This window comes from Salmo salar, unplaced genomic scaffold (assembly GCF_905237065.1).
Source record: "Salmo salar unplaced genomic scaffold, Ssal_v3.1, whole genome shotgun sequence".
Classification (NCBI taxonomy): domain Eukaryota; kingdom Metazoa; phylum Chordata; class Actinopteri; order Salmoniformes; family Salmonidae; genus Salmo; species Salmo salar.
In genome coordinates this window covers 915,567-1,059,745 of record NW_025550919.1, presented here as the reverse complement: position 1 = coordinate 1,059,745, position 144,179 = coordinate 915,567, and the positions used below count along the sequence as shown (strand labels likewise).

General features: G+C 42.5%; 1 protein-coding gene across 1 annotated transcript; it reads left to right on the top strand.

The window, feature by feature from the left end:
• Positions 1 to 49,392: 49,392 nt before the first annotated feature.
• On the top strand, positions 49,393 to 119,310 carry LOC106591674 (ephrin type-A receptor 4a; the record flags this gene model as incomplete). The annotated part of the gene is made up of 8 exons (XM_045714015.1): positions 49,393 to 49,708; positions 53,361 to 53,546; positions 54,740 to 54,801; positions 55,218 to 55,427; positions 55,933 to 56,082; positions 57,282 to 57,469; positions 116,294 to 116,443; positions 117,792 to 119,310. Coding segments are annotated over 8 exons (1,377 nt in total), but the record flags the coding sequence as incomplete, so codon positions are not given.
• Between the last annotated feature and the right edge of the window lie 24,869 nt (positions 119,311 to 144,179).

Sequence of the window (144,179 nt, the reverse complement as noted above, 5' to 3'; positions counted from 1 at the left end):
TCAGTGTGTGTGTGTCTCAGTGTGTGTGTGTGTTATCACTGTGTGTGTGTTCTCAGTGTGTGTGTGTTTCAGTGTGTGTGTGTGTGTTCTCAGTGTGTGTGTTTCAGTGTGTGTTTCAGTGTCTGTGTTCTCAGTGTGTGTGTTCTCAGTGTGTGTGTGTGTTCTCAGTGTGTGTGTGTGTCAGTGTGTGTGTTTCAGTGTGTGTGTGTGTGTGTCTCAGTGTCTGTGTTCTCAGTATGCGTGTGTGTTCTCAGTGTGTGTGTGTCTCAGTGTGGGTGTGTGATCTCAGTGTGTGTGTGTGTTCTCAGTGTGTGTGTCTCAGTGTGTGTGTGTGTGTCTCAGTGTGTGTGTGTGTCTCAGTGTGTGTTCTCAGTGTGTGTGTGTTCTCAGTGTGTGTGTCTCAGTGTCTGTGTTCTCAGTGTGTGTGTTCTCAGTGTGTGTGTGTGTGTCTCAGTGTCTGTGTTCTCAGTATGCGTGTGTGTTCTCAGTCTGTGTGTGTGTTTCAGTGTGTGTGTGTGTGTCTCAGTGTGTGTGTGTCTCAGTGTGTGTCCTCAGTGTGTGTGTTCTCGGTGTGTGTGTGTCTCAGTGTGTGTGTCTCAGTGTGTGTGTGTCTCAGTGTGAGTGTGTCTCAGTGTGTGTTTGTCTCAGTGTGTGTGTGTCTCAGTGTGTGTGTGTCTCAGTGTGTGTGTCTCAGTGTGTGTGTCTCAGTGTGTGTGTCTCAGTGTGTGTGTGTCTCAGTGTGTGTGTGTGTCTCAGTGTGTGTGTGTCTCAGTGTGTGTGTGTGTGTCTCGGTGTGTGTGTGTGTGTGTCTCGGTGTGTGTGTCTCAGTGTGTGTGTGTCTCTGTGTGTGTGGTCTCAGTGTGTGTGTTCTCAGTGTGTGTGTCTCAGTGTGTGTGTGTCTCAGTGTGTGTGTCTCAGTGTGTGTGTCTCAGTGTGTGTGTGTGTCTCGTGTGTGTGTCTCGTGTGTGTGTGTCTCGTGTGTCTGTCTCAGTGTGTGTGTGTGTCTCTGTGTGTGTGTCTGTCTCTGTGTGTGTGTTCTCAGTGTGTGTGTGTTCTCAGTGTGTGTGTGTTTCAGTGTGTGTGTGTTTCAGTGTGTGTGTGCTCTCAGTGTGTGTGTGTTAGAGTGTGTTTCAGTGTGTGTGTGTGTCAGTGTGTGTGTGTGTGTGTGTCTCAGTGTCTGTGTTCTCAGTGTGCGTGTGTGTTCTCAGTCTGTGTGTGTGTTATCAGTGTGTGTGTCTCAGTGTGTGTGTCTCAGTGTGTGTGTCTCAGTGTGTGTGTCTCAGTGTGTGTCTCTCAGTGTGTGTGTGTCTCAGTGTGTGTGTGTCAGTGTGTGTGTGTCTCAGTGTATGTGTGTCAGTGTGTGTGTGTGTCAGTGTGTGTGTGTCTCAGTGTGTGTGTGTCTCAGTGTGTGTGTGTCTGTCTCAGTGTGTGTGTGTCTCAGTGTGTGTGTGTGTTATCACTGTGTGTGTGTTCTCAGTGTGTGTGTGTTTCTGTGTGAGTGTGTGTGTTCTCAGTGTGTGTGTTTCAGTGTGTGTTTCAGTGTCTGTGTTCTCAGTGTGTGTGTTCTCAGTGTGTGTGTGTTCTCAGTGTGTGTGTTTCAGTGTGTGTGTGTGTGTTTCAGTGTGTGTGTGTTTCTCAGTGTGTGTGTGTGTGTCTCAGTGTCTGTGTTTCTCGAGTGTGCGTGTGTGTTCTCAGTGTCTGTGTTTTAGTGTGTGTGTCTCAGTGTGGGTGTGTGTCTCAGTGTGTGTGTGTGTCTCTGTGTGTGTGTCTGTCTCTGTGTGTGTGTGTGTTCTCAGTGTGTGTGTGTTCTCAGTGTGTGTGTGTTCTCAGTGTGTGTGTGTTTCAGTGTGTGTGTGTGTGTTCTCAGTGTGTGTGTGTTTCAGTGTGTGTGTGTGTCTCAGTGTGTGTGTGTGTGTGTGTCTCAGTGTCTGTGTTCTCAGTGTGCGTGTGTGTTCTCAGTCTGTGTGTGTGTTCTCAGTCTGTGTGTGTGTTTCAGTGTGTGTGTGTGTCTCAGTGTGTGTGTGTCTCAGTGTGTGTGTGTCTCAGTGTGTGTCTCTCAGTGTCTGTGTTCTCAGTCTGTGCGTGTGTTCTCAGTCTGTGTGTGTGTTATCAGTGTGTGTGTCTCAGTGTGTGTGTGTCTCAGTGTGTGTGTCTCAGTGTGTGTCTCTCAGTGTGTGTGTGTCTCAGTGTGTGTGTGTCAGTGTGTGTGTGTCTCAGTGTGTGTGTGTCAGTGTGTGTGTGTCTCAGTGTGTGTGTGTCTCAGTGTGTGTGTGTCTGTCTCAGTGTGTGTGTGTCTCAGTGTGTGTGTGTGTTATCACTGTGTGTGTGTTCTCAGTGTGTGTGTGTTTCAGTGTGTGTGTGTGTGTTCTCAGTGTGTGTGTTTCAGTGTGTGTTTCAGTGTCTGTGTTCTCAGTGTGTGTGTTCTCAGTGTGTGTGTGTGTTCTCAGTGTGTGTGTGTGTCAGTGTGTGTGTTTCAGTGTGTGTGTGTGTGTGTCTCAGTGTCTGTGTTCTCAGTATGCGTGTGTGTTCTCAGTGTGTGTGTGTCTCAGTGTGGGTGTGTGATCTCAGTGTGTGTGTGTGTTCTCAGTGTGTGTGTCTCAGTGTGTGTGTGTGTGTCTCAGTGTGTGTGTGTCTCAGTGTGTGTGTGTCTCAGTGTGTGTCTCTCAGTGTCTGTGTTCTCAGTCTGTGCGTGTGTTCTCAGTCTGTGTGTGTGTTATCAGTGTGTGTGTCTCAGTGTGTGTGTGTCTCAGTGTGTGTGTCTCAGTGTGTGTCTCTCAGTGTGTGTGTGTCTCAGTGTGTGTGTCTCAGTGTGTGTGTTCTCAGTGTGTGTGTGTCGGTGTGTGTGTGTCTCAGTGTGTGTGTGTCTCAGTGTGTGTGTGTCTGTCTCAGTGTGTGTGTGTCTCAGTGTGTGTGTGTTATCACTGTGTGTGTGTTCTCAGTGTGTGTGTGTTTCAGTGTGTGTGTGTGTGTTCTCGTGTGTGTTTTCAGTGTGTGTTTCAGTGTCTGTGTTCTCAGTGTGTGTGTTCTCAGTGTGTGTGTTGTTCTCAGTGTGTGTGTGTGTCCAGTGTGTGTGTTTCAGTGTGTGTGTGTGTGTGTCTCAGTGTCTGTGTTCTCGTATGCGTGTGTGTTCTCAGTGTGTGTGTGTCTCAGTGTGGGTGTGTGATCTCAGTGTGTGTGTGTGTTCTCAGTGTGTGTGTGTCTCAGTGTGTGTGTGTGTCTCGGTGTGTGTGTCTCAGTGTGTGTTTCTCAGTGTGTGTGTGTTCTCAGTGTGTGTGTCTCAGTGTCTGTGTTCTCAGTGTGTGTGTTCTCAGTGTGTGTGTGTGTTCTCAGTGTCTGTGTTCTCAGTATCGTGTGTGTTCTCAGTCTGTGTGTGTGTTTCAGTGTGTGTGTGTGTCTCAGTGTGTGTGTGTCTCAGTGTGTGTCCTCAGTGTGTGTGTTCTCGGTGTGTGTGTGTCTCAGTGTGTGTGTCTCAGTGTGTGTGTGTCTCAGTGTGAGTGTGTCTCAGTGTGTGTTTGTCTCAGTGTGTGTGTGTCTCAGTGTGTGTGTGTCTCAGTGTGTGTGTCTCAGTGTGTGTGTCTCAGTGTGTGTGTCTCAGTGTGTGTGTGTCTCAGTGTGTGTGTTCTCGTGTGTGTGTGTCTCAGTGTGTGTGTCTCAGTGTGTGTGTCTCAGTGTGTGTGTCTCGGTGTGTGTGTCTCAGTGTGTGTGTCTCAGTGAGTGTGTCTCAGTGAGTGTGTCTCAGTGGGTGTGTTTCAGTGTGTGTGTGTCTCAGTGTGTGTGTGTCTCAGTGTCTGTGTTCTCAGTGTGTGTGTCTCAGTGTGTGTGTCTCAGTGTTTGTGTCTCAGTGTGTGTGTGTGTGTCTCAGTGTATGTGTTCTCAGTGTGTGTGTCTCAGTGTGTGTGTGTGTGTCTCAGTGTGTGTGTGTCTCAGTGTCTGTGTTCTCAGTGTGTGTGTCTCAGTGTGTGTGTCTCAGTGTTTGTGTCTCAGTGTGTGTGTGTGTGTGTCTCAGTGTGTGTGTCTCAGTGTGTGTGTCTCAGTGTGTGTGTGTCTCAGTGTGTGTGTGTCTCAGTGTGTGTGTGTCTCAGTGTGTGTGTCTCAGTGTGTGTGTCTCAGTGTGTGTGTCTCAGTGTGTGTGTCTCAGTGGGTGTGTCTCAGTGGGTGTGTGTCTCAGTGTGTGTGTGTCTCAGTGTGTGTGTGTGTGTGTCTCGGTGTGTGTGTGTGTCTCAGTGTGTGTGTGTTTCTCGTGTGTGTGTGTGTGTGTGTGTGTCTCGGTGGGTGTGTCTCAGTGTGTGTGTGTCTCAGTGTGTGTGTCTCAGTGTGTGTGTCTCAGTGTGTGTGTGTCTCAGTGTGTGTGTCTCAGTGTGTGTGTGTTCTCAGTGTGTGTGTCTCAGTGTGTGTGTCTCAGTGTGTGTGTCTCAGTGTGTGTGTGTCTCAGTGTGTGTGTGTCTCAGTGTGTGTGTGTCTGTCTCAGTGTGTGTGTCTCAGTGTGTGTGTGTTATCACTGTGTGTGTGTTCTCAGTGTTTGTGTGTTCTCAGTGTGTGTGTGTGTTTCAGTGTGTGTGTGTGTGTTCTCAGTGTGTGTGTGTGTTTCAGTGTGTGTTTCAGTGTGTGTGTGTTCTCAGTGTGTGTGTTCTCAGTGTGTGTGTGTCAGTGTGTGTGTTTCAGTGTGTGTGTGTGTTTCAGTGTGTGTGTGTGTCTCAGTGTGTGTGTGTGTGTGTGTGTCTCAGTGTCTGTGTTCTCAGTGTGTGTGTGTGTTCTCAGTCTGTGTGTGTGTTTCAGTGTGTGTGTCTCAGTGTGTGTGTTCTCAGTGTGTGTGTTCTCAGTGTGTTTGTTCTCAGTGTGTGTGTGTCTCAGTGTGTGTGTGTCTCAGTGTCTGTGTTCTCAGTGTGTGTGTGTGTTCTCAGTCTGTGTGTGTGTTTCAGTGTGTGTGTCTCAGTGTGTGTGTGTCTCAATGTGTGTGTGTCTCAGTGTGTGTGTCTCAGTGGGTGTGTCTCAGTGGGTGTGTCTCAGTGGGTGTGTCTCAGTGGGTGTGTTTCAGTGTGTGTGTGTCTCAGTGTGTGTGTGTCTCAGTGTCTGTGTTCTCAGTGTGTGTGTCTCAGTGTGTGTGTCTCAGTGTTTGTGTCTCAGTGTGTGTGTCTCAGTGTGTGTGTGTGTGTCTCAGTGTGTGTGTGTCTCAGTGTGTGTGTGTGTGTCTCAGTGTGTGTGTCTCAGTGTGTGTGTGTGTGTCTCAGTGTGTGTGTCTCAGTGTGTGTGTGTGTGTCTCAGTGTGTGTGTCTCAGTGTGTGTGTCTCAGTGTGTGTGTCTCAGTGTGTGTGTTTCTCAGTGTGTGTGTGTCTGTCTCAGTGTGTGTGTGTTCTCAGTGTGTGTGTGTGTTTCAGTGTGTGTTTCAGTGTGTGTGTGTTCTCAGTGTGTGTGTGTCAGTGTGTGTGTTTCAGTGTGTGTGTGTGTTTCAGTGTGTGTGTGTGTCTCAGTGTGTGTGTGTGTGTGTGTGTCTCAGTGTCTGTGTTCTCAGTGTGTGTGTGTGTTCTCAGTCTGTGTGTGTGTTTCAGTGTGTGTGTCTCAGTGTGTGTGTCTCAGTGTGTGTGTGTCTCAGTGTCTGTGTTCTCAGTGTGTGTGTCTCGGTGTGTGTGTGTGTCTCGGTGTGTGTGTGTGTCTCTCGGTGTGTGTGTGTGTGTCTCGGTGTGTGTGTGTGTCTCTGTGTGTGTGTGTGTTCTCAGTGTTTGTGTGTCTCAGTGTGTGTGTGTTCTCAGTGTGTGTGTGTGTCTCAGTGTGTGTGTGTTCTCAGTGTTTGTGTGTCTCAGTGTGTGTGTTTTCTCAGTGTGTGTGTGTCTCAGTGTGTGTGTGTCTCAGTGTGTGTGTGTGTGTGTGTCTCAGTGTGTGTGTGTGTCTCAGTGTGTGTCTCAGTGTGTGTATGTGTCTCAGTGTGTGTGTGTGTCTCAGTGTGTGTGTGTGTCTCAGTGTGTGTGTCTGTGTGTGTGTGTCTCAGTGTGTGTGTGTGTCTGTGTGTGAGTGTGTCTCAGTGTGTGTGTGTGTCTCAGTGTGTGTCTCAGTGTGTGTGTGTGTCTCAGTGTGTGTGTGTGTCTGGTGTGTGTGTGTCTCAGTGTGTGTGTGTGTCTCAGTGTGTGTGTGTGTCTCAGTGTGTGTGTCTGTGTGTGTGTCTCAGTGTGTGTGTGTGTCTCAGTGTGTGTGTCTGTGTGTGTGTCTCAGTGTGTGTGTCTCAGTGTGTGTGTCTCAGTGTGTGTGTGCCGGTGTGTGTGTTCTCAGTGTGTGTGTCTCATTGTGTGTGTGTCTCAGTGTGTGTGTCTCAGTGTGTGTGTCTCAGTGTGTGTGTGTTCTCAGTGTGTGTGTCTCAGTGTGTGTCTGTCTCAGTGTGTGTGTCTCAGTGTCTGTGTTCTCAGTGTGTGTGTGTTTCAGTGTGTGTGTCTCAGTGTGTGTGTTCTCAGTGTGTGTGTCTCAGTGTCTGTGTTCTCAGTGTGTGTGTTCTCAGTGTGTGTGTCTCAGTGTGTGTGTGTCTCAGTGTGTGTGTTCTCAGTGTGTGTGTCTCAGTGTGTGTGTTCTCAGTGTGTGTGTGTGTCTCAGTGTGTGTGTCTCAGTGTGTGTGTGTCTCAGTGTGTGTGTCTCAGTGTGTGTGTCTCAGTGTGTGTGTCTCAATGTGTGTGTGTGTTCTCAGTGTGTGTGGGTGTCTCAGTGTGTGTGTGTGTGTCTCAGTGTGTGTCTCAGTGTGTGTGTGTGTCTCAGTGTGTGTTCTCAGTGTGTGTGTCTCTGTGTGTGTGTGTGTCTCAGTGTGTGTCTGTCTCAGTGTGTGTGTCTCAGTGTCTGTGTTCTCAGTGTGTGTGTGTGTCTGTGTGTGAGTGTGTCTCAGTGTGTGTGTCTCAGTGTGTGTGTGTGTCTCAGTGTGTGTGTCTGTGTGTGTGTCTCAGTGTGTGTGTCTCAGTTTGTGTGTGTCTCAGTGTGTGTGTGTGTGTGTCTCGGTGTGTGTGTCTCAGTGTGTGTGTCTCAGTGTGTGTGTGTGTCTCGGTGTGTGTGTCAGTGTGTGTGTGTTCTCAGTGTGTGTGTCTCATCGTGTGTGTTCTCAGTGTGTGTGTGTCTCAGTGTGTGTCTGTCTCAGTGTGTGTGTCTCAGTGTGTGTGTCTCAGTGTTTGTGTCTCAGTGTGTGTGTCTCAGTGTGTGTGTGTGTCTCAGTGTGTGTGTCTCAGTGTGTGTGTGTGTGTCTCAGTGTGTGTGTGTCTCAGTGTGTGTGTGTGTCTCAGTGTGTGTGTCTCAGTGTGTGTGTGTGTCTCAGTGTGTGTGTCTCAGTGTGTGTGTGTCTCAGTGTGTGTGTGTCTCGGTGTGTGTGTCTCGGTGTGTGTGTGTGTGTCTCGGTGTGTGTGTGTGTGCTCGGTGTGTGTGTGTGCTCTGTGTGTGTGTGTGTCTCGTGTGTGTGTCTCGGTGTGTGTGTCTCGGTGTGTGTGTCTCAGTGTGTGTGTCTCAGTGTGTGTGTTCTCAGTGTGTGTGTCTCAGTGTGTGTGTGTCTCAGTGTGTGTGTGTTCTCAGTGTGTGTGTGTTCTCAGTGTGTGTGTGTCTCAGTGTGTGTGTTTCTCAGTGTGTGTGTTTCTCAGTGTGTGTGTGTCTCAGTGTGTGTGTCTCAGTGTGTGTGTGTCTCAGTGTGTGTGTCTCAGTGTGTGTGTGTCTCTGTGTGTGTGTGTCTCAGTGTGTGTGTCTCAGTGTGTGTGTTCTCAGTGTGTGTGTGCTCAGTGTGTGTGTGTCTCAGTGTGTGTGTGTTCTCAGTGTGTGTGTGTTCTCAGTGTGTGTGTGTCTCAGTGTGTGTGTGTTCTCCAGTGTGTGTGTGTTCTCAGTGTGTGTGTGTTTCAGTGTGTGTGTCTCAGTGTGTGTGTTCTCAGTGTGTGTGTGTCTCAGTGTGTGTTCTCAGTGTGTGTGTGTCTCAGTGTGTGTGTCTCAGTGTGTGTGTTCTCGTGTGTGTGTGTCTCAGTGTGTGTGTCTCAGTGTGTGTCTCTGTGTGTGTGTCTCAGTGTGTGTGTCTCAGTGTGTGTGTTCTCAGTGTGTGTTTCTCAGTGTGTGTGTGTGTGTCTCAGTGTGTGTGTCTGGTGTGTGTGTTTCAGTGTGTGTGTCTCAGTGTGTGTGTGTGTTCTCAGTGTGTGTGTGTGTGTCTCAGTGTGTGTGTGTGTGTGCTCAGTGTGTCTCAGTGTGTGTGTGTGTGTGTCTCGGTGTGTGTGTCTCAGTGTGTGTGTCTCAGTGTGTGTGTCTCAGTGTTTGTGTCTCAGTGTGTGTGTCTCAGTGTGTGTGTGTGTCTCAGTGTGTGTGTCTCAGTGTGTGTGTGTGTGTGTCTCAGTGTGTGTGTCTCAGTGTGTGTGTGTGTCTCAGTGTGTGTGTCTCAGTGTGTGTGTGTGTCTCAGTGTGTGTGTCTCAGTGTGTGTGTGTCTCAGTGTGTGTGTGTCTCGGTGTGTGTGTCTCGGTGTGTGTGTGTGTCTCGGTGTGTGTGTGTCTCGGTGTGTGTGTGTGTGTCTCTGTGTGTGTGTGTGTCTCGGTGTGTGTGTCTCGGTGTGTGTGTCTCGGTGTGTGTGTCTCAGTGTGTGTGTCTCAGTGTGTGTGTTCTCAGTGTGTGTGTCTCAGTGTGTGTGTGTCTCAGTGTGTGTGTGTTCTCAGTGTGTGTGTGTTCTCAGTGTGTGTGTGTCTCAGTGTGTGTGTGTTCTCAGTGTGTGTGTGTTCTCAGTGTGTGTGTGTCTCAGTGTGTGTGTCTCAGTGTGTGTGTGTGTCTCAGTGTGTGTGTGTCTCAGTGTGTGTGTGTCTCTGTGTGTGTGTGTCTCAGTGTGTGTGTCTCAGTGTGTGTGTTCTCAGTGTGTGTGTCTCAGTGTGTGTGTGTCTCAGTGTGTGTGTGTTCTCCAGTGTGTGTGTGTTCTCAGTGTGTGTGTGTCTCAGTGTGTGTGTGTTCTCAGTGTGTGTGTGTTCTCAGTGTGTGTGTGTTTCAGTGTGTGTGTCTCAGTGTGTGTGTTCTCAGTGTGTGTGTGTCTCAGTGTGTGTTCTCAGTGTGTGTGTGTCTCAGTGTGTGTGTTCTCAGTGTGTGTGTTCTCAGTGTGTGTGTGTGTCTCAGTGTGTGTGTCTCAGTGTGTGTGTCAGTGTGTGTGTCTCAGTGTGTGTGTCTCAGTGTGTGTGTTCTCAGTGTGTGTTCTCAGTGTGTGTGTGTGTGTTCTCAGTGTGTGTGTCTGAGTGTGTGTGTTTCAGTGTGTGTGTCTCAGTGTGTGTGTGTGTTCTCAGTGTGTGTGTGTGTGTCTCAGTGTGTGTGTGTGTGTGTCTCAGTGTGTCTCAGTGTGTGTGTGTGTGTGTCTCGGTGTGTGTGTCTCAGTGTGTGTGTCTCAGTGTGTGTGTGTGTCTCGGTGTGTGTGTCAGTGTGTGTGTGTTCTCAGTGTGTGTGTCTCATCGTGTGTGTTCTCAGTGTGTGTGTGTCTCAGTGTGTGTCTGTCTCAGTGTGTGTGTCTCAGTGTGTGTGTCTCAGTGTTTGTGTCTCAGTGTGTGTGTCTCAGTGTGTGTGTGTGTCTCAGTGTGTGTGTCTCAGTGTGTGTGTGTGTGTGTCTCAGTGTGTGTGTTCTCAGTGTGTGTGTGTGTCTCAGTGTGTGTGTCTCAGTGTGTGTGTGTGCTCAGTGTGTGTGTCTCAGTGTGTGTGTGTCTCAGTGTGTGTGTCTCGGTGTGTGTGTCTCGGTGTGTGTGTGTCTCGGTGTGTGTGTGTGTGCTCGGTGTGTGTGTGTGTCTCTGTGTGTGTGTGTGTCTCGGTGTGTGTGTCTCGGTGTGTGTGTCTCGTGTGTGTGTCTCAGTGTGTGTGTCTCAGTGTGTGTGTCTCAGTGTGTGTGTGTGTCTCAGTGTGTGTGTGTCTCAGTGTGTGTGTGTCTCTGTGTGTGTGTGTCTCAGTGTGTGTGTGCTCAGTGTGTGTGTTCTCAGTGTGTGTGTCTCAGTGTGTGTGTGTCTCAGTGTGTGTGTGTTCTCAGTGTGTGTGTGTTCTCAGTGTGTGTGTGTCTCAGTGTGTGTGTGTTCTCAGTGTGTGTGTGTTCTCAGTGTGTGTGTGTTTCAGTGTGTGTGTCTCAGTGTGTGTGTTCTCAGTGTGTGTGTGTCTCAGTGTGTGTTCTCAGTGTGTGTGTGTCTCAGTGTGTGTGTTCTCAGTGTGTGTGTTCTCAGTGTGTGTGTGTGTCTCAGTGTGTGTGTCTCAGTGTGTGTGTCTCAGTGTGTGTGTCTCAGTGTGTGTGTCTCAGTGTGTGTGTTCTCAGTGTGTGTGTGTGTGTTCTCAGTGTGTGTGTCTGAGTGTGTGTGTTTCAGTGTGTGTGTCTCAGTGTGTGTGTGTGTTCTCAGTGTGTGTGTGTGTGTCTCAGTGTGTGTGTGTGTGTGTCTCAGTGTGTCTCAGTGTGTGTGTGTGTGTCTCAGTGTGTGTGTGTTCTCAGTGTGTGTGTCTCAGTGTGTGTGTGTGTCTCAGTGTGTGTGTGTGTCTCAGTGTGTGTGTCTCAGTGTGTGTGTGTGTGTGTCTCAGTGTGTGTGTGTGTGTCTCAGTGCGTGTGTCTCAGTGTGTGTGTGTCTCAGTGTGTGTGTGTGTCTCAGTGTGTGTGTGTGTCTCAGTGTGTGTGTGTGTCTCGTGTGTGTGTGTCTCGGTGTGTGTGTGTGCTCAATGTGTGTGTGTCTCAGTGTGTGTGTCTCAGTGTGTGTGTGTGTTCTCAGTGTGTGTGTTCTCAGTGTGTGTGTCTCAGTGTGTGTGTTCTCAGTGTGTGTCTCAGTGTGTGTGTCTCAGTGTGTGTGTGTTCTCTGTGTGTGTGTCTCAGTGTGTGTGTCTCAGTGTGTGTGTGTCTCAGTGTGAGTGTGTCTCAGTGTGTGTGTGTCTCAGTGTGTGTGTCTCAGTGTGTGTGTCTCAGTGTGTGTGTGTCTCAGTGTGTGTGTTTCAGTGTGTGTGTGTGTGTTTCAGTGTGTGTGTGTGTGTCTCAGTGTGTCTCAGTGTGTGTGTGTCTCAGTGTGTGTGTGTGTCTCAGTGTGTGTGTCTCAGTGTGTGTGTGTCTCAGTGTGTGTGTGTCTCAGTGTGTGTGTGTGTCTCAGTGTGTGTGTGTCTCTGTGTGTGTGTGTGTGTGTCTCAGTTTCTGTGTTCTCAGTGTGTGAGTGTGTTCTCAGTCTGTGTGTGTGTTCTCAGTCTGTGTGTGTGTCTCAGTGTGTGTGTCTCAGTGGGTGTGTCTCAGTGGGTGTGTCTCAGTGGGTGTGTCTCAGTGGGTGTGTTTCAGTGTGTGTGTTCTCAGTGTGTGTGTGTCTCTGTGTGTGTGTGTCTCAGTGTCTGTGTTCTCAGTGTGTGTGTCTCAGTGTGTGTGTCTCAGTGTGTGTGTCTCAGTGTGTGTGTCTCAGTGTTTGTGTCTCAGTGTGTGTGTCTCAGTGTGTGTGTGTGTCTCAGTGTGTGTGTCTCAGTGTGTGTGTGTGTGTCTCAGTGTGTGTGTCTCAGTGTGTGTGTCTCAGTGTGTGTGTGTGTCTCAGTGTGTGTGTCTCAGTGTGTGTGTCTCGTGTGTGTGTCTCAGTGTGTGTGTGTCTCGGTGTGTGTGTGTGTGCTCGGTGTGTGTGTGTGTGTCTCGGTGTGTGTGTGTGTGCTCGGTGTGTGTGTGTGTCTCGGTGTGTGTGTCTCAGTGTGTGTGTCTCAGTGTGTGTGTCTCAGTGTGTGTGTTCTCAGTGTGTGTGTCTCAGTGTGTGTGTGTCTCAGTGTGTGTGTGTCTCACTGTGTGTGTGTTCTCAGTGTGTGTGTGTTCTCAGTGTGTGTGTGTCTCAGTTTGTGTGTGTCTCAGTGTGTGTGTGTTCTCAGTGTGTGTGTGTCTCAGTGTGTGTGTCTCAGTGTGTGTGTGTCTCAGTGTGTGTGTGTGTGTATCTCAGTGTGTGTTCTCAGTGTGTGTGTCTGTGTGTGTGTGTGTCTCAGTGTGTGTGTGTGTGTCTCAGTGTGTGTGTGTGTGTGTCTGTGTGTGTGTGTGTCTCAGTGTGTGTGTCTCAGTGTGTGTGTGTGTCTCAGTGTGTGTGTGTGTCTCAGTGTGTGTGTGTGTCTCAGTGTGTGTGTCTGTGTGTGTGTCTCAGTGTGTGTGTCTCAGTGTGTGTGTGTCTCAGTGTGTGTGTGTTTGTCTCGGTGTGTGTGTCTCAGTGTGTGTGTCTCAGTGTGTGTGTGTGTCTCGGTGTGTGTGTCAGTGTGTGTGTGTTCTCAGTGTGTGTGTCTCATCGTGTGTGTTCTCAGTGTGTGTGTCTCAGTGTGTGTGTCTCAGTGTCTGTGTTCTCAGTGTGTGTGTCTTTCAGTGTGTGTGTCTCAGTGTGTGTGTCTCAGTGTGTGTGTCTCAGTGTGTGTGTGTCTCAGTGCGTGTGTCTTAGTGTGTGTGTGTCTCAGTGTGTGTGTCTCAGTGTGTGTGTGTCTCAGTGTGTGTGTCTCAGTGTGTGTGTCTCAATGTGTGTGTTCTCAGTGTGTGTGTCTCAGTGTGTGTGTTTCAGTGTGTGTGTCTCAGTGTGTGTGTGTGTGTTCTCAGTGTGTGTGTGTGTGTGTCTCAGTGTGTGTCTCAGTGTGTGTGTGTGTCTCGGTGTGTGTGTCAGTGTGTGTGTGTTCTCAGTGTGTGTGTCTCAGTGTGTGTGTCTCAGTGTGTGTGTGTTCTCAGTGTGTGTGTCTCAGTGTGTGTGTGTCTCAGTGTGTGTGTGTGTCTCGGTGTGTGTGTGTGTCTCGGTGTGTGTGTGTGTGTCTCAGTGTGTGTGTGTGTGTCTCGGTGTGTGTGTGTGTGTCTCGGTGTGTGTGTGTGTGTGTCTCTGTGTGTGTGTCTCGGTGTGTGTGTCTCGGTGTGTGTGTTCTCAGTGTGTGTGTGTTCTCAGTGTGTGTGTGTCTCAGTGTTTGTGTCTCAGTGTGTGTGTTCTCAGTGTGTGTGTGTTCTCAGTGTGTGTGTGTCTCAGTGTGTGTGTGTTCTCAGTGTGTGTGTGTCTCAGTGTGTGTGTCTCAGTGTGTGTGTGTCTCAGTGTGTGTGTGTGTGTGTGTGTCTCAGTGTGTGTGTGTGTCTCAGTGTGTGTTCTCAGTGTGTGTTTCTCTGTGTGTGTGTGTGTCTCAGTGTGTGTGTGTGTGTCTGTGTGTGTGTGTGTCTCAGTGTGTGTGAGTGTCTCAGTGTGTGTGTGTGTCTCAGTGTGTGTGTGTGTCTCAGTGTGTGTGTATGTCTCAGTGTGTGTGTGTGTCTCAGTGTGTGTGTCTGTGTGCTCAGTGTGTGTGTCTCAGTGTGTGTGTGTCTCAGTGTGTGTGTGTGTGTGTCTCGGTGTGTGTGTCTCAGTGTGTGTGTCTCAGTGTGTGTGTGTGTCTCGGTGTGTGTGTCAGTGTGTGTGTGTTCTCAGTGTGTGTGTCTCAGTGTGTGTGTCTCAGTGTCTGTGTTCTCAGTGTGTGTGTGTTTCAGTGTGTGTGTCTCAGTGTGTGTGTTCTCAGTGTGTGTGTGTCTCAGTGTGTGTTCTCAGTGTGTGTGTGTCTCAGTGTGTGTGTCTCAGTGTGTGTGTCTCAATGTGTGTGTTCTCAGTGTGTATTCTCAGTGTATGTGTGTGTGTTCTCAGTGTGTGTGTCTCAGTGTGTGTGTTTCAGTGTGTGTGTCTCAGTGTGTGTGTGTGTTCTCAGTGTGTGTGTGTGTGTCTCAGTGTGTGTGTGTGTCTCGGTGTGTGTGTCAGTGTGTGTGTGTTCTCAGTGTGTGTGTCTCAGTGTGTGTGTCTCAGTGTCTGTGTTCTCAGTGTGTGTGTGTGTCTCAGTGTGTGTGTCTCAGTGTGTGTGTGTCTCAGTGTGTGTGTCTCAGTGTGTGTTCTCAGTGTGTGTGTCTCAGTGTGTGTGTCTCAGTGTGTGTGTGTGTCTCAGTGTGTGTGTCTCAGTGTCTGTGTTCTCGTGTGTGTGTGTGTCTCAGTGTGTGTGTCTCAGTGTGTGTGTGTCTCAGTGTGTGTGTCTCAGTGTGTGTGTGTGTCTCAGTGTGTGTGTGTCTCAGTGTGTGTGTGTCTCAGTGTGTGTGTGTCTCTGTGTGTGTGTGTCTCAGTGTGTGTGTCTCAGTGTGTGTGTTCTCAGTGTGTGTGTCTCAGTGTGTGTGTTCTCAGTGTGTGTGTGTCTCAGTGTGTGTGTGTCTCAGTGTGTGTTCTCAGTGTGTGTGTCTCTGTGTGTGTGTGTGTCTCAGTGTGTGTGTGTGTGTCTGTGTGTGTGTGTCTCAGTGTGTGTGTGTGTCTCAGTGTGTGTGTCTCAGTGTGTGGTGTGCTCAGTGTGTGTGTGTGTCTCAGTGTGTGTGTGTGTCTCAGTGTGTGTGTGTGTCTCAGTGTGTGTGTCTTGTGTGTGTGTCTCAGTGTGTGTGTGTCTCAGTGTGTGTGTGTCTCAGTGTGTGTGTGTTTCTGTGTGTGTGTCTCTGTGTCTGTGTCTCAGTGTGTGTGTTCTCAGTGTGTGTGTTCTCAGTGTGTGTGTCTCAGTGTGTGTGTGTGTCTCTGTGTGTGTGTCTCATCGTCTGTGTTCTCAGTGTGTGTGTTCGCAATGTGTGTGTCTCTCGGTGTGTGTGTCTCAGTGTGTGTGTGTTCTCAGTGTGTGTGTCTCATCGTCTGTGTTCTCAGTGTGTGTGTTCTCAGTGTGTGTGTTCTCAGTGTGTGTGTCTCAGTGTGTGTGTGTCTCGTGTGTGTGTTCTGTGTGTGTGTCTCAGTGTGTGTGTCTCAGTGTGTGTGTGTTCTCAGTGTGTGTGTTCTCAGTGTGTGTGTCTCAGTGTGTGTGTGTTCTCAGTGTGTGTGTCTCAGTGTGTGTGTGTGTCTCAGTGTGTGTTCTCAGTGTGTGTGTCTCAGTGTGTGTGTGTCTCAGTGTGTGTGTGTCTCAGTGTGTGTGTCTCAGTGTGTGTTCTCAGTGTGTGTGTCTCAGTGTGTGTGTCTCAGTGTGTGTGTTCTCGTGTGTGTGTCTCAGTGTGTGTGTGTGTCTCAGTGTGTGTGTGTCTCAGTGTGTGTGTGTCTCAGTGTGTGTGTTCTCGTGTGTGTGTTCTCGTGTGTGTGTGTCTCAGTGTGTGTGTCTCAGTGTGTGTGTTGTGTGTCTCAGTGTGTGTGTGTGCTCAGTGTGTGTGTGTCTCTGTGTGTGTGTGTCTCTGTGTGTGTGTGTCTCATGTGTGTGTTCTCAGTGTGTGTGTCTCAGTGTGTGTGTGTCTCAGTGTGTGTGTGTCTCAGTGTGTGTGTGTGTGTGTCTCGGTGTGTGTGTCTCAGTGTGTGTGTGTCTCAGTGTGTGTGTGTTCTCAGTGTGTGTGTCTCATCGTCTGTGTTCTCAGTGTGTGTGTGTCTCAGTGTGTGTGTCTCAGTGTGTGTGTGTGTGTCTCAGTGTGTGTGTGTCTCAGTGTGTGTGTGTCTCTGTGTGTGTGTGTCTCAGTGTGTGTGTCTCAGTGTGTGTGTTCTCAGTGTGTGTGTCTCAGTGTGTGTGTGTCTCAGTGTGTGTGTGTTCTCAGTGTGTGTGTGTTCTCAGTGTGTGTGTGTCTCAGTGTGTGTGTGTTCTCAGTGTGTGTGTGTTCTCAGTGTGTGTGTGTGTCTCAGTGTGTGTGTCTCAGTGTGTGTGTGTCTCAGTGTGTGTGTGTGTGTGTCTCAGTGTGTGTGTGTGTGTCTCAGTGTGTGTTCTCAGTGTGTGTGTCTCTGTGTGTGTGTGTGTCTCAGTGTGTGTGTGTCTCAGTGTGTGTGTCTGTGTGTGTGTCTCAGTGTGTGTGTCTCAGTGTGTGTGTGTCTCAGTGTGTGTGTGTGTGTGTCTCGGTGTGTGTGTCTCAGTGTGTGTGTGTGTCTCGGTGTGTGTGTCAGTGTGTGTCTGTCTCAGTGTGTGTGTCTCAGTGTCTGTGTTCTCAGTGTGTGTGTGTTTCAGTGTGTGTGTCTCAGTGTGTGTGTCTCAGTGTGTGTGTCTCAGTGTGTGTGTGTCTCAGTGTGTGTTCTCAGTGTGTGTGTGTCTCAGTGTGTGTGTTCTCAGTGTGTGTGTCTCAGTGTGTGTGTTCTCAGTGTGTGTGTGTGTCTCAGTGTGTGTGTCTCAGTGTGTGTGTCTCAGTGTGTGTGTCTCAATGTGTGTGTTCTCAGTGTGTGTTCTCAGTGTGTGTGTGTGTGTGTTCTCAGTGTGTGTGTCTGTGTGTGTGTTTCAGTGTGTGTGTCTCAGTGTGTGTGTGTGTTCTCAGTGTGTGTGTGTGTGTCTCAGTGTGTGTCTCAGTGTGTGTGTCTCAGTGTGTGTGTGTGTGTCTCAGTGTGTGTGTGTGTGTCTCAGTGTGTGTTTGTTCTCAGTGTGTGTGTTCTCAGTGTGTGTGTTCTCAGTGTGTGTGTCTCAGTGTGTGTGTGTGTCTCAGTGTGTGTGTGTGTCTCAGTGTGTTTGTCTCAGTGTGTGTGTGTGTGTGTCTCAGTGTGTGTGTGTGTGTCTCAGTGCGTGTGTCTCAGTGTGTGTGAGTCTCAGTGTGTGTGTGTCTCAGTGTGTGTGTGTGTCTCGGTGTGTGTGTCTCGGTGTGTGTGTCTCAGTGTGTGTGTGTGTGTCTCAGTGTGTGTGTGTCTCAGTGTGTGTGTGTCTCAGTGTGTGTGTGTTCTCAGTGTGTGTGTCTCAGTGTGTGTGTGTCTCAGTGTGTGTGTTCTCAGTGTGTGTCTCAGTGTGTGTGTCTCAGTGTGTGTGTGTCTCAATGTGAGTGTGTCTCAGTGTGTGTCTCAGTGTGTTTGTGTCTCAGTGTGTGTGTCTCAGTGTGTGTGTCTCAGTGTGTGTGTGTCTCAGTGTGTGTGTTTCAGTGTGTGTGTGTGTGTTTCAGTGTGTGTGTGTGTGTGTCTCAGTGTGTCTCAGTGTGTGTGTGTCTCAGTGTGTGTTCTCAGTGTGTGTGTGTCTCAGTGTGTGTGTGTCTCAGTGTGTGTGTTCTCAGTGTGTGTGTGTGTCTCAGTGTGTGTGTCTCAGTGTGTGTGTGTCTCAGTGTGTGTGTCTCAGTGTGTGTGTCTCAATGTGTGTGTTCTCAGTGTGTGTGTGTGTTCTCAGTGTGTGTGTCTCAGTGTGTGTGTTTCAGTGTGTGTGTCTCAGTGTGTGTGTGTGTTCTCAGTGTGTGTGTGTGTGTGTCTCAGTGTGTGTCTCAGTGTGTGTGTGTGTCTCGTGTGTGTGTCAGTGTGTGTGTGTTCTCAGTGTGTGTGTGTGTCTCAGTGTGTGTGTATCAGTGTGTGTGTGTCTCAGTGTGTGTGTCTCAGTGTGTGTGTCTCAATGTGTGTGTTCTCAGTGTGTATGTGTGTGTTTCAGTGTGTGTGTGTGTGTGTGTGTGTGTCTCAGTGTGTCTCAGTGTGTGTGTGTCTCAGTGTGTGTGTTCTCAGTGTGTGTGTGTCTCAGTGTGTGTGTGTCTCAGTGTGTGTGTTCTCAGTGTGTGTGTGTGTCTCAGTGTGTGTGTCTCAGTGTGTGTGTGTCTCAGTGTGTGTGTCTCAATGTGTGTGTTCTCAGTGTGTGTGTGTGTTCTCAGTGTGTGTGTCTCAGTGTGTGTGTCTCAGTGTGTGTGTCTCAGTGTGTGTTCTCAGTGTGTGTGTCTCAGTGTCTGTGTTCTCAGTGTGTGTGTGTCTCGGTGTGTGTGTCTCAGTGTGTGTGTCTCAGTGTGTGTGTGTGTCTCAGTGTGTGTGTGTGTCTCAGTGTGTGTGTGTCTCTGTGTGTGTGTGTCTCAGTGTGTGTGTCTCAGTGTGTGTGTGTTCTCAGTGTGTGTGTGTTCTCAGTGTGTGTGTGTGTCTCAGTGTGTGTGTCTCAGTGTGTGTGTGTCTCAGTGTGTGTGTGTGTGTGTCTCAGTGTGTGTGTGTGTGCTCAGTGTGTGTTCTCAGTGTGTGTGTCTCTCTTGTGTGTGTGTCTCAGTGTGTGTGTGTGTGTGTCTGTGTGTGTGTGTGTCTCAGTGTGTGTGTGTGTCTCAGTGTGTGTGTGTGTCTCAGTGTGTGTGTGTGTCTCAGTGTGTGTGTGTGTCTCAGTGTGTGTGTGCTCAGTGTGTGTGTCTGTGTGTGTGTCTCAGTGTGTGTGTCTCAGTGTGTGTGTGTCTCAGTGTGTGTGTGTGTGTGTGTCTCGGTGTGTGTGTCTCAGTGTGTGTGTGTGTCTCGGTGTGTGTGTCAGTGTGTGTGTGTTCTCAGTGTGTGTGTCTCATCGTCTGTGTTCTCAGTGTGTGTTCTCAGTGTGTGTGTGTGTGTTCTCAGTGTGTGTGTCTCAGTGTGTGTGTTTCAGTGTGTGTGTCTCAGTGTGTGTGTGTGTTCTCAGTGTGTGTGTGTGTGTCTCAGTGTGTGTGTCTCAGTGTGTGTGTGTCTCAGTGTGTGTTCTCAGTGTGTGTGTCTCAGTGTGTGTCTGTCTCAGTGTGTGTGTCTCAGTGTCTGTGTTCTCAGTGTGTGTGTGTGTCTCAGTGTGTGTGTTCTCGTGTGTGTGTGTCTCAGTGTGTGTGTGTGTCTCAGTGTGTGTGTGTCTCAGTGTGTGTGTGTCTCTGTGTGTGTGTTCTCAGTGTGTGTGTCTCAGTGTGTGTGTTCTCGTGTGTGTGTCTCAGTGTGTGTGTGTTCTCAGTGTGTGTGTGTTCTCAGTGTGTGTGTGTTCTCAGTGTGTGTGTGTTCTCAGTGTGTGTGTGTCTCAGTGTGTGTGTGTGTCTCAGTGTGTGTGTGTGTCTCAGTGTGTGTGTGTCTCAGTGTGTGTGTGTGTGTGTGTGTGTGTCTCAGTGTGTGTGTGTGTGTCTCAGTGTGTGTTCTCAGTGTGTGTGTGTCTCTGTGTGTGTGTGTGTCTCAGTGTGTGTCTGTGTGTGTGTGTCTCAGTGTGTGTGTGTGTCTCAGTGTGTGTGTCTCAGTGTGTGTGTGTGTCTCAGTGTGTGTGTGTGTCTCAGTGTGTGTGTCTGTGTGTGTGTCTCAGTGTGTGTGTCTCAGTGTGTGTGTGTCTCAGTGTGTGTGTGTGTGTGTCTCGGTGTGTGTGTCTCAGTGTGTGTGTGTGTCTCGGTGTGTGTGTCAGTGTGTGTGTGTTCTCAGTGTGTGTGTCTCATCGTCTGTGTTCTCAGTGTGTGTGTCTCAGTGTGTGTGTCTCAGTGTGTGTGTGTTCTCAGTGTGTGTGTCTCAGTGTGTGTCTGTCTCAGTGTGTGTGTCTCAGTGTCTGTGTTCTCAGTGTGTGTGTGTTTCAGTGTGTGTGTCTCAGTGTGTGTGTCTCAGTGTGTGTGTTCTCAGTGTGTGTGTGTCTCAGTGTGTGTTCTCAGTGTGTGTGTGTCTCAGTGTGTGTGTTCTCAGTGTGTGTGTCTCAGTGTGTGTGTTCTCAGTGTGTGTGTGTGTCTCAGTGTGTGTGTCTCAGTGTGTGTGTCTCAATGTGTGTGTTCTCAGTGTGTGTTCTCAGTGTGTGTGTGTGTGTGTTCTCAGTGTGTGTGTCTCAGTGTGTGTGTTTCAGTGTGTGTGTTCTCAGTGTGTGTGTGTGTCTCAGTGTGTGTGTCTCAGTGTGTGTTTGTTCTCAGTGTGTGTGTTCTCGTGTGTGTGTGTGTCTCAGTGTGTGTGTCTCAGTGTGTGTGTGTGTTGTCTCAGTGTGTGTGTGTGTGTGTCTCAGTGCGTGTGTCTCAGTGTGTGTGGTCTCAGTGTGTGTGTGTCTCAGTGTGTGTGTGTGTCTCGGTGTGTGTGTCTCGGTGTGTGTGTCTCGGTGTGTGTGTGTGTCTCAGTGTGTGTGTGTCTCAGTGTGTGTGTGTCTCAGTGTGTGTGTGTTCTCAGTGTGTGTGTCTCAGTGTGTGTGTGTCTCAGTGTGTGTGTTCTCAGTGTGTGTCTCAGTGTGTGTGTCTCAGTGTGTGTGTGTCTCTGTGTGTGTGTGTCTCAGTGTGTGTGTCTCAATGTGAGTGTGTCTCAGTGTGTGTTCTCAGTGTGTTTGTGTCTCAGTGTGTGTGTCTCAGTGTGTGTGTCTCAGTGTGTCTCAGTGTGTGTGTGTCTCAGTGTGTGTGTGTCTCAGTGTGTGTGTTCTCAGTGTGTGTGTGTGTCTCAGTGTGTGTGTCTCAGTGTGTGTGTGTCTCAGTGTGTGTGTCTCAGTGTGTGTGTGTGTCTCAGTGTGTGTGTGTGTCTCAGTGTGTGTGTGTCTCTGTGTGTGTGTGTCTCAGTGTGTGTGTCTCAGTGTGTGTGTTCTCAGTGTGTGTGTCTCAGTGTGTGTGTTCTCAGTGTGTGTGTGTCTCAGTGTGTGTGTGTTCTCAGTGTGTGTGTGTTCTCAGTGTGTGTGTGTGTCTCAGTGTGTGTGTCTCAGTGTGTGTGTCTCAGTGTGTGTGTGTCTCAGTGTGTGTGTGTGTGTGTGTCTCGGTGTGTGTGTCTCAGTGTGTGTGTGTGTCTCAGTGTGTGTGTGTGTGTGTCTCAGTGTGTGTGTGTGTGTCTCAGTGTGTGTTCTCAGTGTGTGTGTCTCTGTGTGTGTGTGTGTCTCAGTGTGTGTGTGTGTGTGTGTGTGTGTCTCAGTGTGTGTGTGTGTGTCTCAGTGTGTGTGTCTCAGTGTGTGTGTGTGTCTCAGTGTGTGTGTGTGTCTCAGTGTGTGTGTCTGTGTGTGTGTCTCAGTGTGTGTGTCTCAGTGTGTGTGTGTCTCAGTGTGTGTGTGTGTGTGTGTCTCGGTGTGTGTGTCTCAGTGTGTGTGTGTGTGGTCTCGGTGTGTGTGTCAGTGTGTGTGTTCTCAGTGTGTGTGTCTCATCGTCTGTGTTCTCAGTGTGTGTGTGTGTGTCTCAGTGTGTGTGTCTCAGTGTGTGTGTGTGTCTCAGTGTGTGTGTGTGTCTCAGTGTGTGTGTCTCAGTGTGTGTTCTCAGTGTGTGTGTCTCAGTGTGTGTCTGTCTCAGTGTGTGTGTCTCAGTGTCTGTGTTCTCAGTGTGTGTGTGTGTCTCAGTGTGTGTGTCTCAGTGTGTGTGTGTCTCAGTGTGTGTGTCTCAGTGTGTGTGTGTGTCTCAGTGTGTGTGTGTCTCAGTGTGTGTGTGTCTCTGTGTGTGTGTGTCTCAGTGTGTGTGTCTCAGTGTGTGTGTTCTCAGTGTGTGTGTCTCAGTGTGTGTGTTCTCAGTGTGTGTGTGTCTCAGTGTGTGTGTGTCTTAGTGTGTGTGTGTGTTCTCAGTGTGTGTGTGTTCTCAGTGTGTGTGTTCTCAGTGTGTGTGTCTCAGTGTGTGTGTTCTCAGTGTGTGTGTGTGTCTCAGTGTGTGTGTCTCAGTGTGTGTGTGTGTCTCAGTGTGTGTGTCTGTGTGTGTGTCTCAGTGTGTGTGTGTCTCAGTGTGTGTGTGTGTGTGTGTCTCGGTGTGAATGTCTCAGTGTGTGTGTGTGTCTCGTGTGTGTGTCCAGTGTGTGTGTTCTCAGTGTGTGTGTCTCATCGTCTGTGTTCTCAGTGTGTGTGTGTGTGTCTCAGTGTGTGTGTCGTGTGTGTGTGTGTCTCAGTGTGTGTGTCTCAGTGTGTGTTCTCAGTGTGTGTGTGTTCTCAGGGTGTGTGTCTCAGTGTGTGTCTGTCTCAGTGTGTGTGTCTCAGTGTCTGTGTTCTCAGTGTGTGTGTGTGTCTCAGTGTGTGTGTCTCAGTGTGTGTGTGTCTCAGTGTGTGTGTCTCAGTGTGTGTGTGTGTCTCAGTGTGTGTGTGTCTCAGTGTGTGTGTGTTCTCTGTGTGTGTGTGTCTCAGTGTGTGTGTCTCAGTGTGTGTGTGTGTTCTCAGTGTGTGTGTGTTCTCAGTGTGTGTGTCTCAGTGTGTGTGTTCTCAGTGTGTGTGTCTCAGTGTGTGTGTTCTCAGTGTGTGTGTGTGTCTCAGTGTGTGTGTCTCAGTGTGTGTGTCTCAGTGTGTGTGTTCTCAGTGTGTGTTCTCAGTGTGTGTGTGTGTGTCTCAGTGTGTGTCTCAGTGTGTGTGTCTCAGTGTGTGTTTGTTCTCAGTGTGTGTGTTCTCAGTGTGTGTGTGTGTCTCAGTGTGTGTGTCTCAGTGTGTGTGTGTGTGTGTCTCAGTGTGTGTGTGTGTGTCTCAGTGCGTGTGTCTCAGTGTGTGTGAGTCTCAGTGTGTGTGTGTCTCAGTGTGTGTGTGTGTCTCAGTGTCTGTGTTCTCAGTGTGTGTGTGTGTCTCAGTGTGTGTGTCTCAGTGTGTGTGTGTCTCAGTGTGTGTGTCTCAGTGTGTGTGTGTGTCTCAGTGTGTGTGTGTCTCAGTGTGTGTGTGTCTCTGTGTGTGTGTGTCTCAGTGTGTGTGTCTCAGTGTGTGTGTGTGTTCTCGTGTGTGTGTGTTCTCAGTGTGTGTGTCTCAGTGTGTGTGTTCTCAGTGTGTGTGTCTCAGTGTGTGTGTTCTCAGTGTGTGTGTGTGTCTCAGTGTGTGTGTCTCAGTGTGTGTGTGTCTCAGTGTGTGTGTCTCAGTGTGTGTGTTCTCAGTGTGTGTGTCTCAGTGTGTGTGTGTGTGTCTCAGTGTGTGTCTCAGTGTGTGTGTCTCAGTGTGTGTTTGTTCTCAGTGTGTGTGTTCTCAGTGTGTGTGTGTGTCTCAGTGTGTGTGTCTCAGTGTGTGTGTGTGTGTGCTCAGTGTGTGTGTGTGTGTCTCAGTGCGTGTGTCTCAGTGTGTGTGGTCTCAGTGTGTGTGTGTCTCAGTGTGTGTGTGTGTCTCGTGTGTGTGTCTCGGTGTGTGTGTCTCGTGTGTGTGTGTGTCTCAGTGTGTGTGTGTCTCAGTGTGTGTGTGTCTCAGTGTGTGTGTGTTCTCAGTGTGTGTGTCTCAGTGTGTGTGTGTCTCAGTGTGTGTGTTCTCAGTGTGTGTCTCAGTGTGTGTGTCTCAGTGTGTGTGTGTTCTTGTGTGTGTGTGTCTCAGTGTGTGTGTCTCAATGTGTGTGTGTCTCAGTGTGTGTCTCAGTTTGTTTGTGTCTCAGTGTGTGTGTCTCAGTGTGTGTGTCTCAGTGTGTCTCTTGGTGTGTGTCTCAGTGTGTGTGTCTCAGTGTGTGTGTGTGCTCAGTGTGTGTGTTCTCAGTGTGTGTGTGTGTCTCAGTGTGTGTGTCTCAGTGTGTGTGTGTCTCAGTGTGTGTGTCTCAGTGTGTGTGTGTGTCTCAGTGTGTGTGTGTGTCTCAGTGTGTGTGTTCTCAGTGTGTGTGTTCTCAGTGTGTGTGTCTCAGTGTGTGTGTTCTCAGTGTGTGTGTGTCTCAGTGTGTGTGTGTCTCAGTGTGTGTGTCTCAGTGTGTGTGTGTCTCAGTGTGTGTGTGTGTGTGTCTCAGTGTGTGTGTGTGTGTCTCAGTGTGTGTTCTCAGTGTGTGTGTCTCTGTGTGTGTGTGTGTCTCAGTGTGTGTGTGTGTGTCTGTGTGTGTGTGTGTCTCAGTGTGTGTGTGTGTCTCAGTGTGTGTGTCTCGTGTGTGTGTGTGTCTCAGTGTGTGTGTGTGTCTCAGTGTGTGTGTGTGTCTCAGTGTGTGTGTCTGTGTGTGTGTCTCAGTGTGTGTGTCTCAGTGTGTGTGTGTCTCAGTGTGTGTGTGTGTGTGTGTCTCGGTGTGTGTGTCTCAGTGTGTGTGTGTGTCTCGGTGTGTGTGTTCTCAGTGTGTGTGTCTCATCGTCTGTGTTCTCAGTGTGTGTGTTCTCAGTGTGTGTGTGTCTCAGTGTGTGTGTCTCAATGTGTGTGTTCTCAGTGTGTGTGTGTGTGTCTCAGTGTGTGTGTCTCAGTGTGTGTGTTTCAGTGTGTGTGTCTCAGTGTGTGTGTGTGTTCTCAGTGTGTGTGTGTGTCTCAGTGTGTGTGTCTCAGTGTGTGTTCTCAGTGTGTGTGTCTCAGTTTGTGTCTGTCTCAGTGTCTGTGTTCTCAGTGTGTGTGTGTGTCTCAGTGTGTGTGTCTCAGTGTGTGTGTGTCTCAGTGTGTGTGTCTCAGTGTGTGTGTGTGTCTCAGTGTGTGTGTGTCTCAGTGTGTGTGTGTCTCTGTGTGTGTGTGTCTCAGTGTGTGTGTCTCAGTGTGTGTGTTCTCAGTGTGTGTGTCTCAGTGTGTGTGTTCTCAGTGTGTGTGTGTCTCAGTGTGTGTGTCTCAGTGTGTGTGTGTTCTCAGTGTGTGTGTGTTCTCAGTGTGTGTGTGTCTCAGTGTGTGTGTGTTCTCAGTGTGTGTGTGTTCTCAGTGTGTGTGTGTGTCTCAGTGTGTGTGTGTGTGTGTCTCAGTGTGTGTGTGTGTGTCTCAGTGTGTGTTCTCAGTGTGTGTGTCTCTGTGTGTGTGTGTCTCAGTGTGTGTCTGTGTGTGTGTGTGTCTCAGTGTGTGTGTGTTCTCAGTGTGTGTGTCTCAGTGTGTGTGTGTGTGTGCTCAGTGCGTGTGTCTCAGTGTGTGTGAGTCTCAGTGTGTGTGTGTCTCAGTGTGTGTGTGTGTCTCGGTGTGTGTGTCTCGGTGTGTGTGTCTCAGTGTGTGTGTGTGTGTCTCAGTGTGTGTGTGTCTCAGTGTGTGTGTGTCTCAGTGTGTGTGTGTTCTCAGTGTGTGTGTCTCAGTGTGTGTGTGTCTCAGTGTGTGTGTTCTCAGTGTGTGTCTCAGTGTGTGTGTCTCAGTGTGTGTGTGTCTCTGTGTGTGTGTCTCAGTGTGTGTGTCTCAATGTGAGTGTGTCTCAGTGTGTGTCTCAGTGTGTTTGTGTCTCAGTGTGTGTGTCTCAGTGTGTGTGTCTCAGTGTGTCTCGGTGTGTGTGTGTCTCAGTGTGTGTGTGTCTCAGTGTGTGTGTTCTCAGTGTGTGTGTTGTCTCTGTGTGTGTGTCTCAGTGTGTGTGTGCTCAGTGTGTGTGTCTCAGTGTGTGTGTGTGCTCAGTGTGTGTGTGTGTCTCAGTGTGTGTGTGTCTCTGTGTGTGTGTGTCTCAGTGTGTGTGTCTCAGTGTGTGTGTTCTCAGTGTGTGTGTCTCAGTGTGTGTGTTCTCAGTGTGTGTGTTCTCAGTGTGTGTGTGTTCTCAGTGTGTGTGTGTTCTCAGTGTGTGTGTGTGTCTCAGTGTGTGTGTCTCAGTGTGTGTGTCTCAGTGTGTGTGTGTCTCGTGTGTGTGTGTGTGTGGTCTCGTGTGTGTGTCTCAGTGTGTGTGTGTGTCTCAGTGTGTGTGTGTGTGTGTCTCAGTGTGTGTGTGTGTGTCTCAGTGTGTGTTCTCAGTGTGTGTGTCTCTGTGTGTGTGTGTCTCAGTGTGTGTGTGTGTGTCTGTGTGTGTGTGTGTCTCAGTGTGTGTGTGTGTCTCAGTGTGTGTGTCTCGTGTGTGTGTGTCTCAGTGTGTGTGTGTGTCTCAGTGTGTGTGTTCTCAGTGTGTGTTGTGTGTGTGTCTCAGTGTGTGTGTCTCAGTGTGTGTGTGCTCAGTGTGTGTGTGTGTGTGTGTGTCTCGGTGTGTGTGTCTCAGTGTGTGTGTGTGTGTCTCGGTGTGTGTGTCGTGTGTGTGTTCTCGTGTGTGTGTCTCATCGTCTGTGTTCTCAGTGTGTGTGTGTGTGTCTCAGTGTGTGTCTCGTGTGTGTGTGTGTCTCGGTGTGTGTGTCGTGTGTGTGTGCTCAGTGTGTGTGTCTCAGTGTGTGTTCTCAGTGTGTGTGTCTCAGTGTGTGTGTGTCTCAGTGTGTGTGTCTCGTGTGTGTGTTCTCAGTGTGTGTGTGTGCTCAGTGTGTGTGTCTCAGTGTGTGTGTGTCTCAGTGTGTGTGTCTCAGTGTGTGTGTGTGTCTCGTGTGTGTGTGTCTCAGTGTGTGTGTGTCTCGTGTGTGTGTGTCTCGTGTGTGTGTCTCAGTGTGTGTGTTCTCAGTGTGTGTGTCTCAGTGTGTGTGTTCTCAGTGTGTGTGTGTCTCCAGTGTGTGTGTGTCTTAGTGTGTGTGTGTTCTCAGTGTGTGTGTGTTCTCAGTGTGTGTGTTCTCAGTGTGTGTGTCTCAGTGTGTGTGTTCTCAGTGTGTGTGTGTGTCTCAGTGTGTGTGTCTCAGTGTGTGTGTGTGTCTCAGTGTGTGTGTCTGTGTGTGTGTCTCAGTGTGTGTGTCTCAGTGTGTGTGTGTCTCAGTGTGTGTGTGTGTGTCTCGTGTGTGTGTCTCAGTGTGTGTGTGTGCTCGGTGTGTCTCAGTGTGTGTGTCTCTGTGTGTGTCTCATCGTCTGTGTTCTCGTGTGTGTGTGTGTCTCGTGTGTGTGTCGTGTGTGTGTGTCTCAGTGTGTGTGTCTCAGTGTGTTTCTCAGTGTGTGTGTGTTCTCGGTGTGTGTCTCAGTGTGTGTTGTCTCAGTGTGTGTGTCTCAGTGTCTGTGTTCTCAGTGTGTGTGTGTGTCTCAGTGTGTGTGTCTCAGTGTGTGTGTGTCTCAGTGTGTGTGTCTCGTGTGTGTGTGTCTCAGTGTGTGTGTGTCTCAGTGTGTGTGTGTCTCTGTGTGTGTGTCTCAGTGTGTGTGTCTCAGTGTGTGTGTGTGTTCTCAGTGTGTGTGTGTCTCGTGTGTGTGTCTCAGTGTGTGTGTTCTCAGTGTGTGTTCTCAGTGTGTGTGTTCTCATGTGTGTGTGTCTCAGTGTGTGTGTCTCAGTGTGTGTGTCTCAGTGTGTGTGTTCTCAGTGTGTGTTCTCAGTGTGTGTGTGTGTGTCTCAGTGTGTGTTCGTGTGTGTGTCTCAGTGTGTGTTTTCTCAGTGTGTGTGTTCTCAGTGTGTGTGTGTGTCTCAGTGTGTGTGTCTCGTGTGTGTGTGTGTGTCTCGTGTGTGTGTGTGTGCTCAGTGTGTGTTCTCAGTGTGTGTGGTCTCAGTGTGTGTGTGTGTCTCAGTGTGTGTGTGTCTCAGTGTCTGTGTTCTCAGTGTGTGTGTGTGTCTCAGTGTGTGTGTCTCAGTGTGTGTGTGTCTCAGTGTGTGTGTCTCAGTGTGTGTGTGTGTCTCAGTGTGTGTGTGTCTCAGTGTGTGTGTCTCTGTGTGTGTGTGTCTCAGTGTGTGTGTCTCAGTGTGTGTGTGTGTCTCAGTGTGTGTGTGTTCTCAGTGTGTGTGTCTCAGTGTGTGTGTTCTCAGTGTGTGTGTCTCAGTGTGTGTGTTCTCAGTGTGTGTGTGTCTCAGTGTGTGTTCTCAGTGTGTGTTCTCGTGTGTGTGTCTCAGTGTGTGTGTTCTCAGTGTGTGTGTCTCGTGTGTGTGTGTGTCTCAGTGTGTGTGTCTCAGTGTGTGTGTCTCAGTGTGTGTGTTCTCAGTGTGTGTGTTCTCAGTGTGTGTGTTCTCAGTGTGTGTGTCTCAGTGTGTGTGTTCGTGTGTGTGTCTCAGTGTGTGTGTTCTCAGTGTGTGTGTCTCAGTGTGTGTGTCTCAGTGTGTGTGTTCTCAGTGTGTGTGTGTCTCAGTGTGTGTGTTTGTGTGTGTCTCGTGTGTGTGTCTCGTGTGTGTGTCTCTGTGTGTTCTTTGTTGTGTCTTGTGTGTGTCTCATTTGTGTGTTCTCGTGTGTGTGTGTCTCTGTGTGTTGTGTGTCTCGTGTGTGTGTCTCAGTGTGTGTGTTTGTGTGTGTCTCAGTGTGTGTGTCTGGTGTGTGTGTCTCAGTGTGTGTGTCTCAGTGTGTGTGGTCTCAGTGTGTGTGTGTCTCAGTGTGTGTGTGTGTCTCGGTGTGTGTGGTGTGTGTCTCAGTGTGTGTGTGTTCTCAGTGTGTGTGTTCTCGTGTGTGTGTGTCTCGTGTGTGTGTGTCTCAGTGTGTGTGTCTCAGTGTGTGTGTGTCTCAGTGTGTGTGTTCTCAGTGTGTGTCTCAGTGTGTGTGTCTCAGTGTGTGTGTGTCTGTGTGTGTGTGTCTCAGTGTGTGTGTCTCAGTGTGGTGTGTCTCAGTGTGTGTCTCAGTGTGTTTGTGTCTCAGTGTGTGTTCTCAGTGTGTGTGTCCGTGTCTCAGTGTGTGTGTGTCTCAGTGTGTGTGTGTCTCAGTGTGTGTGTTCTCAGTGTGTGTGTGTGTCTCAGTGTGTGTGTCTCAGTGTGTGTGTGTCTCAGTGTGTGTGTCTCGGTGTGTGTGTGTGCTCAGTGTGTGTGTGTGTCTCAGTGTGTGTGTGTCTCTGTGTGTGTGTGCTCAGTGTGTGTGTCTCAGTGTGTGTGTTCTCAGTGTGTGTTCTCAGTGTGTGTGTTCTCAGTGTGTGTGTGTCTCAGTGTGTGTGTTCTCATGTGTGTGTGTTCTCTGTGTGTGTGTGTGCTCAGTGTGTGTGTTTGTCTCAGTGTGTGTGTGTCTCATGTGTGGTTTGCTCGGTGTGTGTCTCAGTGTGTGTGTGTGTCTCGTGTGTGTGTGTGTGTGCTCAGTGTGTGTGTGTGTGTCTCATGTGTGTTCTCAGTGTGTGTGTCTCTGTGTGTGTGTGTCTCATGTGTGTGTGTCTCTGTGTGTGTGTGTGTCTCGTGTTGTGTGTTCTCAGTGTGTGTGTCTCGTGTGTGTGTGTTCTCGTGTGTGTGTTTCTCAGTGTGTGTGTCTGTGTGTGTGTCTCAGTGTGTGTGTCTCAGTGTGTGTGTGTCTCAGTGTGTGTGTGTGTGTGTCTCGGTGTGTGTGTCTCAGTGTGTGTGTGTGTGTCTCGGTGTGTGTGTCAGTGTGTGTGTTCTCAGTGTGTGTGTCTCATCGTCTGTGTTCTCAGTGTGTGTGTGTGTGTCTCAGTGTGTGTTTCTCAGTGTGTGTGTGTGTCTCAGTGTGTGTGTGTGTCTCAGTGTGTGTGTCTCAGTGTGTGTTCTCAGTGTGTGTGTCTCAGTGTGTGTCTGTCTCAGTGTGTGTGTCTCAGTGTCTGTGTGTCTCAGTGTGTGTGTGTGTCTCAGTGTGTGTGTCTCAGTGTGTGTGTGTCTCAGTGTGTGTGTCTCATGTGTGTGTGTGTCTCAGTGTGTGTGTGTCTCAGTGTGTGTGTGTCTCAGTGTGTGTGTGTCTCAGTGTGTGTGTTCTCAGTGTGTGTGTTCTCAGTGTGTGTGTCTCAGTGTGTGTGTTCTCAGTGTGTGTGTGCTCAGTGTGTGTGTGTCTTGTGTGTGTGTCGTGTGTCTCAGTGTGTGTGTTTCTCAGTGTGTGTGTTCTCAGTGTGTGTGTCTCAGTGTGTGTGTTTCTCGTGTGTGTGTGTCTCAGTGTGTGTGTCTTTGTGTGTGTGTCTCAGTGTGTGTGTGTGTGTCTCGTGTGTGTGTGTCTCAGTGTGTGTTTGTGTGTGTGTCTCGTGTGTGTGTCTCGTTGTGTGTTCTCTGTGTGTGTGTCTCAGTGTGTGTGTCTCAGTTCTGTGTGTCTCAGTGTGTGTGTGTGCTCGTGTGTGTGTCTCAGTGTGTGTGTGTGCTCAGTGTGTGTGTCTCAGTGTGTGTGTTCTCAGTGTGTGTGTGTTCTCAGTGTGTGTGTCTCGTGTGTGTCTGTCTCAGTGTGTGTGTCTCAGTGTCTGTGTTCTCAGTGTGTGTGTGTGCTCAGTGTGTGTGTCTCAGTGTGTGTGTGTCTCAGTGTGTGTGTCTCAGTGTGTGTGTGTGTCTCAGTGTGTGTGTGTCTCAGTGTGTGTGTGTCTCTGTGTGTGTGTGTCTCAGTGTGTGTGTCTCAGTGTGTGTGTGTGTTCTCAGTGTGTGTGTGTTCTCAGTGTGTGTGTCTCAGTGTGTGTGTTCTCAGTGTGTGTGTCTCAGTGTGTGTGTTCTCCGTGTGTGTGTGTGCTCCAGTGTGTGTGTCTCAGTGTGTGTGTCTCAGTGTGTGTGTTCTCAGTGTGTGTGTCTCAGTGTGTGTGTGTGTGTCTCAGTGTGTGTCTCAGTGTGTGTGTCTCAGTGTGTGTTTGTTCTCAGTGTGTGTGTTCTCAGTGTGTGTGTGTCTCAGTGTGTGTGTCTCAGTGTGTGTGTGTGTGTGTCTCGTGTGTGTGTGTGTGTCTCAGTGTGTGTGTCTCAGTGTGTGTGAGTCTCAGTGTGTGTGTGTCTCGTGTGTGTGTGTGTCTCAGTGTCTGTGTTCTCAGTGTGTGTGTTGTCTCAGTGTGTGTGTCTCAGTGTGTGTGTGTCTCAGTGTGTGTGTCTCAGTGTGTGTGTGTGTCTCAGTGTGTGTGTGTCTCAGTGTGTGTGTCTCTGTGTGTGTGTGTCTCAGTGTGTGTGTGTCTCAGTGTGTGTGTGTGTTCTCAGTGTGTGTGTGTTCTCAGTGTGTGTGTCTCAGTGTGTGTGTTCTCAGTGTGTGTGTCTCAGTGTGTGTGTTCTCAGTGTGTGTGTTTCTCAGTGTGTGTTCTCTGTGTGTGTCTCAGTGTGTGTGTCTCAGTGTGTGTGTTCTCAGTGTGTGTTCTCAGTGTGTGTGTGTGTTCTCAGTGTGTGTTCTCAGTGTGTGTGTGCTCAGTGTGTGTGTTCTCAGTGTGTGTGTTCTCGTGTGTGTGTGTGTCTCAGTGTGTGTGTCTCAGTGTGTGTGTTGTTTCTCAGTGTGTGTGTGTGTCTCAGTGTGTGTGTCTCAGTGTGTGTGTCTCGTGTGTGTGTCTCAGTGTGTGTGTGTGTCTCGGTGTGTGTGTCTCGGTGTGTGTGTCTCAGTGTTGTGTGTCTCGTGTGTGTGTTCTCAGTGTGTGTGTGCTCAGTGTGTGTGTGTTCTCAGTGTGTGTGTCTCAGTGTGTGTGTTCTCAGTGTGTGTGTTCTATGTGTGTCTCGTGTGTGTGTCTCAGTGTGTGTGTTCTCTGTGTGTGTGTCTCAGTGTGTGTGTCTCAGTGTGGTGTGTCTCAGTGTGTGTCTCAGTTTGTGTGTGTCTCAGTGTGTGTGTCTCAGTGTGTGTGTCTCAGTGTGTCTCAGTGTGTGTGTGTCTCAGTGTGTGTTCTCAGTGTGTGTGTGTCTCAGTGTGTGTGTTCTCAGTGTGTGTGTGTGTCTCAGTGTGTGTGTGTCTCCAGTGTGTGTGTGTCTCAGTGTGTGTGTCTCAGTGTGTGTGTGTGTCTCAGTGTGTGTGTGTGTCTCAGTGTGTGTGTCTCAGTGTGTGTGTTCTCAGTGTGTGTGTCTCAGTGTGTGTGTTCTCAGTGTGTGTGTGTGTCTCAGTGTGTGTGTGTCTCAGTGTGTGTGTCTCAGTGTGTGTGTGTCTCGTGTGTGTGTGTGTTCTCAGTGTGTGTGTGTGTTGCTCAGTGTGTGTGTCTCAGTGTGTGTGTCTCTGTGTGTGTGTGTGTCTCAGTGTGTGTGTGTGTCTCTGTGTGTGTGTGTCTCCAGTGTGTGTGTGTGTCTCGTGTGTTGTCTCAGTGTGTGTGTGTCTCAGTGTGTGTGTGTGTCTCAGTGTGTGTGTGTCTCAGTGTGTGTGTCTGTGTGTGTGTCTCGTGTGTGTGTCTCGTGTGTGTGTCTCAGTGTGTGTGTGTGTGTGTCTCGGTGTGTGTGTCTCAGTGTGTGTGTGTCTCGGTGTGTGTGTTCTCGTGTGTGTGTCTCATTGTCTGTGTTCTCAGTGTGTGTGTTCTCAGTGTGTGTGTGTCTCAGTGTGTGTGTCTCAATGTGTGTGTTCTCAGTGTGTGTGTGTTGTCTCGTGTGTGTGTCTCAGTGTGTGTGTTTCAGTGTGTGTGTCTCAGTGTGTGTGTTTTCTCGTGTGTGTGTGTGTCTCAGTGTGTGTGTCTCAGTGTGTGTGTCTCAGTGTGTGTGTCTCAGTTTGTGTCTGTCTCAGTGTGTGTGTTCTCAGTGTGTGTGTGTGTCTCAGTGTGTGTGTCTCAGTGTGTGTGTGTCTCAGTGTGTGTGTCTCAGTGTGTGTGTGTGTCTCAGTGTGTGTGTGTCTCAGTGTGTGTGTTCTCTGTGTGTGTGTGTCTCAGTGTGTGTGTCTCAGTGTGTGTGTTCTCAGTGTGTGTGTCTCAGTGTGTGTGTTCTCAGTGTGTGTGTGTCTCAGTGTGTGTGTTCTTAGTGTGTGTGTTTCTCGTGTGTTTTTCTCCGTGTGTGTGTCTCAGTGTGTGTGTGTTCTCAGTGTGTGTGTGTTCTCAGTGTGTGTGTGTGCTCAGTGTGTGTGTGTGTGTCTCAGTGTGTGTGTGTGTGTCTCAGTGTGTGTTTCTCAGTGTGTGTGTCTCGTGTGTGTGTGTGTCTCAGTGTGTGTCTGTGTGTGTGTGTCTCAGTTGTGTGTGTGTCTCAGTGTGTGTGTGTCTCAGTGTGTGTGTGTGTGTCTCAGTGCGTGTGTCTCAGTGTGTGTGAGTCTCAGTGTGTGTGTGTCTCAGTGTGTGTGTGTTCTCGTGTGTGTGTCTCGGTGTGTGTGTCTCAGTGTGTGTGTGTGTGTCTCAGTGTGTGTGTGTCTCAGTGTGTGTGTGTCTCAGTGTGTGTGTGTTCTCAGTGTGTGTGTCTCAGTGTGTGTGTGTCTCAGTGTGTGTGTTCTCAGTGTGTGTCTCAGTGTGTGTGTCTCAGTGTGTGTGTGTTCTGTGTGTGTGTGTCTCAGTGTGTGTGTCTCAATGTGGTGTGTCTCAGTGTGTGTCTCAGTGTGTTTGTGTCTCAGTGTGTGTGTCTCAGTGTGTGTGTCTCAGTGTGTCTCAGTGTGTGTGTGTCTCAGTGTGTGTGTGTCTCAGTGTGTGTGTTCTCGGTGTGTGTGTGTTCTCAGTGTGTGTGTCTCAGTGTGTGTGTGTCTCAGTGTGTGTGTCTCAGTGTGTGTGTGTGTCTCAGTGTGTGTGTGTGTCTCAGTGTGTGTGTGTCTCTGTGTGTGTGTGTCTCAGTGTGTGTGTCTCAGTGTGTGTGTTCTCAGTGTGTGTGTCTCAGTGTGTGTGTTCTCAGTGTGTGTGTTCTCAGTGTGTGTGTGTTCTCGGTGTGTGTGTGTTCTCAGTGTGTGTGTGTGTCTCCAGTGTGTGTGTCTCAGTGTGTGTGTCTCAGTGTGTGTGTGTCTCAGTGTGTGTGTGTGTGTGTGTCTCGGTGTGTGTGTCTCAGTGTGTGTGTGTGTCTCAGTGTGTGTGTGTGTGTGTCTCAGTGTGTGTGTGTGTGTCTCAGTGTGTGTGTCTCAGTGTGTGTGTCTCTGTGTGTGTGTGTGTCTCAGTGTGTGTGTGTCTGTCTGTGTGTGTGTGTGTCTCAGTGTGTGTGTGTGTCTCAGTGTGTGTGTCTCAGTGTGTGTGTGTGTCTCAGTGTGTGTGTGTGTCTCAGTGTGTGTGTGTGTCTCAGTGTGTGTGTCTTGTGTGTGTCTCGTGTGTGTTCTCGTGTGTGTGTTCTCGTGTGTGTGTGTCTCGTGTGTGTGTCTAGTGTGTGTGTTTTGTGTGTGTGTCTCAGTGTGTGTGTTCTCAGTGTGTGTGTCTCATCGTCTGTGTTCTCAGTGTGTGTGTGTGTCTCAGTGTGTGTTCTCAGTGTGTGTGTGTGTTCAGTGTGTGTGTCTCAGTGTGTGTTTTCTCAGTGTGTGTGTTTCTCAGTGTGTGTCTGTCTCAGTGTGTGTGTCTCAGTGTCTGTGTTCTCCAGTGTGTGTGTGTGTCTCAGTGTGTGTGTCTCAGTGTGTGTGTGTCTCAGTGTGTGTGTCTCAGTGTGTGTGTGTGTCTCAGTGTGTGTGTGTCTCAGTGTGTGTGTGTCTCTGTGTGTGTGTGTCTCAGTGTGTGTGTCTCAGTGTGTGTGTTCTCAGTGTGTGTGTCTCAGTGTGTGTGTTCTCAGTGTGTGTGTGTCTCAGTGTGTGTGTGTCTTAGTGTGTGTGTGTTCTCAGTGTGTGTGTGTTCTCAGTGTGTGTGTTCTCAGTGTGTGTGTGTCTCAGTGTGTGTGTTCTCCAGTGTGTGTGTGTGTCTCAGTGTGTGTGTCTCGTGTGTGTGTGTGTCTCAGTGTGTGTGTCTTTTTTCCAGTGTGTGTGTCTCAGTGTGTGTGTGTCTCAGTGTGTGTGTGTGTGTGTGTCTCGGTGTGTGTGTCTCAGTGTGTGTGTGTGTCTCGGTGTGTGTCTCAGTGTGTGTGTTCTCCAGTGTGTGTGTCTCTCGTCTGTGTTCTCAGTGTGTGTGTGTGTGTCTCAGTGTGTGTGTCAGTGTGTGTGTGTGTCTCAGTGTGTGTGTCTCAGTGTGTGTGTCTCAGTGTGTGTGTGTTCTCAGGTGTGTGTCTCAGTGTGTGTCTGTCTCAGTGTGTGTGTCTCAGTGTCTGTGTTCTCAGTGTGTGTGTGTCTCAGTGTGTGTGTCTCAGTGTGTGTGTGTCTCAGTGTGTGTGTCTCAGTGTGTGTGTGTGTCTCAGTGTGTGTGTGTCTCAGTGTGTGTGTGTCTCTGTGTGTGTGTGTCTCAGTGTGTGTGTCTCAGTGTGTGTGTGTGTTCTCAGTGTGTGTGTGTTCTCAGTGTGTGTGTCTCAGTGTGTGTGTTCTCAGTGTGTGTGTCTCAGTGTGTGTGTTCTCAGTGTGTGTGTGTGTCTCAGTGTGTGTGTCTCAGTGTGTGTGTCTCAGTGTGTGTGTTCTCAGTGTGTGTGTTCTCAGTGTGTGTGTGTGTGTCTCAGTGTGTGTCTCAGTGTGTGTGTCTCAGTGTGTGTTTGTTCTCAGTGTGTGTGTTCTCAGTGTGTGTGTGTGTCTCAGTGTGTGTGTCTCAGTGTGTGTGTGTGTGTGTCTCAGTGTGTGTGTGTGTGCTCAGTGCGTGTGTCTCAGTGTGTGTGTGTCTCAGTGTGTGTGTGTCTCAGTGTGTGTGTGTGCTCAGTGTCTGTGTTCTCAGTGTGTGTGTGTGTCTCAGTGTGTGTGTCTCAGTGTGTGTGTGTCTCAGTGTGTGTGTCTCAGTGTGTGTGTGTGCTCAGTGTGTGTGTGTCTCAGTGTGTGTGTGTCTCTGTGTGTGTGTGTCTCAGTGTGTGTGTCTCAGTGTGTGTGTGTGTTCTCAGTGTGTGTGTGTTCTCAGTGTGTGTGTCTCAGTGTGTGTGTTCTCAGTGTGTGTGTCTCAGTGTGTGTGTTCTCAGTGTGTGTGTGTGTCTCAGTGTGTGTGTCTCAGTGTGTGTGTCTCAGTGTGTGTGTCTCAGTGTGTGTGTTCTCAGTGTGTGTTCTCGGTGTGTGTGTGTTGTCTCAGTGTGTGTCTCAGTGTGTGTGTCTCAGTGTGTGTTTGTTCTCAGTGTGTGTGTTCTCAGTGTGTGTGTGTGTCTCAGTGTGTGTGTCTCGGTGTGTGTGTGTGTTGTCTCAGTGTGTGTGTGTGTCTCAGTGTGTGTGTCTCAGTGTGTGTGTGTCTCAGTGTGTGTGTCTCAGTGTGTGTGTGTCTCAGTGTGTGTGTGTCTCAGTGTGTGTGTGTGTCTCGGTGTGTGTGTGTTCTCAGTGTGTGTGTGTCTCAGTGTGTGTGTTCTCAGTGTGTGTGTGTTCTCAGTGTGTGTGTGTGTCTCAGTGTGTGTGTGTGTCTCAGTGTGTGTGTTTGTCTCAGTGTGTGTGTTCTCAGTGTGTGTCTCGTGTGTGTGTGTCTCAGTGTGTGTGTTGTCTCAGTGTGTGTGTGTTCTCAGTGTGTGTGTCTCAGTGTGTGTGTTCTCAGTGTGTGTGTCTCAGTGTGTGTGTCTCAGTGTGTGTGTGTCTCAGTGTGTGTGTGTGTCTCAGTGTGTGTGTCTCGGTGTGTGTGTCTCAGTGTGTGTGTGTGTGCTCAGTGTGTGTGTGTCTCAGTGTGTGTGTGTCTCAGTGTGTGTGTGTTCTCCAGTGTGTGTGTCTCAGTGTGTGTGTGTCTCAGTGTGTGTGTTCTCAGTGTGTGTCTCAGTGTGTGTGTCTCAGTGTGTGTGTCTCAGTGTGTGTGTGTCTCAGTGTGTGTGTCTCAATGTGGTGTGTCTCAGTGTGTGTGTCTCAGTGTGTGTGTTCTCAGTGTGTGTGTCTCAGTGTGTTCTCGTGTGTGTGTGCTCAGTGTGTGTGTGTCTCAGTGTGTGTGTTCTCAGTGTGTGTGTGTCTCAGTGTGTGTGTCTCAGTGTGTGTGTTGTCTCAGTGTGTGTGTGTGTCTCAGTGTGTGTGTGTGTCTCAGTGTGTGTGTGTCTCAGTGTGTGTGTGCTCAGTGTGTGTGTTCTCAGTGTGTGTGTTCTCAGTGTGTGTGTCTCAGTGTGTGTGTTCTCAGTGTGTGTGTCTCAGTGTGTGTGTGTTCTCAGTGTGTGTGTGTTCTCAGTGTGTGTGTGTCTCGGTGTGTGTGTCTCAGTGTGTGTGTGTCTCAGTGTGTGTGTGCTCAGTGTGTGTGTGTGTGCTCAGTGTGTGTGTGTCTCCAGTGTGTGTGTGTCTCGTGTGTGTGTTGTGTCTCAGTGTGTGTGTGTGTCTCAGTGTGTGTGTCTCGGTGTGTGTGTCTCTGTGTGTGTGTGTGCTCAGTGTGTGTGTGTTGTCTCTGTGTGTGTGTGTCTCAGTGTGTGTGTGTGTGTCTCAGTGTGTGTGTCTCAGTGTGTGTGTGTGTCTCAGTGTGTGTGTGTCTCAGTGTGTGTGTGTGTCTCAGTGTGTGTGTCTGTGTGTGTGTCTCAGTGTGTGTGTCTCAGTGTGTGTGTGCTCAGTGTGTGTGTGTGTGTGTGTCTCGGTGTGTGTGTCTCAGTGTGTGTGTGTGTGCTCGGTGTGTGTGTCTCAGTGTGTGTGTTCTCAGTGTGTGTGTCTCATCGTCTGTGTTCTCAGTGTGTGTGTGTGTGTCTCAGTGTGTGTGTCTCAGTGTGTGTGTGTCTCGGTGTGTGTGTCCAGTGTGTGTGTGTCTCAGTGTGTGTGTCTCAGTGTGTGTTCTCCAGTGTGTGTGTCTCAGTGTGTGTCTGTCTCAGTGTGTGTGTCTCAGTGTCTGTGTCTCAGTGTGTGTGTTCTCAGTGTGTGTTCTCAGTGTGTGTGTGTGTGTCTCAGTGTGTGTCTCAGTGTGTGTGTCTCAGTGTGTGTTTGTTCTCAGTGTGTGTGTTCTCAGTGTGTGTGTGTGTCTCAGTGTGTGTGTCTCAGTGTGTGTGTGTGTGTGTGTCTCAGTGTGTGTGTGTGTGTCTCAGTGCGTGTGTCTCAGTGTGTGTGAGTCTCAGTGTGTGTGTGTCTCAGTGTGTGTGTTCTCAGTGTGTGTGTGTCTCAGTGTGTGTGTGTCTTAGTGTGTGTGTGTTCTCAGTGTGTGTGTGTTCTCAGTGTGTGTGTGTCTCAGTGTGTGTGTGTGTCTCAGTGTGTGTGTGTTCTCAGTGTGTGTGTGTGTCTCAGTGTGTGTGTGTGTGTGTCTCAGTGTGTGTGTGTGTGCTCAGTGTGTGTGTCTCAGTGTGTGTGTCTCTGTGTGTGTGTGTGTCTCAGTGTGTGTCTGTGTGTGTGTGTGTCTCAGTGTGTGTGTGTGTCTCAGTGTGTGTGTCTCAGTGTGTGTGTGTGTGTCTCAGTGCGTGTGTCTCAGTGTGTGTGAGTCTCAGTGTGTGTGTGTCTCAGTGTGTGTGTGTGTCTCGGTGTGTGTGTCTCGGTGTGTGTGTCTCAGTGTGTGTGTGTGTGTCTCAGTGTGTGTGTGTCTCAGTGTGTGTGTGTCTCAGTGTGTGTGTGTTCTCAGTGTGTGTGTCTCAGTGTGTGTGTGTCTCAGTGTGTGTGTTCTCAGTGTGTGTCTCAGTGTGTGTGTCTCAGTGTGTGTGTGTTCTGTGTGTGTGTGTCTCAGTGTGTGTGTCTCAATGTGAGTGTGTCTCAGTGTGTGTCTCAGTGTGTTTGTGTCTCAGTGTGTGTGTCTCAGTGTGTGTGTCTCAGTGTGTCTCAGTGTGTGTGTGTCTCAGTGTGTGTGTGTCTCAGTGTGTGTGTTCTCAGTGTGTGTGTGTGTCTCAGTGTGTGTGTCTCAGTGTGTGTGTGTCTCAGTGTGTGTGTCTCAGTGTGTGTGTGTGTCTCAGTGTGTGTGTGTGTCTCAGTGTGTGTGTGTCTCTGTGTGTGTGTGTCTCAGTGTGTGTGTCTCAGTGTGTGTGTTCTCAGTGTGTGTGTCTCAGTGTGTGTGTTCTCAGTGTGTGTGTGTCTCAGTGTGTGTGTGTTCTCAGTGTGTGTGTGTTCTCAGTGTGTGTGTGTCTCAGTGTGTGTGTCTCAGTGTGTGTGTCTCAGTGTGTGTGTGTCTCAGTGTGTGTGTGTGTGTGTCTCGGTGTGTGTGTCTCAGTGTGTGTGTGTGTCTCAGTGTGTGTGTGTGTGTGTCTCAGTGTGTGTGTGTGTGTCTCAGTGTGTGTTCTCAGTGTGTGTGTCTCTGTGTGTGTGTGTGTCTCAGTGTGTGTGTGTGTGTCTGTGTGTGTGTGTGTCTCAGTGTGTGTGTGTGTGTCCGTCTCAGTGTGTGTGTGTGCTCAGTGTGTGTGTGTGCTCAGTGTGTGTGTGTGTCTCAGTGTGTGTGTCTGTGTGTGTGTCTCAGTGTGTGTGTCTCAGTGTGTGTGTGTCTCAGTGTGTGTGTGTGTGTGTTCTCGGTGTGTGTGTCTCAGTGTGTGTGTGTGTGTCTCGGTGTGTGTGTCAGTGTGTGTGTTCTCAGTGTGTGTGTCTCATCGTCTGTGTTCTCAGTGTGTGTGTGTGTGTCTCAGTGTGTGTCTCAGTGTGTGTGTGTGTCTCGGTGTGTGTGTCAGTGTGTGTGTGTGTCTCAGTGTGTGTGTCTCAGTGTGTGTTCTCAGTGTGTGTGTCTCAGTGTGTGTCTGTCTCAGTGTGTGTGTCTCAGTGTCTGTGTTCTCAGTGTGTGTGTGTGTCTCAGTGTGTGTGTCTCAGTGTGTGTGTGTCTCAGTGTGTGTGTCTCAGTGTGTGTGTGTGTCTCAGTGTGTGTGTGTCTCAGTGTGTGTGTGTCTCTGTGTGTGTGTGTCTCAGTGTGTGTGTCTCAGTGTGTGTGTTCTCAGTGTGTGTGTCTCAGTGTGTGTGTTCTCAGTGTGTGTGTGTCTCAGTGTGTGTGTGTCTTAGTGTGTGTGTGTTCTCAGTGTGTGTGTGTTCTCAGTGTGTGTGTTCTCAGTGTGTGTGTCTCAGTGTGTGTGTTCTCAGTGTGTGTGTGTGTCTCAGTGTGTGTGTCTCAGTGTGTGTGTGTGTCTCAGTGTGTGTGTCTGTGTGTGTGTCTCAGTGTGTGTGTCTCAGTGTGTGTGTGTCTCAGTGTGTGTGTGTGTGTGTGTCTCGGTGTGAATGTCTCAGTGTGTGTGTGTGTCTCGGTGTGTGTGTCAGTGTGTGTGTTCTCAGTGTGTGTGTCTCATCGTCTGTGTTCTCAGTGTGTGTGTGTGTGTCTCAGTGTGTGTGTCAGTGTGTGTGTGTGTCTCAGTGTGTGTGTCTCAGTGTGTGTTCTCAGTGTGTGTGTGTTCTCAGGGTGTGTGTCTCAGTGTGTGTCTGTCTCAGTGTGTGTGTCTCAGTGTCTGTGTTCTCAGTGTGTGTGTGTGTCTCAGTGTGTGTGTCTCAGTGTGTGTGTGTCTCAGTGTGTGTGTCTCAGTGTGTGTGTGTGTCTCAGTGTGTGTGTGTCTCAGTGTGTGTGTGTCTCTGTGTGTGTGTGTCTCAGTGTGTGTGTCTCAGTGTGTGTGTGTGTTCTCAGTGTGTGTGTGTTCTCAGTGTGTGTGTCTCAGTGTGTGTGTTCTCAGTGTGTGTGTCTCAGTGTGTGTGTTCTCAGTGTGTGTGTGTGTCTCAGTGTGTGTGTCTCAGTGTGTGTGTCTCAGTGTGTGTGTTCTCAGTGTGTGTTCTCAGTGTGTGTGTGTGTGTCTCAGTGTGTGTCTCAGTGTGTGTGTCTCAGTGTGTGTTTGTTCTCAGTGTGTGTGTTCTCAGTGTGTGTGTGTGTCTCAGTGTGTGTGTCTCCAGTGTGTGTGTGTGTGTGTCTCAGTGTGTGTGTGTGTGTCTCAGTGCGTGTGTCTCAGTGTGTGTGAGTCTCAGTGTGTGTGTGTCTCAGTGTGTGTGTGTGTCTCAGTGTCTGTGTTCTCAGTGTGTGTGTGTGTCTCAGTGTGTGTGTCTCAGTGTGTGTGTGTCTCAGTGTGTGTGTCTCAGTGTGTGTGTGTGTCTCAGTGTGTGTGTGTCTCAGTGTGTGTGTGTCTCTGTGTGTGTGTGTCTCAGTGTGTGTGTCTCAGTGTGTGTGTGTGTTCTCAGTGTGTGTGTGTTCTCAGTGTGTGTGTCTCAGTGTGTGTGTTCTCAGTGTGTGTGTCTCAGTGTGTGTGTTCTCAGTGTGTGTGTGTGTCTCAGTGTGTGTGTCTCAGTGTGTGTGTCTCAGTGTGTGTGTCTCAGTGTGTGTGTTCTCAGTGTGTGTTCTCAGTGTGTGTGTGTGTGTCTCAGTGTGTGTCTCAGTGTGTGTGTCTCAGTGTGTGTTTGTTCTCAGCGTGTGTGTTCTCAGTGTGTGTGTGTGTCTCAGTGTGTGTGTCTCAGTGTGTGTGTGTGTGTGTGTCTCAGTGTGTGTGTGTGTGTGTCTCAGTGCGTGTGTCTCAGTGTGTGTGAGTCTCAGTGTGTGTGTGTCTCAGTGTGTGTGTGTGTCTCAGTGTGTGTGTGTGTCTCGGTGTGTGTGTCTCAGTGTGTGTGTGTGTCTCAGTGTGTGTGTGTCTCAGTGTGTGTGTGTCTCAGTGTGTGTGTGTTCTCAGTTTGTGTGTCTCAGTGTGTGTGTGTCTCAGTGTGTGTGTTCTCAGTGTGTGTCTCAGTGTGTGTGTCTCAGTGTGTGTGTGTTCTGTGTGTGTGTGTCTCAGTGTGTGTGTCTCAATGTGAGTGTGTCTCAGTGTGTGTCTCAGTGTGTTTGTGTCTCAGTGTGTGTGTCTCAGTGTGTGTGTCTCAGTGTGTCTCAGTGTGTGTGTGTCTCAGTGTGTGTTCTCAGTGTGTGTGTGTCTCAGTGTGTGTGTTCTCAGTGTGTGTGTGTGTCTCAGTGTGTGTGTCTCAGTGTGTGTGTGTCTCAGTGTGTGTGTCTCAGTGTGTGTGTGTGTCTCAGTGTGTGTGTGTCTCTGTGTGTGTGTGTCTCAGTGTGTGTGTCTCAGTGTGTGTGTTCTCAGTGTGTGTGTCTCAGTGTGTGTGTTCTCAGTGTGTGTGTGTCTCAGTGTGTGTGTGTTCTCAGTGTGTGTGTGTGTCTCAGTGTGTGTGTCTCAGTGTGTGTGTGTCTCAGTGTGTGTGTGTGTGTGTCTCAGTGTGTGTGTGTGTGTCTCAGTGTGTGTGTCTCAGTGTGTGTGTCTCTGTGTGTGTGTGTGTCTCAGTGTGTGTGTGTGTCTGTGTGTGTGTGTGTCTCAGTGTGTGTGTGTGTCTCAGTGTGTGTGTCTCAGTGTGTGTGTGTGTCTCAGTGTGTGTGTGTGTCTCAGTGTGTGTGTGTGTCTCAGTGTGTGTGTCTGTGTGTGTGTCTCAGTGTGTGTGTCTCAGTGTGTGTGTGTCTCAGTGTGTGTGTGTGTGTGTGTCTCGGTGTGTGTGTCTCAGTGTGTGTGTGTGTCTCGGTGTGTGTGTCAGTGTGTGTGTGTTCTCAGTGTGTGTGTCTCATCGTCTGTGTTCTCAGTGTGTGTGTTCTCAGTGTGTGTGTGTCTCAGTGTGTGTGTCTCAATGTGTGTGTTCTCAGTGTGTGTGTGTGTGTTCTCAGTGTGTGTGTCTCAGTGTGTGTGTTTCAGTGTGTGTGTCTCAGTGTGTGTGTGTGTTCTCAGTGTGTGTGTGTGTGTCTCAGTGTGTGTCTCAGTGTGTGTGTGTGTCTCAGTGTGTGTGTCTCAGTGTGTGTTCTCAGTGTGTGTGTCTCAGTGTGTGTCTGTCTCAGTGTCTGTGTTCTCAGTGTGTGTGTGTGTCTCAGTGTGTGTGTCTCAGTGTGTGTGTGTCTCAGTGTGTGTGTCTCAGTGTGTGTGTGTGTCTCAGTGTGTGTGTGTCTCAGTGTGTGTGTGTCTCTGTGTGTGTGTGTCTCAGTGTGTGTGTCTCAGTGTGTGTGTTCTCAGTGTGTGTGTCTCAGTGTGTGTGTTCTCAGTGTGTGTGTGTCTCAGTGTGTGTGTGTCTTAGTGTGTGTGTGTTCTCAGTGTGTGTGTGTTCTCAGTGTGTGTGTGTCTCAGTGTGTGTGTGTTCTCAGTGTGTGTGTGTTCTCAGTGTGTGTGTGTGTCTCAGTGTGTGTGTGTGTGTGTCTCAGTGTGTGTGTGTGTGTCTCAGTGTGTGTTCTCAGTGTGTGTGTCTCTGTGTGTGTGTGTGTGTCTCAGTGTGTGTCTGTGTGTGTGTGTGTCTCAGTGTGTGTGTGTGTCTCAGTGTGTGTGTCTCAGTGTGTGTGTGTGTCTCAGTGTGTGTGTGTGTCTCAGTGTGTGTGTGTGTCTCAGTGTGTGTGTGTCTCAGTGTGTGTGTGTGTGTGTCTCGGTGTGTGTGTCTCAGTGTGTGTGTGTGTCTCGTTGTGTGTGTGTGTTCTCAGTGTGTGTGTCTCATCGTCTGTGTTCTCAGTGTGTGTGTCTCAGTGTGTGTGTCTCAGTGTGTGTGTGTCTCAGTGTGTGTCTGTCTCAGTGTGTGTGTCTCAGTGTCTGTGTTCTCAGTGTGTGTGTGTTTCAGTGTGTGTGTCTCAGTGTGTGTGTCTCAGTGTGTGTTCTCAGTGTGTGTGTGTCTCAGTGTGTGTTCTCAGTGTGTGTGTGTCTCAGTGTGTGTGTTCTCAGTGTGTGTGTCTCAGTGTGTGTGTTCTCAGTGTGTGTGTGTGTCTCAGTGTGTGTGTCTCAGTGTGTGTGTTCTCAGTGTGTGTTCTCAGTGTGTGTGTGTGTGTTCTCAGTGTGTGTGTCTCAGTGTGTGTGTGTGTTCTCAGTGTGTGTGTGTGTGTCTCAGTGTGTGTCTCAGTGTGTGTGTCTCAGTGTGTGTGTGTGTGTCTCAGTGTGTGTCTCAGTGTGTGTGTGTCTCAGTGTGTGTGTGTCTCAGTGTGTGTGTTCTCAGTGTGTGTGTGTCTCAGTGTGTGTTTGTTCTCAGTGTGTGTGTGTGTCTCAGTGTGTGTGTGTGTCTCAGTGTGTGTGTGTGTCTCAGTGTGTGTGTGTGTCTCAGTGTGTGTGTGTGTCTCAGTGTGTGTGTCTCAGTGTGTGTGTGTGTGTGTCTCAGTGTGTGTGTGTGTGTGTCTCAGTGCGTGTGTTCTCAGTGTGTGTGTGTGTCTCAGTGTGTGTGTGTGTCTCAGTGTGTGTGTGTGTCTCAGTGTGTGTGTGTGTCTCAGTGTGTGTGTGTGTCTCAGTGTGTGTGTCTCAGTGTGTGTGTGTGTGTGTCTCAGTGTGTGTGTGTGTGTCTCAGTGCGTGTGTCTCAGTGTGTGTGAGTCTCAGTGTGTGTGTGTCTCAGTGTGTGTGTGTGTCTCGGTGTGTGTGTCTCAGTGTGTGTGTGTGTCTCAGTGTGTGTGTGTCTCAGTGTGTGTGTGTCTCAGTGTGTGTGTCTCAGTGTGTGTGTGTCTCAGTGTGTGTGTTCTCAGTGTGTGTCTCAGTGTGTGTGTCTCAGTGTGTGTGTGTTCTGTGTGTGTGTGTCTCAGTGTGTGTGTCTCAATGTGAGTGTGTCTCAGTGTGTGTCTCAGTGTGTGTCTCAGTGTGTTTGTGTCTCAGTGTGTGTGTCTCAGTGTGTGTGTGTCTCAGTGTGTGTGTTTCAGTGTGTGTGTGTGTGTGTGTGTCTCAGTGTGTCTCAGTGTGTGTGTGTCTCAGTGTGTGTTCTCAGTGTGTGTGTGTCTCAGTGTGTGTGTGTCTCAGTGTGTGTGTTCTCAGTGTGTGTGTGTGTCTCAGTGTGTGTGTCTCATTGTGTGTGTGTCTCAATGTGTGTGTTCTCAGTGTGTGTGTGTGTTCTCAGTGTGTGTGTCTCAGTGTGTGTGTTTCAGTGTGTGTGTCTCAGTGTGTGTGTGTGTTCTCAGTGTGTGTGTGTGTGTGTGTCTCAGTGTGTGTCTCAGTGTGTGTGTGTGTCTCGGTGTGTGTGTCAGTGTGTGTGTGTTCTCAGTGTGTGTGTCTCAGTGTGTGTGTCTCAGTGTGTGTTCTCAGTGTGTGTGTCTCAGTGTGTGTCTGTCTCAGTGTGTGTGTCTCAGTGTCTGTGTTCTCAGTGTGTGTGTGTGTCTCAGTGTGTGTGTCTCAGTGTGTGTGTGTCTCAGTGTGTGTGTCTCACTGTGTGTGTGTCTCAGTGTGTGTGTGTGTCTCAGTGTGTGTGTCTGTGTGTGTGTCTCAGTGTGTGTGTCTCAGTTTGTGTGTGTCTCAGTGTGTGTGTGTGTGTGTGTGTCGGTGTGTGTGTCGGTGTGTGTGTCTCAGTGTGTGTGTCTCAGTGTGTGTGTGTGTCTCGGTGTGTGTGTCAGTGTGTGTGTGTTCTCAGTGTGTGTGTCTCATCGTGTGTGTTCTCAGTGTGTGTGTCTCAGTGTGTGTGTCTCAGTGTGTGTGTTCTCAGTGTGTGTGTCTCATCGTGTGTGTTCTCAGTGTGTGTTCTCAGTGTGTGTGTCTCAGTGTGTGTGTGTGTCTCAGTGTGTGTGTTCTCAGTGTGTGTGTCTCAGTGTGTGTGTCTCAGTGTCTGTGTTCTCAGTGTGTGTGTTCTCAGTGTGTGTGTCTCAGTGTGTGTGTCTCAGTGGGTGTGTCTCAGTGGGTGTGTCTCAGTGGGTGTGTCTCAGTGGGTGTGTCTCAGTGGGTGTGTTTCAGTGTGTGTGTCTCAGTGTGTGTGTGTCTCAGTGTGTGTGTTTCAGTGTGTGTGTGTGTGTGTCTCAGTGTGTCTCAGTGTGTGTGTGTCTCAGTGTGTGTGTGTGTCTCAGTGTGTGTGTCTCAGTGTGTGTGTGTCTCAGTGTGTGTGTCTCAGTGTGTGTGTGTGTCTCAGTGTGTGTGTGTCTCTGTGTGTGTGTGTCTCAGTGTGTGTGTCTCAGTGTGTGTGTGTTCTCAGTGTGTGTGTGTGTTCTCAGTGTGTGTGTGTGTCTCAGTGTGTGTGTGTCTCTGTGTGTGTGTGTCTCAGTGTGTGTGTCTCAGTGTGTGTGTTCTCAGTGTGTGTGTTCTCAGTGTGTGTGTCTCAGTGTGTGTGTGTCTCAGTGTGTGTGTGTTCTCTGTGTGTGTGTCTCTGTGTGTGTGTCTCAGTGTGAGTGTGTCTCAGTGTGGTGTGTCTCAGTGTGTGTGTGTCTCAGTGTGTGTGTCTCAGTGTGTGTGTCTCAGTGTGTGTGTCTCAGTGTGTGTGTTTCAGTGTGTGTGTGTGTCTCAGTGTGTGTGTCTCAGTGTGTGTGTCTCAGTGTGTGTGTTTCCTTGTGTGTGTTCTCAGTGTGTGTGTTCTCAGTGTGTTTGTTCTCAGTGTGTGTGTGTGTCTCAGTGTGTGTGTGTGTCTCAGTGTGTGTGTCTCAGTGTGTGTGTTTCAGTGTGTGTGTCTCAGTGTGTGTGTTCTCAGTGTGTGTTCTCAGTGTGTGTGTGTGTTCTCAGTGTGTGTGTCTCAGTGTGTGTGTCTCAGTGTGTGTGTGTCTCAGTGTGTGTGCGTCTCAGTGTGTGTGCGTCTCTCTGTGTGTGTGTCTCAGTGTGTGTGTTCTGTCTCATAACAGACTCGGGCGTGGCAGCTGACCAGGGGCAGGTGCTAGTGGTTGTCACGGCAGCCGTGGGCGGGTTCTCCCTGCTCGTCATCCTCACCCTCTTCTTCCTCATCACCGGACGGTAAGGGACACCCCGATCCGAGCCTACGTCTCTATTCCCTCTATAGTACACTACTTTTGACCAGATCCCTATGGGGAATAGTGTGCCCTTGACAACATACTTCTGAAGTAATACTTGTGCCACTCTTTCTCAATTCAATTCAATTTCAATTCATCAATTCAATTTCAATTCAATTCAAGGGGTTTTATTGACATGGGAAACATATGTTAACATTGCCAAAGCAAGTGAGGTAGATAATAAACAAAAGTGAAATTAACAGTAAACATTACACATACAGAAGTTTCAAAAGAATAAAGACGTTACAAATGTCATATTCTGTCTATATACAGTGGTGTAACGATGTGCAAATAGTTAAAGTACAAAAGGGAAAATAAATAAGAATAAATATGGGTTGCATTTCTAATGGTGTTTGTTCTTCACTGGTTGACCTTTTCTTGTGGCAACAGGTCACAAATCTTGCTGCTGTGATGTCACACTGTGGTATTTCACCCAGTAGATATGGGAGTTTATCGAAATTGGATTTGTTTTCTAATTCTTTGTGGGTCTGTGTAATCTGAGGGAAATATGTGTCTCTAATATGGTCATACATGTGGGCAGGAGGTTAGGAAGTGCAGCTCAGTTTCCACCTCATTTTGTGGGCAGTGTTGCACATAGCCTGTCTTCTCTTGAGAGCCAGGTCTGCCTACGGCGACCTTTCTCAATAGCAAGGCTATGATCACTGAGTCTGTACATAATCAAAGCTTTCCTTAAGTTTGGGTCAGTCACAGTGGTCAGGTATTCTGCCACTGTGTACTCTCTGTTTAGGGCCAAATAGCATTCTAGTTTGCTCAGTTTTTTTTGGTAATTCTTTCCAATTTGTCAAGTAATTATCTTTTTGTTTTCTCATGATTTGGTTGGGTCTAATTATGTTGCTCTCCTGGGGCTCTGTGGGGTCTGTTTGTGTATGTGAACAAAGCCCCAGGACTCTCTCCCCTCCCCCTCTCTCTCCTTCTCTCTCCTCTCTCCTCCCTCTCCTCTCTCTCCTCTCTCCCACTCTCCTCTCATTATCTCTGAGTGTGATTCAGTTCAAATCGGTTCAACCAGGCAGGTTTTAATGGACCCCCCCCCACATCCGCCAAGCTGTCCTTCTCATTTTCCCATTGGCTGGGCCACTTTTAGGCCTAATTACCCAGCTTGCATTCCTGCTGCTGGCTGTCTGGTTGTCTCCTCTCATTGGTTACTCCCCTATCTATATGTAGCTAATACTGACTGACAGAGAGTGTTCAGATTGGGACTGGACTACTACAGAGGATGAGAACCTCTACCTGACGTGTAGTCAGACAGGAACCTCTACCTGGCGTGTAGTCAGACAGGAACCTCTCTCTACCTGACGTGTAGTCAGACAGGATCCTCTATCTGACGTGTTGTCAGACAGGAACCTCTATCTGACGTGTAGTCAGACAGGAACCTCTACCTGATGTGTAGTCAGACAGGAACCTCTCTCTACCTGATGTGTAGTCAGACATGAACCTCTACCTGACATGTAGTCAGACAGGAACCTCTACCTGACGTGTAGTCAGACAGGAACCTCTCCCTACCTGACGTGTAGTCAGACATGAACCTCTACCTGACATGTAGTCAGACAGGAACCTCTACCTGACGTGTAGTCAGACAGGAACCTCTCTCTACCTGACGTGTAGTCAGACAGGAACCTCTACCTGGCATGTAGTCAGACAGGAACCTCTCTCTACCTGACGTGTAGTCAGACAGGAACCTCTCTCTACCTGACGTGTAGTCAGACAGGAACCTCTCTCTACCTGGTGTGTAGTCAGACAGGAACCTCTACCTGGCGTGTAGTCAGACAGGAACTTCTCTCTACCTGACGTGTAGTAAGACAGGAATCTCTACCTGGCGTGTAGTCAGACAGGAACCTCTACCTGACGTGTAGTTAGACAGGAACTTCTCTCTACCTGACGTGTAGTCAGACAGGAACCTCTACCTGACGTGTAGTTAGACAGGAACCTCTCTCTACCTGGCGTGTAGTCAGACAGGAACCTCTACCTGACGTGTAGTCAGACAGGAACCTCTACCTGACGTGTAGTCAGACAGGAACCTCTACCTGACGTGTAGTCAGACAGGATCCTCTACCTGGCGTGTAGTCAGACAGGAACCTCTACCTGACGTGTAGTCAGACTGGAACCTCTACTTGAAGTGTAGTCAGACTGGAACCTCTACTTGAAGTGTAGTCAGAATGGAACCTCTACCTGACGTGTAATCAGACAGTAACCTCTATCTGATGTGTAGTCAGACAGGAACCTCGACTTGACGTGTAGTTAGACAGGAACCTCTGCCTGACGTGTATTCAGACAGGAACCTCTGCCTGACGTGTAGTCAAACATGAACCTCTACCTGGTGTGTAGTCAGACAGGAACCTCTACCTGATGTGTAGTCAGACAGGATCCTCTACCTGATGTGTAGTCAGACAGGATCCTCTACCTGGCGTGTAGTTAGACAGGAACCTCTACCTGACATGTAGTCAGACAGGAACCTCTACTTGAAGTGTAGTCAGATTGGAACCTCTACCTGATGTGTAGTCAGACAGGAACCTCTACCTGACGTGTAGTCAGACAGGAACCTCTCTCTACCTGACGTGTAGTCAGACAGGAACCTCTACCTGATGTGTAGTCAGACAGGAACCTCTACCTGATGTGTAGTCAGACAGGAACCTTTACCTGATGTGTAGTCAGACAGGAACCTCTACCTGACGTGTAGTCAGACAGGAACCTCTGCCTTACGTGTAGTCAGACAGGAACCTCTATCTGACGTGTAGTCAGACAGGAACCTCTACCTGGCGTGTAGTCAGACAGGAACCTTTCTCTACCTGACATGTAGTCAGACAGGAACCTCTACCTGACGTGTAGTCAGACAGGAACCTCTCTCTACCTGACGTGTAGTCAGACAGGAACCTCTACCTGATGTGTAGTCAGACAGGAACCTCTACCTGATGTGTAGTCAGACAGGAACATCTATCTGACGTGTAGTCAGACAGGAACCTCTACCAGATGTGTAGTCAGACAGGAACCTCTACCTGGCGTGTAGTCAGACAGGAACCTCTACCTGACGTGTGTCTGTAATGTAGCAAGACAGGAAGCTCTACCTGACATCGTCCACTGTGTCTGTAATGTAGCCAGACAGGAAGCTCTACCTGACATGTGTCTGTAATGTAGCCAGACAGGAAGCTCTACCTGCTGTGTGTCTGTAATGTAGCCAGACAGGAAGCTCTACCTGACATCGTCCACTGTGTCTGTAATGTAGCCAGACAGGAAGCTCTACCTGACATGTGTCTGTAATGTAGCCAGACAGGAAGCTCTACCTGCCGTCGTCCACTGTGTCTGTAATGTAGCCAGACAGGAAGCTCTACCTGACATGTGTCTGTAATGTAGCCAGACAGGAAGCTCTACCTGCCGTCGTCCACTGTGTCTGTAATGTAGCCAGACAGGAAGCTCTACCTGACATCGTCCTCTGTGTCTGTAATGTAGCCAGACAGGAAGCTCTACCTGACGTCGTCAACTGTGTCTGTAATGTAGCCAGACAGGAAGCTCCCCTCTACCTGTAATGTGTCTGTAATGTAGCCAGACAGGAAGCTCTACCTGACATTGTCCACTGTGTCTGTAATGTAGCCAGACAGGAAGCTCTACCTGACGTCGTCCACTGTGTCTGTAATGTAGCCAGACAGGAAGCTCCCCTCTACCTGTAATGTGTCTGTAATGTAGCCAGACAGGAAGCTCTACCTGCCGTCATCCACTGTGTCTGTAATGTAGCCAGACAGGAAGCTCTACCTGCCGTCGTCCACTGTGTCTGTAATGTAGCCAGACAGGAAGCTCTACCTGAGAAGTGTCTGTAATGTAGCCAGACAGGAAGCTCTACCTGAGAAGTGTCTGTAATGTAGCCAGACAGGAAGCTCTACCTGATATGTGTCTGTAATGTAGCCAGACAGGAAGCTCTACCTGACATCATCCACTCTGTCTGTAATGTAGCCAGACAGGAAGCTCCCCTCTACCTGACGTCGTCCACTGTGTCTGTAATGTAGCCAGACAGGAAGGTCCCCTCTACCTGACGTCGTCCACTGTGTCTGTAATGTAGCCAGACAGGAAGGTCCCCTCATCGTCCACTGTGTCTGTAATGTAGCCAGACAGGAAGGTCCCCTCATCGTCCACTGTGTCTGTAATGTAGCCAGACAGGAAGCTCTACCTGACGTTGTCCACTGTGTCCGTAATGTAGCCAGACAGGAAGCTCTACCTGACGTCGTCCACTGTGTCTGTAATGTAGCCAGACAGGAAGCTCTTCCTGACATCGTCCACTGTGTCTGTAATGTAGCCAGACAGGAGGCTCTACCTGACGTAGTCCACTGTGTCTGTAATGTAGCCAGACAGGAAGCTCCCCTCTACCTGACATGTCTGTAATGTAGCCAGACAGGAAGCTCTACCTGACATCGTCCACTGTGTCTGTAATGTAGCCAGACAGGAAGCTCCCCTCCACCTGACGTCGTCCACTGTGTCTCTCTCCTGGTCCAGGTGTCAGAGTTTCATCAAGGCTAAGAGGAAGTCAGACGATAAGAGGAGGGATCGCTTCCAGAACGTACTTCCTGTCCCTGGTATCAAGACGTATGTGGATCCTGACACATACGAAGACCCAACACAGGCTGTCCACGAGTTCACCAAGGAGATAGATCCTTCTAGAATACGCATCGAGAGGGTGATAGGAGCAGGTACTGAGACGCACACACACACACACACGCGCACGCACACACACGCACACACGCACACACACACACATGCAAGCAAGCATGCACACTGTAGTTATATAGGATGGTGTCTATAGACAGTAGTTATATAGGATGGTGTGTATAGACAGTAGTTATATAGGATGGTGTGTATAGACAATATAGACAGTAGTTATATAGGATGGTGTGTATAGACAGTAGTTAAGTGCCGGCTACCTGCAGCCGAGGCGGCAGGTTGCCTAGTGGTTAGAGTGTAGAGGCGGCAGGGTAGCCTAGTGGTTAGAGCATTGGACCAGTAACCGAAATGTTGCAACATCGAATCCCCGAGCTGACAAGGTAAAAATCTGTCGTTCTGCCCCCTGAACAAGGCAGTTAACCCCACTGTTCCATCATTGAAAATAAGAATTTGTTCTTAAAACTTCTCTGGGCTAGCTGAGACGTGACCGTCCCACACTATTCAACAGCCAGTGAAATAGCATGGCACGAAATAAAAAACAGCAAAAATCTCAGAATTTCATTTTCTCAAACATATGACTATTTTACACCATTTTAAAGATAAACTTCTCGTTAATCCAACCACATTGTCCGATTTCAAAAAGGCTTTACAGCGAAAGCAAAACATTAAATTATGTTAGGAGAGTACATAGACAAAAATAATCACACAGCCATTTTCCAAGCAAGGACATGTGTCAATAAAACCCAAAACACAGCTAAATGAAGCACTAACCTTTGACGATCTTCATCAGATGACACTCCTAGGACATCATGTTACACAATACATATATTTTTTGTTTGTTAAAGTTCATATTTATATCCAAAAACAGCATTTTACATTGGCGCGTGATGTTCAGAAAATGTATTCCTAACAAAACGTCCGGTGAATATGCACATCAATTTACAAAAACACTCATCATAAACGTTGACAAAAAACATAACAATTATTGTAAGGATTATAGATACAGTACTCCTTTATGCAACCGCTGTGTCAGATTTTAAAATAGCTTTACGGAGAAAGCACATTTTTCAATATTCTGAGTACATAGCTCGCCATCACAGCAAGCTATACAGACACCCGCCAAGTTCGGGGTCACCTAACGTAACGGTTGTCGTTGGGAATAGAGGACCAAAACGCAGCAGGAATGTGGATGCTCATCTTGTATTTATTTTAAATAATGAGAACACCAAAATAACAAACGAAGAATGCACGAACAACAAAAGTCTTGTCATGCTCACACATGCAAAACAAGAAACAATCTCCCACAACACTACACCAAACAATTACCCATATATAGGACTCTCAATCAGAGGCAACGAGAAAGCACCTGCCTCCAATTGAGAGTCCAACCCCCCATTAACCTACACATAGAAATACCACAAACCAGAAAGAACATAGAAATACAAAACATAGAACATAGACCAAAACCCGGAAATAATAAATCAAACACCCTACTACATAAATCACCACCCCGAACCACATAAAACAAATACCCTCTGCCACGTCCTGACCAAAATAAAAAACAAATACTCCCTCTACTGGTCAGAATTAGTATTATAAATATTCTCTTACCTTTGCTGATCTTTATCAGAATGCACTCCCAGGACTGCTACTTCCACAAGAAATGTTGTTTTTGTTCGAAATAATCCATATTTATGTCCAAATACCTCCGTTTTGTTCGTGCGTACAGAGCACTATCCAAAGGCATAACGCACGAGTGCGGTACCAGAGACGAAAAGTCAAAATGTTCCATTACCGTACTTAGAAGCATGTCAAACGCTGTTTAAAAATCAATCTTTATGGTATTTTGAACGTAAAATTGCGATAATATTCCAACCGGACAATAGCATATTCATTCAAGCAGAAAAAGAAGGAACGGCGCACTCGCGGGATAGCGCATTCTCAATCCCTTTGTCCCCAGGCAGTCCACTGATTGACTGAGCTCCTTTTCTCTGCCCGGTTACAGGAGACGGATGAAAAAACTTTCTGAAGGCTTTTGATGGAAGCCTTAGGAAGTGCAACGTGACCCCACAGACACTGTAGTTTCGATAGGGATTAGAAAGAAGAACTACAATTCTCAGATCTTCCACTTCCTGGTTGAATTTTTCTCAGGTTTTTGCCTGCCATATGAGTTCTGTTATACTCACAGACACCATTCAAACAGTTTTAGAAACTTCAAAGTGTTTTCTATCCAAATTTACTAATAATATGCATATTCTAGTTTCTGGGCCATAGTAGTAACCAGTTTAGTTTGGGTACGTTTTTCATCCGGCCGTGAAAATACTGCCCCCTACACCTTGACAGGTTAACTGACTAGCTAAATAAAGGTAAAATAATTTTTAAAAACGGAGGCTTTCCCTCAGCAGTGGAATGTCATTGAGGGTTTCCCTCAGCAGTGGAATGTTATTGAGGGTTTCCCCCAGCAGTGAGGGTTTCCCCCAGCAGTGGAATGTCATTGAGGGTTTCCCCCAGCAGTGGAATGTTATTGAGGGTTTCCCCCAGCAGTGGAATGTTATTGAGGGTTTCCCTCAGCAGTGAGGGTTTCCCCCAGCAGTGAGGGTTTCCCCCAGCAGTGCAATGTTATTGAGGGTTTCCCCCAGCAGTGGAATGTCATTGTGGGTTTCCCCCAGCAGTGGAATGTTATTGAGGGTTTCCCCCAGCAGTGAGGGTTTCCCCCAGCAGTGGAATGTTATTGAGGGTTTCCCCCAGCAGTGAGGGTTTCCCCCCAGCAGTGGAATGTTACTGAGGGTTTCCCCCAGCAGTGGAATGTCATTGAGGGTTTCCCCCAGCAGTGGAATGTCATTGAGGGTTTCCCCCAGCAGTGAGGGTTTCCCCCAGCAGTGGAATGTTATTGAGGGTCACCCCCAGCAGTGAGGGTTTCCCCCATCAGTGAGGGTTACCCCCCAGCAGTGGAATGTTAGTGAGGGTTTCCCCCAGCAGTGGAATGTTATTGAGGGTTACCCCCAGCAGTGAGGGTTTCCCCCAGCAGTGAGGGTTACCCCCCAGCAGTGGAATGTTAGTGAGGGTTTCCCCCCAGTCCCAATCCTGGAGTTTTCAGTAACGTGACTGCCATCTGCTGGTCACTGTGTCTACGTGTAGCTAGTCATCACTGTGTCTACGTGTAGCTAGTCATCACTGTGTCTACGTGTAGCTAGTCATCACTGTGTCTACGTGTAGCTAGTCATCACTGTGTCTACGTGTAGCTAGTCATCACTGTGTCTACGTGTAGCTAGTCATCACTGTGTCTACGTGTAGCTAGTCATCACTGTGTGGTGAAAGTAGTAGATTCAGCACTCAGATCATTGGTGAGCTTCACCAGCAGGGGGAATCTTCCAACTGGACTGTCTTCAGTCTAACTTCGGCACTATAGACAGTGACTTGGCCTAAATCAATGAGGTTCTGCTTGCTCATGCTTGGTGTGTCGACTGACTGATTTTCAAAATAAAGGTTTACTTCCTATAACTGATATGTGGTTGGTTGATTTCTCCTACTAAACCTTATAGTTTGATTAATGCACTGGCTGTAAGTGGCCCTGGATAAGAGTCTGCTAAATGACTCACATGTTGGTGTGTGTGTGTGTGTGTGTGTGTGTGTGTGTGTGTGTGTGTGTGTGTGTGTGTGTGTGTACCTGTCCTCTTCCAGGTGAGTTTGGGGAGGTGTGCAGTGGGCGTCTACGTACCCCAGGTGAGAAGGAGATCCCGGTGGCCATTAAGACCCTTAAGGGGGGCTACGTGGAGCGCCAGAGAAGAGACTTCCTCAGAGAGGCCTCCATCATGGGACAGTTTGACGACCCCAACATCATACGGCTGGAAGGAGTGGTCACCAAGAGTAAGAGAATCCTTCTGTCTGGATCAGCGTAGTCTAGAACATGGGAGAAATAACAAGCTCCGTTAAAGTAAACTGTAGTGTGGGTCCAGCACTGAGCCTTGTGGAACACCGTAATTAACGTTTTTTGATTTTAAATGATTAAGTTCTTTTTCAGAGGCGGTTTCAGACGGGTTAACCTCTATGGGCTATGTGGGACGCAAGCGTCCCACCCCTGGTACACCCAATCAACAACAGGTGAAATATCAAGACCGCCAAATTTGAAAACAATTAAATGTCATAATTCAAATTTCTCAAACATACAACTATCTTACACCCTTTGAAAGAAACATCTCCTTAATCTAACCACGTTGTCCGATTTCAAAAAGGCTTTAAGGCAAAAGCATAAAGTTAGATTATCTTAGGAGAGTACATTGACAATAGCTGTGTGTAATGTTTTGTCAATTCAAAGAAAGGCGTCACCAAAAGCAGAAAACCAGCTAAAATGATGCACTAACCTTTGACAATCTCCATCAGATGACACTCCTAGGACATTATGTTAGACAATGCATGCATTTTTTGTTCTATCAAGTTCATATTTATATCCAAAAACAGCGTTTTACTATGGCGTTGATGTTGAGGAAATCGTTTCCCTCCAATAACCGCCAGTCAAGCAGCACAACAAATTAAATAATTACTATTCGAAAACATTGGTAAAATATTATATTGTCATTCAAAGAATTATAGATTTACATCTCTTGAACGCAACCGGATTGCCAGATTTAAAAATAACCTTACTGGGAAATCACACTTTGCAATAATCTGAGCACTGCGCCCAGAAAAATACGCTTTGCGATACAGACTAACCGCCATGTTGGAGAGATCTAAAATCGAAAATACTATGTAAATAATCCATTACCTTTGATTCTCTTCATCAGATGTCACTTCCAGGAATCCCAGGTCCATAACAAATGTAGTTTTGTTCGAAAAAGCTCATAATTTATGTCCAAAAAGCTCCGTGTTGTTAGCACATGATCCATGCCAGCCGGACTTCTCGTCATGAACGAGGGGAAAAAAAATATTTACGTTCGTTCAAACATGTCAAACGTTGTATAGCATAAATCATTAGTGCCTTTTTTAACCAGAACATGAATAATATTCAAGGCGGACGTTTGCATTCTCTTTTAAGTAATGATTGTGTTTTTCTTTTTCACCAGGCAGACCTGTGATGATTGTGGTGGAATACATGGAGAATGGATCCCTGGACTCTTTTCTGAGGGTGAGAGTGACTCCTATATAAATTGATTACTCTATGTTATGTAGGAAGTTTGTCCTTTCTCTCTCTCTCTCTCTGTCTCTGTCTCTCTCTCTCTCTCTCTCTCTCTCTCTCTCTCTCTCTGTCTCTCTCTCTCTCTCTCTCTCCCCCTCTCTCCAGCAGCATGATACTCTATGTCATGTAGGAAGTTTGTCCCCTCTCTCTCTCTCTCTCTCTGTCTCTCTCTCTGTCTCTCTCTCTCCCTCTCTCTCTCTCTCCCTCTCTCTCTCTCTATCTCTCTGTCTCTCTCTCTCTCTTTCTTTCTCTCTCTTTCTTTCTCTCTCTCTCTCTGTCTCGCTCTTTCTCTCTCTCTCCCTCTCCAGCAGCATGATACTCTATGTCATGTATGAAGTTTGTCCTCTCTCCCTCCCTCCCTCCAGCATCATGATGGCCACTTCACAGTGGTCCAGTTGGTGGGGATGCTGCATGGCGTGGCGTCAGGGATGACCTACCTGTCTGACATGGGCTACGTGCACCGTGACCTGGCCGCACGCAACATCCTGGTAGATGAGGGTCTGGTGTGTAAGGTGTCTGACTTCGGCCTGTCCAGAGTCCTAGAGGACCACCCTGAGCCTGCATATAACACCATGGTAAGGAGTGTGTGTGTGTGTGTGTGTGTGTGTGTGTGTGTGTGTGTGTGTGTGTGTGTGTGTAAGGTGTGTGACTTGGTTAATAGAACTGTACTATATAGGGCTTTAACTTCAGTCCATAGGGCCCTGGTTAATAGAAGTGTATTATATAGGTGTTTAACTTCAGTCCATAGGGCCCTGGTTAATAGAAGTGTACTATATAGGTGTTTAACTTCAGTCCATAGGGTCCTGGTTAATAGAAGTGTACTATATAGGTGTTTAACTTCAGTCCATAGGGTCCTGGTTAATAGAAGTGTACTATATAGGTGTTTAACTTCAGTCCATAGGGCCCTGGTTAATAGAAGTGTACTATATAGGTGTTTAACTTCAGTCCATAGGGTCCTGGTTAATAGAAGTGTACTATATAGGTGTTTAACTTCAGTCCATAGGGCCCTGGTTAATAGAAGTGCTCTGTATAGTTGCTGTTTGAGACGTGACCCAGGTTTTATTTCTGTCCTCCGTCCAGGGGGGTAAGATCCCGATCCGTTGGACAGCTCCCGAGGCCATCACCTACAGGAAGTTCTCTTCAGCCTCCGACGTCTGGAGCTACGGCATCGTCATGTGGGAAGTGATGTCGTACGGGGAGAGACCTTACTGGGAGATGTCCAATCAGGATGTAAGTTATAATGTTCTGTTATTCCCTCTTGTCCAATCAGGATGTGATTTCTAATGTTCTGTTATTCCCTCTTGTCGAATCAGGATATGAGTTCTAATGTTCTGTTATTCCCTCTTGTCCAATCAGGATGTGATTTCTAATGTTCTGTTATTCCCTCTTGTCCAATCAGGATATGAGTTCTAATGTTCTGTTATTCCCTCTTGTCCAATCAGGATGGGAGTTCTAATGTTCTGTTATTCCCTCTTGTCCAATCAGGATGTGAGTTATAATGTTCTGTTATTCCCTCTTGTCCAATCAGGATGTGAGTTATAATGTTCTGTTATTCCCTCTTGTCCAATCAGGATGTGAGTTATAATGTTCTGTTATTCCCTCTTGTCCAATCAGGATGTGAGTTATAATGTTCTGTTATTCCCTCTTGTCCAATCAGGATGGGAGTTCTAATGTTCTGTTATTCCCTCTTGTCCAATCAGGATGGGAGTTATGGTGTTCTATGGCCAAATCCCAAATGGACCCCTCGTCCCTCTGAGAGGAACAGGTTTTAGCGTTATGATAATAGATCTATCTTGCTCTCTGATAGGCTAGGTGGAAGTCTCCCTGTCCCCATGGGCTGTCCTGTGGTTCTATATTACAGGTGATCCGGTCTATAGAGGAGGGATACCGTCTCCCTGTCCCCATGGACTGTCCTGTGGTTCTATATTACAGGTGATCCTGTCTATAGAGGAGGGATACCGTCTCTTTGTCCCCATGGACTGTCCTGTGGTTCTATATTACAGGTGATCCTGTCTATAGAGGAGGGGTACCGTCTCTCTGTCCCCATGGGCTGTCCTGTGGTTCTATATTACAGGTGATCCTGTCTATAGAGGAGGGGTACCGTCTCCCTGTCCCCATGGACTGTCCTGTGGTTCTATATTACAGGTGATCCTGTCTATAGAGGAGAGATACCGTCTCTCTGTCCCCATGGGCTGTTCTGTGGTTCTATATTACAGATGATCCTGTCTATAGAGGAGGGATACCGTCTCCCTGTCCCCATGGGCTGTCCTGTGGTTCTATAGTACAGGTAATCCTGTCTATAGAGGAGGGATACCGTCTCCCTGTCCCCATGGGCTGTCCTGTGGTTCTATATTACAGGTGATCCTGTCTATAGAGGAGGGATAACGTCTCCCTGTCCCCATGGGCTGTCCTGTGGTTCTATATTACAGGTGATCCTGTCTATACAGGAGGGATACCGTCTCCCTGTCCCCATGGGCTGTCCTGGGGTTCTCCACCAGTTGATGCTCCACTGTTGGCAGAAGGAGAGAGGTCAGAGACCTCACTTCAACAGCGTGGTCTCCTTCCTGGATAAACTCATCAGGAACCCCACTAGTCTACTGACACTGGTGGACAACAGGTAAACCCTGACTCCTAACATATTACCCTAACCTTGACCCTAACCTCTGACCCTAACCCTTGACCCTTGACCCTAACCTCTGAACCTTACCCCTAACCCTTGACCCTAACCTCTGACCCTAACCCTTGACCCTAACCTCTGACCCTAACCCCTAACCCTTGACCCTAACACCTGACCCTAAACCCTGACCCTAAACCCCAACCGCTAACTTCTAACCCTGATCCCTGACCTCTGACCCTGATCCCTGACCCTAACTTCTGACCCCAACCCTGACAGCTGAGCCTAACCCTTACCCCTAACTTCTGACCACTAACCCTTGACCCTAAACCCTGACCCTAACCTCTGACCCTGATCCCCTGATCCCTGACCCTAACCTCTGACCCTGATCCTAACCTCTGACCCTGACCCTTGACCCCAACCCTAAGCCCAGTAGTCAGCTATCACTAGTGGACCGTGTACACAGATAAGAACAACCAATCACCCAAAATCCACAGACAACATCCAGGGGTAAACCTCCCATCTACATTTCAGTTTCCATGGACATTAAGTGCTGTTGAATTGTATCTACTGCGGGGATGTTAACGGTTAACCGGTAACCGGTTAGACGCCGGAAATACGTTTCAGCGCTCATGTTTATCGGTCTATAGGTTAATTTGCATAATTACTGGAATATAATGTCTGTTAGATGTCATGAAGAGAGGAACATAATACAGTACATAGTCTAGTTAGAGGAACAGAATACAGTACATAGTCTAGTTAGAGGAGCAGAATACAGTACATAGTCTAGTTAGAGGAGCAGAATACAGTACATAGTCTAGTTAGAGGAACAGAATACAGTACATAGTCTAGTTAGAGGAACAGAATACAGTACATAGTCTAGACAGAGGAACAGAATACAGTACATAGTCTAGTTAGAGGAACAGAATACAGTACATAGTCTAGTTAGAGGAACAGAATGCAGTACATAGTCTAGTTAGAGGAACAGAACAGGCACAGAGTACAGTACATAGTCTAGTTAGAGGAGCAGAATACAGTACACAGTCTAGCTAGAGGAGCAGAATACAGTACATAGTCTAGTTAGAGGAACAGAATACAGTACATAGTCTAGTTAGAGGAACAGAATACAGTACATAGTCTAGTTAGAGGAACAGAATACAGTACATAGTCTAGACAGAGGAACAGAATACAGTACATAGTCTAGTTAGAGGAGCAGAATACAGTACATAGTCTAGTTAGAGGAACAGAATACAGTACAAAGTCTAGTTAGAGGAACATAATACAGTAAATAGTCTAGTTAGAGGAACATAATACAGTAAATAGTCTAGTTAGAGGAGCAGAATACAGTACATAGTCTATTTAGAGGAACAGAATACAGTACATAGTCTAGTTAGAGGAACAGAATGCAGTACATAGTCTAGTTAGAGGAACAGAACAGGCACAGAATACAGTACATAGTCTAGTTAGAGGAGCAGAATACAGTACACAGTCTAGTTAGAGGAGCAGAATACAGTACATAGTCTAGTTAGAGGAGCAGAATACAGTACATAGTCTAGTTAGAGGAACAGAATACAGTACATAGTCTAGTTAGAGGAGCAGAATACAGTACATAGTCTAGTTAGAGGAGCAGAATACAGTACATAGTCTAGTTAGAGGAACAGAATACAGTACATAGTCAAGTTAGAGGAACAGAATACAGTACATAGTCTAGTTAGAGGAGCAGAATACAGTACATAGTCAAGTTAGAGGAACAGAATACAGTACAACGTCTAGTTAGAGCCCAGTCATTGGTCGGCCCAGTCATTGGTCGGCCCAGTCACTGGTCGGCCCAGTCACTGGTCGGCCCAGTCATTGGTCGGCCCAGTCTCTGGTCAGCCCAGTCATTGGTCAGCCCAGTCATTGGTCAACAAATAACCTTTCTAAATACAACCGCGAGTTGAAAAGAGCCAGTAGTTTGTATTTCTCAACTGGGAATTAAAGGGCGCTTCCCATTCGCCATTCGTGTGCGTAGGCTGTAATGGGATCTTGAGGCAGTATAATTGTTTGAAACCTTGAAAACATTTATACTTCAGTTCAATTAATAAGGCATGTCTAGCTTCAGAGTAGCCTGGCCAATATCAATCCATAGAAACATAGAGGTAGTTATTATGTAAAGACTTCCTCGTGGTATAAACCAGCATTTCTCTCCTGTTCTCGTCACGGTCGTGATGAAGGACAGACCAAGACGCAGCGTGAGTTGAGTTCCACATCTTTAATATACAGTGAAACTGCCACAAAAACAATAACCAAACAACGAAACGTGACTTAACTGGCGCAACAAGCACATACACAAAACAATAGCCCACAAATGCAGGTGGGAGAAAGGGCTTCGTAAATATGATCCCCAATTAGAGGCAACAATTACCAGCTGCCTCTAATTGGGAACCATACAAAACCACCAACATAGAAATAGAATGACTAGAACACCCCCCTAGTCATGCTTTGACCTAAACACCATAGAGAACCAAGGGCGTGACAGTTCTACTGGTTTTCATATCAACTTTCTTTCGTTGTCCAGAAGCCAAAGGCACAATCCTGGTCATGTTATCAACCCATCCTGGTCATATTTTTTTATTTTACCTTTATTTAACTAGTCAGTTATGAACAAATTCTTCTTTTCAACGACGGCCTAGGAACAGTGGGTTAACTGCCTTGTTCAGGGGCAGAACAACAGATCTGTACCTTGTCAGCTCGGGGATTTGAACTTGCAACCTTTCGGTTACTAGCCCAACGCTCTAACCACTAGGCTACCCTGCCGCCCCACAACCCATACTGGTAATATTATCAACCCATCCTGATTATATTAACAACCCATCCTGGTCATATTATCAACCCATCCTGGTCATATTATCAACCTATTCTGGTTATATTATCAACCCATCCTGGTTATATTATCAACCCATCCTGGTCATATTATCAACCCATCCTGGTCATATTATCAACCTATTCTGGTCATATTATTAATCCATCCTGGTTATATTATCAACCCATCCTGGTGAAATTATAAACCCATCTTGGTCACATTATTAATCCATCCTGGTCATATTATCAACCCATCCTGGTTATATTATCAACCCATCATGGTCATATTAACAACCCATCCTGGTCATATTATCAGCCCATCCTGGTTATATCAACCCATCCTGGTCATATTATCAACCCATCCTGGTGATATTATAAACCCATCTTGGTCACATTATTAATCCATCCTGGTCATATTATCAACCCATCCTGGTATATTATCAACCCATCCTGGTCATATTAACAACCCATCCTGGTCATATTATCAGCCCATCCTGGTCATATTAACAACCCATCCTGGTCATATTATCAGCCCATCCTGGTTATATCAACCCATCCTGGTCATATTATCAACCCATCCTTGTCATATCAACCCATCCTGGTCATATTATCAACCCATCCTGGTCATATTATCAACCTATTCTGGTCATATTATCAACCTATTCTGGTTATATTATCAACCCATCCTGGTCATATTATCAACCCATCCTGGTTATATTATCAACCCATCCTCGTCATATTATCAACCCATCCTGGTCATATTATCAACCTGTTCTGGTTATATTATCAACCCATCCTGATCATATTATCAACCTGTTCTGGTTATATTATCAACCCATCCTGGTCATATTATCAAACTGTTCTGGTTATATTATCAACCCATCCTGGTTATATTAACAGCCCATCCTGGTCATATTATCAACCTGTTCTGGTTATATTATCAACCCATCCTGGTCATATTATCAACCCATCCTGGTCATATTATCAACCCATCCTTGTCATATCAACCCATCCTGGTTATATTATCAACCCATCCTGGTCATATTATCAACCCATCCTGGTCATATTATCAACCCATCCTGGTCATATTATCAACCCATCCTTGTCATATCAACCCATCCTAGTTATATTATCAACCCATCCTGGTCATATTATCAACCCATCCTGGTCATATTATCAACCTGTTTTGGTTATATTATCAACCCATCCTGGTCATATTATCAACCTGTTCTGGTTATATTATCAACCCATCCTGGTCATATTATCAACCCATCCTGGTCATATTATCAACCCATCCTTGTCATATCAACCCATCCTGGTTATATTAACAGCCCATCCTGGTCATATTATCAACCCATCCTGGTTATATTATCAACTCATCCTGGTCATATTATCAACCCATCCTGGTCATATTATCAACCTGTTCTGGTTATATTATCAACCCATCCTGGTCATATTATTAATCCATCCTGGTTATATTATCAACCCATCCTGGTCATATCAACGCATCCTGGTTATATTAACAGCCCATCCTGGTCATATTATCAACCCATCCTGGTCATATTATTAATCCATCCTGGTTATATTATCAACCCATCCTGGTTATATTAACAGCCCATCCTGGTCATATTATTAATCCATCCTGGTTATATTATCAACCCATCCTGGTCATATCAACCCATCCTGGTTATATTATCAACCCATCCTGGTCATATTATCAACCCATCCTGGTCATATTATGAACCCATCCTGGTCATATTATCAACCTGTTCTGGTTATATTATCAACCCATCCTGGTCATATTATCAACCTTTTCTGGTTATATTATCAACCCATCCTGGTCATATTATCAACCTGTTCTGGTTATATTATCAACCCATCCTGGTCATATCAACCCATCCTGGTCATACTATCAACCTGTTCTGGTTATATTATCAACCCATCCTGGTCATATTATCAACCTGTTCTGGTTATATTATCAACCCATCCTGGTCATATTATCAACCCATCCTTGTCATATCAACCCATCCTGGTCATATTATCAACCCATCCTTGTCATATCAACCCATCCTTGTCATATCAACCCATCCTGGTTATATTATCAACCCATCCTGGTCATATCAACCCATCCTGGTTATATTAACAGCCCATCCTGGTCATATTATCAACCCATCCTGGTCATATTATCAACCCATCCTGGTCATATTATCAACCTGTTCTGGTTATATTATCAACCCATCCTGGTCATATTATCAACCTGTTCTGGTTATATTATCAACCCATCCTGGTCATATTATCAACCTGTTCTGGTTATATTATCAACCCATCCTGGTCATATTATCAACCTGTTCTGGTTATATTATCAACCCATCCTGGTCATATTATTAATCCATCCTGGTCATATTATCAACCCATCCTGGTCATATTATCAACCCATCCAGGTCATATTATCAACCCATCCTGGTCATATTATCAACCCATCCTGGTCATATTATCAACCCATCCTTGTCATATCAACCCATCCTGGTCATATTATCAACCCATCCTGGTCATATTATCAACCCATCCTTGTCATATCAACCCATCCTGGTTATATTAACAGCCCATCCTGGTCATATTATCAACCCATCCTGGTTATATTATCAACCCATCCTGGTCATATTATCAACATGTTCTGGTTATTTTATCAACCCATCCTGGTCATATTATCAACCTGTTCTGGTTATATTATCAACCCATCCTGGTCATATTATCAACCTGTTCTGGTTATATTATCAACCCATCCTGGTCATATTATCAACCCATCCTGGTCATATTATCAACCCATCCTGGTTATATTAACAGCCCATCCTGGTCATATTATCAACCCGTCCTGGTTATATTATCAACCCATCCTGGTCATATTATCAACCTGTTCTGGTCATATTATCAACCCATCCTTGTCATATCAACCCATCCTGGTCATATTATCAACCTGTTCTGGTTATATTATCAACCCATCCTGGTCATATTATTAATCCATCCTGGTCATATTATCAACCCATCCTGGTCATATTATCAACCCATCCTGGTCATATTATCAACCCATCCTGGTCATATTATCAACCCATCCTTGTCATATCAACCCATCCTGGTCATATTATCAACCCATCCTTGTCATATCAACCCATCCTGGTTATATTAACAGCCCATCCTGGTCATATTATCAACCCATCCTGGTCATATTATCAACCTGTTCTGGTTATATTATCAACCCATCCTGGTCATATTATTAATCCATCCTGGTCATATTATCAACCCATCCTGGTCATTTTATCAACCCATCCTGGTTATTTTATCAACCCATCCTGGTTATATTATCAACCCATCCTGGTCATATTATCAACCCATCCTTGTCATATCAACCCATCCTGGTCATATTATCAACCCATCCTGGTCATATTATCAACCCATCCTGGTCATATTATCAACCTGTTCTGGTTATATTATCAACCCATCCTGGTCATATTATCAACCCATCCTGGTCATATTATCAACCCATCCTGGTTATATTATCAACCTGTCCTGGTCATATTATCAACCCATCCTGGTCATATTATCAACCCATCCTTGTCATATCAACCCATCCTGGTTATATTAACAGCCCATCCTTGTCATATTATCAACCCATCCTGGTCATATTATCAACCTGTTCTGGTTATATTATCAACCCATCCTGGTCATATTATCAACCCATCCTGGTCATATTATCAACCTGTTCTGGTTATATTATCAACCCATCCTGGTCATATTATTAATCCATCCTGGTTATATTATCAACCCATCCTGGTCATTTTATCAACCCATCCTGGTTATTTTATCAACCCATCCTGGTTATATTATCAACCCATCCTGGTCATATTATCAACCCATCCTTGTCATATCAACCCATCCTGGTCATATTATCAACCCATCCTGGTCATATTATCAACCCATCCTGGTCATATTATCAACCTGTTCTTGTTATATTATCAACCCATCCTGGTCATATTATCAACCCATCCTGGTCATATTATCAACCCATCCTGGTTATATTATCAACCTGTCCTGGTCATATTATCAACCCATCCTGGTCATATTATCAACCCATCCTGGTCATATTATCAACCCATCCTTGTCATATCAACCCATCCTGGTTATATTAACAGCCCATCCTGGTCATATTATCAACCCATCCTGGTCATATTATCAACATGTTCTGGTTATATTATCAACCCATCCTGGTCATATTATTAATCCATCCTGGTTATATTATCAACCCATCCTGGTCATATTATCAACCCATCCTGGTCATTTTATCAACCCATCCTGGTTATTTTATCAACCCATCCTGGTTATATTATCAACCCATCCTGGTCATATTATCAACCCATCCTGGTCATATTATCAACCTGTCCTTGTTATATTATCAACCCATCCTGGTCATATTATCAACCTGTTCTGTTATATTATCAACCCATCCTGGTCATATTATCAACCCATCCTGGTTATATTATCAACCCATCCTGGTCATATTATCAACCCATCCTGGTCATATTATCAACCCATCCTGGTCATATTATCAACCCATCCTGGTCATATTATCAACCCATCCTGGTCATATTATCAACCCATCCTGGTTATATTATCAACCTGTCCTGGTCATATTATCAACCCATCCTTGTCATATCAACCCATCCTGGTTATATTAACAGCCCATCCTGGTCATATTATCAACCCATCCTGGTCATATTATCAACATGTTCTGGTTATATTATCAACCCATCCTGGTCATATTATTAATCCATCCTGGTTATATTATCAACCCATCCTGGTCATTTTATCAACCCATCCTGGTCATTTTATCAACCCATCCTGGTTATTTTATCAACCCATCCTGGTCATATTATCAACCCATCCTTGTCATATTATCAACCCATCCTGGTCATATTATCAACCCATCCTGGTCATATTATCAACCCATCCTGGTCATATTATCAACCTGTTCTGTTATATTATCAACCCATCCTGGTCATATTATTAATCCATCCTGGTTATATTATCAACCCATCCTGGTCATATTATCAACCCATCCTGGTCATATTATCAACCCATCCTGGTCATATTATCAACCCATCCTGGTTTTATTATCAACCTGTCCTGGTCATATTATCAACCCATCCTGGTCATATTATCAACCCATCCTGGTCATATTATCAACCCATCCTTGTCATATCAACCCATCCTGGTTATATTAACAGCCCATCCTTGTCATATTATCAACCCATCCTGGTCATATTATCAACCTGTTCTGGTTATATTATCAACCCATCCTGGTCATATTATCAACCTGTTCTGGTTATATTATCAACCCATCCTGGTCATATTATCAACCTGTTCTGGTTATATTATCAACCCATCCTGGTCATATTATCAACCCATCCTGGTCATATTATCAACCCATCCTTGTCATATCAACCCATCCTGGTTATATTAACAGCCCATCCTGGTCATATTATCAACCCATCCTTGTCATATCAACCCATCCTGGTTATATTAACAGCCCATCCTTGTCATATTATCAACCCATCCTGGTCATATTATCAACCTGTTCTGGTTATATTATCAACCCATCCTGGTCATATTATCAACCCATCCTGGTCATATTATCAACCCATCCTTGTCATATCAACCCATCCTGGTTATATTAACAGCCCATCCTGGTCATATTATCAACCCATCCTTGTCATGTCAACCCATCCTGGTTATATTAACAGCCCATCCTTGTCATATTATCAACCCATCCTGGTCATATTATCAACCTGTTCTGGTTATATTATCAACCCATCCTGGTCATATTATCAACCCATCCTGGTCATATTATCAACATGTTCTGGTTATATTATCAACCCATCCTGGTCATATTATTAATCCATCCTGGTTATATTATCAACCCATCCTGGTCATTTTATCAACCCATCCTGGTTATTTTATCAACCCATCCTGGTTATATTATCAACCCATCCTGGTCATATTATCAACCCATCCTTGTCATATCAACCCATCCTGGTCATATTATCAACCCATCCTGGTCATATTATCAACCCATCCTGGTCATATTATCAACCTGTTCTGGTTATATTATCAACCCATCCTGGTCATATTATCAACCTGTTCTGGTTATATTATCAACCCATCCTGGTCATATTATCAACCCATCCTGGTCATATTATCAACCTGTTCTGGTTATATTATCAACCCATCCTTGTCATATCAACCCATCCTGGTTATATTAACAGCCCATCCTGGTCATATTATCAACCCATCCTGGTCATATTATCAACATGTTCTGGTTATATTATCAACCCATCCTGGTCATATTATCAATCCATCCTGGTTATATTATCAACCCATCCTGGTCATATTATCAACCCATCCTGGTCATATTATCAACCCATCCTGGTTATATTATCAACCCATCCTGGTCATATTATCAACCCATCCTGGTTATATTATCAACCCATCCTGGTCATATTATCAACCCATCCTTGTCATATTTCAACCCATCCTGGTCATATTATCAACCTGTTCTGGTTATATTATCAACCCATCCTGGTCATATTATCAACCCATCCTGGTCATATTATCAACCCATCCTGGTCATATTATCAACCCATCCTTGTCATATTACAACCCATCCTGGTCATATTATCAACCCATCCTTGTCATATCAACCCATCCTGGTTATATTAACAGCCCATCCTGGTCATATTATCAACCCATCCTGGTCATATTATCAACCTGTTCTGGTTATATTATCAACCCATCCTGGTCATATTATCAACCTGTTCTGGTTATATTATCAACCCATCCTGGTCATATTATCAACCCATCCTGGTCATATTATCAACCTGTTCTGGTTATATTATCAACCCATCCTTGTCATATCAACCCATCCTGGTTATATTAACAGCCCATCCTGGTCATATTATCAACCCATCCTGGTCATATTATCAACATGTTCTGGTTATATTATCAACCCATCCTGGTCATATTATTAATCCATCCTGGTTATATTATCAACCCATCCTGGTCATATTATCAACCCATCCTGGTCATTTTATCAACCCATCCTGGTTATATTATCAACCCATCCTGGTTATATTATCAACCCATCCTGGTCATATTATCAACCCATCCTTGTCATATCAACCCATCCTGGTCATATTATCAACCTGTTCTGGTTATATTATCAACCCATCCTGGTCATATTATCAACCCATCCTGGTCATATTATCAACCCATCCTGGTCATATTATCAACCCATCCTTGTCATATCAACCCATCCTGGTCATATTATCAACCCATCCTTGTCATATCAACCCATCCTGGTTATATTAACAGCCCATCCTGGTCATATTATCAACCCATCCTGGTCATATTATCAACATGTTCTGGTTATATTATCAACCCATCCTTGTCATATTATTAATCCATCCTGGTTATATTATCAACCCATCCTGGTCATTTTATCAACCCATCCTGGTTATTTTATCAACCCATCCTGGTTATATTATCAACCCATCCTGGTCATATTATCAACCCATCCTTGTCATATCAACCCATCCTGGTCATATTATCAACCCATCCTGGTCATATTATCAACCCATCCTGGTCATATTATCAACCTGTTCTGGTTATATTATCAACCCATCCTGGTCATATTATCAACCCATCCTGGTCATATTATCAACCCATCCTGGTTATATTATCAACCTGTCCTGGTCATATTATCAACCCATCCTGGTCATATTATCAACCCATCCTGGTCATATTATCAACCCATCCTTGTCATATCAACCCATCCTGGTTATATTAACAGCCCATCCTGGTCATATTATCAACCCATCCTGGTCATATTATCAACCCATCCTGGTCATATTATCAACCCATCCTTGTCATATCAACCCATCCTGGTCATATTATCAACCCATCCTTGTCATATCAACCCATCCTGGTTATATTAACAGCCCATCCTGGTCATATTATCAACCCATCCTGGTCATATTATCAACATGTTCTGGTTATATTATCAACCCATCCTTGTCATATTATTAACCCATCCTGGTTATATTATCAACCCATCCTGGTCATTTTATCAACCCATCCTGGTTATTTTATCAACCCATCCTGGTTATATTATCAACCCATCCTGGTCATATTATCAACCCATCCTTGTCATATCAACCCATCCTGGTCATATTATCAACCCATCCTGGTCATATTATCAACCCATCCTGGTCATATTATCAACCTGTTCTGGTTATATTATCAACCCATCCTGGTCATATTATCAACCCATCCTGGTCATATTATCAACCCATCCTGGTTATATTATCAACCTGTCCTGGTCATATTATCAACCCATCCTGGTCATATTATCAACCCATCCTTGTCATATCAACCCATCCTGGTTATATTAACAGCCCATCCTTGTCATATTATCAACCCATCCTGGTCATATTATCAACCTGTTCTGGTTATATTATCAACCCATCCTGGTCATATTATCAACCCATCCTGGTCATATTATCAACATGTTCTGGTTATATTATCAACCCATCCTGGTCATATTATTAATCCATCCTGGTTATATTATCAACCCATCCTGGTCATTTTATCAACCCATCCTGGTTATTTTATCAACCCATCCTGGTTATATTATCAACCCATCCTGGTCATATTATCAACCCATCCTTGTCATATTATCAACCCATCCTGGTCATATTATCAACCCATCCTGGTCATATTATCAACCCATCCTGGTCATATTATCAACCCATCCTGGTTATATTATCAACCCATCCTGGTCATATTATCAACCCATCCTGGTCATATTATCAACCCATCCTTGTCATATCAACCCATCCTGGTTATATTAACAGCCCATCCTGGTCATATTATCAACCCATCCTGGTCATATTATCAACATGTTCTGGTTATATTATCAACCCATCCTGGTCATATTATTAATCCATCCTGGTTATATTATCAACCCATCCTGGTCATATTATCAACCCATCCTGGTCATTTTATCAACCCATCCTGGTTATTTTATCAACCCATCCTGGTTATATTATCAACCCATCCTGGTCATATTATCAACCCATCCTGGTCATATTATCAACCCATCCTGGTCATATTATCAACCCATCCTGGTCATATTATCAACCTGTTCTGTTATATTATCAACCCATCCTGGTCATATTATTAATCCATCCTGGTTATATTATCAACCCATCCTGGTCATATTATCAACCCATCCTGGTCATATTATCAACCCATCCTGGTCATATTATCAACCCATCCTGGTTATATTATCAACCTGTCCTGGTCATATTATCAACCCATCCTGGTCATATTATCAACCCATCCTGGTCATATTATCAACCCATCCTTGTCATATCAACCCATCCTGGTTATATTAACAGCCCATCCTTGTCATATTATCAACCCATCCTGGTCATATTATCAACCTGTTCTGGTCATATTATCAACCCATCCTGGTCATATTATCAACCCATCCTGGTTATATTATCAACCCATCCTGGTTATATTATCAACCCATCCTGGTCATATTATCAACCCATCCTTGTCATATCAACCCATCCTGGTCATATTATCAACCCATCCTTGTCATATCAACCCATCCTGGTTATATTATCAACCCATCCTGGTCATATTATCAACCTGTTCTGGTTATATTATCAACCCATCCTGGTCATATTATCAACCTGTTCTGGTTATATTATCAACCCATCCTGGTCATATTATCAACATGTTCTGGTTATTTTATCAACCCATCCTGGTCATATTATCAACCTGTTCTGGTTATATTATCAACCCATCCTGGTCATATTATCAACCTGTTCTGGTTATATTATCAACCCATCCTGGTCATATTATCAACCCATCCTGGTCATATTATCAACCCATCCTGGTTATATTAACAGCCCATCCTGGTCATATTATCAACCCGTCCTGGTTATATTATCAACCCATCCTGGTCATATTATCAACCCATCCTGGTCATATTATCAACCCATCCTGGTCATATTATCAACCTGTTCTGTTATATTATCAACCCATCCTGGTCATATTATTAATCCATCCTGGTTATATTATCAACCCATCCTGGTCATATTATCAACCCATCCTGGTCATATTATCAACCCATCCTGGTCATATTATCAACCCATCCTGGTTATATTATCAACCCGTCCTGGTCATATTATCAACCCATCCTGGTCATATTATCAACCCATCCTGGTCATATTATCAACCCATCCTTGTCATATCAACCCATCCTGGTTATATTAACAGCCCATCCTTGTCATATTATCAACCCATCCTGGTCATATTATCAACCTGTTCTGGTTATATTATCAACCCATCCTGGTCATATTATCAACCCATCCTGGTCATATTATCAACCCATCCTGGTCATATTATCAACCTGTCCTGGTCATATTATCAACCCATCCTGGTCATATTATCAACCCATCCTGGTCATATTATCAACCCATCCTGGTCATATTATCAACCCATCCTGGTCATATTATCAACCCATCCTGGTCATATTATCAACCCATCCTTGTCATATCAACCCATCCTGGTTATATTAACAGCCCATCCTTGTCATATTATCAACCCATCCTGGTCATATTATCAACCTGTTCTGGTTATATTATCAACCCATCCTGGTCATATTATCAACCTGTTCTGGTTATATTATCAACCCATCCTGGTCATATTATCAACATGTTCTGGTTATTTTATCAACCCATCCTTGTCATATCAACCCATCCTGGTTATATTAACAGCCCATCCTGGTCATATTATCAACCCATCCTGGTCATATTATCAACATGTTCTGGTTATATTATCAACCCATCCTGGTCATATTATTAATCCATCCTGGTTATATTATCAACCCATCCTGGTCATATTATCAACCCATCCTGGTCATTTTATCAACCCATCCTGGTTATTTTATCAACCCATCCTGGTTATATTATCAACCCATCCTGGTCATATTATCAACCCATCCTGGTCATATTATCAACCCATCCTGGTCATATTATCAACCCATCCTGGTCATATTATCAACCTGTTCTGTTATATTATCAACCCATCCTGGTCATATTATTAATCCATCCTGGTTATATTATCAACCCATCCTGGTCATATTATCAACCCATCCTGGTCATATTATCAACCCATCCTGGTCATATTATCAACCCATCCTGGTTATATTATCAACCTGTCCTGGTCATATTATCAACCCATCCTGGTCATATTATCAACCCATCCTGGTCATATTATCAACCCATCCTTGTCATATCAACCCATCCTGGTTATATTAACAGCCCATCCTTGTCATATTATCAACCCATCCTGGTCATATTATCAACCTGTTCTGGTTATATTATCAACCCATCCTGGTCATATTATCAACCTGTTCTGGTTATATTATCAACCCATCCTGGTCATATTATCAACCTGTTCTGGTTATATTATCAACCCATCCTGGTCATATTATCAACCCATCCTGGTCATATTATCAACCCATCCTTGTCATATCAACCCATCCTGGTTATATTAACAGCCCATCCTGGTCATATTATCAACCCATCCTTGTCATATCAACCCATCCTGGTTATATTAACAGCCCATCCTTGTCATATTATCAACCCATCCTGGTCATATTATCAACCTGTTCTGGTTATATTATCAACCCATCCTGGTCATATTATCAACCCATCCTGGTCATATTATCAACATGTTCTGGTTATATTATCAACCCATCCTGGTCATATTATTAATCCATCCTGGTTATATTATCAACCCATCCTGGTCATATTATCAACCCATCCTGGTTATTTTATCAACCCATCCTGGTTATATTATCAACCCATCCTGGTCATATTATCAACCCATCCTTGTCATATCAACCCATCCTGGTCATATTATCAACCCATCCTGGTCATATTATCAACCCATCCTGGTTATATTATCAACCCATCCTGGTCATATTATCAACCCATCCTTGTCATATCAACCCATCCTGGTCATATTATCAACCCATCCTGGTCATATTATCAACCCATCCTGGTCATATTATCAACCTGTTCTGGTTATATTATCAACCCATCCTGGTCATATTATCAACCCATCCTGGTCATATTATCAACCCATCCTGGTTATATTATCAACCTGTCCTGGTCATATTATCAACCCATCCTGGTCATATTATCAACCCATCCTGGTCATATTATCAACCCATCCTTGTCATATCAACCCATCCTGGTTATATTAACAGCCCATCCTGGTCATATTATCAACCCATCCTGGTCATATTATCAACATGTTCTGGTTATATTATCAACCCATCCTGGTCATATTATTAATCCATCCTGGTTATATTATCAACCCATCCTGGTCATATTATCAACCCATCCTGGTCATTTTATCAACCCATCCTGGTTATTTTATCAACCCATCCTGGTTATATTATCAACCCATCCTGGTCATATTATCAACCCATCCTGGTCATATTATCAACCCATCCTGGTCATATTATCAACCCATCCTGGTCATATTATCAACCTGTTCTGTTATATTATCAACCCATCCTGGTCATATTATTAATCCATCCTGGTTATATTATCAACCCATCCTGGTCATATTATCAACCCATCCTGGTCATATTATCAACCCATCCTGGTCATATTATCAACCCATCCTGGTCATATTATTAATCCATCCTGGTTATATTATCAACCCATCCTGGTCATATTATCAACCCATCCTGGTCATTTTATCAACCCATCCTGGTTATTTTATCAACCCATCCTGGTTATATTATCAACCCATCCTGGTCATATTATCAACCCATCCTGGTCATATTATCAACCCATCCTGGTCATATTATCAACCCATCCTGGTCATATTATCAACCTGTTCTGTTATATTATCAACCCATCCTGGTCATATTATTAATCCATCCTGGTTATATTATCAACCCATCCTGGTCATATTATCAACCCATCCTGGTCATATTATCAACCCATCCTGGTCATATTATCAACCCATCCTGGTCATATTATCAACCCATCCTGGTCATATTATCAACCCATCCTGGTTATATTATCAACCTGTCCTGGTCATATTATCAACCCATCCTGGTCATATTATCAACCCATCCTGGTCATATTATCAACCCATCCTTGTCATATCAACCCATCCTGGTTATATTAACAGCCCATCCTTGTCATATTATCAACCCATCCTGGTCATATTATCAACCTTTTCTGGTTATATTATCAACCCATCCTGGTCATATTATCAACCTGTTCTGGTTATATTATCAACCCATCCTGGTCATATTATCAACCTGTTCTGGTTATATTATCAACCCATCCTGGTCATATTATCAACCCATCCTGGTCATATTATCAACCCATCCTTGTCATATCAACCCATCCTGGTTATATTAACAGCCCATCCTTGTCATATTATCAACCCATCCTGGTCATATTATCAACCTGTTCTGGTTATATTATCAACCCATCCTGGTCATATCAACCTGTTCTGGTTATATTATCAACCCATCCTGGTCATATTATCAACCTGTTCTGGTTATATTATCAACCCATCCTGGTCATATTATCAACCCATCCTGGTCATATTATCAACCCATCCTTGTCATATCAACCCATCCTGGTTATATTAACAGCCCATCCTGGTCATATTATCAACCCATCCTGGTCATATTATCAACCTGTTCTGGTTATATTATCAACCCATCCTGGTCATATTATTAATCCATCCTGGTTATATTATCAACCCATCCTGGTCATATTATCAACCCATCCTGGTCATTTTATCAACCCATCCTGGTTATTTTATCAACCCATCCTGGTTATATTATCAACCCATCCTGGTCATATTATCAACCCATCCTGGTCATATTATCAACCCATCCTGGTCATATTATCAACCCATCCTGGTCATATTATCAACCTGTTCTGTTATTATCAACCCATCCTGGTCATATTATTAATCCATCCTGGTTATATTATCAACCCATCCTGGTCATATTATCAACCCATCCTGGTCATATTATCAACCCATCCTGGTCATATTATCAACCCATCCTGGTTATATTATCAACCTGTCCTGGTCATATTATCAACCCATCCTGGTCATATTATCAACCCATCCTGGTCATATTATCAACCCATCCTTGTCATATCAACCCATCCTGGTTATTTTATCAACCCATCCTGGTTATATTATCAACCCATCCTGGTCATATTATCAACCTGTTCTGGTTATATTATCAACCCATCCTGGTCATATTATCAACCTGTTCTGGTTATATTATCAACCCATCCTGGTCATATTATCAACCTGTTCTGGTTATATTATCAACCCATCCTGGTCATATTATCAACCCATCCTGGTCATATTATCAACCCATCCTTGTCATATCAACCCATCCTGGTTATATTAACAGCCCATCCTGGTCATATTATCAACCCATCCTGGTCATATTATCAACCTGTTCTGGTTATATTATCAACCCATCCTGGTCATATTATCAACCCATCCTGGTCATATTATCAACCCATCCTGGTTATATTATCAACCTGTCCTGGTCATATTATCAACCCATCCTGGTCATATTATCAACCCATCCTGGTCATATTATCAACCCATCCTTGTCATATCAACCCATCCTGGTTATATTAACAGCCCATCCTGGTCATATTATCAACCCATCCTGGTCATATTATCAACCCGTCCTGGTTATATTATCAACCCATCCTGGTCATATTATCAACCCATCCTGGTCATATTATCAACCCATCCTTGTCATATCAACCCATCCTGGTTATATTAACAGCCCATCCTGGTCATATTATCAACCCATCCTGGTCATATTATCAACCTGTTCTGGTTATATTATCAACCCATCCTGGTCATATTATCAACCCATCCTGGTCATATTATCAACCCATCCTGGTTATATTATCAACCTGTCCTGGTCATATTATCAACCCATCCTGGTCATATTATCAACCCATCCTGGTCATATTATCAACCCATCCTTGTCATATCAACCCATCCTGGTTATATTAACAGCCCATCCTTGTCATATTATCAACCCATCCTGGTCATATTATCAACCTGTTCTGGTTATATTATCAACCCATCCTGGTCATATTATCAACCTGTTCTGGTTATATTATCAACCCATCCTGGTCATATTATCAACCCATCCTGGTCATATTATCAACCCATCCTGGTTATATTAACAGCCCATCCTGGTCATATTATCAACCCGTCCTGGTTATATTATCAACCCATCCTGGTCATATTATCAACCCATCCTGGTCATATTATCAACCCATCCTGGTCATATTATCAACCTGTTCTGTTATATTATCAACCCATCCTGGTCATATTATTAATCCATCCTGGTTATATTATCAACCCATCCTGGTCATATTATCAACCCATCCTGGTCATATTATCAACCCATCCTGGTCATATTATCAACCCATCCTGGTTATATTATCAACCTGTCCTGGTCATATTATCAACCCATCCTGGTCATATTATCAACCCATCCTGGTCATATTATCAACCCATCCTTGTCATATCAACCCATCCTGGTTATATTAACAGCCCATCCTTGTCATATTATCAACCCATCCTGGTCATATTATCAACCTGTTCTGGTTATATTATCAACCCATCCTGGTCATATTATCAACCCATCCTGGTCATATTATCAACCCATCCTGGTTATATTATCAACCTGTCCTGGTCATATTATCAACCCATCCTGGTCATATTATCAACCCATCCTGGTCATATTATCAACCCATCCTGGTTATATTATCAACCTGTCCTGGTCATATTATCAACCCATCCTGGTCATATTATCAACCCATCCTGGTCATATTATCAACCCATCCTTGTCATATCAACCCATCCTGGTTATATTAACAGCCCATCCTTGTCATATTATCAACCCATCCTGGTCATATTATCAACCTGTTCTGGTTATATTATCAACCCATCCTGGTCATATTATCAACCTGTTCTGGTTATATTATCAACCCATCCTGGTCATATTATCAACATGTTCTGGTTATTTTATCAACCCATCCTGGTCATATTATCAACCTGTTCTGGTTATATTATCAACCCATCCTGGTCATATTATCAACCTGTTCTGGTTATATTATCAACCCATCCTGGTCATATTATCAACCCATCCTGGTCATATTATCAACCCATCCTGGTTATATTAACAGCCCATCCTGGTCATATTATCAACCCGTCCTGGTTATATTATCAACCCATCCTGGTCATATTATCAACCCATCCTGGTCATATTATCAACCCATCCTGGTCATATTATCAACCTGTTCTGTTATATTATCAACCCATCCTGGTCATATTATCAACCTGTTCTGGTTATATTATCAACCCATCCTGGTCATATTATTAATCCATCCTGGTTATATTATCAACCCATCCTTGTCATATCAACCCATCCTGGTCATATTATCAACCCATCCTGGTCATATTATCAACCCATCCTGGTCATATTATCAACCTGTTCTGGTTATATTATCAACCCATCCTGGTCATATTATCAACCCATCCTGGTCATATTATCAACCCATCCTGGTCATATTTCAACCTGTCCTGGTCATATTATCAACCCATCCTGGTCATATTATCAACCCATCCTGGTCATATTATCAACCCATCCTTGTCATATCAACCCATCCTGGTTATATTAACAGCCCATCCTTGTCATATTATCAACCCATCCTGGTCATATTATCAACCTGTTCTGGTTATATTATCAACCTGTTCTGGTTATATTATCAACCCATCCTGGTCATATTATTAATCCATCCTGGTTATATTATCAACCCATCCTGGTCATATCAACCCATCCTGGTCATATTATCAACCCATCCTGGTCATATTATCAACCTGTTCTGGTTATATTATCAACCCATCCTGGTCATATTATCAACCCATCCTGGTCATATTATCAACCCATCCTGGTTATATTATCAACCTGTCCTGGTCATATTATCAACCCATCCTGGTCATATTATCAACCCATCCTGGTCATATTATCAACCCATCCTTGTCATATCAACCCATCCTGGTTATATTAACAGCCCATCCTTGTCATATTATCAACCCATCCTGGTCATATTATCAACCTGTTCTGGTTATATTATCAACCCATCCTGGTCATATTATCAACCTGTTCTGGTTATATTATCAACCCATCCTGGTCATATTATCAACCCATCTTCTGGTCATATTATCAACCCATCCTGGTCATATTATCAACCCATGTCATATCAACCCATCCTGGTTATATTAACAACCCATCCTGGTCATATTATCAACCCATCCTGGTCATATTATCAACCTGTTCTGGTTATATTATCAACCCATCCTGGTCATATTATTAACCCATCCTGGTTATATTATCAACCCATCCTGGTCATATTATCAACCCATCCTGGTCATATTATCAACCCGTCCTGGTTATATTATCAACCCATCCTGGTTATATTATCAACCCATCCTGGTCATATTATCAACCCATCCTTGTCATATCAACCCATCCTGGTCATATTATCAACCCATCCTGGTCATATTATCAACCTGTCCTGGTTATATTATCAACCCATCCTGGTCATATTATCAACCCGTTCTGGTCATATTATCAACCCATCCTGGTTATATTATCAACCCGTCCTGGTCATATTATCAACCCATCCTGGTCATATTATCAACCCATCCTGGTCATATTATCAACCCATCCTTGTCATATCAACCCATCCTGGTTATATTAACAGCCCATCCTTGTCATATTATCAACCCATCCTGGTCATATTATCAACCTGTTCTGGTTATATTATCAACCCATCCTGGTCATATTATCAACCTGTTCTGGTTATATTATCAACCCATCCTGGTCATATTATCAACATGTTCTGGTTATTTTATCAACCCATCCTGGTCATATTATCAACCTGTTCTGGTTATATTATCAACCCATCCTGGTCATATTATCAACCTGTTCTGGTTATATTATCAACCCATCCTGGTCATATTATCAACCCATCCTGGTCATATTATCAACCCATCCTGGTTATATTAACAGCCCATCCTGGTCATATTATCAACCCGTCCTGGTTATATTATCAACCCATCCTGGTCATATTATCAACCTGTTCTGGTCATATTATCAACCCATCCTTGTCATATCAACCCATCCTGGTCATATTATCAACCCATCCTTGTCATATCAACCCATCCTGGTTATATTATCAACCTGTCCTGGTCATATTATCAACCCATCCTGGTCATATTATCAACCTGTTCTGGTTATATTATCAACCCATCCTGGTCATATTATTAATCCATCCTGGTCATATTATCAACCCATCCTGGTCATATTATCAACCCATCCTGGTCATATTATCAACCCATCCTGGTCATATTATCAACCCATCCTTGTCATATCCACCCATCCTGGTTATATTATCAACCCATCCTGGTCATATTATCAACCCATCCTGGTCATATTATCAACCTGTTCTGGTTATATTATCAACCCATCCTGGTTATATTATCAACCCATCCTGGTCATATTATCAACCCATCCTGGTCATATTATCAACCCATCCTGGTCATATTATCAACCCATCCTTGTCATATCCACCCATCCTGGTTATATTATCAACCTGTCCTGGTCATATTATCAACCCATCCTGGTCATATTATCAACCTGTTCTGGTTATATTATCAACCCATCCTGGTCATATTATCAACCCATCCTTGTCATATCAACCCATCCTGGTTATATTAACAGCCCATCCTTGTCATATTATCAACCCATCCTGGTCATATTATCAACCTGTTCTGGTTATATTATCAACCCATCCTGGTCATATTATCAACCTGTTCTGGTTATATTATCAACCCATCCTGGTCATATTATCAACATGTTCTGGTTATTTTATCAACCCATCCTGGTCATATTATCAACCTGTTCTGGTTATATTATCAACCCATCCTGGTCATATTATCAACCTGTTCTGGTTATATTATCAACCCATCCTGGTCATATTATCAACCCATCCTGGTCATATTATCAACCCATCCTGGTTATATTAACAGCCCATCCTGGTCATATTATCAACCCGTCCTGGTTATATTATCAACCCATCCTGGTCATATTATCAACCTGTTCTGGTCATATTATCAACCCATCCTTGTCATATCAACCCATCCTGGTCATATTATCAACCCATCCTTGTCATATCAACCCATCCTGGTTATATTATCAACCTGTCCTGGTCATATTATCAACCCATCCTGGTCATATTATCAACCTGTTCTGGTTATATTATCAACCCATCCTGGTCATATTATTAATCCATCCTGGTCATATTATCAACCCATCCTGGTCATATTATCAACCCATCCTGGTCATATTATCAACCCATCCTGGTCATATTATCAACCCATCCTTGTCATATCCACCCATCCTGGTTATATTATCAACCCATCCTGGTCATATTATCAACCCATCCTGGTCATATTATCAACCTGTTCTGGTTATATTATCAACCCATCCTGGTTATATTATCAACCCATCCTGGTCATATTATCAACCCATCCTGGTCATATTATCAACCCATCCTGGTCATATTATCAACCCATCCTTGTCATATCCACCCATCCTGGTTATATTATCAACCCATCCTGGTCATATTATCAACCCATCCTGGTTATATTATCAACCTGTCCTGGTCATATTATCAACCCATCCTGGTCATATCAACCCATCCTGGTCATATTATCAACCCATCCTTGTCATATCAACCCATCCTGGTTATATTAACAGCCCATCCTTGTCATATTATCAACCCATCCTGGTCATATTATCAACCTGTTCTGGTTATATTATCAACCCATCCTGGTCATATTATCAACCTGTTCTGGTTATATTATCAACCCATCCTTGTCATATTATCAACCCATCCTGGTCATATTATCAACCCATCCTGGTCATATTATCAACCCATCCTGGTCATATTATCAACCCATCCTTGTCATATCCACCCATCCTGGTTATATTATCAACCTGTCCTGGTCATATTATCAACCCATCCTGGTCATATTATCAACCTGTTCTGGTTATATTATCAACCCATCCTGGTCATATTATCAACCCATCCTGGTCATATTATCAACCCATCCTGGTTATATTATCAACCTGTCCTGGTCATATTATCAACCCATCCTGGTCATATCAACCCATCCTGGTCATATTATCAACCCATCCTTGTCATATCAACCCATCCTGGTTATATTAACAGCCCATCCTTGTCATATTATCAACCCATCCTGGTCATATTATCAACCTGTTCTGGTTATATTATCAACCCATCCTGGTCATATTATCAACCTGTTCTGGTTATATTATCAACCCATCCTGGTCATATTATCAACCCATCCTGGTCATATTATCAACCCATCCTGGTCATATTATCAACCCATCCTTGTCATATCAACCCATCCTGGTTATATTAACAGCCCATCCTTGTCATATTATCAACCCATCCTGGTCATATTATCAACCTGTTCTGGTTATATTATCAACCCATCCTGGTTATATTATCAACCCATCCTGGTCATATTATCAACCCATCCTGGTCATATTATCAACCCATCCTGGTCATATTATCAACCCATCCTTGTCATATCCACCCATCCTGGTTATATTATCAACCTGTCCTGGTCATATTATCAACCCATCCTGGTCATATTATCAACCTGTTCTGGTTATATTATCAACCCATCCTGGTCATATTATCAACCCATCCTGGTCATATTATCAACCCATCCTGGTTATATTATCAACCTGTCCTGGTCATATTATCAACCCATCCTGGTCATATCAACCCATCCTGGTCATATTATCAACCCATCCTTGTCATATCAACCCATCCTGGTTATATTAACAGCCCATCCTTGTCATATTATCAACCCATCCTGGTCATATTATCAACCTGTTCTGGTTATATTATCAACCCATCCTGGTCATATTATCAACCTGTTCTGGTTATATTATCAACCCATCCTGGTCATATTATCAACCCATCCTGGTCATATTATCAACCCATCCTGGTCATATTATCAACCCATCCTTGTCATATCAACCCATCCTGGTTATATTAACAGCCCATCCTTGTCATATTATCAACCCATCCTGGTCATATTATCAACCCATCCTGGTCATATTATCAACCCATCCTGGTCATATTATCAACCCATCCTTGTCATATCCACCCATCCTGGTTATATTATCAACCTGTCCTGGTCATATTATCAACCCATCCTGGTCATATTATCAACCTGTTCTGGTTATATTATCAACCCATCCTGGTCATATTATCAACCCATCCTGGTCATATTATCAACCCATCCTGGTTATATTATCAACCTGTCCTGGTCATATTATCAACCCATCCTGGTCATATCAACCCATCCTGGTCATATTATCAACCCATCCTTGTCATATCAACCCATCCTGGTTATATTAACAGCCCATCCTTGTCATATTATCAACCCATCCTGGTCATATTATCAACCTGTTCTGGTTATATTATCAACCCATCCTGGTCATATTATCAACCCATCCTGGTAATATTATCAACCCATCCTGGTCATATTATCAACCCATCCTTGTCATATCAACCCATCCTGGTCATATTATCAACCCATCCTGGTCATATTATCAACCCATCCTGGTCATATTATCAACCTGTTCTGGTTATATTATCAACCCATCCTGGTCATATTATCAACCCATCCTGGTCATATTATCAACCCATCCTGGTTATATTATCAACCTGTCCTGGTCATATTATCAACCCATCCTGGTCATATCAACCCATCCTGGTCATATTATCAACCCATCCTTGTCATATCAACCCATCCTGGTTATATTAACAGCCCATCCTTGTCATATTATCAACCCATCCTGGTCATATTATCAACCTGTTCTGGTTATATTATCAACCCATCCTGGTCATATTATCAACCTGTTCTGGTTATATTATCAACCCATCCTGGTCATATTATCAACCCATCCTGGTCATATTATCAACCCATCCTGGTCATATTATCAACCCATCCTTGTCATATCAACCCATCCTGGTTATATTAACAGCCCATCCTTGTCATATTATCAACCCATCCTGGTCATATTATCAACCTGTTCTGGTTATATTATCAACCCATCCTGGTCATATTATCAACCTGTTCTGGTTATATTATCAACCCATCCTGGTCATATTATCAACCCATCCTGGTCATATTATCAACCCATCCTGGTCATATTATCAACCCATCCTTGTCATATCAACCCATCCTGGTTATATTAACAGCCCATCCTGGTCATATTATCAACCCATCCTGGTCATATTATCAACATGTTCTGGTTATATTATCAACCCATCCTGGTCATATTATTAATCCATCCTGGTTATATTATCAACCCATCCTGGTCATATTATCAACCCATCCTGGTCATTTTATCAACCCATCCTGGTTATTTTATCAACCCATCCTGGTTATATTATCAACCCATCCTGGTCATATTATCAACCCATCCTTGTCATATCAACCCATCCTGGTCATATTATCAACCCATCCTGGTCATATTATCAACCCATCCTGGTCATATTATCAACCTGTTCTGGTTATATTATCAACCCATCCTGGTCATATTATCAACCCATCCTGGTCATATTATCAACCCATCCTGGTTATATTATCAACCTGTCCTGGTCATATTATCAACCCATCCTGGTCATATTATCAACCCATCCTGGTCATATTATCAACCCATCCTTGTCATATCAACCCATCCTGGTTATATTAACAGCCCATCCTTGTCATATTATCAACCCATCCTGGTCATATTATCAACCTGTTCTGGTTATATTATCAACCCATCCTGGTCATATTATCAACCTGTTCTGGTTATATTATCAACCCATCCTGGTCATATTATCAACATGTTCTGGTTATTTTATCAACCCATCCTGGTCATATTATCAACCTGTTCTGGTTATATTATCAACCCATCCTGGTCATATTATCAACCTGTTCTGGTTATATTATCAACCCATCCTGGTCATATTATCAACCCATCCTGGTCATATTATCAACCCATCCTGGTTATATTAACAGCCCATCCTGGTCATATTATCAACCCGTCCTGGTCATATTATCAACCTGTTCTGGTCATATTATCAACCCATCCTTGTCATATCAACCCATCCTGGTTATATTATCAACCTGTCCTGGTCATATTATCAACCCATCCTGGTCATATTATCAACCTGTTCTGGTTATATTATCAACCCATCCTGGTCATATTATTAATCCATCCTGGTCATATTATCAACCCATCCTGGTCATATTATCAACCCATCCTGGTCATATTATCAACCCATCCTGGTCATATTATCAACCCATCCTTGTCATATCCACCCATCCTGGTTATATTATCAACCCATCCTGGTCATATTATCAACCCATCCTGGTCATATTATCAACCTGTTCTGGTTATATTATCAACCCATCCTGGTTATATTATCAACCCATCCTGGTCATATTATCAACCCATCCTTGTCATATTATCAACCCATCATGGTCATATTATCAACCCATCCTTGTCATATCCACCCATCCTGGTTATATTATCAACCTGTCCTGGTCATATTATCAACCCATCCTGGTCATATTATCAACCTGTTCTGGTTATATTATCAACCCATCCTGGTCATATTATCAACCCATCCTTGTCATATCAACCCATCCTGGTTATATTAACAGCCCATCCTTGTCATATTATCAACCCATCCTGGTCATATTATCAACCTGTTCTGGTTATATTATCAACCCATCCTGGTCATATTATCAACCTGTTCTGGTTATATTATCAACCCATCCTGGTCATATTATCAACATGTTCTGGTTATTTTATCAACCCATCCTGGTCATATTATCAACCTGTTCTGGTTATATTATCAACCCATCCTGGTCATATTATCAACCTGTTCTGGTTATATTATCAACCCATCCTGGTCATATTATCAACCCATCCTGGTTATATTAACAGCCCATCCTGGTCATATTATCAACCCGTCCTGGTTATATTATCAACCCATCCTGGTCATATTATCAACCTGTTCTGGTCATATTATCAACCCATCCTTGTCATATCAACCCATCCTGGTCATATTATCAACCCATCCTGTCCTGGTCATATTATCAACCCATCCTGGTCATATTATCAACCTGTTCTGGTTATATTATCAACCCATCCTGGTCATATTATTAATCCATCCTGGTCATATTATCAACCCATCCTGGTCATATTATCAACCCATCCTGGTCATATTATCAACCCATCCTGGTCATATTATCAACCCATCCTTGTCATATCCACCCATCCTGGTTATATTATCAACCCATCCTGGTCATATTATCAACCCATCCTGGTCATATTATCAACCTGTTCTGGTTATATTATCAACCCATCCTGGTCATATTATCAACCCATCCTGGTCATATTATCAACCCATCCTGGTCATATTATCAACCCATCCTGGTCATATTATCAACCCATCCTTGTCATATCCACCCATCCTGGTTATATTATCAACCTGTCCTGGTCATATTATCAACCCATCCTGGTCATATTATCAACCTGTTCTGGTTATATTATCAACCCATCCTGGTCATATTATTAATCCATCCTGGTCATATTATCAACCCATCCTGGTCATATTATCAACCCATCCTGGTCATATTATCAACCCATCCTGGTCATATTATCAACCCATCCTTGTCATATCCACCCATCCTGGTTATATTATCAACCCGTCCTGGTCATATTATCAACCCATCCTGGTCATATTATCAACCTGTTCTGGTTATATTATCAACCCATCCTGGTTATATTATCAACCCATCCTGGTCATATTATCAACCCATCCTGGTCATATTATCAACCCATCCTGGTCATATTATCAACCCATCCTTGTCATATCAACCCATCCTGGTTATATTAACAGCCCATCCTGGTCATATTATCAACCCATCCTGGTCATATTATCAACATGTTCTGGTTATATTATCAACCCATCCTGGTTATATTATCAACCCATCCTGGTCATATTATCAACCCATCCTGGTCATATTATCAACCTGTTCTGGTTATATTATCAACCCATCCTTGTCATATCAACCCATCCTGGTTATATTAACAGCCCATCCTGGTCATATTATCAACCCATCCTGGTCATATTATCAACATGTTCTGGTTATATTATCAACCCATCCTGGTCATATTATTAATCCATCCTGGTTATATTATCAACCCATCCTGGTCATATTATCAACCCATCCTGGTCATTTTATCAACCCATCCTGGTTATATTATCAACCCATCCTGGTTATATTATCAACCCATCCTGGTTATATTATCAACCCATCCTGGTCATATTATCAACCCATCCTTGTCATATCAACCCATCCTGGTCATATTATCAACCCATCCTTGTCATATCAACCCATCCTGGTCATATTATCAACCCATCCTGGTCATATTATCAACCCATCCTGGTCATATTATCAACCTGTTCTGGTTATATTATCAACCCATCCTGGTCATATTATCAACCCATCCTGGTCATATTATCAACCCATCCTGGTCATATTATCAACCTGTTCTGGTTATATTATCAACCCATCCTTGTCATATCAACCCATCCTGGTTATATTAACAGCCCATCCTGGTCATATTATCAACCCATCCTGGTCATATTATCAACATGTTCTGGTTATATTATCAACCCATCCTGGTCATATTATTAATCCATCCTGGTTATATTATCAACCCATCCTGGTCATATTATCAACCCATCCTGGTCATTTTATCAACCCATCCTGGTTATTTTATCAACCCATCCTGGTTATATTATCAACCCATCCTGGTCATATTATCAACCCATCCTGGTCATATTATCAACCCATCCTTGTCATATCAACCCATCCTGGTCATATTATCAACCCATCCTGGTCATATTATCAACCCATCCTGGTCATATTATCAACCTGTTCTGGTTATATTATCAACCCATCCTGGTCATATTATCAACCCATCCTGGTCATATTATCAACCCATCCTGGTTATATTATCAACCTGTCCTGGTCATATTATCAACCCATCCTGGTCATATTATCAACCCATCCTGGTCATATTATCAACCCATCCTTGTCATATCCACCCATCCTGGTTATATTATCAACCCGTCCTGGTCATATTATCAACCCATCCTGGTCATATTATCAACCTGTTCTGGTTATATTATCAACCCATCCTGGTTATATTATCAACCCATCCTGGTCATATTATCAACCCATCCTGGTCATATTATCAACCCATCCTGGTCATATTATCAACCCATCCTTGTCATATCAACCCATCCTGGTTATATTAACAGCCCATCCTGGTCATATTATCAACCCATCCTGGTCATATTATCAACATGTTCTGGTTATATTATCAACCCATCCTGGTTATATTATCAACCCATCCTGGTCATATTATCAACCCATCCTGGTCATATTATCAACCTGTTCTGGTTATATTATCAACCCATCCTTGTCATATCAACCCATCCTGGTTATATTAACAGCCCATCCTGGTCATATTATCAACCCATCCTGGTCATATTATCAACATGTTCTGGTTATATTATCAACCCATCCTGGTCATATTATTAATCCATCCTGGTTATATTATCAACCCATCCTGGTCATATTATCAACCCATCCTGGTCATTTTATCAACCCATCCTGGTTATATTATCAACCCATCCTGGTTATATTATCAACCCATCCTGGTTATATTATCAACCCATCCTGGTCATATTATCAACCCATCCTTGTCATATCAACCCATCCTGGTCATATTATCAACCCATCCTTGTCATATCAACCCATCCTGGTCATATTATCAACCCATCCTGGTCATATTATCAACCCATCCTGGTCATATTATCAACCTGTTCTGGTTATATTATCAACCCATCCTGGTCATATTATCAACCCATCCTGGTCATATTATCAACCCATCCTGGTCATATTATCAACCTGTTCTGGTTATATTATCAACCCATCCTTGTCATATCAACCCATCCTGGTTATATTAACAGCCCATCCTGGTCATATTATCAACCCATCCTGGTCATATTATCAACATGTTCTGGTTATATTATCAACCCATCCTGGTCATATTATTAATCCATCCTGGTTATATTATCAACCCATCCTGGTCATATTATCAACCCATCCTGGTCATTTTATCAACCCATCCTGGTTATTTTATCAACCCATCCTGGTTATATTATCAACCCATCCTGGTCATATTATCAACCCATCCTGGTCATATTATCAACCCATCCTTGTCATATCAACCCATCCTGGTCATATTATCAACCCATCCTGGTCATATTATCAACCCATCCTGGTCATATTATCAACCTGTTCTGGTTATATTATCAACCCATCCTGGTCATATTATCAACCCATCCTGGTCATATTATCAACCCATCCTGGTTATATTATCAACCTGTCCTGGTCATATTATCAACCCATCCTGGTCATATTATCAACCCATCCTGGTCATATTATCAACCCATCCTTGTCATATCAACCCATCCTGGTTATATTAACAGCCCATCCTTGTCATATTATCAACCCATCCTGGTCATATTATCAACCTGTTCTGGTTATATTATCAACCCATCCTGGTCATATTATCAACCTGTTCTGGTTATATTATCAACCCATCCTGGTCATATTATCAACCTGTCCTGGTCATATTATCAACCCATCCTGGTCATATTATCAACCCATCCTGGTCATATTATCAACCTGTTCTGGTTATATTATCAACCCATCCTGGTCATATTATTAATCCATCCTGGTTATATTATCAACCCATCCTTGTCATATCAACCCATCCTGGTCATATTATCAACCCATCCTTGTCATATCAACCCATCCTGGTCATATTATCAACCCATCCTGGTCATATTATCAACCCATCCTGGTCATATTATCAACCTGTTCTGGTTATATTATCAACCCATCCTGGTCATATTATCAACCCATCCTGGTCATATTATCAACCCATCCTGGTTATATTATCAACCTGTCCTGGTCATATTATCAACCCATCCTGGTCATATATCAACCCATCCTGGTCATATTATCAACCTGTTCTGGTTATATTATCAACCCATCCTGGTCATATTATCAACCTGTCCTGGTTATATTATCAACCCATCCTGGTCATATTATCAACCCATCCTGGTCATATTATCAACCCATCCTTGTCATATCAACCCATCCTGGTTATATTAACAGCCCATCCTGGTCATATTATCAACCCATCCTGGTCATATTATCAACATGTTCTGGTTATATTATCAACCCATCCTGGTCATATTATTAATCCATCCTGGTTATATTATCAACCCATCCTGGTCATATTATCAACCCATCCTGGTCATTTTATCAACCCATCCTGGTTATTTTATCAACCCATCCTGGTTATATTATCAACCCATCCTGGTCATATTATCAACCCATCCTGGTCATATTATCAACCCATCCTGGTCATATTATCAACCCATCCTGGTCATATTATCAACCTGTTCTGTTATATTATCAACCCATCCTGGTCATATTATTAATCCATCCTGGTCATATCAACCCATCCTGGTCATATTATCAACCCATCCTTGTCATATCAACCCATCCTGGTTATATTAACAGCCCATCCTGGTCATATTATCAACCCATCCTGGTCATATTATCAACATGTTCTGGTTATATTATCAACCCATCCTGGTCATATTATTAATCCATCCTGGTTATATTATCAACCCATCCTGGTCATATTATCAACCCATCCTGGTCATTTTATCAACCCATCCTGGTTATTTTATCAACCCATCCTGGTTATATTATCAACCCATCCTGGTCATATTATCAACCCATCCTGGTCATATTATCAACCCATCCTTGTCATATCAACCCATCCTGGTCATATTATCAACCCATCCTGGTCATATTATCAACCCATCCTGGTCATATTATCAACCTGTTCTGGTTATATTATCAACCCATCCTGGTCATATTATCAACCTGTTCTGGTTATATTATCAACCCATCCTGGTCATATTATCAACCTGTCCTGGTCATATTATCAACCCATCCTTGTCATATCAACCCATCCTGGTTATATTAACAGCCCATCCTTGTCATATTATCAACCCATCCTGGTTATATTATCAACCCATCCTGGTCATATTATCAACCTGTTCTGGTTATATTATCAACCCATCCTGGTCATATTATTAATCCATCCTGGTTATATTATCAACCCATCCTTGTCATATCAACCCATCCTGGTCATATTATCAACCCATCCTTGTCATATCAACCCATCCTGGTCATATTATCAACCCATCCTGGTCATATTATCAACCCATCCTGGTCATATTATCAACCTGTTCTGGTTATATTATCAACCCATCCTGGTCATATTATCAACCCATCCTGGTCATATTATCAACCCATCCTGGTTATATTATCAACCTGTCCTGGTCATATTATCAACCCGTCCTGGTCATATCAACCCATCCTGGTCATATTATCAACCTGTTCTGGATATATTATCAACCCATCCTGGTCATATTATCAACCTGTTCTGGTTATATTATCAACCCATCCTGGTCATATTATCAACCCATCCTGGTCATATTATCAACCCATCCTGGTCATATTATCAACCCATCCTTGTCATATCAACCCATCCTGGTTATATTAACAGCCCATCCTGGTCATATTATCAACATGTTCTGGTTATATTATCAACCCATCCTGGTCATATTATTAATCCATCCTGGTTATATTATCAACCCATCCTGGTCATATTATCAACCCATCCTGGTCATTTTATCAACCCATCCTGGTTATTTTATCAACCCATCCTGGTTATATTATCAACCCATCCTGGTCATATTATCAACCCATCCTGGTCATATTATCAACCCATCCTGGTCATATTATCAACCCATCCTGGTCATATTATCAACCTGTTCTGTTATATTATCAACCCATCCTGGTCATATTATTAATCCATCCTGGTCATATCAACCCATCCTGGTCATATTATCAACCCATCCTTGTCATATCAACCCATCCTGGTTATATTAACAGCCCATCCTGGTCATATTATCAACCCATCCTGGTCATATTATCAACCTGTTCTGTTATATTATCAACCCATCCTGGTCATATTATTAATCCATCCTGGTCATATCAACCCATCCTGGTCATATTATCAACCCATCCTTGTCATATCAACCCATCCTGGTTATATTAACAGCCCATCCTGGTCATATTATCAACCCATCCTGGTCATATTATCAACATGTTCTGGTTATATTATCAACCCATCCTGGTCATATTATTAATCCATCCTGGTTATATTATCAACCCATCCTGGTCATATTATCAACCCATCCTGGTCATTTTATCAACCCATCCTGGTTATTTTATCAACCCATCCTGGTTATATTATCAACCCATCCTGGTCATATTATCAACCCATCCTGGTCATATTATCAACCCATCCTTGTCATATCAACCCATCCTGGTCATATTATCAACCCATCCTGGTCATATTATCAACCCATCCTGGTCATATTATCAACCTGTTCTGGTTATATTATCAACCCATCCTGGTCATATTATCAACCTGTTCTGGTTATATTATCAACCCATCCTGGTCATATTATCAACCTGTCCTGGTCATATTATCAACCCATCCTGGTCATATTATCAACCCATCCTGGTCATATTATCAACCCATCCTTGTCATATCAACCCATCCTGGTTATATTAACAGCCCATCCTTGTCATATTATCAACCCATCCTGGTTATATTATCAACCCATCCTGGTCATATTATCAACCTGTTCTGGTTATATTATCAACCCATCCTGGTCATATTATTAATCCATCCTGGTTATATTATCAACCCATCCTTGTCATATCAACCCATCCTGGTCATATTATCAACCCATCCTTGTCATATCAACCCATCCTGGTCATATTATCAACCCATCCTGGTCATATTATCAACCCATCCTGGTCATATTATCAACCTGTTCTGGTTATATTATCAACCCATCCTGGTCATATTATCAACCCATCCTGGTCATATTATCAACCCATCCTGGTTATATTATCAACCTGTCCTGGTCATATTATCAACCCATCCTGGTCATATCAACCCATCCTGGTCATATTATCAACCTGTTCTGGATATATTATCAACCCATCCTGGTCATATTATCAACCTGTTCTGGTTATATTATCAACCCATCCTGGTCATATTATCAACCCATCCTGGTCATATTATCAACCCATCCTGGTCATATTATCAACCCATCCTTGTCATATCAACCCATCCTGGTTATATTAACAGCCCATCCTGGTCATATTATCAACCCATCCTGGTCATATTATCAACATGTTCTGGTTATATTATCAACCCATCCTGGTCATATTATTAATCCATCCTGGTTATATTATCAACCCATCCTGGTCATATTATCAACCCATCCTGGTCATTTTATCAACCCATCCTGGTTATATTATCAACCCATCCTGGTTATATTATCAACCCATCCTGGTCATATTATCAACCCATCCTGGTCATATTATCAACCCATCCTGGTCATATTATCAACCCATCCTGGTCATATTATCAACCTGTTCTGTTATATTATCAACCCATCCTGGTCATATTATTAATCCATCCTGGTCATATCAACCCATCCTGGTCATATTATCAACCCATCCTTGTCATATCAACCCATCCTGGTTATATTAACAGCCCATCCTGGTCATATTATCAACCCATCCTGGTCATATTATCAACATGTTCTGGTTATATTATCAACCCATCCTGGTCATATTATTAATCCATCCTGGTTATATTATCAACCCATCCTGGTCATATTATCAACCCATCCTGGTCATTTTATCAACCCATCCTGGTTATTTTATCAACCCATCCTGGTTATATTATCAACCCATCCTGGTCATATTATCAACCCATCCTGGTCATATTATCAACCCATCCTTGTCATATCAACCCATCCTGGTCATATTATCAACCCATCCTGGTCATATTATCAACCCATCCTGGTCATATTATCAACCTGTTCTGGTTATATTATCAACCCATCCTGGTCATATTATCAACCCATCCTGGTCATATTATCAACCCATCCTGGTTATATTATCAACCTGTCCTGGTCATATTATCAACCCATCCTGGTCATATTATCAACCCATCCTGGTCATATTATCAACCCATCCTTGTCATATCAACCCATCCTGGTTATATTAACAGCCCATCCTTGTCATATTATCAACCCATCCTGGTCATATTATCAACCTGTTCTGGTTATATTATCAACCCATCCTGGTCATATTATCAACCTGTTCTGGTTATATTATCAACCCATCCTGGTCATATTATCAACCTGTCCTGGTCATATTATCAACCCATCCTGGTCATATTATCAACCCATCCTGGTCATATTATCAACCCATCCTTGTCATATCAACCCATCCTGGTTATATTAACAGCCCATCCTTGTCATATTATCAACCCATCCTGGTTATATTATCAACCCATCCTGGTCATATTATCAACCTGTTCTGGTTATATTATCAACCCATCCTGGTCATATTATTAATCCATCCTGGTCATATTATCAACCCATCCTTGTCATATCAACCCATCCTGGTCATTTTATCAACCCATCCTGGTTATTTTATCAACCCATCCTGGTTATATTATCAACCCATCCTGGTCATATTATCAACCCATCCTGGTCATATTATCAACCCATCCTGGTCATATTATCAACCTGTTCTGTTATATTATCAACCCATCCTGGTCATATTATTAATCCATCCTGGTCATATCAACCCATCCTGGTCATATTATCAACCCATCCTTGTCATATCAACCCATCCTGGTTATATTAACAGCCCATCCTTGTCATATTATCAACCCATCCTGGTCATATTATCAACCCATCCTGGTTATATTATCAACCCATCCTGGTTATATTATCAACCCATCCTGGTCATATTATCAACCCATCCTGGTCATATTATCAACCCATCCTGGTCATATTATCAACCCATCCTTGTCATATCCACCCATCCTGGTTATATTATCAACCTGTCCTGGTCATATTATCAACCCATCCTGGTCATATTATCAACCTGTTCTGGTTATATTATCAACCCATCCTGGTCATATTATTAATCCATCCTGGTCATATTATCAACCCATCCTGGTCATATTATCAACCCATCCTGGTCATATTATCAACCCATCCTGGTCATATTATCAACCCATCCTTGTCATATCCACCCATCCTGGTCATATTATCAACCCATCCTGGTCATATTATCAACCCATCCTTGTCATATCAACCCATCCTGGTTATATTAACAGCCCATCCTTGTCATATTATCAACCCATCCTGGTCATATTATCAACCTGTTCTGGTTATATTATCAACCCATCCTGGTCATATTATCAACCTGTTCTGGTTATATTATCAACCCATCCTGGTCATATTATCAACCTGTCCTGGTCATATTATCAACCCATCCTGGTCATATTATCAACCCATCCTGGTCATATTATCAACCCATCCTTGTCATATTATCAACCTGTTCTGGTTATATTATCAACCCATCCTGGTCATATTATTAATCCATCCTGGTCATATTATCAACCCATCCTTGTCATATCAACCCATCCTGGTCATTTTATCAACCCATCCTGGTTATTTTATCAACCCATCCTGGTTATATTATCAACCCATCCTGGTCATATTATCAACCCATCCTGGTCATATTATCAACCCATCCTGGTCATATTATCAACCTGTTCTGTTATATTATCAACCCATCCTGGTCATATTATTAATCCATCCTGGTCATATCAACCCATCCTGGTCATATTATCAACCCATCCTTGTCATATCAACCCATCCTGGTTATATTAACAGCCCATCCTTGTCATATTATCAACCCATCCTGGTCATATTATCAACCCATCCTGGTTATATTATCAACCCATCCTGGTTATATTATCAACCCATCCTGGTCATATTATCAACCCATCCTGGTCATATTATCAACCCATCCTGGTCATATTATCAACCCATCCTTGTCATATCCACCCATCCTGGTTATATTATCAACCTGTCCTGGTCATATTATCAACCCATCCTGGTCATATTATCAACCTGTTCTGGTTATATTATCAACCCATCCTGGTCATATTATTAATCCATCCTGGTCATATTATCAACCCATCCTGGTCATATTATCAACCCATCCTGGTCATATTATCAACCCATCCTGGTCATATTATCAACCCATCCTGGTTATATTATCAACCCATCCTTGTCATATCAACCCATCCTGGTTATATTAACAGCCCATCCTTGTCATATTATCAACCCATCCTGGTCATATTATCAACCTGTTCTGGTTATATTATCAACCCATCCTGGTCATATTATCAACCTGTTCTGGTTATATTATCAACCCATCCTGGTCATATTATCAACCCATCCTGGTCATATTATCAACCCATCCTGGTTATATTATCAACCTGTCCTGGTCATATTATCAACCCATCCTGGTCATATTATCAACCCATCCTGGTCATATTATCAACCCATCCTTGTCATATCAACCCATCCTGGTTATATTAACAGCCCATCCTTGTCATATTATCAACCCATCCTGGTCATATTATCAACCTGTTCTGGTTATATTATCAACCCATCCTGGTCATATTATCAACCTGTTCTGGTTATATTATCAACCCATCCTGGTCATATTATCAACCTGTCCTGGTCATATTATCAACCCATCCTGGTCATATTATCAACCCATCCTGGTCATATTATCAACCCATCCTTGTCATATCAACCCATCCTGGTTATATTAACAGCCCATCCTTGTCATATTATCAACCCATCCTGGTTATATTATCAACCCATCCTGGTCATATTATCAACCTGTTCTGGTTATATTATCAACCCATCCTGGTCATATTATTAATCCATCCTGGTCATATTATCAACCCATCCTTGTCATATCAACCCATCCTGGTCATTTTATCAACCCATCCTGGTTATTTTATCAACCCATCCTGGTTATATTATCAACCCATCCTGGTCATATTATCAACCCATCCTGGTCATATTATCAACCCATCCTGGTCATATTATCAACCTGTTCTGTTATATTATCAACCCATCCTGGTCATATTATTAATCCATCCTGGTCATATCAACCCATCCTGGTCATATTATCAACCCATCCTTGTCATATCAACCCATCCTGGTTATATTAACAGCCCATCCTTGTCATATTATCAACCCATCCTGGTCATATTATCAACCCATCCTGGTTATATTATCAACCCATCCTGGTTATATTATCAACCCATCCTGGTTATATTATCAACCCATCCTGGTCATATTATCAACCCATCCTGGTCATATTATCAACCCATCCTGGTCATATTATCAACCCATCCTTGTCATATCCACCCATCCTGGTTATATTATCAACCTGTCCTGGTCATATTATCAACCCATCCTGGTCATATTATCAACCTGTTCTGGTTATATTATCAACCCATCCTGGTCATATTATTAATCCATCCTGGTCATATTATCAACCCATCCTGGTCATATTATCAACCCATCCTGGTCATATTATCAACCCATCCTGGTCATATTATCAACCCATCCTGGTTATATTATCAACCCATCCTTGTCATATCAACCCATCCTGGTTATATTAACAGCCCATCCTTGTCATATTATCAACCCATCCTGGTCATATTATCAACCTGTTCTGGTTATATTATCAACCCATCCTGGTCATATTATCAACCTGTTCTGGTTATATTATCAACCCATCCTGGTCATATTATCAACCCATCCTGGTCATATTATCAACCCATCCTGGTTATATTATCAACCTGTCCTGGTCATATTATCAACCCATCCTGGTCATATTATCAACCCATCCTGGTCATATTATCAACCCATCCTTGTCATATCAACCCATCCTGGTTATATTAACAGCCCATCCTTGTCATATTATCAACCCATCCTGGTCATATTATCAACCTGTTCTGGTTATATTATCAACCCATCCTGGTCATATTATCAACCTGTTCTGGTTATATTATCAACCCATCCTGGTCATATTATCAACCTGTCCTGGTCATATTATCAACCCATCCTGGTCATATTATCAACCCATCCTGGTCATATTATCAACCCATCCTTGTCATATCAACCCATCCTGGTTATATTAACAGCCCATCCTTGTCATATTATCAACCCATCCTGGTTATATTATCAACCCATCCTGGTCATATTATCAACCTGTTCTGGTTATATTATCAACCCATCCTGGTCATATTATTAATCCATCCTGGTCATATTATCAACCCATCCTTGTCATATCAACCCATCCTGGTCATTTTATCAACCCATCCTGGTTATTTTATCAACCCATCCTGGTTATATTATCAACCCATCCTGGTCATATTATCAACCCATCCTGGTCATATTATCAACCCATCCTGGTCATATTATCAACCTGTTCTGTTATATTATCAACCCATCCTGGTCATATTATTAATCCATCCTGGTCATATCAACCCATCCTGGTCATATTATCAACCCATCCTTGTCATATCAACCCATCCTGGTTATATTAACAGCCCATCCTTGTCATATTATCAACCCATCCTGGTCATATTATCAACCCATCCTGGTTATATTATCAACCCATCCTGGTTATATTATCAACCCATCCTGGTTATATTATCAACCCATCCTGGTCATATTATCAACCCATCCTGGTCATATTATCAACCCATCCTGGTCATATTATCAACCCATCCTTGTCATATCCACCCATCCTGGTTATATTATCAACCTGTCCTGGTCATATTATCAACCCATCCTGGTCATATTATCAACCTGTTCTGGTTATATTATCAACCCATCCTGGTCATATTATTAATCCATCCTGGTCATATTATCAACCCATCCTGGTCATATTATCAACCCATCCTGGTCATATTATCAACCCATCCTGGTCATATTATCAACCCATCCTGGTTATATTATCAACCCATCCTTGTCATATCAACCCATCCTGGTTATATTAACAGCCCATCCTTGTCATATTATCAACCCATCCTGGTCATATTATCAACCTGTTCTGGTTATATTATCAACCCATCCTGGTCATATTATCAACCTGTTCTGGTTATATTATCAACCCATCCTGGTCATATTATCAACCCATCCTGGTCATATTATCAACCCATCCTGGTTATATTATCAACCTGTCCTGGTCATATTATCAACCCATCCTGGTCATATTATCAACCCATCCTGGTCATATTATCAACCCATCCTTGTCATATCAACCCATCCTGGTTATATTAACAGCCCATCCTTGTCATATTATCAACCCATCCTGGTCATATTATCAACCTGTTCTGGTTATATTATCAACCCATCCTGGTCATATTATCAACCTGTTCTGGTTATATTATCAACCCATCCTGGTCATATTATCAACCCATCCTTGTCATATCAACCCATCCTGGTTATATTAACAGCCCATCCTTGTCATATTATCAACCCATCCTGGTTATATTATCAACCCATCCTGGTCATATTATCAACCTGTTCTGGTTATATTATCAACCCATCCTGGTCATATTATTAATCCATCCTGGTCATATTATCAACCCATCCTTGTCATATCAACCCATCCTGGTCATTTTATCAACCCATCCTGGTTATATTATCAACCCATCCTGGTCATATTATCAACCCATCCTGGTCATATTATTAATCCATCCTGGTCATATCAACCCATCCTGGTCATATTATCAACCCATCCTTGTCATATCAACCCATCCTGGTTATATTATCAACCCATCCTGGTCATATTATCAACCCATCCTGGTCATATTATCAACCCATCCTGGTCATATTATCAACCTGTTCTGTTATATTATCAACCCATCCTGGTCATATTATTAATCCATCCTGGTCATATCAACCCATCCTGGTCATATTATCAACCCATCCTTGTCATATCAACCCATCCTGGTTATATTAACAGCCCATCCTTGTCATATTATCAACCCATCCTGGTCATATTATCAACCCATCCTGGTTATATTATCAACCCATCCTGGTTATATTATCAACCCATCCTGGTCATATTATCAACCCATCCTGGTCATATTATCAACCCATCCTGGTCATATTATCAACCTGTCCTGGTCATATTATCAACCCATCCTGGTCATATTATCAACCCATCCTGGTCATATTATCAACCCATCCTTGTCATATCAACCCATCCTGGTTATATTAACAGCCCATCCTTGTCATATTATCAACCCATCCTGGTCATATTATCAACCTGTTCTGGTTATATTATCAACCCATCCTGGTCATATTATCAACCTGTTCTGGTTATATTATCAACCCATCCTGGTCATATTATCAACCTGTCCTGGTCATATTATCAACCCATCCTGGTCATATTATCAACCCATCCTGGTCATATTATCAACCCATCCTTGTCATATCAACCCATCCTGGTTATATTAACAGCCCATCCTTGTCATATTATCAACCCATCCTGGTTATATTATCAACCCATCCTGGTCATATTATCAACCTGTTCTGGTTATATTATCAACCCATCCTGGTCATATTATTAATCCATCCTGGTCATATTATCAACCCATCCTTGTCATATCAACCCATCCTGGTCATTTTATCAACCCATCCTGGTTATTTTATCAACCCATCCTGGTTATATTATCAACCCATCCTGGTCATATTATCAACCCATCCTGGTCATATTATCAACCCATCCTGGTCATATTATCAACCTGTTCTGTTATATTATCAACCCATCCTGGTCATATTATTAATCCATCCTGGTCATATCAACCCATCCTGGTCATATTATCAACCCATCCTTGTCATATCAACCCATCCTGGTTATATTAACAGCCCATCCTTGTCATATTATCAACCCATCCTGGTCATATTATCAACCCATCCTGGTTATATTATCAACCCATCCTGGTTATATTATCAACCCATCCTGGTCATATTATCAACCCATCCTGGTCATATTATCAACCCATCCTGGTCATATTATCAACCCATCCTTGTCATATCCACCCATCCTGGTTATATTATCAACCTGTCCTGGTCATATTATCAACCCATCCTGGTCATATTATCAACCCATCCTTGTCATATCAACCCATCCTGGTTATATTAACAGCCCATCCTTGTCATATTATCAACCCATCCTGGTCATATTATCAACCCATCCTGGTTATATTATCAACCCATCCTGGTTATATTATCAACCCATCCTGGTCATATTATCAACCCATCCTGGTCATATTATCAACCCATCCTGGTCATATTATCAACCTGTCCTGGTCATATTATCAACCCATCCTGGTCATATTATCAACCCATCCTGGTCATATTATCAACCCATCCTTGTCATATCAACCCATCCTGGTTATATTAACAGCCCATCCTTGTCATATTATCAACCCATCCTGGTCATATTATCAACCTGTTCTGGTTATATTATCAACCCATCCTGGTCATATTATCAACCTGTTCTGGTTATATTATCAACCCATCCTGGTCATATTATCAACCTGTCCTGGTCATATTATCAACCCATCCTGGTCATATTATCAACCCATCCTGGTCATATTATCAACCCATCCTTGTCATATCAACCCATCCTGGTTATATTAACAGCCCATCCTTGTCATATTATCAACCCATCCTGGTTATATTATCAACCCATCCTGGTCATATTATCAACCTGTTCTGGTTATATTATCAACCCATCCTGGTCATATTATTAATCCATCCTGGTCATATTATCAACCCATCCTTGTCATATCAACCCATCCTGGTCATTTTATCAACCCATCCTGGTTATTTTATCAACCCATCCTGGTTATATTATCAACCCATCCTGGTCATATTATCAACCCATCCTGGTCATATTATCAACCCATCCTGGTCATATTATCAACCTGTTCTGTTATATTATCAACCCATCCTGGTCATATTATTAATCCATCCTGGTCATATCAACCCATCCTGGTCATATTATCAACCCATCCTTGTCATATCAACCCATCCTGGTTATATTAACAGCCCATCCTTGTCATATTATCAACCCATCCTGGTCATATTATCAACCCATCCTGGTTATATTATCAACCCATCCTGGTTATATTATCAACCCATCCTGGTCATATTATCAACCCATCCTGGTCATATTATCAACCCATCCTGGTCATATTATCAACCCATCCTTGTCATATCCACCCATCCTGGTTATATTATCAACCTGTCCTGGTCATATTATCAACCCATCCTGGTCATATTATCAACCTGTTCTGGTTATATTATCAACCCATCCTGGTCATATTATTAATCCATCCTGGTCATATTATCAACCCATCCTGGTCATATTATCAACCCATCCTGGTCATATTATCAACCCATCCTGGTCATATTATCAACCCATCCTGGTTATATTATCAACCCATCCTTGTCATATCAACCCATCCTGGTTATATTAACAGCCCATCCTTGTCATATTATCAACCCATCCTGGTCATATTATCAACCTGTTCTGGTTATATTATCAACCCATCCTGGTCATATTATCAACCTGTTCTGGTTATATTATCAACCCATCCTGGTCATATTATCAACCCATCCTGGTCATATTATCAACCCATCCTGGTTATATTATCAACCTGTCCTGGTCATATTATCAACCCATCCTGGTCATATTATCAACCCATCCTGGTCATATTATCAACCCATCCTTGTCATATCAACCCATCCTGGTTATATTAACAGCCCATCCTTGTCATATTATCAACCCATCCTGGTCATATTATCAACCTGTTCTGGTTATATTATCAACCCATCCTGGTCATATTATCAACCTGTTCTGGTTATATTATCAACCCATCCTGGTCATATTATCAACCTGTCCTGGTCATATTATCAACCCATCCTGGTCATATTATCAACCCATCCTGGTCATATTATCAACCCATCCTTGTCATATCAACCCATCCTGGTTATATTAACAGCCCATCCTTGTCATATTATCAACCCATCCTGGTTATATTATCAACCCATCCTGGTCATATTATCAACCTGTTCTGGTTATATTATCAACCCATCCTGGTCATATTATTAATCCATCCTGGTCATATTATCAACCCATCCTTGTCATATCAACCCATCCTGGTCATTTTATCAACCCATCCTGGTTATTTTATCAACCCATCCTGGTTATATTATCAACCCATCCTGGTCATATTATCAACCCATCCTGGTCATATTATCAACCCATCCTGGTCATATTATCAACCTGTTCTGTTATATTATCAACCCATCCTGGTCATATTATTAATCCATCCTGGTCATATCAACCCATCCTGGTCATATTATCAACCCATCCTTGTCATATCAACCCATCCTGGTTATATTAACAGCCCATCCTTGTCATATTATCAACCCATCCTGGTCATATTATCAACCCATCCTGGTTATATTATCAACCCATCCTGGTTATATTATCAACCCATCCTGGTCATATTATCAACCCATCCTGGTCATATTATCAACCCATCCTGGTCATATTATCAACCCATCCTTGTCATATCCACCCATCCTGGTTATATTATCAACCTGTCCTGGTCATATTATCAACCCATCCTGGTCATATTATCAACCCATCCTTGTCATATCAACCCATCCTGGTTATATTAACAGCCCATCCTTGTCATATTATCAACCCATCCTGGTCATATTATCAACCCATCCTGGTTATATTATCAACCCATCCTGGTTATATTATCAACCCATCCTGGTCATATTATCAACCCATCCTGGTCATATTATCAACCCATCCTGGTCATATTATCAACCTGTCCTGGTCATATTATCAACCCATCCTGGTCATATTATCAACCCATCCTGGTCATATTATCAACCCATCCTTGTCATATCAACCCATCCTGGTTATATTAACAGCCCATCCTTGTCATATTATCAACCCATCCTGGTCATATTATCAACCTGTTCTGGTTATATTATCAACCCATCCTGGTCATATTATCAACCTGTTCTGGTTATATTATCAACCCATCCTGGTCATATTATCAACCTGTCCTGGTCATATTATCAACCCATCCTGGTCATATTATCAACCCATCCTGGTCATATTATCAACCCATCCTTGTCATATCAACCCATCCTGGTTATATTAACAGCCCATCCTTGTCATATTATCAACCCATCCTGGTTATATTATCAACCCATCCTGGTCATATTATCAACCTGTTCTGGTTATATTATCAACCCATCCTGGTCATATTATTAATCCATCCTGGTCATATTATCAACCCATCCTTGTCATATCAACCCATCCTGGTCATTTTATCAACCCATCCTGGTTATTTTATCAACCCATCCTGGTTATATTATCAACCCATCCTGGTCATATTATCAACCCATCCTGGTCATATTATCAACCCATCCTGGTCATATTATCAACCTGTTCTGTTATATTATCAACCCATCCTGGTCATATTATTAATCCATCCTGGTCATATCAACCCATCCTGGTCATATTATCAACCCATCCTTGTCATATCAACCCATCCTGGTTATATTAACAGCCCATCCTTGTCATATTATCAACCCATCCTGGTCATATTATCAACCCATCCTGGTTATATTATCAACCCATCCTGGTTATATTATCAACCCATCCTGGTCATATTATCAACCCATCCTGGTCATATTATCAACCCATCCTGGTCATATTATCAACCCATCCTTGTCATATCCACCCATCCTGGTTATATTATCAACCTGTCCTGGTCATATTATCAACCCATCCTGGTCATATTATCAACCTGTTCTGGTTATATTATCAACCCATCCTGGTCATATTATTAATCCATCCTGGTCATATTATCAACCCATCCTGGTCATATTATCAACCCATCCTGGTCATATTATCAACCCATCCTGGTCATATTATCAACCCATCCTGGTTATATTATCAACCCATCCTTGTCATATCAACCCATCCTGGTTATATTAACAGCCCATCCTTGTCATATTATCAACCCATCCTGGTCATATTATCAACCTGTTCTGGTTATATTATCAACCCATCCTGGTCATATTATCAACCTGTTCTGGTTATATTATCAACCCATCCTGGTCATATTATCAACCCATCCTGGTCATATTATCAACCCATCCTGGTTATATTATCAACCTGTCCTGGTCATATTATCAACCCATCCTGGTCATATTATCAACCCATCCTGGTCATATTATCAACCCATCCTTGTCATATCAACCCATCCTGGTTATATTAACAGCCCATCCTTGTCATATTATCAACCCATCCTGGTCATATTATCAACCTGTTCTGGTTATATTATCAACCCATCCTGGTCATATTATCAACCTGTTCTGGTTATATTATCAACCCATCCTGGTCATATTATCAACCTGTCCTGGTCATATTATCAACCCATCCTGGTCATATTATCAACCCATCCTGGTCATATTATCAACCCATCCTTGTCATATCAACCCATCCTGGTTATATTAACAGCCCATCCTTGTCATATTATCAACCCATCCTGGTTATATTATCAACCCATCCTGGTCATATTATCAACCTGTTCTGGTTATATTATCAACCCATCCTGGTCATATTATTAATCCATCCTGGTCATATTATCAACCCATCCTGGTCATATTATCAACCCATCCTTGTCATATCCACCCATCCTGGTTATATTATCAACCTGTCCTGGTCATATTATCAACCCATCCTGGTCATATTATCAACCTGTTCTGGTTATATTATCAACCCATCCTGGTCATATTATTAATCCATCCTGGTCATATTATCAACCCATCCTGGTCATATTATCAACCCATCCTGGTCATATTATCAACCCATCCTGGTCATATTATCAACCCATCCTTGTCATATCAACCCATCCTGGTTATATTAACAGCCCATCCTTGTCATATTATCAACCCATCCTGGTTATATTATCAACCCATCCTGGTCATATTATCAACCTGTTCTGGTTATATTATCAACCCATCCTGGTCATATTATTAATCCATCCTGGTCATATTATCAACCCATCCTTGTCATATCAACCCATCCTGGTCATTTTATCAACCCATCCTGGTTATATTATCAACCCATCCTGGTCATATTATCAACCCATCCTGGTCATATTATTAATCCATCCTGGTCATATCAACCCATCCTGGTCATATTATCAACCCATCCTTGTCATATCAACCCATCCTGGTTATATTATCAACCCATCCTGGTCATATTATCAACCCATCCTGGTCATATTATCAACCCATCCTTGTCATATCAACCCATCCTGGTTATATTAACAGCCCATCCTTGTCATATTATCAACCCATCCTGGTCATATTATCAACCCATCCTGGTTATATTATCAACCCATCCTGGTTATATTATCAACCCATCCTGGTCATATTATCAACCCATCCTGGTCATATTATCAACCCATCCTGGTCATATTATCAACCCATCCTTGTCATATCCACCCATCCTGGTTATATTATCAACCCATCCTGGTCATATTATCAACCTGTTCTGTTATATTATCAACCCATCCTGGTCATATTATTAATCCATCCTGGTCATATCAACCCATCCTGGTCATATTATCAACCCATCCTTGTCATATCAACCCATCCTGGTTATATTAACAGCCCATCCTTGTCATATTATCAACCCATCCTGGTCATATTATCAACCCATCCTGGTTATATTATCAACCCATCCTGGTTATATTATCAACCCATCCTGGTCATATTATCAACCCATCCTGGTCATATTATCAACCCATCCTGGTCATATTATCAACCCATCCTTGTCATATCCACCCATCCTGGTTATATTATCAACCTGTCCTGGTCATATTATCAACCCATCCTGGTCATATTATCAACCTGTTCTGGTTATATTATCAACCCATCCTGGTCATATTATTAATCCATCCTGGTCATATTATCAACCCATCCTGGTCATATTATCAACCCATCCTGGTCATATTATCAACCCATCCTGGTCATATTATCAACCCATCCTGGTTATATTATCAACCCATCCTTGTCATATCAACCCATCCTGGTTATATTAACAGCCCATCCTTGTCATATTATCAACCCATCCTGGTCATATTATCAACCTGTTCTGGTTATATTATCAACCCATCCTGGTCATATTATCAACCTGTTCTGGTTATATTATCAACCCATCCTGGTCATATTATCAACCCATCCTGGTCATATTATCAACCCATCCTGGTTATATTATCAACCTGTCCTGGTCATATTATCAACCCATCCTGGTCATATTATCAACCCATCCTGGTCATATTATCAACCCATCCTTGTCATATCAACCCATCCTGGTTATATTAACAGCCCATCCTTGTCATATTATCAACCCATCCTGGTCATATTATCAACCTGTTCTGGTTATATTATCAACCCATCCTGGTCATATTATCAACCTGTTCTGGTTATATTATCAACCCATCCTGGTCATATTATCAACCTGTCCTGGTCATATTATCAACCCATCCTGGTCATATTATCAACCCATCCTGGTCATATTATCAACCCATCCTTGTCATATCAACCCATCCTGGTTATATTAACAGCCCATCCTTGTCATATTATCAACCCATCCTGGTTATATTATCAACCCATCCTGGTCATATTATCAACCTGTTCTGGTTATATTATCAACCCATCCTGGTCATATTATTAATCCATCCTGGTCATATTATCAACCCATCCTGGTCATATTATCAACCCATCCTTGTCATATCCACCCATCCTGGTTATATTATCAACCAGTCCTGGTCATATTATCAACCCATCCTGGTCATATTATCAACCTGTTCTGGTTATATTATCAACCCATCCTGGTCATATTATTAATCCATCCTGGTCATATTATCAACCCATCCTGGTCATATTATCAACCCATCCTGGTCATATTATCAACCCATCCTGGTCATATTATCAACCCATCCTTGTCATATCCACCCATCCTGGTTATATTATCAACCCATCCTGGTCATATTATCAACCCATCCTGGTCATATTATCAACCCATCCTGGTCATATTATCAACCCATCCTGGTTATATTATCAACCTGTCCTGGTCATATTATCAACCCATCCTGGTCATATTATCAACCCATCCTGGTCATATTATCAACCTGTTCTGGTTATATTATCAACCCATCCTGGTCATATTATCAACCTGTCCTGGTCATATTATCAACCCATCCAGGTCATATTATCACCCCATCCTGGTCATATTATCAACCCATCCTTGTCATATCAACCCATCCTGGTTATATTAACAGCCCATCCTTGTCATATTATCAACCCATCCTGGTTATATTATCAACCCATCCTGGTCATATTATCAACCTGTTCTGGTTATATTATCAACCCATCCTGGTCATATTATTAATCCATCCTGGTCATATTATCAACCCATCCTTGTCATATCAACCCATCCTGGTCATTTTATCAACCCATCCTGGTTATATTATCAACCCATCCTGGTCATATTATCAACCCATCCTGGTCATATTATCAACCCATCCTGGTTATATTATCAACCCATCCTGGTTATATTATCAACCCATCCTGGTCATATTATCAACCCATCCTGGTCATATTATCAACCCATCCTGGTCATATTATCAACCCATCCTTGTCATATCCACCCATCCTGGTTATATTATCAACCTGTCCTGGTCATATTATCAACCCATCCTGGTCATATTATCAACCTGTTCTGGTTATATTATCAACCCATCCTGGTCATATTATTAATCCATCCTGGTCATATTATCAACCCATCCTGGTCATATTATCAACCCATCCTGGTCATATTATCAACCCATCCTGGTCATATTATCAACCCATCCTGGTTATATTATCAACCCATCCTTGTCATATCAACCCATCCTGGTTATATTAACAGCCCATCCTTGTCATATTATCAACCCATCCTGGTCATATTATCAACCTGTTCTGGTTATATTATCAACCCATCCTGGTCATATTATCAACCTGTTCTGGTTATATTATCAACCCATCCTGGTCATATTATCAACCCATCCTGGTCATATTATCAACCCATCCTGGTCATATTATCAACCCATCCTGGTTATATTATCAACCTGTCCTGGTCATATTATCAACCCATCCTGGTCATATTATCAACCCATCCTGGTCATATTATCAACCTGTTCTGGTTATATTATCAACCCATCCTGGTCATATTATCAACCTGTCCTGGTCATATTATCAACCCATCCAGGTCATATTATCACCCCATCCTGGTCATATTATCAACCCATCCTTGTCATATCAACCCATCCTGGTTATATTAACAGCCCATCCTTGTCATATTATCAACCCATCCTGGTTATATTATCAACCCATCCTGGTCATATTATCAACCTGTTCTGGTTATATTATCAACCCATCCTGGTCATATTATTAATCCATCCTGGTCATATTATCAACCCATCCTTGTCATATCAACCCATCCTGGTCATTTTATCAACCCATCCTGGTTATATTATCAACCCATCCTGGTCATATTATCAACCCATCCTGGTCATATTATCAACCCATCCTGGTTATATTATCAACCCATCCTGGTTATATTATCAACCCATCCTGGTCATATTATCAACCCATCCTGGTCATATTATCAACCCATCCTGGTCATATTATCAACCCATCCTTGTCATATCCACCCATCCTGGTTATATTATCAACCCATCCTGGTCATATTATCAACCCATCCTGGTCATATTATCAACCTGTTCTGGTTATATTATCAACCCATCCTGGTCATATTATTAATCCATCCTGGTCATATTATCAACCCATCCTGGTCATATTATCAACCCATCCTGGTCATATTATCAACCCATCCTGGTCATATTATCAACCCATCCTGGTTATATTATCAACCCATCCTTGTCATATCAACCCATCCTGGTTATATTAACAGCCCATCCTTGTCATATTATCAACCCATCCTGGTCATATTATCAACCTGTTCTGGTTATATTATCAACCCATCCTGGTCATATTATCAACCTGTTCTGGTTATATTATCAACCCATCCTGGTCATATTATCAACCCATCCTGGTCATATTATCAACCCATCCTGGTCATATTATCAACCCATCCTGGTCATATTATCAACCCATCCTGGTCATATTATCAACCCATCCTGGTCATATTATCAACCCATCCTGGTCATATTATCAACCCATCCTGGTCATATTATCAACCCATCCTGGTTATATTATCAACCTGTCCTGGTCATATTATCAACCCATCCTGGTCATATTATCAACCCATCCTGGTCATATTATCAACCCATCCTGGTCATATTATCAACCCATCCTGGTCATATTATCAACCCATCCTTGTCATATCCACCCATCCTGGTTATATTATCAACCCATCCTGGTCATATTATCAACCCATCCTGGTCATATTATCAACCCATCCTGGTCATATTATCAACCCATCCTGGTTATATTATCAACCTGTCCTGGTTATATTATCAACCCATCCTGGTCATATTATCAACCCATCCTGGTCATATTATCAACCCATCCTGGTTATATTATCAACCTGTCCTGGTCATATTATCAACCCATCCTGGTCATATTATCAACCCATCCTGGTCATATTATCAACCCATCCTTGTCATATCAACCCATCCTGGTTATATTAACAGCCCATCCTTGTCATATTATCAACCCATCCTGGTCATATTATCAACCCATCCTGGTTATATTATCAACCTGTCCTGGTCATATTATCAACCCATCCTGGTCATATTATCAACCCATCCTGGTCATATTATCAACCCATCCTTGTCATATCAACCCATCCTGGTTATATTAACAGCCCATCCTTGTCATATTATCAACCCATCCTGGTCATATTATCAACCTGTTCTGGTTATATTATCAACCCATCCTGGTCATATTATCAACCTGTTCTGGTTATATTATCAACCCATCCTGGTCATATTATCAACCTGTCCTGGTCATATTATCAACCCATCCTGGTCATATTATCAACCCATCCTGGTCATATTATCAACCCATCCTGGTCATATTATCAACCCATCCTGGTCATATTATCAACCCATCCTGGTCATATTATCAACCCATCCTTGTCATATCCACCCATCCTGGTTATATTATCAACCCATCCTGGTCATATTATCAACCCATCCTGGTCATATTATCAACCCATCCTGGTCATATTATCAACCCATCCTGGTTATATTATCAACCTGTCCTGGTTATATTATCAACCCATCCTGGTCATATTATCAACCCATCCTGGTCATATTATCAACCCATCCTGGTTATATTATCAACCTGTCCTGGTCATATTATCAACCCATCCTGGTCATATTATCAACCCATCCTGGTCATATTATCAACCCATCCTTGTCATATCAACCCATCCTGGTTATATTAACAGCCCATCCTTGTCATATTATCAACCCATCCTGGTCATATTATCAACCCATCCTGGTTATATTATCAACCTGTCCTGGTCATATTATCAACCCATCCTGGTCATATTATCAACCCATCCTGGTCATATTATCAACCCATCCTTGTCATATCAACCCATCCTGGTTATATTAACAGCCCATCCTTGTCATATTATCAACCCATCCTGGTCATATTATCAACCTGTCCTGGTTATATTATCAACCCATCCTGGTCATATTATCAACCTGTTCTGGTTATATTATCAACCCATCCTGGTCATATTATCAACCTGTCCTGGTCATATTATCAACCCATCCTGGTCATATTATCAACCCATCCTGGTCATATTATCAACCCATCCTTGTCATATCAACCCATCCTGGTTATATTAACAGCCCATCCTTGTCATATTATCAACCCATCCTGGTTATATTATCAACCCATCCTGGTCATATTATCAACCTGTTCTGGTTATATTATCAACCCATCCTGGTCATATTATTAATCCATCCTGGTCATATTATCAACCCATCCTGGTCATATTATCAACCCATCCTGGTCATATTATCAACCCATCCTGGTCATATTATCAACCCATCCTTGTCATATCCACCCATCCTGGTTATATTATCAACCCATCCTGGTCATATTATCAACCCATCCTGGTCATATTATCAACCCATCCTGGTCATATTATCAACCCATCCTGGTTATATTATCAACCTGTCCTGGTCATATTATCAACCCATCCTGGTCATATTATCAACCCATCCTGGTCATATTATCAACCCATCCTTGTCATATCAACCCATCCTGGTTATATTAACAGCCCATCCTTGTCATATTATCAACCCATCCTGGTCATATTATCAACCTGTTCTGGTTATATTATCAACCCATCCTGGTCATATTATCAACCTGTTCTGGTTATATTATCAACCCATCCTGGTCATATTATCAACCTGTCCTGGTCATATTATCAACCCATCCTGGTCATATTATCAACCCATCCTGGTCATATTATCAACCCATCCTTGTCATATCAACCCATCCTGGTTATATTAACAGCCCATCCTTGTCATATTATCAACCCATCCTGGTTATATTATCAACCCATCCTGGTCATATTATCAACCTGTTCTGGTTATATTATCAACCCATCCTGGTCATATTATTAATCCATCCTGGTCATATTATCAACCCATCCTGGTCATATTATCAACCCATCCTTGTCATATCCACCCATCCTGGTTATATTATCAACCTGTCCTGGTCATATTATCAACCCATCCTGGTCATATTATCAACCTGTTCTGGTTATATTATCAACCCATCCTGGTCATATTATTAATCCATCCTGGTCATATTATCAACCCATCCTGGTCATATTATCAACCCATCCTGGTCATATTATCAACCCATCCTGGTCATATTATCAACCCATCCTTGTCATATCCACCCATCCTGGTCATATTATCAACCCATCCTTGTCATATCAACCCATCCTGGTTATATTAACAGCCCATCCTTGTCATATTATCAACCCATCCTGGTCATATTATCAACCCATCCTGGTTATATTATCAACCCATCCTGGTTATATTATCAACCCATCCTGGTCATATTATCAACCCATCCTGGTCATATTATCAACCCATCCTGGTCATATTATCAACCCATCCTTGTCATATCCACCCATCCTGGTTATATTATCAACCTGTCCTGGTCATATTATCAACCCATCCTGGTCATATTATCAACCTGTTCTGGTTATATTATCAACCCATCCTGGTCATATCAACCCATCCTGGTTATATTAACAGCCCATCCTTGTCATATTATCAACCCATCCTGGTCATATTATCAACCCATCCTGGTTATATTATCAACCCATCCTGGTTATATTATCAACCCATCCTGGTCATATTATCAACCCATCCTGGTCATATTATCAACCCATCCTGGTCATATTATCAACCCATCCTTGTCATATCCACCCATCCTGGTTATATTATCAACCTGTCCTGGTCATATTATCAACCCATCCTGGTCATATTATCAACCTGTTCTGGTTATATTATCAACCCATCCTGGTCATATTATCAATCCATCCTGGTCATATTATCAACCCATCCTGGTCATATTATCAACCCATCCTGGTCATATTATCAACCCATCCTTGTCATATCCACCCATCCTGGTTATATTATCAACCCATCCTGGTCATATTATCAACCCATCCTGGTCATATTATCAACCCATCCTGGTCATATTATCAACCCATCCTGGTTATATTATCAACCTGTCCTGGTCATATTATCAACCCATCCTGGTCATATTATCAACCCATCCTGGTCATATTATCAACCCATCCTTGTCATATCAACCCATCCTGGTTATATTAACAGCCCATCCTGGTCATATTATCAACCCATCCTGGTCATATTATCAACCCATCCTTGTCATATTCAACCCATCCTGGTCATATTATCAACCCATCCTGGTCATATTATCAACCCATCCTGGTCATATTATCAACCCATCCTGGTCATATTATCAACCCATCCTGGTTATATTATCAACCTGTCCTGGTCATATTATCAACCCATCCTGGTCATATTATCAACCCATCCTGGTCATATTATCAACCCATCCTGGTTATATTAACAGCCCATCCTTGTCATATTATCAACCCATCCTGGTCATATTATCAACCTGTTCTGGTTATATTATCAACCCATCCTGGTCATATTATCAACCTGTCCTGGTCATATTATCAACCCATCCTGGTCATATTATCAACCCATCCTGGTCATATTATCAACCCATCCTTGTCATATCAACCCATCCTGGTTATATTAACAGCCCATCCTTGTCATATTATCAACCCATCCTGGTCATATTATCAACCTGTTCTGGTTATATTATCAACCCATCCTGGTCATATTATCAACCTGTTCTGGTTATATTATCAACCCATCCTGGTCATATTATCAACCTGTCCTGGTCATATTATCAACCCATCCTGGTCATATTATCAACCCATCCTGGTCATATTATCAACCCATCCTTGTCATATCAACCCATCCTGGTTATATTAACAGCCCATCCTTGTCATATTATCAACCCATCCTGGTCATATTATCAACCTGTTCTGGTTATATTATCAACCCATCCTGGTCATATTATCAACCTGTTCTGGTTATATTATCAACCCATCCTGGTCATATTATCAACCCATCCTGGTCATATTATCAACCCATCCTTGTCATATCCACCCATCCTGGTTATATTATCAACCCATCCTGGTCATATTATCAACCCATCCTGGTCATATTATCAACCCATCCTGGTCATATTATCAACCCATCCTTGTCATATCAACCCATCCTGGTTATATTAACAGCCCATCCTTGTCATATTATCAACCCATCCTGGTCATATTATCAACCTGTTCTGGTTATATTATCAACCCATCCTGGTCATATTATCAACCTGTTCTGGTTATATTATCAACCCATCCTGGTCATATTATCAACCTGTTCTGGTTATATTATCAACCCATCCTGGTCATATTATCAACCCATCCTGGTCATATTATCAACCCATCCTTGTCATATCAACCCATCCTGGTTATATTAACAGCCCATCCTGGTCATATTATCAACCCATCCTGGTTATATTATCAACCCATCCTGGTCATATTATCAACCTGTTCTGGTTATATTATCAACCCATCCTGGTCATATTATCAACCTGTTCTGGTTATATTATCAACCCATCCTGGTCATATTATCAACCCATCCTGGTCATATTATCAACCCATCCTGGTCATATTATCAACCCATCCTTGTCATATCAACCCATCCTGGTTATATTAACAGCCCATCCTGGTCATATTATCAACCCATCCTGGTCATATTATCAACCTGTTCTGGTTATATTATCAACCCATCCTGGTCATATTATCAACCCATCCTGGTCATATTATCAACCCATCCTGGTCATATTATCAACCCATCCTTGTCATATCAACCCATCCTGGTTATATTAACAGCCCATCCTGGTCATATTATCAACCCATCCTGGTCATATTATCAACATGTTCTGGTTATATTATCAACCCATCCTGGTCATATTATTAATCCATCCTGGTTATATTATCAACCCATCCTGGTCATATTATCAACCCATCCTGGTTATATTATCAACCCATCCTGGTCATATTATCAACCTGTTCTGGTTATATTATCAACCCATCCTGGTCATATTATCAACCCATCCTGGTCATATTATTAATCCATCCTGGACATATTATCAACCCATCCTGGTTGTTGCTATTAGATCCATTAGTTTGTAATGGAGATTTTAATCTCTGTCACGTCTGGAATCTCTCTCGTTAGATGTGCTGTTTAGAACGATGTTTTCTCACTAATTGCATTTCGGAAAATGTTTGAAAATGACTTTTTTTCTTAGCTGCTTCATTACAGGAGTTGATTGTTCAGTAGTACAGCAATTTATTTGACCATGCTGGTCATTTATGAACATTTTAACATCTTGACCATGTTCTGTTATAATATCCACCCTGCACAGCCAGAAGAGGACTGGCCACCCCTCATAGCCTGGTTCCTCTCTAGGTTTCTTCCTAGGTTTTTGGCCTTTCTAGGGAGTTTTTCCTAGCCACCGTGCTTCTTTCGCATGCATTGCTTGCTGTTTGGGGTTTTAGGCTGGGTTTCTGTACAGCACTTTGAGAATATCAGCTGATGTACGAAGGGCTATATAAAAATAAATTTGATTTGATTAGTAGACTGTAATCTTTAGACTGTTAGGCCATAATCTTGGTATTGTTTCATCTTTCCATTAAAACTCTTAGTGAAACATGGCTGTTCCATCTATAGTATTTTCTGTTATTCACTTCATTTTACTGTTTTGGAAAAATGTATTGACCGGTTTAATGAGCGTCAGTTAGTTGGTGTTACGAACCGGCTCAGAGTTCGCATCAAAAGGGAGACAACGTGGAGAATCAAAATATATATTTATTAAATAAAGTAAACTAGGTAATTAACAATGGTGTGTGTGTAATCAGTAGTGTAAGTGAGTGCTTGCATGCATAAATGTAATAATGCAGGGTGTTGAAGGGTGCCAAAGCAAACAACCAAAAAGCCACAAGTACCACAACCAAAAAAAAACACCAAAAAACTATGTGTCTGCATGGAGAGAGTCTCCACAATGACAGTGGAAGAGGTCTATTTATCCTGGGACACACCCGGGGGCCCAGGTGTTTCCCATGTAGCTGACGACCCTCCCAACTCCACCCACCGGCATCCTAATAAGGAAACAAGAGGAAAGAGAGAGAATACGGCAGACAGAGTGGGAGGGTCGTCACAGTTGGCATCATCCCTAATCTATTTCATGGGTATGACAGTCCAGAACCCATTGTCCTGGTACTGCTTCTTCATGGACCGGGGTTGTTTTTAGGGGTGAAACGGGTTGACAAGCTTCCCCTTTGACTTGTAGAAGAAATGCGGCTTGAAGGACTATGTTTGAGGGCGATTCTCCACTGGGCCCATATCCCATTCAAGAATTCTTGTTTATAGTTTTTGATTATTATTATTTGTGTATTTGTTTGCCGTTTTTGCTGCGCTGTTAGCAGCTAGTAACATAAGCATGTTGGCTGCCCCATTAGGAGGTAGTAACACAACCGTTTTGGCTTCACCAGCTCAGTCTTTCTCTCTCTCACATCTCCCCATTTACATTCTCTCTGTAATCGACTCAGTTTTCCAGAATCACTGGAGGACATGCCGGACTACCCTCCGTTCATCTCCATCGGTGATTGGCTGGACTCCATCAAGATGAGCCAATACAAGAACCAGTTTCTGGCAGCAGGATTCACCACCCTGGACTCTGTCTCCACCATGAGTATAGAGTGAGTAGATCAGGAGATACCGGATGCTTCTCAAATAGCAGCCTGGTCCCTATATTCTGACCAGAGATGATTTATTTAGTCAATATAACTTCAATCTACTGTGTATTATTGAGTTCATCTCATTTATTTATTTTAATTTTATTTTTTACAATATAAAGCCCTCCACATACAAATGACCCTCACCAACATCCACATCATCACCCTGCCCAGCCCCTCACCAACATCACCCTGCCCCTCACCAACATCACCCTGCCCAGCCCCTTACCAACATCACCCTGCCCAGCCCCTCACCAATATCACCCTGCTCAGCCCCTCACCAACATCACCCAGCCCCTCACCAACATCACCCAGCCCCTCACCAACATCACCCAACCCCTCACCAACATCACCCTGCCTAGCCCCTCACCAACATCACCCTGCCCTGCCCAGCCCCTCACCAACATCACCCTACCCCTCACCAACATCACCCTGCCCAGACCCTCACCAACATCACCTGCTCTGCCCCTCACCAACATCACCTGCTCTGCCCCTCACCAACATCACCCTGCCCAGACCCTCACCAACATCACCCTGCCCCTCACCAACATCACCTGCTCTGCCCCTCACCAATATCACCCTGCCCCTCACCAACATCACCCTGCTCAGCCCCTCACCAACATCACCTGCCCTGCCCCTCACCAACATCACCCTGTCCTGCCCCTCACCAACATCACCCTGCCCAGCCCCTCACCAACATCACCCTGCCCAGCCCCTCACCAACATCACCCTGCCCCTCACCAATATCACCCTGCTCAGCCCCTCACCAACATCACCCTGCTCAGCCCCTCACCAACATCACCCAGCCCCTCACCAACATCACCCTGCTCAGCCCCTCACCAATATCACCCTGCCCCTCACCAATATCACCCTGCCCCTCACCAACATCACCCTGCTCAGCCCCTCACCAAAATCACCCTGCCCAGCCCCTCACCAACATCACGCTGCCCAGCCCCTCACCAACATCACCCTGCCCAGACCCTCACCAACAGTTAACCTGACTCATATAGTGTCTGTATCTCCTCTAAACAGTTAACCTGACTCATATAGTGTCTGTATCTCCTCTAAACAGTTAACCTAACTCATATAGTGACTGTATCTCCTCTAAACAGTTAACCTGACTCATATAGTGACTGTATCTCCTCTAAACAGTTAACCTGACTCATATAGTGTCTGTATCTCCTCTAAACAGTTAACCTAACTCATATAGTGACTGTATCTCCTCTAAACAGTTAACCTGACTCATATAGTGTCTGTATCTCCTCTAAACAGTTAACCTGACTCATATAGTGTCTGTATCTCTTGTCCTCAGGGACATCAGGCGTATCGGTGTGTCTCTGATTGGCCACCAGAGGAGGATGGTGAGCAGCATTCAGAGTCTCCGTCTACAGTTCCTCACCGTCCAACACAACGGATTCCACAACTAAACCAACCCCCCCCAACAGTCTAGGACTGCACAGACAGACAGAGAGGCCTGGGTGTGTTCATTCGGGACACACCAAACGGAAAGAAAACAAACTGAAACAGAGAGCGATTACCCGAACTCGTTCAATAAGAAACGCTTGCTTCTGAACTTCTAGATATTCTCCCGGCGGACTGGTGAACTGTGTTACCCATGGACTACTATCATGGCGTCTATCCCTGATCCAGAAGACTTGGGGATGGAAGTAGTTTCAGCCCACGTCCTAAACAGCACCCTATTTCCTTTATGGTGCAGCGTTTAGAACAGACACATGCGGTATGAAGCACACGGAGAGACAAGTGTACTGATGGGTCTTCCTCTAATCAAGTGGACGGAGACCGACTGAAACAAGACTCTCAGTTTAGAGACCACTACTTTTGACAAAATGGGATGATAAAATGTGTCTTATTTATTTCCTTGTTCATTTATCAAGCAGCAGTTCACTGGAGATTCTGACAAACTGGAAGAGAAAGGACAATGTGGAGGAGATTCTGACCAACTGGAATAGAAAGGACAATGTGGAGGAGATTCTGATCAACTGGAATAGAAAGGACAATGTGGAGGAGATTCTGATCAACTGGAAGAGAAAGGACAATGTGGAGGAGATTCTGATCAACTGGAAGAGAAAGGACAATGTGGAGGAGATTCTGATCAACTGGAATAAAAATGACAATGCGGAAGAGATTTTGGAGCAAAAGAGAAGACAAATGAATGTCATCTGATTTTATAAATGTATAGTCCATCATCAACCATAATATATATGATGTATTTGTGCAAAAGTAATGTTCTGTGAAAAAGACTTGTTTAGTTTGAATAGACAGCCTTGTTTAGTTTGAATAGACATCCTTGTATAGTTTGAATAGACAGCCTTGTATAGTTTGAATAGACAGCCTTGTTTAGTTTCAATAGACAGCCTTGTTTAGTTTGAATAGACAGCCTTGTTTAGTTTGAATAGACATCCTTGTTTAGTTTGAACAGACATCTTTGTTTAGTTTTCATCCACAATCTATATCTTTACTCAGCAATATGCAGTTTCCTTAGCTGACAAGTCTGTTTCTGCTATGTCACACTTCGTCACTCATTGCCCTGCCTTGTTTGGCTTGACAAGGACAAAGTAGTCAAGGGCAACAACAGATCTGGGACCAGGCTACAGTTTCCTCACTTTATAGAACACAAAGAAGAGTGCAGCTCAACTCCACAACAAATCACCAACCGAAAACAACCTCAAGACGTACCATAAGAAACACTTTACTTTGACTGCAGTACAATCCATAGTGCTTGAGCATCGAGAACAGGGCTCTCCAGCCCTGTTCCTGGAGAGATACCTTCCTGTAGGTTTTAACTCCAACCCTGTTCCTGGAGAACATACCTTCCTGTAGGTTTACACGCCAACCCTGTTCCTGGAGAGCTACCCTCCTGTAGGTTTACACTCCAACCCTGTTCCTGGAGAGATAACCTCCTGGAGGTTTTAACTCCAACCCTGTTCCTGGAGAGCTACCCTCCTGTAGGTTTTAACTCCAACCCTGTTCCTGGAGAGATACCCTCCTGTAGGTTTTAACTCCAACCCTGTTCCTGGAGAGATACCCTCCTGGAGGTTTTAACTCCAACCCTGTTCCTGGAAAGATACCCTCCTGAAGCGAAAACCTTCTGGACGGTAGCTATTCAGGAACAGGGTTGGAGAGGCCTGAATATTCTATATTTTTCTGTCCTGTTGTTCTGGGATGAGGTACTAATGTAGGTTAATGTATTAGGGACCAAGGGCCGTTGGAAAACACGATGGAACCATGGTAGTAAATACAAAACTTTAACTTTAAATAGACTCAGACAACACATCAATATACACACTGACAGGTTAAATAGACTCAGACAGATACAACACATCAATATACACACTGACAGGTTAAATAGACTCAGACAACAAATTAATATACACACTGACAGGTTAAATAGACTCAGACAACACATCAATATACACACTGACAGGTTAAATAGACTCAGACAACACCTTCAATATTCACACTGACAGGTTAAATAGACTCAGACAACACATAAATATGCACACTGACAGGTTAAATAGACTCCGACAGCTACAACACATCAATATTCACACTGACAGGATAAATAGACTCAGACAACACATCAATATTCACACTGACAGGTTAGATAGACTCAGACAGATACAACACATCAATATTCACACTGACAGGTTAAATAGACTCAGACAACAGATCAATATTCACACTGACAGGATAAATAGACTCAGACCGATATATCAATATTCACACTGACAGGTTAAATAGACAGATACAACACATAAATATACACACTGACCGGATAAATAGACTCAGACAACACATCAAAATTCACACTGACAGGTTAAATAGACTCAGACAACACATCAATATTCACACTGACAGGTTAAACCTGTTGGGGCTACAGGTTAGCAATGAACCCCGAGCCGGGATTGCTAACAAGGCTGGAAATTCAAAACATCAAAAATCTAATAATTTCAATTTCTCAAACAATCAACTATTTTACACAATTTAAATGATAAACATCTCCTTAATCTAACCACATTGTTCGATTTTCAAAGAGGCTTTACGGCAAAAGCATAAAGTTAGATTATGTTAGGACAGTACATAGCCACAAAAGTACAAACATCCATTTTCAATTCAAGGTCAGGCATCACCAAAAGCAGAAACCAGCTTGAATTATGCACTAACTTTTGTCAATCTCCATCAGATGACACTCCTAGGACATTATGTTATACAATACATGCATTTTTTGTTCCATCAAGTTCATATTTATATCCAAAAACAGCATTTTACAGTAGCGTGAAATTCAGATTTTTTCTTCTCTGAAATGCTTCCGGTGAACATAACAAAATTACTATTCGAAAACATTGGTAAATTATAATATTGTCATTCAAAGAATAATATATTATCATCTCGTAATTGCTACCGAATGGCCAGATCTCAAAATAACTTTACTGGGAAATCACATTTTGCAATAAACGGGGTGCTATGCTAAGAACAACAGGCTATGCTATACAGTTAGCATCATCTAAAATCGATAATAACATTGTAAATACCCCCTTACCTTTGATTATCTCCATCAGAAGGCAGGATCCCAGGTCCGGAAGGCATTCCAGGTCCGGAACAAATGTGGTTTCTTTTGACAAAGTTCATAATTTATGTCCAAATAACACCAAGTACTTAGCGTTCATTATGCTCCCACAAAACGTGGTGTGGGGCTGGTAAAATCACGCCGAAAAGCTAAAAAAAAACTAGTAAATAATCTATTTATGTTCGTTCAAACATGTCAAATGTTGTTTAGCATTAATCTTTTGGTCCATTTTTAACACAACCTATCCTATGTCTAGATAAAAAATGATGACAAACTCACGTCTCTCAGATTTATGCGCAGGCGCAAAAAAATGAAGTGATGACATGTCAACTTCCTTGGATTCTAACTTGCTCTCTGTTTATCATAGACGCTTCAAACAACTTTATAAAGATCGTTGACATCTAGTGGAAGCCGTAGGTGTTGCGAAATGAATCCTTTCTCACTATGGTATCTATAAAACAATGACACTAAATAGTACAGTCACAAAATTCACAGGTTTTTGCCTGCAATATGAGTTTTGTTATACTTACAGACACCATTCAAACTGTTTTAGAAAATTCAGAGTGTTTTCTATCCGAATGTGTTAATAATATGCATATCCTAGCTTCTGAGTTGGTGTAGGAGGCAGTTAAAAATAGGCACATATTTTTTTTAAAATGTCTCAATACTGCCCCCGAGCCCCAACAGGTTAAATAGACTCAGACAACACATCAATATTCACACTGACAGGATAAATAGACTCAGACAACACATCAATATTCACACTGACAGGTTAAATAGACTCAGACAGATACAACACATCAATATACACACTGACAGGTTAAATAGACTCAGACAGATACAACACATCAATATACACACTGACAGGTTAAATAGACTCAGACAACACGTTCAATATTCACACTGACAGGTTAAATAGACTCAGACAATACATCAATATACACACTGACAGGTTAAATAGACTCAGACAACACGTTCAATATTCACACTGACAGGTTAAATAGACTCAGACAATACATCAATATTCACACTGACAGGTTAAATAGACACAGACAACACATCAATATACACACTGACAGGTTAAATCGACTCAGACAACACATCAATATTCACACTGACAGGTTAAATAGACTTAGACAACACATCAATATTCACACTGACAGGATAAATAGACTCAGACAACACATCAATATTCACACTGACAGGTTAAATAGACTCAGACAGATACAAAACATCAATATACACACTGACAGGTTAAATAGACTCAGACAGATACAACACATCAATATACACACTGACAGGTTAAATAGACTCAGACAGATACAACACATCAATATACACACTGACAGGTTAAATAGACTCAGACAACACATCAATATTCACACTGACAGGTTAAATAGACTCAGACAATACATCAATATTCACACTGACAGGTTAAATAGACACAGACAACACATCAATATACACACTGACAGGTTAAATCGACTCAGACAACACATCAATATTCACACTGACAGGATAAATAGACTCAGACAACACATCAATATTCACACTGACAGGTTAAATAGACTCAGACAGATACAACACATCAATATTCACACTTACAGGTTAAATAGACTCAGAAAAATACAACACATCAATATTCACACTGACAGGATAAATAGACTCAGACAACACATCAATATTCACACTGACAGGTTAAATAGACTCAGACAGATACAACACATCAATATACACACTGACAGGTTAAATAGACTCAGACAGATACAACACATCAATATACACACTGACAGGTTAAATAGACTCAGACAACACGTTCAATATTCACACTGACAGGTTAAATAGACTCAGACAACACATCAATATTCACACTGACAGGTTAAATAGACTCAGACAATACATCAATATTCACACTGACAGGTTAAATAGACACAGACAACACATCAATATACACACTGACAGGTTAAATCGACTCAGACAACACATCAATATTCACACTGACAGGATAAATAGACTCAGACAACACATCAATATTCACACTGACAGGTTAAATAGACTCAGACAGATACAACACATCAATATTCACACTTACAGGTTAAATAGACTCAGAAAAATACAACACATCAATATTCACACTGACAGGATAAATAGACTCAGACAACACATCAATATTCACACTGACAGGTTAAATAGACTCAGACAGATACAACACATCAATATACACACTGACAGGTTAAATAGACTCAGACAGATACAACACATCAATATACACACTGACAGGTTAAATAGACTCAGACAACACGTTCAATATTCACACTGACAGGTTAAATAGACTCAGACAATACATCAATATACACACTGACAGGTTAAATAGACTCAGACAGATACAACACATCAATATACACACTGACAGGTTAAATAGACTCAGACAACACGTTCAATATTCACACTGACAGGTTAAATAGACTCAGACAATACATCAATATACACACTGACAGGTTAAATAGACTCAGACAACACGTTCAATATTCACACTGACAGGTTAAATAGACTCAGACAATACATCAATATTCACACTGACAGGTTAAATAGACACAGACAACACATCAATATTCACACTGACAGGTTAAATAGACTTAGACAACACATCAATATTCACACTGACAGGATAAATAGACTCAGACAACACATCAATATTCACACTGACAGGTTAAATAGACTCAGACAGATACAACACATCAATATACACACTGACAGGTTAAATAGACTCAGACAACAGATCAATATTCACACTGACAGGTTAAATAGACTCAGACAGATACAACACATCAATATACACACTGACAGGTTAAATAGACTCAGACAGATACAACACATCAATATACACACTGACAGGTTAAATAGACTCAGACAGATACAACACATCAATATACACACTGACAGGTTAAATAGACTCAGACAACACATCAATATTCACACTGACAGGTTAAATAGACTCAGACAATACATCAATATTCACACTGACAGGTTAAATAGACACAGACAACACATCAATATACACACTGACAGGTTAAATCGACTCAGACAACACATCAATATTCACACTGACAGGATAAATAGACTCAGACAACACATCAATATTCACACTGACAGGTTAAATAGACTCAGACAGATACAACACATCAATATTCACACTTACAGGTTAAATAGACTCAGAAAAATACAACACATCAATAGTCACACTGACAGGATAAATAGACTCAGACAACACATCAATATACACACTGGCAGGAAGAATAGACTCAGACAGATAAAACACATCAATATTCTCACTGACAGGATAAATAGACTCAGACAACACATCAATATTCACACTGACAGGATAAATAGACTCAGACAGATACATCAATATTCACACTGACAGGTTAAATAGACTCAGACAGATACAACACATCAATATACACTCTGACAGGATAAATAGACTCAGACAGATACATCAATATTCACACTGACAGGTTAAATAGACTCAGACAGATACAACACATCAATATACACACTGACAGGTTAAATAGACTCAGACAGATACAACACATCAATATACACACTGACAGGTTAAATAGACTCAGACAGATACAACACATCAATATTCACACTGACAGGATAAATAGACTCAGACAACACGTTCAATATTCACACTGACAGGTTAAATCGACTCAGACAACACATCAATATTCACACTGACAGGTTAAATAGACACAGACAACACATCAATATACACACTGACAGGTTAAATCGACTCAGACAACACATCAATATTCACACTGACAGGTTAAATAGACTCAGACAACACATCAATATACACACTGACAGGTTAAATAGACTCAGACAGATAAAACACATCAATATTCACACTGACAGGTTAAATAGACTCAGACAACACATCAATATTCACACTGACAGGTTACATAGACTCAGACAACACATCAATATTCACACTGACAGGATAAATAGACTCAGACAGATACATCAATATTCACACTGACAGGTTAAATAGACTCAGACAACACATCAATATCCACACTGACAGGTTAAATAGACTCAGACAGATACATCAATATTCACACTGACAGGTTAAATAGACTCAGACAGATACAACACATCAATATTCACACTGACAGGTTAAATAGACTCAGACAACACATCAATATACACACTGACAGGTAGAATAGACTCAGACAGATAAAACACATCAATATTCACACTGACAGGATAAATAGACTCAGACAATACATCAATATACACACTGACAGGTTAAATAGACTCAGACAACACATCAATATACACACTGACAGGTTAAATCGACTCAGACAACACATCAATATTCACACTGACAGGATAAATAGACTCAGACAACACATCAATATCCACACTGACAGGTTAAATAGACTCAGACAGATACATCAATATTCACACTGACAGGTTAAATAGACTCAGACAGATACAACACATCAATATACACACTGACAGGTTAAATAGACTCAGACAGATACAACACATCAATATTCACACTGACAGGTTAAATAGACTCAGACAACACATCAATATACACACTGACAGGTAGAATAGACTCAGACAGATAAAACACATCAATATTCACACTGACAGGATAAATAGACTCAGACAATACATCAATATACACACTGACAGGTTAAATAGACTCAGACAACACATCAATATACACACTGACAGGTTAAATCGACTCAGACAACACATCAATATTCACACTGACAGGTTAAATAGACTCAGACAACACATCAATATTCACACTGACAGGATAAATAGACTCAGACAATACATCAATATACACACTGACAGGTTAAATAGACTCAGACAACACGTTCAATATTCACACTGACAGGTTAAATCGACTCAGACAACACATCAATATTCACACTGACAGGTTAAATAGACTCAGACAACACATCAATATTCACACTGACAGGATAAATAGACTCAGACAACACATCAATATTCACACTGACAGGTTAAATAGACTCAGACAACACATCAGTATTCACACTGACAGGATAAATAGACTCAGACAACACATCAATATTCACACTGACAGGTTAAATAGACTCAGACAGATACAACACATCAATATACACACTGACAGGTTAAATAGACTCAGACAGATACAACACATCAATATACACACTGACAGGTTAAATAGACTCAGACAGATACAACACATCAATAGTCACACTGACAGGATAAATAGACTCAGACAACACATCAATATACACACTGACAGGTTAAATAGACTCAGACAGATACAACACATCAATATACACACTGACAGGTTAAATAGACTCAGACAGATACAACACATCAATAGTCACACTGACAGGATAAATAGACTCAGACAACACATCAATATACACACTGGCAGGAAGAATAGACTCAGACAGATACAACACATCAATATTCACACTGACAGGCTAGATAGACTCAGACAGATACAACACATCAATATTCACACTCACAGGTTAAATAGACAGATACAACACATCAATATTCACACTGACAGGTTAAATAGACTCAGACAACAAATTAATATACACACTGACAGGTTAAATAGACTCAGACAACACATCAATATACACACTGACAGGTTAAATAGACTCAGACAACACCTTCAATATTCACACTGACAGGTTAAATAGACTCAGACAACACATCAATATTCACACTGACAGGTTAAATAGACTCAGACAACACATAAATATGCACACTGACAGGTTAAATAGACTCCGACAGCTACAACACATCAATATTCACACTGACAGGTTAAATAGACTCAGACAATACATCAATATTCACACTGACAGGTTAAATAGACACAGACAACACATCAATATACACACTGACAGGTTAAATCGACTCAGACAACACATCAATATTCACACTGACAGGTTAAATAGACTTAGACAACACATCAATATTCACACTGACAGGATAAATAGACTCAGACAACACATCAATATTCACACTGACAGGTTAAATAGACTCAGACAGATACAATACATCAATATACACACTGACAGGTTAAATAGACTCAGACAGATACAACACATCAATATACACACTGACAGGTTAAATAGACTCAGACAGATACAACACATCAATATACACACTGACAGGTTAAATAGACTCAGACAACACATCAATATACACACTGACAGGTTAAATAGACTCAGACAATACATCAATATTCACACTGACAGGTTAAATAGACACAGACAACACATCAATATACACACTGACAGGTTAAATCGACTCAGACAACACATCAATATTCACACTGACAGGATAAATAGACTCAGACAACACATCAATATTCACACTGACAGGTTAAATAGACTCAGACAGATACAACACATCAATATTCACACTTACAGGTTAAATAGACTCAGAAAAATACAACACATCAATAGTCACACTGACAGGATAAATAGACTCAGACAACACATCAATATACACACTGGCAGGAAGAATAGACTCAGACAGATAAAACACATCAATATTCACACTGACAGGTTAAATAGACTCAGACAACCCATCAATATTCACACTGACAGGATAAATAGACTCAGACAGATACATCAATATTCACACTGACAGGTTAAATAGACTCAGACAACACGTTCAATATTCACACTGACAGGTTAAATAGACTCAGACAATACATCAATATTCACACTGACAGTTTAAATAGACACAGACAACACATCAATATTCACACTGACAGGATAAATAGACTCAGACAGATACAACACATCAATATACACACTGACAGGTTAAATAGACTCAGACAGATACAACACATCAATATACACACTGACAGGTTAAATAGACTCAGACAGATACAACACATCAATATTCACACTGACAGGATAAATAGACTCAGACAACACGTTCAATATTCACACTGACAGGTTAAATCGACTCAGACAACACATCAATATTCACACTGACAGGTTAAATCGACTCAGACAACACATCAATATTCACACTGACAGGTTAAATAGACTCAGACAACACATCAATATACACACTGACAGGTTAAATAGACTCAGACAGATAAAACACATCAATATTCACACTGACAGGTTAAATAGACTCAGACAACACATCAATATTCACACTGACAGGTTACATAGACTCAGACAACACATCAATATTCACACTGACAGGATAAATAGACTCAGACAGACACATCAATATTCACACTGACAGGTTAAATAGACTCAGACAGACACATCAATATCCACACTGACAGGTTAAATAGACTCAGACAACACATCAATATCCACACTGACAGGTTAAATAGACTCAGACAGATACATCAATATTCACACTGACAGGTTAAATAGACTCAGACAGATACAACACATCAATATTCACACTTACAGGTTAAATAGACTCAGACAACACATCAATATACACACTGACAGGTAGAATAGACTCAGACAGATAAAACACATCAATATTCACACTGACAGGATAAATAGACTCAGACAATACATCAATATACACACTGACAGGTTAAATAGACTCAGACAACACATCAATATACACACTGACAGGTTAAATCGACTCAGACAACACATCAATATTCACACTGACAGGTTAAATAGACTCAGACAACACATCAATATTCACACTGACAGGATAAATAGACTCAGACAACACATCAATATTCACACTGACAGGTTAAATAGACTCAGACAGATACAAAACATCAATATACACACTGACAGGTTAAATAGACTCAGACAGATACAACACATCAATATACACACTGACAGGTTAAATAGACTCAGACAGATACAACACATCAATATTCACACTGACAGGTTAAATAGACTCAGACAACACATCAATATACACACTGACAGGTTAAATAGACTCAGACAAACACGTCAATATTCACACTGACAGGTTAAATAGACTCAGACAACACATTCAATAGTCACACTGACAGGTTAAATAGACTCAGACAACACATCAATATTCACACTGACAGGTTAAATAGACTCAGACAGACACATCAATATACACACTGACAGGTTAAATCGACTCAGACAACACATCAATATTCACACTGACAGGTTAAATAGACTCAGACAACACATCAATATTCACACTGACAGGATAAATAGACTCAGACAACACATCAATATTCACACTGACAGGTTAAATAGACTCAGACAACACATCAGTATTCACACTGACAGGATAAATAGACTCAGACAGATACAACACATCAATATACACACTGACAGGTTAAATAGACTCAGACAGATACAACACATCAATATACACACTGACAGGTTAAATAGACTCAGACAGATACAACACATCAATAGTCACACTGACAGGATAAATAGACTCAGACAACACATCAATATACACACTGACAGGTTAAATAGACTCAGACAGATACAACACATCAATATACACACTGACAGGTTAAATAGACTCAGACAGATACAACACATCAATAGTCACACTGACAGGATAAATAGACTCAGACAACACATCAATATACACACTGGCAGGAAGAATAGACTCAGACAGATACAACACATCAATATTCACACTGACAGGCTAGATAGACTCAGACAGATACAACACATCAATATTCACACTGACAGGTTAAATAGACAGATACAACACATCAATATTCACACTGACAGGTTAAATAGACTCAGACAACAAATTAATATACACACTGACAGGTTAAATAGACTCAGACAACACATCAATATACACACTGACAGGTTAAATAGACTCAGACAACACCTTCAATATTCACACTGACAGGTTAAATAGACTCAGACAACACATCAATATTCACACTGACAGGTTAAATAGACTCAGACAACACATAAATATGCACACTGACAGGTTAAATAGACTCCGACAGCTACAACACATCAATATTCACACTGACAGGTTAAATAGACTCAGACAATACATCAATATTCACACTGACAGGTTAAATAGACACAGACAACACATCAATATACACACTGACAGGTTAAATCGACTCAGACAACACATCAATATTCACACTGACAGGTTAAATAGACTTAGACAACACATCAATATTCACACTGACAGGATAAATAGACTCAGACAACACATCAATATTCACACTGACAGGTTAAATAGACTCAGACAGATACAATACATCAATATACACACTGACAGGTTAAATAGACTCAGACAGATACAACACATCAATATACACACTGACAGGTTAAATAGACTCAGACAGATACAACACATCAATATACACACTGACAGGTTAAATAGACTCAGACAACACATCAATATACACACTGACAGGTTAAATAGACTCAGACAATACATCAATATTCACACTGACAGGTTAAATAGACTCAGACAACACATCAATATACACACTGACAGGTTAAATAGACTCAGACAACACATCAATATTCACACTGACAGGATAAATAGACTCAGACAACACATCAATATTCACACTGACAGGTTAAATAGACTCAGACAGATACAACACATCAATATTCACACTTACAGGTTAAATAGACTCAGAAAAATACAACACATCAATAGTCACACTGACAGGATAAATAGACTCAGACAACACATCAATATACACACTGGCAGGAAGAATAGACTCAGACAGATAAAACACATCAATATTCACACTGACAGGTTAAATAGACTCAGACAACCCATCAATATTCACACTGACAGGATAAATAGACTCAGACAGATACATCAATATTCACACTGACAGGTTAAATAGACTCAGACAACACGTTCAATATTCACACTGACAGGTTAAATAGACTCAGACAATACATCAATATTCACACTGACAGGTTAAATAGACACAGACAACACATCAATATTCACACTGACAGGATAAATAGACTCAGACAGATACAACACATCAATATACACACTGACAGGTTAAATAGACTCAGACAGATACAACACATCAATATACACACTGACAGGTTAAATAGACTCAGACAGATACAACACATCAATATTCACACTGACAGCATAAATAGACTCAGACAACACATTCAATATTCACACTGACAGGTTAAATCGACTCAGACAACACATCAATATTCACACTGACAGGTTAAATAGACACAGACAACACATCAATATTCACACTGACAGGTTAAATCGACTCAGACAACACATCAATATTCACACTGACAGGTTAAATAGACTCCAGACAACACATCAATATACACACTGACAGGTTAAATAGACTCAGACAGATAAAACACATCAATATTCACACTGACAGGTTAAATAGACTCAGACAACACATCAATATTCACACTGACAGGTTACATAGACTCAGACAACACATCAATATTCACACTGACAGGATAAATAGACTCAGACAGATACATCAATATTCACACTGACAGGTTAAATAGACTCAGACAACACATCAATATCCACACTGACAGGTTAAATAGACTCAGACAGATACATCAATATTCACACTGACAGGTTAAATAGACTCAGACAGATACAACACATCAATATTCACACTGACAGGTTAAATAGACTCAGACAGATACAACACATCAATATTCACACTGACAGGTTAAATAGACTCAGACAACACATCAATATACACACTGACAGGTAGAATAGACTCAGACAGATAAAACACATCAATATTCACACTGACAGGATAAATAGACTCAGACAATACATCAATATACACACTGACAGGTTAAATAGACTCAGACAACACATCAATATACACACTGACAGGTTAAATCGACTCAGACAACACATCAATATTCACACTGACAGGTTAAATAGACTCAGACAACACATCAATATTCACACTGACAGGATAAATAGACTCAGACAACACATCAATATCCACACTGACAGGTTAAATAGACTCAGACAGATACATCAATATTCACACTGACAGGATAAATAGACTCAGACAACACATCAATATCCACACTGACAGGTTAAATAGACTCAGACAGATACATCAATATTCACACTGACAGGTTAAATAGACTCAGACAGACAACACATCAATATACACACTGACAGGTTAAATAGACTCAGACAGATACAACACATCAATATTCACACTGACAGGTTAAATAGACTCAGACAACACATCAATATACACACTGACAGGTTAAATAGACTCAGACAGATACAAAACATCAATATACACACTGACAGGTTAAATAGACTCAGACAGATACAACACATCAATATACACACTGACAGGTTAAATAGACTCAGACAGATACAACACATCAATATTCACACTGACAGGTTAAATAGACTCAGACAACACATCAATATACACACTGACAGGTTAAATAGACTCAGACAACACGTTCAATATTCACACTGACAGGTTAAATAGACTCAGACAATACATCAATATACACACTGACAGGTTAAATAGACTCAGACAACACGTTCAATATTCACACTGACAGGTTAAATAGACTCAGACAACACATCAATATTCACACTGACAGGTTAAATAGACACAGACAACACATCAATATACACACTGACAGGTTAAATCGACTCAGACAACACATCAATATTCACACTGACAGGTTAAATAGACTCAGACAACACATCAATATTCACACTGACAGGATAAATAGACTCAGACAACACATCAATATTCACACTGACAGGATAAATAGACTCAGACAACACATCAGTATTCACACTGACAGGTTAAATAGACTCAGACAACACATCAAATTCACACTGACAGGTTAAATAGACTCAGACAACACATCAATATTCACACTGACAGGTTAAATAGACTCAGACAGATACAACACATCAATATACACACTGACAGGTTAAATAGACTCAGACAGATACAACACATCAATAGTCACACTGACAGGTTAAATAGACTCAGACAACACATCAATATACACACTGACAGGTTAAATAGACTCAGACAGATACAACACATCAATATACACACTGACAGGTTAAATAGACTCGGACAGATACAACACATCAATAGTCACACTGACAGGATAAATAGACTCAGACAACACATCAATATACACACTGGCAGGTAAAATAGACTCAGACAGATACAACACATCAATATTCACACTGACAGGCTAGATAGACTCAGACAGATACAACACATCAATATTCACACTGACAGGTTAAATAGACCAGAACAACACATCAATATTCACACTGACAGGTTAAATAGACTCAGACAACACATCAATATACACACTGACAGGTTAAATAGACCTCAGACAACACATCAATATTCACACTGACAGGTTAAATAGACTCAGACAACACATCAATATTCACACTGACAGGTTAAATAGACTCAGACAACACATCAATATACACACTGACAGGTTAAATAGACTCAGACAACACATCAATATTCACACTGACAGGTTAAATAGACTCAGACAGAACACATCAATATTCACACTGACAGGTTAAATAGACTCAGACAGATACACACATCAATATTCACACTGACAGGTTAAATAGACTCAGATCAACACATCAATATTCACACTGACAGGCTAAATAGACTCAGACAACACATCAATATTCACACTGACAGGTTAAATAGACTCAGACAACACATCAATATTCACACTGACAGGTTAAATAGACTCAGACAACACATCAATATACACACTGACAGGTTAAATAGACTCAGACAACACATCAATATTCACACTGACAGGTTAAATAGACTCAGACAACACATCAATATTCACACTGACAGGTTAAATAGACTCAGACAACACATCAATATTCACACTGACAGGTTAAATCGACTCAGACAACACATCAATATTCACACTGACAGGTTAAATAGACTCAGACAACACATCAATATTCACACTGACAGGATAAATAGACTCAGACAACACATCAATATTCACACTGACAGGTTAAATAGACTCAGACAACACATCAATATTCACACTGACAGGATAAATAGACTCAGACAACACATCAATATTCACACTGACAGGTTAAATAGACTCAGACAGATACAACACATCAATATACACACTGACAGGTTAAATAGACTCAGACAGATACAACACATCAATATACACACTGACAGGTTAAATAGACTCAGACAGATACAACACATCAATAGTCACACTGACAGGATAAATAGACTCAGACAACACATCAATATACACACTGACAGGTTAAATAGACTCAGACAGATACAACACATCAATATACACACTGACAGGTTAAATAGACTCAGACAGATACAACACATCAATAGTCACACTGACAGGATAAATAGACTCAGACAACACATCAATATACACACTGGCAGGAAGAATAGACTCAGACAGATACAACACATCAATATTCACACTGACAGGCTAGATAGACTCAGACAGATACAACACATCAATATTCACACTGACAGGTTAAATAGACAGATACAACACATCAATATTCACACTGACAGGTTAAATAGACTCAGACAACAAATTAATATACACACTGACAGGTTAAATAGACTCAGACAACACATCAATATACACACTGACAGGTTAAATAGACTCAGACAACACCTTCAATATTCACACTGACAGGTTAAATAGACTCAGACAACACATCAATATTCACACTGACAGGTTAAATAGACTCAGACAACAGATCAATATGCACACTGACAGGTTAAATAGACTCCGACAGCTACAACACATCAATATTCACACTGACAGGATAAATAGACTCAGACAACACATCAATATTCACACTGACAGGTTAGATAGACTCAGACAGATACAACACATCAATATTCACACTGACAGGTTAAATAGACCAGACACAACACATCAATATTCACACTGACAGGTTAAATAGACTCAGACAATATATCAATATTCACACTGACAGGTTAAATAGACTCAGACAACACATCAATATACACACTGACAGGTTAAATAGACTCAGACAACACCTTCAATATTCACACTGACAGGTTAAATAGACTCAGACAACACATCAATATTCACACTGACAGGTTAAATAGACTCAGACAACACATCAATATGCACACTGACAGGTTAAATAGACTCCGACAGCTACAACACATCAATATTCACACTGACAGGTTAAATAGACTCAGACAACACATCAATATTCACACTGACAGGTTAAATAGACACAGACAACACATCAATATACACACTGACAGGTTAAATAGACTCAGACAACACATCAATATTCACACTGACAGGTTAAATAGACTCAGACAACACATCAATATTCACACTGACAGGATAAATAGACTCAGACAACACATCAATATTCACACTGACAGGTTAAATAGACTCAGACAGATACAACACATCAATATACACACTGACAGGTTAAATAGACTCAGACAGATACAACACATCAATATACACACTGACAGGTTAAATAGACTCAGACAGATACAACACATCAATATACACACTGACAGGTTAAATAGACTCAGACAACACATCAATATTCACACTGACAGGTTAAATAGACTCAGACAACACATCAATATTCACACTGACAGGTTAAATAGACACAGACAACACATCAATATACACACTGACAGGTTAAATCGACTCAGACAACACATCAATATTCACACTGACAGGATAAATAGACTCAGACAACACATCAATATTCACACTGACAGGTTAAATAGACTCAGACAGATACAACACATCAATATTCACACTTACAGGTTAAATAGACTCAGAAAATACAACACATCAATAGTCACACTGACAGGATAAATAGACTCAGACAACACATCAATATTCACACTGACAGGAAGAATAGACTCAGACAGATAAAACACATCAATATTCACACTGACAGGTTAAATAGACTCAGACAACCCATCAATATTCACACTGACAGGTTAAATAGACTCAGACAGATACATCAATATTCACACTGACAGGTTAAATAGACTCAGACAACACGTTCAATATTCACACTGACAGGTTAAATAGACTCAGACAATACACACATCAATATTCACACTGACAGGTTAAATAGACTCAGACAACACATCAATATTCACACTGACAGGATAAATAGACTCAGACAGATACAACACATCAATATACACACTGACAGGTTAAATAGACTCAGACAGATACAACACATCAATATTCACACTGACAGGTTAAATAGACTCAGACAACACATCAATATACACACTGACAGGTTGAATAGACTCAGACAGATAAAACACATCAATATTCACACTGACAGGATAAATAGACTCAGACAACACATCAATATTCACACTGACAGGTTAAATAGACTCAGACAACACATCAATATACACACTGACAGGTTAAATCGACTCAGACAACACATCAATATTCACACTGACAGGTTAAATAGACTCAGACAACACATCAATATTCACACTGACAGGATAAATAGACTCAGACAACACATCAATATCCACACTGACAGGTTAAATAGACTCAGACAGATACATCAATATTCACACTGACAGGATAAATAGACTCAGACAACACATCAATATCCACACTGACAGGTTAAATAGACTCAGACAGATACATCAATATTCACACTGACAGGTTAAATAGACTCAGACAGATACAACACATCAATATACACACTGACAGGTTAAATAGACTCAGACAGATACAACACATCAATATTCACACTGACAGGTTAAATAGACTCAGACAACACATCAATATACACACTGACAGGTAGAATAGACTCAGACAGATACAAAACATCAATATACACACTGACAGGTTAAATAGACTCAGACAGATACAACACATCAATATACACACTGACAGGTTAAATAGACTCAGACAGATACAACACATCAATATTCACACTGACAGGTTAAATAGACTCAGACAACACATCAATATACACACTGACAGGTTAAATAGACTCAGACAACACGTTCAATATTCACACTGACAGGTTAAATAGACTCAGACAATACATCAATATACACACTGACAGGTTAAATAGACTCAGACAACACGTTCAATATTCACACTGACAGGTTAAATAGACTCAGACAACACATCAATATTCACACTGACAGGTTAAATAGACACAGACAACACATCAATATACACACTGACAGGTTAAATCGACTCAGACAACACATCAATATTCACACTGACAGGTTAAATAGACTCAGACAACACATCAATATTCACACTGACAGGATAAATAGACTCAGACAACACATCAATATTCACACTGACAGGTTAAATAGACTCAGACAACACATCAGTATTCACACTGACAGGATAAATAGACTCAGACAACACATCAATATTCACACTGACAGGTTAAATAGACTCAGACAGATACAACACATCAATATACACACTGACAGGTTAAATAGACTCAGACAGATACAACACATCAATATACACACTGACAGGTTAAATAGACTCAGACAGATACAACACATCAATAGTCACACTGACAGGATAAATAGACTCAGACAACACATCAATATACACACTGACAGGTTAAATAGACTCAGACAGATACAACACATCAATATACACACTGACAGGTTAAATAGACTCAGACAGATACAACACATCAATAGTCACACTGACAGGATAAATAGACTCAGACAACACATCAATATACACACTGGCAGGAAGAATAGACTCAGACAGATACAACACATCAATATTCACACTGACAGGCTAGATAGACTCAGACAGATACAACACATCAATATTCACACTGACAGGTTAAATAGACAGATACAACACATCAATATTCACACTGACAGGTTAAATAGACTCAGACAACAAATTAATATACACACTGACAGGTTAAATAGACTCAGACAACACATCAATATACACACTGACAGGTTAAATAGACTCAGACAACACCTTCAATATTCACACTGACAAGTTAAATAGACTCAGACAACACATCAATATTCACACTGACAGGTTAAATAGACTCAGACAACACATAAATATGCACACTGACAGGTTAAATAGACTCCGACAGCTACAACACATCAATATTCACACTGACAGGATAAATAGACTCAGACAACACATCAATATTCACACTGACAGGTTAGATAGACTCAGACAGATACAACACATCAATATTCACACTGACAGGTTAAATAGACAGATACAACACATCAATATTCACACTGACAGGTTAAATAGACTCAGACAACAAATTAATATACACACTGACAGGTTAAATAGACTCAGACAACACATCAATATACACACTGACAGGTTAAATAGACTCAGACAACACCTTCAATATTCACACTGACAGGTTAAATAGACTCAGACAACACATCAATATTCACACTGACAGGTTAAATAGACTCAGACAACACATAAATATGCACACTGACAGGTTAAATAGACTCCGACAGCTACAACACATCAATATTCACACTGACAGGTTAAATAGACTCAGACAATACATCAATATTCACACTGACAGGTTAAATAGACACAGACAACACATCAATATACACACTGACAGGTTAAATCGACTCAGACAACACATCAATATTCACACTGACAGGTTAAATAGACTTAGACAACACATCAATATTCACACTGACAGGATAAATAGACTCAGACAACACATCAATATTCACACTGACAGGTTAAATAGACTCAGACAGATACAATACATCAATATACACACTGACAGGTTAAATAGACTCAGACAGATACAACACATCAATATACACACTGACAGGTTAAATAGACTCAGACAGATACAACACATCAATATACACACTGACAGGTTAAATAGACTCAGACAACACATCAATATACACACTGACAGGTTAAATAGACTCAGACAATACATCAATATTCACACTGACAGGTTAAATAGACACAGACAACACATCAATATACACACTGACAGGTTAAATCGACTCAGACAACACATCAATATTCACACTGACAGGATAAATAGACTCAGACAACACATCAATATTCACACTGACAGGTTAAATAGACTCAGACAGATACAACACATCAATATTCACACTTACAGGTTAAATAGACTCAGAAAAATACAACACATCAATAGTCACACTGACAGGATAAATAGACTCAGACAACACATCAATATACACACTGGCAGGAAGAATAGACTCAGACAGATAAAACACATCAATATTCACACTGACAGGTTAAATAGACTCAGACAACCCATCAATATTCACACTGACAGGATAAATAGACTCAGACAGATACATCAATATTCACACTGACAGGTTAAATAGACTCAGACAACACGTTCAATATTCACACTGACAGGTTAAATAGACTCAGACAATACATCAATATTCACACTGACAGGTTAAATAGACACAGACAACACATCAATATTCACACTGACAGGATAAATAGACTCAGACAGATACAACACATCAATATACACACTGACAGGTTAAATAGACTCAGACAGATACAACACATCAATATACACACTGACAGGTTAAATAGACTCAGACAGATACAACACATCAATATTCACACTGACAGCATAAATAGACTCAGACAACACGTTCAATATTCACACTGACAGGTTAAATCGACTCAGACAACACATCAATATTCACACTGACAGGTTAAATAGACACAGACAACACATCAATATACACACTGACAGGTTAAATCGACTCAGACAACACATCAATATTCACACTGACAGGTTAAATAGACTCAGACAACACATCAATATACACACTGACAGGTTAAATAGACTCAGACAGATAAAACACATCAATATTCACACTGACAGGTTAAATAGACTCAGACAACACATCAATATTCACACTGACAGGTTACATAGACTCAGACAACACATCAATATTCACACTGACAGGATAAATAGACTCAGACAGATACATCAATATTCACACTGACAGGTTAAATAGACTCAGACAACACATCAATATCCACACTGACAGGTTAAATAGACTCAGACAGATACATCAATATTCACACTGACAGGTTAAATAGACTCAGACAGATACAACACATCAATATACACACTGACAGGTTAAATAGACTCAGACAGATACAACACATCAATATTCACACTGACAGGTTAAATAGACTCAGACAACACATCAATATACACACTGACAGGTAGAATAGACTCAGACAGATAAAACACATCAATATTCACACTGACAGGATAAATAGACTCAGACAATACATCAATATACACACTGACAGGTTAAATAGACTCAGACAACACATCAATATACACACTGACAGGTTAAATCGACTCAGACAACACATCAATATTCACACTGACAGGTTAAATAGACTCAGACAACACATCAATATTCACACTGACAGGATAAATAGACTCAGACAACACATCAATATCCACACTGACAGGTTAAATAGACTCAGACAGATACATCAATATTCACACTGACAGGTTAAATAGACTCAGACAGATACAACACATCAATATACACACTGACAGGTTAAATAGACTCAGACAGATACAACACATCAATATTCACACTGACAGGTTAAATAGACTCAGACAACACATCAATATACACACTGACAGGTAGAATAGACTCAGACAGATACAAAACATCAATATACACACTGACAGGTTAAATAGACTCAGACAGATACAACACATCAATATACACACTGACAGGTTAAATAGACTCAGACAGATACAACACATCAATATTCACACTGACAGGTTAAATAGACTCAGACAACACATCAATATACACACTGACAGGTTAAATAGACTCAGACAACACGTTCAATATTCACACTGACAGGTTAAATAGACTCAGACAATACATCAATATACACACTGACAGGTTAAATAGACTCAGACAACACGTTCAATATTCACACTGACAGGTTAAATAGACTCAGACAACACATCAATATTCACACTGACAGGTTAAATAGACACAGACAACACATCAATATACACACTGACAGGTTAAATCGACTCAGACAACACATCAATATTCACACTGACAGGTTAAATAGACTCAGACAACACATCAATATTCACACTGACAGGATAAATAGACTCAGACAACACATCAATATTCACACTGACAGGTTAAATAGACTCAGACAACACATCAGTATTCACACTGACAGGATAAATAGACTCAGACAACACATCAATATTCACACTGACAGGTTAAATAGACTCAGACAGATACAACACATCAATATACACACTGACAGGTTAAATAGACTCAGACAGATACAACACATCAATATACACACTGACAGGTTAAATAGACTCAGACAGATACAACACATCAATAGTCACACTGACAGGATAAATAGACTCAGACAACACATCAATATACACACTGACAGGTTAAATAGACTCAGACAGATACAACACATCAATATACACACTGACAGGTTAAATAGACTCAGACAGATACAACACATCAATAGTCACACTGACAGGATAAATAGACTCAGACAACACATCAATATACACACTGGCAGGAAGAATAGACTCAGACAGATACAACACATCAATATTCACACTGACAGGCTAGATAGACTCAGACAGATACAACACATCAATATTCACACTGACAGGTTAAATAGACAGATACAACACATCAATATTCACACTGACAGGTTAAATAGACTCAGACAACAAATTAATATACACACTGACAGGTTAAATAGACTCAGACAACACATCAATATACACACTGACAGGTTAAATAGACTCAGACAACACCTTCAATATTCACACTGACAGGTTAAATAGACTCAGACAACACATCAATATTCACACTGACAGGTTAAATAGACTCAGACAACACATAAATATGCACACTGACAGGTTAAATAGACTCCGACAGCTACAACACATCAATATTCACACTGACAGGATAAATAGACTCAGACAACACATCAATATTCACACTGACAGGTTAGATAGACTCAGACAGATACAACACATCAATATTCACACTGACAGGTTAAATAGACTCAGACAACAGATCAATATTCACACTGACAGGATAAATAGACTCAGACCGATATATCAATATTCACACTGACAGGTTAAATAGACAGATACAACACATAAATATACACACTGACCGGATAAATAGACTCAGACAACACATCAAAATTCACACTGACAGGTTAAATAGACTCAGACAACACATCAATATTCACACTGACAGGTTAAACCTGTTGGGGCTACAGGTTAGCAATGAACCCCGAGCCGGGATTGCTAACAAGGCTGGAAATTCAAAACATCAAAAATCTAATAATTTCAATTTCTCAAACAATCAACTATTTTACACAATTTAAATGATAAACATCTCCTTAATCTAACCACATTGTTCGATTTTCAAAGAGGCTTTACGGCAAAAGCATAAAGTTAGATTATGTTAGGACAGTACATAGCCACAAAAGTACAAACATCCATTTTCAATTCAAGGTCAGGCATCACCAAAAGCAGAAACCAGCTTGAATTATGCACTAACTTTTGTCAATCTCCATCAGATGACACTCCTAGGACATTATGTTATACAATACATGCATTTTTTGTTCCATCAAGTTCATATTTATATCCAAAAACAGCATTTTACAGTAGCGTGAAATTCAGATTTTTTCTTCTCTGAAATGCTTCCGGTGAACATAACAAAATTACTATTCGAAAACATTGGTAAATTATAATATTGTCATTCAAAGAATAATATATTATCATCTCGTAATTGCTACCGAATGGCCAGATCTCAAAATAACTTTACTGGGAAATCACATTTTGCAATAAACGGGGTGCTATGCTAAGAACAACAGGCTATGCTATACAGTTAGCATCATCTAAAATCGATAATAACATTGTAAATACCCCCTTACCTTTGATTATCTCCATCAGAAGGCAGGATCCCAGGTCCGGAAGGCATTCCAGGTCCGGAACAAATGTGGTTTCTTTTGACAAAGTTCATAATTTATGTCCAAATAACACCAAGTACTTAGCGTTCATTATGCTCCCACAAAACGTGGTGTGGGGCTGGTAAAATCACGCCCGAAAAGCTAAAAAAACCTAGTAAATAATCTATTTATGTTCGTTCAAACATGTCAAATGTTGTTTAGCATTAATCTTTTGGTCCATTTTTAACGTTAAACATCAGTAATATTTTCACACAACCTATCCTATGTCTAGATAAAAAATGATGACAAACTCACGTCTCTCAGATTTATGCGCAGGCGCAAAAAATGAAGTGATGACATGTCAACTTCCTTGGATTCTAATTTGCTCTCTGTTTATCATAGACGCTTCAAACAACTTTATAAAGATCGTTGACATCTAGTGGAAGCCGTAGGTGTTGCGAAATGAATCCTTTCTCACTATGGTATCTATAAAACAATGACACTAAATAGTACAGTCACAAAATCCACATTTTTTTGGATCTATTTTTCACAGGTTTTTGCCTGCAATATGAGTTTTGTTATACTTACAGACACCATTCAAACTGTTTTAGAAAATTCAGAGTGTTTTCTATCCGAATGTGTTAATAATATGCATATCCTAGCTTCTGAGTTGGTGTAGGAGGCAGTTAAAAATGGGCACATATTTTTTTTCAAAATGTCTCAATACTGCCCCCGAGCCCCAACAGGTTAAATAGACTCAGACAACACATCAATATTCACACTGACAGGATAAATAGACTCAGACAACACATCAATATTCACACTGACAGGTTAAATAGACTCAGACAGCACATCAATATACACACTGACAGGTTAAATAGACTCAGACAACACGTTCAATATTCACACTGACAGGTTAAATAGACTCAGACAATACATCAATATACACACTGACAGGTTAAATAGACTCAGACAACACGTTCAATATTCACACTGACAGGTTAAATAGACTCAGACAATACATCAATATTCACACTGACAG